The sequence below is a fragment of the Camellia sinensis genome, chromosome 7 (genome assembly GCF_055761805.1).
Source record: "Camellia sinensis isolate YWXY chromosome 7, ASM5576180v1, whole genome shotgun sequence".
Classification (NCBI taxonomy): Eukaryota; Viridiplantae; Streptophyta; class Magnoliopsida; order Ericales; family Theaceae; genus Camellia; species Camellia sinensis.
This window is the reverse complement of record NC_138967.1, coordinates 183,120,625-183,264,803: the sequence shown is the minus strand read 5'-3', so window position 1 is coordinate 183,264,803 and position 144,179 is coordinate 183,120,625. Positions and strand designations below refer to the sequence as shown.

The window sequence follows — 144,179 nt, the reverse complement described above, 5'->3', positions numbered from 1 at the left end:
TTTCTGCATGAAAAGAAAATTAGGTTGTTGATGATTAATTAAATGGTCTATTGTTTGTTTAGATGCATAGTTTTATGAGTATGACTTTTAATTTCCTACCGTGTTTTGCATGTTTTATTTTATAGCTTTATAATAAAATTTGCATGCTCATGAGTGTTTAAGTTTGAGTTAAAATGGACATGCTAATTAGTTGTTATTTTTTTTATACATGTTCATGATTTTCTAGATCTTAGTTTAATTCACATTTTTATTAGTTTCTAGAATTTTAAGGTAATTTGCATGTCCTTAGATTTTGGTGTAGATTACATGCATACTTTCTAGGATTATTTGCATGTTTTGATTGCTAGAGTTATTTGCATGATTATTGTTAAATAAATTCATATGCAACTCTTGCCTATTAAACTTTATTTTAAGGTTTTGGAGTTATAAAGTTTTGTAACTTATCTAAATTTATTTACATATTTATTATGTAATAATTGATATATAACTCGTGGCAATAAATTTTAATTTAATTATTTGTAATTATAAATTTTAAGATTTTGTAACTTGTCTAATTTATTTACATATTTATTGTATAAATTAAATTGTATATTTAGTTTTGGAGTTTTAAGGTTTATATGTGGAACTTATATTGCATTTTAATTTTCACTTTATGTGCTATTCATAATAGCGCTAGAAGGATTAAATATAAGGGTTTTTTTTTTTTTTTAATTAGTTGCTTTGTATTATGTTGTGGTTTGTTACTAACTTTCTTTGTCAGGCATACCCATGCGAAAGGGAATGGAAACAATACAAATCCAAATTAATAGAATTTTGGAGTGCAATTTTTGGACTACTTACAATCGTCAATTGGATTGGTTTACTCGTCTTTTATTTGAAGCAATTGTTTGCTTGAGTTTTAATTTGGTTCATTTACCAATGTGTAGAAGCAAGTTTGTTTTCTTGTATTGGTAAAAGCATTTTATTTGCTTGTATTATTGTAAATTTTTTACATTGCTTGTAATGTTGGTTAGCAATTTTTAAATTGTTTGAAAGTTTGGAACTTGGTTTGGTTTTCTGGAATAGAAACCAAAGTGTTTAGCTTTGACGAAAGAGTAGTTCTTATTTGTTCAGAAAAGACAACTAAGACGGATTTGGTTTCAAAACTTTGGGGTTTGAGGAAGTCTTTGGGTTTAATTATTTTATTCCCAAAGTGTTGGAAAACCAAGTTTGGAAAGAATCTTTGATTGTAATTTGATTATTTCCAAAGTGTTTTGGTTTATAATTTGATTATTTCTAAAGTGCTATGGTTTTGAGAAAGAAACCAAATTTTAGCATTAGCTAAAATATCTCTAATTTTTATTCAGAAATCATATGCTCAGTTCCGAGAGTACCGATTAACTTTTATGAGTGGTATAATTCTGGTAGCAAATTTTATTTGCTTTGGAATTGGTTTGTTATAACCTGGTTTATCCCCCGAAAAACTTAATTTTAAATTTGTTTCCCATAGACTAGGAGTTAACATGCTCTTGAAAGTTTTGTCAAAAAGTTAACTGGGTTTTAAGTGGAACCAATGTGACCCCTCCAGTCTTCCTGGGAACATTCTGACCATGTTCAATTATAGGTTAAGTGGTGAGACTAATTTTGAATTAAATTTCCAACTGTGGATTTTCTAGTGTTACGTATAGTTTATGGAAAAATAGAATAATGAAATTCTGTTGTGATTTTTCAGAAATGGCTTCAAGAGGTGACAATAGAAATGTTGTTCCACCTGACAACGTTAAGCCTTGCGAGATTCTTAAAAGAAGATCTAGAGAGATCAAGTGTGGTTAAAGGAAATCATAAGATTGCATGATAATATCTCTGAATTAATCAGAGGCAATTAGTATGTTATCCTTGTGTCAATTATGGTATTTTGATTGCTATGTGACTTTACTTGAAAGCAAAGATGAGACAACTCGTTAGGGTGGGTGAATATATCTTTAAATTTTTTAAATTTCAAATATATTCTTAATTTGGTGGCTTCTAGTGAATACAAGATCACTGATTACAGAGATAGAAAATTGGTGGTTCCTAGGAGGTGTTAGACCACTGGCTACATAGTTATGAGATTGTGGTTCCTAATAGTAAATAGATTACTGATCACATGTCAATACATGATGGTTCCTAGTAGTGGAGAGGCTATTGATCATATGTCAAGACATGATCATTCCGAGTAATGAAAGAGTCTATTGATCCTATGTTAGGACGTTGTGATTTCTAGTAGTAAAGTGACTACTGATCACAGGTTAAGACATTGTGATTTCTAGTAGTAGAAAGTCTACTGACCACATGCTGAGAAATTAGTGATTCTTAGTGATAAGACTGTTGGTCATGTTATGAAGTTCTGAATAGTAGACTATTGAACATTAGATTTGTGTTTCCTAATAATAAGACTATTGGCTTCAAAATGATAGGTAGGACCAAATATGTTTGGGTGCCTAATTCGGTTGAGGATATTCTGGTGATATGATTTTGAAAATTTCATAATCATTAAGGAATTGTTTAAAGACCTTGTATAAATTTTCGGAAAAGGCCAAAAGCCTTTGTATAAATTCTACAAATGTGGAGGTGTTATGCAAAAGGTGAGAATACCTAAACCCAAGAGGGTTAAGATAAATCTAAAAATCCGTTGACTTTGTATTCAATGGTTATGTACAATATAGCAGTGCATATCGATTTCTTGTGGTTAAGTATGTTATTCCAGATATACACAAGAATACTATCATAGAATCAAGAAATACATTTTTCTTTGAAAATGTATTCCGAGTTCCATAAAAGAGTTTGAAAGTGACAATGATCACATAGCTGATCAAACAGATGATCACTTAGTTGATCAAGTTGATGATCAAGCTGAGGAAGTAGATGAGCCAAGAAGGAGCAAGAGAGCTAGGACTGTCAAGTCCTTTGGCCTAGACTTCTTGACTTATATGTTAGAAGGAGAACCTCAAACTTTCCATGAAGCTGTGACTTCAACTGAAAGTCCTTTGTGGAAAGAAACAATTAAGAGTGAGATTGATTCCATCTTACAAAACCATACTTGGGAGTTGGTTGATCTACCCCAAGCTGTAAGGCCTTGGGGAGCAAGGGAATCTTTGGAAGAAAGATGAAGGTTGATGGGTCAATTGATAAATAAAAAGCTAGACTAGTTATCAAAAGATACAGGCAGTAAGAAGGCCTAGATTACTTTGATATGTATTCACCTGTGACAAGGATTACATCCATTGGCGTGGTGATTGCGATAGCAGCCTTACGTGGTCTAGAGATACATCAGATGGATGTAAAGATAACTTTCTTAATTAAAGATTTGAATGAAGAAATCTACATAGAGTAATCTGAGGAGTTTTCAGCTCCAGGACAAAATAAGAAAGTCTGTAAGCTTGTCAAATCATTGTATAGTTTGAATCAAGCTTCTAAACAATGGCATGAGAAGTTTGACAACACTATGTTGTCAAATGGATTTAGAATCAATGAGTGTGACAAGTGCATATATACATTGACAGAGGTTATGTCATTTTGTGTCTATACGTAGATGACATACTCACTTTTGGTAGTAATGATGAAATGATTCGAACTGCCAAGAGATTGTTAAACTCTAAGTTTGACATGAAAGATATGGGCCTTGCAGATGTCTGTGGACCCACCCCGAACGTCCCGGCGCTCCAAGCGCAAAAATGGCGCGGGATTCCGTTTTGTCCATTGGGCTTATTATAGTTCGGACTCAGATGTCACAGTTCTAAATCTAATCTCACAATGTACGATGTGAGACCGATAAATCACCAAAGAGTCTAAATCCGGCAAATCGTTTTGGAAAATTGATTTTTATAAAGAAGTGCAAAACATGGACTGCTTTGCCAGATACAGAGGCGCCACCTAAATATTTTATTTTGGGGGAATTTAGGAAACCCTGACTTGTGCCTAAGGCCACGTGTCCGTCATCACCAAAGTTGCCTCGGCTCAAGAACTTGGGTACGATTGGGGAAGGTCATTTAATAAGCACCCCTGTTTGCTCAATCAAAGATCGGCCTGTACTAAGCATGATATTTTGTTTTTGAAAACACATGTGTTCTTATTCTAGTTAATTAGCTAATCTTACGATATGATGCGCACAACAAACAAGTATAGACTAGATCGCCTAATTTAGAACAAAACATTACATATTCATTTGAAAATGGTTTGAAGTTTGCTACTCGCAAGTAGGCTAAAATGCGAATTCCAATGAATTGTTCCAATTCAAGTAATCCAACCTTCACCCACAGGCATTCAGGCAGTTAATCAACTAAGCAGTTAGCCTCATAGCAAGCATGCTTTCATGGCAACATTAACATGCATGCAGTTTTCTAAAGCGTAAACACTCACAGTGTACTCCGAGCCAAAACAAAGAACTAGTTAGAAATCAATGCATAATCCTAGTTCATGTTAAGATGGCTAATGCAACACATGCGAGAATGAAACTAAAATAGGCTCGACTATTCTAGAATGTCATGTGAAATGCAACTTGGTACATGTATTCAAATTGAGATTGAAATACAATGCAATTAGTATGATGCGCCGAGCCCGGTAGATGCAATACAGATGAATGGATGCACGCATGCAAGCATAAGGTATGCCAAATGAAATATGCCCTAAAACTAACCATCGTAAGCGGTTAAGTAAAAGGGAGAAAGAAATGGAGGTTGGAAGACATGCATCACACACACGTACGCTTATTATAATGATACACCCTCTCGAGGGAGGGACCAAATAAGAAGCTAACTAGCTAATCTAAGCTAATTAAACTAATTATTACACAACAAATTAATTAACTAATCCTAATTAACTAATTATTACAGAACGAATTGAATAGCTAACACATTAACTAATTAAAGTACAAACCAAAGCAAAAACGAGCTATCTAAGCATGACAGCTAAGGAAAGCAGTAAATCAAGAGCCTCAGAGGGTGGTTGTAAACGAGCTATCTAAGCATGCAAGTCCGGTCGCCTCGTTCGGAAATCCAATGCGATGCCTCGATTTGCCTCTGTTTTCATCTACCCTCAAAACTCTGCACCAAGCTCCAGAAAGATGAAACTCCACCTAGGGAAACCTGTGGGAGGGTGGCCGACCACTTTTGGTCTCTTTAGACACTTGCCGACCACTTTTGGTTGTTGAAAAACAAGAAAAGTGGTTGGCCAGCTAGTTTTTTTGGCTGGCCGGCCAGCCAGTTGTTGCTGCTGAACTGCAATTTGTTGCAACAGAGAGCAAGAAAGGGTATGGTAATGTATTTGCAAGACATGTGTGTACAACCACCCTCCCTATCATGTCATGAACTCAAAGGGGTGTGGTTCTCGATCCTCGGGCCACCAATTGCATATTTTAATGCATGATGGCCGAGAGGCGAAGTTGCACAATTCAATGTAAAATGAATGCACAAGTAAACACATAAAGCCTAGAACTCTATCATGTATGATCAAGAGCATTGGCGACCGAGAATTGAGGCATGTTTCATCACTTGAAGTATGAAACGTCCCTCGTTCCTTGTGTTTGGACTAACACCTATTCCAAACAACAATGCAACACATAACATGGCATACACAATGCAATGACTAACATGGAATACTCAATGCAATACGATCATGGCATACATAATGCGAATCAAGAGCATGGCATGCACAATGCAAACAACATAACATGCACGATGTGATGTGACATGGCATACACAATGCTCAATGGGCTTAAACCGAATGTGGGTAGACCTTAACCATGCCAAAACATGGGCCATAATGCTAAAACGAAGACACCGAAAACACATACAAGCATACATGCCAATTGGCTCACCAAGTAAGGCACTAAGGTGCAACTCTCAAGAACACTTAAAGAGTGAAAAACATGGAAGTGTAGCAACATTAAGTGCACTGAAATGAGGTAAGAAATGATGCCAAATCATTCAAACAACACAAGTATGGCATGCTAGGGTCCTTAAAGCATGAAGCTAGTAAAGAGGACTATAAAGGAGGCATGCAATACATGCCACAAATTCATGAACTAAGCATGGACAGAGCTCAAGTAGGTCAAAATAAGGACCTAAACATGCTGAGACGAAGACCCAAAGGCCTAGGCATGCAAGCACACAAGCTAAGGCATAAACTAGGCAACAATGCATAACACTCAAAGGCATTTAAAGCATGATTGAGGTAGGAATAGGGCAATGTTATAAGCTCTAAAATGTCATGTTAAGTGATGCCAAATCAAGTACACAACACAAATAAAGCATGCAATGGTGCTCAAAGCTTGAGGCAAAAAAGAGCATTTGTACTACAAGTATACAAAACATGAAGCATGTGGCCAAGGCAACCCAAAACAGTCTTATAACATGTCAAAATGAGTCTAAAGCATGCATGGGAGGAAGCCAAAACAAGCTAGCATGGAGGGCATGAGGCATGGTGCATACAAGGCAAATAAGGTGGATTACACTACACCTATTAAGACCAAGCATGTGATGACTTAACCAATAAAAATCAGAGTTATATCCTAGCGTAATAACCCCAAATAAGCATTGAAATGATGGCTCGCAAGCTAAGGCATGAAGGCATACAAAATGGTTCATGTTAAGGTATAAAGGAGGAAACCCTCTAACGCATTGAATGAGTAATAAATGCAAGTGCATGAGCATGAAATATGGACTGAAATCACATATGAAATGATGCCAAATCATTCAAATAGGCCAAGAAAAGCATGCCAATGGACTTGATGCACAAAGGTAACAAGCTAGATTGAACTATGGTTATACAAAGCAAGTTATGCATGGCCAAAACAACCAAAATCAGAGCTAAAGCATGTTAAAACATGGACAAAAGCTTCATGAAGTTAAACCAAAAGCATGCTAGAATGACATGTTAAAGCATGATGCATGTTAAGCTATTTCATGAAAATACACTACAAGTTCATGGAGCATGCAAAGGGTGACCAAACCAAACCCTAACAAATGTATGACATGGTAAAACAAGCCTAAGAACATGCTGAAATGGACTCAACATAAGCTAGAATGACGTGCTACTTTAAGAAGCATACAACACTAGTGTGTGTGATTTACACTACAAGTGTATAAAGCATGCAAGAGCCAATGAAACCAACCAAAAATAGATCTAAGGTATGTTAGAATAACACCAAAAACCTACTGAAATGGCCCCAAAACCAACTAGAAAGACAAGCTCAAACATGAGGCATACAAAACTAGTTTGCAAGATTTATACTACAAGTGTATATAAGGCATGCATGGAATGACCAAACTAAGTCAAAACAGACTTGAGGCATGCTGAAATAGCCCCAAATACATGCTAAGAACAAGCTAACACAAGCTTAGTAAACATGCTCAAACATGAGGCATTCAAAGCAAGTATTGAAAACACAAGGAGAGGGGATGACCCTCTCCTATTTGGGACCTTAAAACACCATCCCCATCACTGAAATCTTAGTGGTGAGAAGGCCAAAACAAGGTGATCCCAAAGCTTAAAAAGGAGGCACAAAAGCAAGGCCAAACATGGCCTAAGGGGGGTAAACAACCCCAAACACAAAAGTGACCTCAAACAAAGATCTTAAGCATACAAAATTAGAACTTTTTTTAGTTTAGAGTCAAGCTTAAAACAATATGCAAATGGGTCCAAAAGCTTAAGTAAGAATAGGGGTTTAAGAGGTTAAAGGCTCACCCTTGAAGACCACCTTCAAAACCAAACTTCCAGCAGCTTTTTCCAACCAAAACCAGTTCAAAAACTCCAAAAGTAAACCTCAAGGGACCTCAGCTCCAAAAGGATGGTGTTTGAGTGTGTGTTTGTGTGCAATAGTATAACTAAATGACACTTTAAGGCACAAAAATGAAAGAGATGGAGGATTATAGAGACAAGAGTGTATCTATCTCTCAAACCACCATTTTTCTGAACCTAGAGGAGGGAGGAGGAGCCTCCCTCTTATAGAGAGCAAAAGCATAAGCTTCTTGAAAAAGCTAAGGCTCAAGGCCATCCCTCCATACACGTGTATGGAGGATGGTTTTTGTGCTCTCCAGTTGTGCCAGCTGGCCCAAAATATCTTCAAAAACTTGAAGGAAAGCTGCCGACCAGTTAAGTGGTCGGCTAGCTACTTTTTCTGATCTGCCAGAAGAGAAAGTGGTCGGCCAGTGGCTAGAAAGGCCAAAAGTGGTCAGTCAGGTGTCCAAATTGAAGCCCCAGAAGTTAGCTTTCCAATGGCGCTAGCTTTGCATCAAAGTTCCAACTGTGAAAAAAGTTATACCTGTTTTAGTGAAGCCGCGCAGTTTCGATCCAACTGGATTGATGCCAAACTTCTCCCAAACTAGTTTTCTTCTCTCCTTTCTCATTTTCTTCAACTCCAAACCCATAAACAAGGTGTTTTGAAAGCATTTTTACAGATTTCATCTCTCTTTCATTCATTTTCACTTTGTCCTTGCTCGGTTTACTGAAAAGCGCAACATTTAACGAAATGCGAGCCTCAGAGCATCGTAGGAACTTTGTTTCAAAAAATGTTTTGAAAGAGAGAGTTTTAAGGTCTAAAAACCATTCAAAATAACTTTGGTCCAAAATGAGGTGTAAGGTTGGTATTTGACTCTCCTTTCGTCGAAGAAACCGAACCTTTGCACTGCACAGCTTTCAACACCAAGTAAACCATCAGTAACACCCAAGTCTTAAGGGCGGTCAAAAATGGGGTGTCTACAATGTCATTTTGGGTAGTAAGATTACCAGAACATCTAGTGGTATTGTACTATCTCAGTCTCACTATGTTGAGAAGATACTTGAGAAATTTGGTAAACCAGATACAAGTGTATCTAGAACACCGGTAGATGTGAGTCTACTTTTGACCAGAATAATGGTGAGAGTGTCTCTCAATTAGAATATTCTCGGGTCATTGGAAGTCTGATGTATCTGATGAGTTGTATAAGGCCGGATATAGCCTACTCTGTTAGTAGGCTTCGTAGATACACGAGTAATCCAAATGCCACTCATTGGAGAGGTATTATACGGGTGTTAGGTTATCTACGCTACACTTGGGATGATAGGCTGCATTATACCAGATACCTAGCGGTACTAGAGGGGTATAGTGACACTAATTGGATATCTGATATGAATGACTCCAAATCCACTAATGGTTATGTGTTTACCCTCGGAGGGGCAGCCGTGTCTTGGAAATCTTCCAAACAAATGTGCATATTGAGATCAATGATGGAATATGAGTTTATTGCTTTGGATAAAGCAACTGAAGAAGCTGAATGGCTTCGCTAGTTCATTGAGGATATTTCACGTTGGCCAAAATCTGTGCTTGCTATCTATATTCATTGTGATAGCCAATTGATGATTAGACGGGCACAGAGTCATATGTATAATAGAAATTCTAGACATATCCGTCGTAGACATAATTTCATATGACAACTACTCTCTAATGGAGTTGTCTCTCTAGACTATGTAAAGTCTAAGGACAACATTGTGGATCCGCTAACCAAAGGATTAACTCGAGAGTCAGTAGAAACGTCATCAAGAGGAATGAGGTTAAAGATTTTAGTAATGTTATCGGAACGGAAAACCCAACCTAGTTGACTAGAGATCCCAAAATTTAGGTTCAAAGGGATAACCTAATTTCATGTAACGGATGAGTCACTGTGGAGGTAAATCCTCTTACCCATTCCTTTATGCAGTGATACCCTATGGAGTGAGAGGTTAAGTTGATGCTTTTAATGACCTAAGTGTTGTGAATAGTTAATCGTGGCATAACGAGATACCTTATGTAGGTCACCCATATGAGTGCGAAGTGGGGCCGCTTTTTTAAGAATTAACAAAGGCTGAATTTTTTTAAAACACTCACTGAACCAGGCTAGTGTTCTAAGGCCAAACCGGACACACCAGTGAGAACAAGGATAATGGTTGGAGTAATTCCTGTGCGAGGTCTATTGTCTCGATTTACACAAACGACATAACAGTTCAAGACATCACGTTCACTAGTCAGCTAGTAAATTCGATAAGCTTTCACTACGAAAGGTTCAAGGCCAATTGCTACCTTTTCTGATGCAGGGTTATTTTGTGTGCTCTCTCTCTGAGTCGTTGTTAAGCATTGCCCGTTTTTCTTTATTTAGCCAATTTTATTTATGTGGGGGATTGTTGGAAAATAATGATTTTTTAGCAACTTTAATTCGAAATTAAAGTGGGACCCAACCGCCGGTTAAGGCAGGTCTAAGTGGTTTTGTATTCTTTCAAGTGAGAAGATTACAATATAAAAATAATGGGCCGAAACCATTGAGTTGTGAATGAGAATTGTCTCATAAAGTGGACATCAATAAAAGTTGGGCTTGGGTCTAAACTTGTGTATGTGCATGTGTTGGACTTAGTCTTGGGTATGGGCTATGTGCTATACTGGATTGGGCTTGTCTTGTGCATATATTTTAGAATGGGTGTGGATCGGGTTTTGACCCAATACCCATATCTATTTTGTGACCCATCTAGTTAGATTATTTAAATAGCATTATATATATATATATATATAATGTTTATTTATTTAATATTTGTAACTCTCATCTTTTGATGACAGAGTTGATGATCATTATGCACATGGGAGTTTTGCACCTTTGTAACTTTAGCCCTAAAAACTAGAGTTGATGGCCATTGATGTTAGGTTTTATGGTAACCTTCATGGCCAAAATCTCTTCCCTACAAGTATGAAAAAGACATTTCCCCTTCAACTTAGAAGAAGAGTTTTGAGAGATTTTTGATGAAAAATGGAGATATTTTTTTGAGATATAAAGAGCTGGAGATAGTTTTTACACAAATTTTTTTTTCTTCTTATTTTTTGCTAGTCCCTTCTTTGGTTTTTGTTAGAGAGAGTACAACCATTATCAAGTTCGCCAAAGTTAATAGAAGGTGCTTTTGTGTTAGCACGGTCTAAACCGTTGTATCTTGGGAGACAAAAGTCAACGTTCCTCTAGCACCCATGGTGAGGTGGTTAATCTGTTTTAAGGAAACTGCGGTATTACACAGGTTTCGGTTTGCTTTCTTTACCTTTTATCGTATTGCGTATTTCTATGATTATAATATTTAACATGTTTTCTTATTCTATTATATAATTTGATTAATCATGAATTTATTTATCTTGTTTAATTACACAATTTGCACAACAATAAATTCTTTACTTACTCATATAGTACCGCAGAGTCACTTAACATATTATTGTAGTAAGCCATGTTTTAAGTTTTTATATTACATTAATGCATGTGAGTAATTGTTATTTATTTTTTGGGTCAGATTTATATTATAATAATAATAACGTTTTCTTCATAAGGGGTCCGACCCGGTCCAGTCCGGGTGGGAACAATAGACAAGTCTACAGAGATGAGCAGTCAGACCGCGTGCCACGTCAGGTCAAAGTAGTCAAAAACCAGCACGAGTGTCCAAAAAAACCAGCCCACGTCAGCGACTCAGCTGAACAAACCCCATCACGTTCATGTCACGTGATCGTCATCCATCGCAAACACGCCGGGGCTAGAATGCGCCTCTGCTGTCCTCACAACAAAGCACTAGTCATTAAACTATGCACTCATACTCTCATTTGGAGCGCGTGTGTTTCCATATCCTCAGGCTTTCTCCTTTAATAGAAGCAAATAATTTATAAAAGATTATTTATGAGAAGTACAAGTTTGCTCTACTCTAGTCACTTCCAAAATTATTTTGAGAAAATTGTTAAAAATTGATTTTTTAATTTTTTTTGACTATTTTTGAAAAAAATGTGTAAAAATTATGAGAGATAATTTTATCCAAAGTCGATTAAAAGCTAGAAAATGATTTTTAATCATCTTTCTAAAATATCCCATAACAAAATACTTATATCTAAAATATCACTTTTAAATTAAGTGCATATATAGGAATTTTTTTTTATGACTTTTTTAGTTAATGTATTTGAAAAATTATTAAAAATTTTATTTTTTTATATAAAAAATTGAGGTGCATTTAAGTTTTTTTAACTAAAAGCAAACTTTTATGAAGTGTTCTAAATAGTGTCCAAATTTTAATAATGACGACGGTTGTAAATTAAGGCCTAGTTTGGGAAGACTAAATAAGTGTACTTTTTGACTTTTTATGAAATATAGATTGGGTTTAGGTTGGGTTTGAAGTGATGTATTAGAGAGGTGATGTGACTTAAATAAGATGATGTAACTTAAATAGGATAGTGACTTTTTGACTTTTTTTCTTTTTTCAATCATGCCAAACTTGGCCTAATTATTAATTTATTCAATAATCATCTAATTAGAATTCAATTCCTTATCATATCAATGTTATTAAATTTAAAAATAAAGCTTTAATGTTGTGTTTGGTTGAAGGATTTGAGGAGGTATTTGGAAAGAAAAATGAAAAATGTAGGTGAAATTTGAAAAAAATATACCTATATTTCACATAATTTCACACACTTTTTCCCTTTTCCTTTCCAAATCTCTCCCCAAATTTCCCAACCAAACACAACATAAGAGTATCTAGTATTACCTAAAAGCAGATAGGTCTCTTTTGATTGCACATTTAATTAATTTCTTTGAAAACATGATTAATGGGTTTTGTCATTGTAATTAAAATTTACTTATTTAAGTTTATTTGAACCAAAAAATAGATTTTTTATGATACAACTTATAAATTTTCTTTTATTTATTTGAAACTTTTAAATAAGTATGGACAAAAGTGCTTCAACTTAATTATAATTTTTTTAGTATATTCTAAATATTTGTAAATAAAAAACTATGTGACTGTTTATTTAATTAAATAGATTCAACATTTTTTTTATAATTTTTTAAAAATTACATAAAATAGATTTATAATTACTTTACACTTTACCCTTCATGTTTGGCCATTTTTCCACCATGGTCGTTGAATTTTTATTTTTATTTTTCACTTTGACTCTTAAAATTTAATATATTTTTCAATTTACTCTAAAAGTTAACTTGTAGTGTTCAAAATTAAAAAGAAAAATGATACATTAACAATCATATAACATAAAAATATTTTATTATATATAACACATACCTTACATAAACTCAAATCTTAATATAATACTATATTTCTACGTCATTCAACAGCTAACGTAACACTTTCAGTCTAATTTTAAATGAAAATGATTCATCAACCGAATTTGAGCATGATTGAATTGTCCAAATTACATAAGCTAGATGTCTGATTGGGCGACTGTCCAGAAGACTGGTGTCACTCTTGTCAATTGCGGTTGTAATTTTTGTCTATCGGTGCGTCAACTAACATCCGCCTGGCGATCGGCTAGACGACTGACATGCACAAATTAGAGCAATTAAACAAATCCAAATTCAATGGATGTAGCAATACTCGAATTTTAAATACAACTTAATTGTAAAAGTAAGGGTTGTTTTGAGAAATTGATTAAAAGCTAACTATTTAGTTTTTTTTTTCTCTTTTTGAAAAAATATGTAAAAATGTAGAGAAATTATGTGATTCAAAATAAGTTAAAAACTGACTTTTGACTTTTAGTCATTTTTCCAACCGAGGCCTAAGTTGGAAAATTGAAACATAAAAAAGTCTCTTATCCTAGGGCCCGTTTGTTTTGGGAGATGGAGGAAGAAATGAGATTGAGATGGAGGTGGTACCTACTAATATTGTGTTTGTTTTTGGAGATGGAGGGGGGATTCATAAGCCTTTCAGATTAAGATGGGCCTTGGATGTTGGGATTAAAAATGGAGGTCAAAGACTTGGTATTAGAAAATTAGTCTCTCGCTTAGTTTTTTTTTTTAACATGTTGGGCATTTTTTTAACATTAATATTTAATGTTTTTATATTTTTTGTTAAGTAAAAAATATAATTTTATTTGTTTTATTATTTTATATTTATTTTATATAAAAATAATTTAACAATTCTCACACTAACAACTATTATCAAAACAAATATAATTTCACTTAATTCATTTACTATCAATTCTCTAATTAATAATTCTCTTACTATTAACTAGGGGTGAGCAGCGGATATACCGATCCGCCAAAACCGACCGAACCGAACCGATTCGCCGCATTTTGGACGGATGCGTGATGACGAGCGAACGGTTGCGGATTGATTTTCTCAAATCCGCCAATTTGGCGGACGGATGGCGGATTTGAGATTTTTTGGCGGCAATCGAACCGCCAAATCGCGAGCACCCCTAGTAATTTATAAGACTTTGTACTTTCAGTTTGTTTAAATATTATGTTTGTGTTTTCAATTGAAAAAGAGTTTAAATATTCTGTTGAAAAAAAATTTTCAACTAGAATATATTTTTTGAATTGAAAAAAATAAACGTATTATTCATATATATTGTTTAGTTTTTAAATGTAACTCTAAAAATAATAAATAGAAAATATGATATATGCTGGTTGGTTTTGTTTTCAAAAACATATGTAGATGTAACAATACAGAGACATTCAATCTCTACTACTGCTCTGTTCATCGTTTTGGTGGTTTGAATTGTTATTATATTTTAAGAATCACAGATTGTAATACTTTATGGGGATGAATCATGCTGTGATTGTAATATATGGATGAGGCATGCAGTGATCGTGATATTTTAAAGTTTCAAACTTTTTTTCTTTGGATAAGGCATACAGTGATTGTAATACTTTTTTAAGTCATTGACTGTAATACTTTCTTTTTCTTTTTTTTCTTTTTTTTTTGTTTGAGGAAGTGCACAAATTGAATTATGTTGAAAATTTATATAATTTTAAACCGCCAAACCGATTCGCATCCATCCGTCAAACCGCCAATCCGCTCAATCCACATCCGCCGAATTGGCGGACGGATGCAGATTAATTTTCTTCAATCCGTCAATCTGACAGACGAATGGCGGATTGGAGGTTCCGTGGCCGCAACCGACCCGCGCTCACCCCGACTATTAACCTTTCCACTGTCAATTTCTTTTATTTTACTTTTGAAAACAAACTGCTGCCAGAGCCTGCCTGGGGTTCTCTACTAAAAGCGCGTGGGTTCTCATAAGCCAGCCCAAAAGGTATATTTTGATAATTAAAAAAAAAAAATCTTATTAATTTATTTAAATCATATCATTATTTTATTCTATTTTTTCACATTTTATAAAAAAGAGCCACTTCCTACGATGAGGCAAAAAAGCTGAAAGAGCGAAGAATGTTCTCACCACCTTTGGTCGGTTGCAACCGCCGTTAAAATTATCGTCAGCGCTTCCGTCTAACACGTCCAACCAACAACTTACGAGTCTCAAAAACCCAGAATTGCCGTTACCGTACGTTCCTACCGTCAATTCTCTTTCTCTGTCTCTCCTCTCTCTTTCTCTCTTCTTCCTCTATATATATTGCTCGAATCTAAGCTATTTGTCTTTAGATTCTTCGTTTAATACACAGCTTTTGCACACCATTACAGCAATACAAAACTTTTTTATAAATCAATTTCATATATATCGTTAGAGACCCAGATCAGAAATTCGAATTTCAGGTACATATACTTCTCTTCAATCTCTCTGTGTAAAATCTATAGTAGTTGTGTTTCAATTTGCGATTAAGAATTTGGGTTTGGTTGGAAATTATTTGTTTTTGCTCGACTTGTTTGGTTGCTGGGAAAATTGAAGAAAAGATAAAAAGAAATTAAACTTTTTTTTATTTTCTTGGTTTTCATTTGCTGATTTTGAATATGAAAAATTCACCTAAAATTAGTCAAAGATTTGAATTTGGCAAGTTGAATAAAGACTTTTCGTTTCTTGGGTTCCAAACAATGAAGTTTCTTAGTTTTTCAGGATCTCCTTTTTGTTTTCCTGCATTTTCTTTGCACCCAAACAGAGGTCTTGTGAGAATGTGATGGTAGGTAGAAGAAGGAAGCGAAATTTAATAGATTTTTTTTTTTTTGAACTTATATAAAAAGAGAGACTTTTCTTAGGTCTTAAAGAATGAAAATTCTTTTTTCAGGATGTTTTCTCTTTTCCTGCATTTTCATCGCATCCAAACAGCAAGGTCTTGTGAGAATAGATGGTAGGTAATTACCCAAAAAATAGATGGTAGGTGTAGAAGAAGGTTGCGAAGTTCATATTGACAAGTTCAATAGAGACTTTTTTGTTTTACTTATATATATATATATATATATATAAAAGATTTTTCATTTCTTGTGCCTCAAACAATGAAATTTCTTAGTTTTTAAGGATGTTTTTCTCTTTTCCTGCATTTGCACCCAAACAGAATAGGGTCTTGTGAGAATGAGATGGTGCTAGATAGCTGAAGGTTTTTGCTGAATTTATACTGTCTGTTATTACATACGTCTACAGGTCGAATCAAAATAAAATACTCTTCTTGATGGGTGTGATTTTTGTTCTTGGTTTCATTTTTTTTGGGTTTTTATTGAATGATTGGGGTTGAAATGTGATTAATTTGAATTTATATGTAGCCTTTTCTTTTGGGTTTAGACATTACAGGCTATTGTGCAAAGATATAAATGATAAATGAAGAGTACAACCAAATAAAATAAATAATTTCTAAAATTTTGTTGTGATTGTCTTCAATTTTATGTTGCTGTTTTTAGTGCAACGAAGAAACATTTAGTTTGCAAATTTTTATTCTGCTTTTTGATCTTTTACTTATTCGGTTTTTATACATTTTTGTTTTTGTAAGTTTAATTCTTCTTCTGTTACTGGGAGAGTTTTGTTTCCTCATTTTATTAATTAATTAATTTTTTGAGTTCATATGGAAGGATCTGTGGAAAAAGATTCTTGGATGTTGTGTATAGGGAATGCAATTAAAAAATTTGGGTTTGGTCTTCTTTCGTTTCAAAATTTGATATTAAAAAAAAATTATATTATTTTGACTCAAAGAGCCGTGTGAAGTTGGGTGGAAATTTTAGTTGGTTGACCTTTTCTTAGTTGTATATATTCTTTATAATAAAGAATTATCATGGAAATAAAAGTTAGTTTCAAACCGCTTTAGTTTGATTAAGAAATAGTTATTTGAAGATACTGAACTCCTTTCATGAGAACCCGATGTGTTTGTTGTGCTAAGCCAAAGATATGGTTTAAGTCTGGAAGGGCATGGACGTACGATTTCTTTAGTGCACCGAATATAAATCAGAATAGTTTGATGAAAATAATGTGAAAGGGAAATTGATCCATAGGTGGTGGACGAACATTGTTGTAGTTTCTTTGAGAGTTAAGAGTGAATCCAAAGTCCATACCATTCTGTTATTTCGTTCCTAGTATTGTGTAATTTATGGATCTTTGAACTTCAGTATCTTGTTCTGTTTTCATTTTTGTTTTCTTCTTATGCATGCGTGAGTGGGTGTTTTCCCGGTTTCCTTTTTCCAATTTGTATAATGTCAAGATCTGGGAATGTGGTCCAATGTCGATTTTAAAGGTTCTTCATACTTTCTACTGATTCACGACATGTCAATTTTTGTATGGCATTATGCTATTGATTGTTTATATGTGTGTTTTGATTTCCCTTGAAGAAAATCCGATCGCTTTGTTTGTTTTATATGAGAAATACAGTAACATTATCAAGTATCATCATTGCAGGTTGTTTAAAGATTGAGAATTTCTGTTTTCAAGCCAAAGATTACAGAGTTAGCTGCCTGCGAAAACTGTTTCCTGAAATCAGTTATTACAATTTTTGAGAATAATGATTGTATCGAACAGCTGATTCAAGCTTTGTAGCATGGACTCGCGCCAGTTCTTTGGATACGGTGTGACTGGTGCAGCAGACTTATCATCCTACTCTTCTCATCCCACTGTTCCATCAATACCCACCACGCTCTTTGATTCCTTGAAATTTGATTTACGGAGCTCACATTTCTCCCCTCGGTTTCATTCTGAGACCCATTCCACGGTGAGTGACAGTCCGGATCATCACAGCTCCACAGATAATCTCTCTGGGGCAAGCCCATCCTGTAACTCGTCACTTGAAATCAGCAGTCGTTTCCAGCAGTTGAGTCCTTCTCTGGACTCCCGCCAAGATAGTCTACAGTTTCGTTTTGGCGAATCGTTGTTTTTCCATAATGAAAACCGTGGTCACAACGTAAATTACGCTCTGCAGGAATTGGAGACGGCTCTGATGGGGCCTGATGACAATGAAGAAGAAACAACCCCGACTCCTTCTTTTGGGAAAAATAAACAGCCACAAACACGTGCGACCCAATCCCAACCATCCAATGTGGAGAGGCCTGACAAAGCCATGGAAGAAGCTGCTTTTCAAAGTATACCACCGGGCAATTTGAAGGAGTTACTGATCGAGTGTGCTAAAGCGCTTTCTGAAAACAAATTAGAAGCTTTCAAGAAACTGATTGAAATGGCTCGGAGCGCTGTGTCGATCAGTGGAGAGCCGATCCAGCGGCTCGGTGCTTATATGGTTGAAGGGTTGGTAGCAAGGAAAGAGGCGTCGGGAAATAACATATACCGGACTCTCCAGTGCAAAGAGCCTGAAGGAAAGGATTTGCTTTCATACATGCAAATACTTTATGAAATCTGCCCTTACTTGAAGTTTGGTTACATGGCCGCCAACGGGGCAATCGCCGATGCGTGTAGGGCCGAGGACCGCATCCACATCATCGACTACCAAATTGCTCAGGGGACCCAATGGATGACTCTCTTACAAGCTCTCGCTGCGAGGCCCAGTGGGGCACCTCATGTGCGAATCACGGGAATCGATGACCCGGTTTCCAAATATGCCCGTGGAGATGGTTTACAAGCGGTAGAGAGACTTTTAGCTGCAATATCTGGGAAATTCAATATCCCGGTTGAGTTTCATCCGGTGCCAGTTTTTGCTCCAGACGTCACGAGGGATATGCTCGACATAAGGCCTGGGGAGGCATTGGTGGTGAATTTCCCTCTCCAACTCCATCACACACCCGATGAGAGTGTTGACGTGAGAAATCCCAGAGACGGGCTTCTCAGAATGGTGAAATCGCTTTCTCCCAAAGTTGTCACTTTAATCGAGCAAGAATCGAACACGAATACCGCTCCTTTTTTGTCTAGATTCATTGAAGCGCTTGAGTTCTACTCCGCGATGTTCGAGTCTATAGACATGACAATGCCGAGGGACAGGAAAGAGCGGATTAATGTCGAGCAGCATTGTTTGGCCAGGGATATCGTGAACATTATTGCGTGTGAGGGGAAGGAGAGAGTGGAGCGGCATGAGCTGTTAGGAAAGTGGAAGTCACGGTTCACTATGGCGGGGTTTCGGCAGTACCCTCTGAGCTCTTATGTAAACTCTGTGATAAGGGCATTGATGAGGTGTTACTCGGAACATTATACGTTGGTGGAGACGGATGGAGCTATGTTGTTGGGGTGGAAGGACCGGAACCTTGTCTCGGCGTCTGCTTGGCATTGTGCATAAAAATTGGTGGTGGCGGTGAGGGGGGTGGGTGGTGATTGTTACAGGCATAGAAGTAGTAATAGAAAATAACCAGTTTGTAGTTTTCAGGTTATGACTATTGGGTATTTTCCATGACATTGTATTGTGATGACATTTTGTATCTATGCCTATTGTTTTGTTAGTTCATATTGTCAATTGTTTGCATTATTTATTTATTTATATTTTGCGAGTATGAGATAAAAGTAGATTAAATAAGTTAAATAATATATATTATTTTAAATTTGAGAGAATAGTAATTTTAATTTTAATTTTTTGATTATTAATTATTAATTTGTAAAAAAATTATACTGAATGGACTTAAAAGAGCTTAACCCAACAGTTGTGACAGTAGTAGTGCAATCTTTGGATGGATGAATCACAAAGAATAATTTGGCTTATTTTTCATTTATTATTTAGTTATACTTAGTTTTCCTTAAAAAGAAAGAAAGAAAAAAAAATAGTAATGATAGAGATTCCTACAAAACACAACCTCCACAACTTCCAAAATGATCTGAACCATTCATGTTACTGTCAGACACCACTTCCAAAAAAATTCAAACACATCAATGATCAATATATCAGTGGAAGTCGTGGGGTCCTCCTTTGTGGGGGTTCCAAACATTTTTCAAAAATATATTGTCCGGAATACGTGGGATCTTAGGCCTGTTTGTTTCACTAAATATAAAATACGGAATATATCTTGTGGGATTTTGGGAAAATTATAAATCAGTTGTACTTTTAAAAAATAATTATATACTGTACGAGAAAGAAATAATCTTATCGTATAATCCTGTTGACCAAATCCACGCTCCTCCAAACGTCGTCGCTTTACTCCCTAAAAACACAAACGTGAGTTAGCCGACGGGTGTGTGCCAGATACCTCTCCGATGCCTAAGTCAGCAAAATAGACAAAAGCTCTGTGTATTCGAGAATCAAAGTTGTGTTACCTCTCCATAGGTAATGTTGTGACCTTTTATAGGTTCCGTGTGACACAATCCAAGTAGGACTCTTACTCCTCTATGTAGAGTCCTCCTAGGAATCACCTTCCTGAAAGATAATGCTTATCCTTCAACACCCCCTACTGCTTAAACCAAGTGATATGGTTCTACCACGGTTGGATGTCAATACGACTGAGATAACATGGCCATGCTAAAGCCGTAGACTAGACTGAGCTCCCACTAGCTCGGTTCTTCCTTTCACTGCGTGGACCTTGGTTTGACATATTCCAACTGGGTTGTCTGAGACCGCACTAATCTCATCGAGCTTGGACAGAGCTAACCAATAGCAAGGTTATGAGGAAAGCTCAACACACTTCAGCTCAATATGGTATGACCGAGCTAACTGTTACCGTTTTGAGTGTGGTGACCGAGCTAACTGCAGAGCTTTCGTGGACCGGGCTAACTGCAGAGCTTTCTTGGACCTTTTCCTCAGCCCTTCTTACTGTGATCCACAGAATGGCTCATTACCCATCTCGGCCCAATTTACACATAAATTACCCTCTCATATACGTATAATTTTTTTTTTATTCTTAATAATTAAAAAAAAACACTTTAACTGTTAAAAAACACAATCAATCAAAAATATATATAGAGAAATAGATGTTATTAATTAATATACATGTTAAAAAACAGTCAACATCTATTTCTCTATGTCCTTTGTTTGACATTAACTGTTTTTTCTTATAATTTTATTCATTGAGGAAGTTTTTGATATACTTTTGATTGATTCAAATTGGGCAAATAATCATGGAAATTGGTTGATAGAAATTGATTGTGATTTTCTTGAATAGAGGAATGGTTTGATGCGAATTCTATAGTGGTTAACTCATGAACAGGTCAAGATTTCCAATTTAATCTATGTATTCTATGAACTCTCTTGGCCCTAAACATGTTTGGTAAATGGTTACTTTGAATTAGGGATGTGGATTTCAATTGTGGGTTTGAATGAATTCTGGTTAGGGGCTTGATAAAACTAGCAATGTGTTACATTGGATTTTTTAGAAAATTTGAATTTGTAGGTTTTGTCCGAAAATTAGTGTGTCAGTGGCATGATTTTTCCTCTGTTACAATAAGAAACGTAGTGGTTTATTGAGTGCTATAACAAAATTATGAAAGGTTTTAACTGTGGTCAATTAATTGATGTTCATATGCCATCAAATGTTCTTGAAAATACCAACTGTTGTGTTCTTGCAAATAGGATTACTACTTGTTCAGATTATCAGATTTTGACTATGGTGATTTGAGACGGTAAAAAGCGTAAAAACTGGGCCGAGCTAGGACTGGGAAGAAACGTGCCGAGCTATGGGCTCAATAGAATGGGCTTTGTCGTTAACCTCTGTTAGCCCGGTCATGGATGACTGAAGTTAGCTCGGTTCGAGTATTCTGAACTGGGATACAAGGAGTTGCGTTGTGCAAACAAGTTGATACCGAGCTAGGTGAAGTAAGGTAGAACCCAGCTAAGGAGAGTTTGGTGAAACTGGCCATATCAGTGTGCGTTAGCCCGGTTGCTTTGTTATTCAACCGTGGTAAAACCATCTCACTTGGTTTAAGCAATGAGGAGGGTGTTGAAGGATAAGCATTATCTTTTAGGAGTGTGATTCCTAGGAGGACTCTACATTGAGGAGTAAAGTCCTACTAGGATTATGCCAGGTAAAAACTATAAAAGCTCACAACAGAACCTATGTAGAGGTAACACAACTTTCATTCGCTAATACACAGAGCTTTTGTCTATTTTGCTGACTTAGGCATCAGAGAGATATCCGGCACACACCCGCCGGCTAGCTCATGTTTGTGTTTTCAGGGAGTAAAGCGACGACGTTTGGAGGGAGCGTAAACTTGATCAACAGGATTATATGAGAAGATTATTTCGTGCTCGTACAATTGGCGCCGTCTGTGGGAATTCCACAAAGAACAAAACCTCTTGATCAAGCTTTCCTCTCTAGTCGGAAGCAATGGCGCATAATGAAGACTTGCCACAATCAGCTATTGATGGGCAAACCCCGGAGGGGGGTGGGAGGCGCGAAGGTTTGCCTTCTATCCCTCCCATGGCAGATTTAGAACCCCAGCGATAGAACCCCCGGAGGGATGCAAGGGGGAGACGAGGTGGCAGCCCCCATCGCTCTCAAAGTCTTAATAGACAGAGGCGAAGGCTAGATCCTCAAGTTTTGGAGGATCACGTAAGGGAGCAGGACGAGTTAATAAGGAGGATGGCGGCAGACATAGAGTTAATGAAACACCAGATAAAAGGGAAAGAGGTGGCGATATGAGAGGGGTGCAAAGGCAACACGCCCCCCTCGCCACTCGGAGGATCATAATAGGCATACCACACCATCCCAAGCAGAAGGTAGGAGCCTTAGAACAGATGACACTCAATCAAAGACTTCCAGGACTCGTTATTCCAGGTTTGAGAGAACGAGAACTGAGAGGTCGTGCACTGAGGGAAGCATATATCGACCCTCGCGCACGCACCAGACGACATTTAGGCACACAGAGTTATCTAGATCATCTGACTTGTGAACAGTACTAGAAGAAAGGGCCCGATAGAAGGAAGACACTAGGGCTCAGACCCACGCAGAGTTTTAGCACTACAGCGATTGGCCTCTCGGACACATGGGAGTGTCGAGGTAGGAATGCCAATGCTGCGCTTGCTTACGAACTAGCGGACAAAGTATTAGCAAGGCTACAGAGTTCGCCATTCGTTCCAGCAATAGAGAACGTGCCACTACCTTCAGGCTTCCACCAGCCTAAATTTACCACTTATGAGGGGAAGACAGACCCTTACATGCACTTTTGCCAGGTTATGACAGTGTACCGGCGGAATGAGGCCCTGATGTGTATCCTGTTCCCATCCAGCCTTGGCGACCTACGTCTAACTTAGTTCGAAAGGCTACCAGAAGGCAGCATCGCCTCCTGGGCATAATTGGCAGAGACGTTTGTGACTAGGTTCAGAACGAACACCAAGACACCAGTGGAGATTGATCAGCTACTCTCCATTGACATGGGCGACAAAGAGACGTTGAATCCTATAACAGTCGGTATTGGGAGACTTTCAACCAGATGGGAGATTGCCCCACAAATCTCGCCATCGCACAATACAAAAGAGGTTTACCAGTCGGAAACAAATTGAGGGACTCATTTACTATGACGCCACCCCTCACAATGGAGGCCCTAATAGAGAGAGTGCACCAACATATTCGCGTGGAGGAAGATAGCACCCGTGCTAAAGCAAAATCTGACACAACAACAATGCCAGATAAAAAGACTACAACAAAAGTCAACACGGTAGAACAACCAAACAGGAATGGGCGAGGCAGGCGGGCCAACAGAGAGGACCCAGACAAAAAGAGGTTAAGAGTTCGCACTGCCATTACCACAGTGTTCAATAAACCAATCTACCGAATTCTCAGTGAGATACACAATGAACCTTTTGTCTGGTGGCCAGCTAAGTTGGGAGAAGCACAAAAACACTATGACGAGAGGTCACGGTGCACCTTCCATGATGAAAAGGGGCACCGCACAGAAAATTGCACGTCGTTGGGGTAGCATTTGGAGGAGTTAGTGGTAGCTGGGCACCTGGACCAGTATATAGAAGGAGGGACACAGCCAGCCCCTCAGAATCACAATAACCCAAACGGGATGCTGGTCGACGTTCTACCTCAAGGCGTAATTAACGTAATACATGGAATTTTCAAACCTGAGCGGGTATGTGAACTCAGGGGGATGATCAGAAAGACTGAGCACTTAAGGGAGGTATTAAGCACACAACCTGCCATAATAAAGGGGAGAACAGAGGCCACAAATGTCATATCTTTTTCAGACAAAGATTTAGCAAGGATATATTGCCCTTACAATGATGCACTGGTTGTCACTCTACGTGTCAAAAATTTCGACATCAAGCGGATTTTGATTGACCAAGGAAGCTCATGTGAGATAATGTATTACGAAACCTTCAAACAACTGAAACTAGAGGACAAAGACCTGGCACCTGCAACTTCTCCCCTAATCGGATTCAACTTAATGCCAGAGTGGCCAGTGGGCAAGATAATCCTCTTAGTAAAAGCAGGAACCATGGCGAAACAGGTGGAATTCTGGGTATTGAAAGTCCCTTCCACTTACAACATAATATTGGGGAGGACATGGTTGCACACCATGTGATTGGTAGCGTCAACCTACCATCAAGTATTGCGGTTCTCCAATGAAGCCGGAGTAATTGAAGAGGTCTTTGGAGACCAAATTATGTCAAAACAATGCTTCGTTACAGTAAATGGCAGCCGCGCTGCAAAAGGGTATGTACAGATGGTGGAAGAGTCTGAGAACAATGAACTGTTTGCGGATATTGGCAAGTCAGCTGAACAGAAGGTAGTGGAAGACTTAGTAGAGGTAAGGATAAATGAAAATAACCCAGAAAAGTTCTTTTTGCTCTGCTCGTCTTTGTCCAGCACTGAGAGAATAAAGATCATAGAATTCTTAACCTCTAACATCGAAGTGTTTGCATGGACACCATACGGCATGCCTGGCATTAACCCAAACTTCATCTGTCACCAACTGAATGTCCACCCGACTGCTAGACCAATCATACAACGAACTCGCAGATCATCACTCCACCACGCGGAGATAGTGGCAGAGGAAGTGGGAAACTTGCTAGAGGCAGGAGCCATCAGAGAAATACACTATCCTAGGTGGATATCCAATACTGTAGCAGTTCCCAAGAAGAATGGAAAATGGCGAGTTTGCGTGGACTACAAAATAGTCAACAAGACATGCCCAAAGAATAGCTTTCCCTTACCCAGGATAGACCAACTAGTAGACTTGACGGCAAGGCACAATCGACTTAGCTTCCTTAATGCGTATAGAGATTACCATCAGATCGCTATGTATGAGCCAGACCAGGAGGTCACATCTTTTACAACGCCCAGAGGGTCCCTTTGGCCTAAAAAATGCAGGGCCCACATTCCAATGGATGGTCACCAAAATATTTGAACCATTGTTAGGCAAAACAATGGAGGCTTACATTGATGACATGGTGGTCAAAAGCAAGGATGAGAAAGACCGTCTCAGGGACCTAGACGAAATGCTCCAAATTCTAAAGAAGAACAATTTGCGTCTAAATGCATCTAAGTGCGCGTTCGGCGTAGGATCAGGCAAATTCCTAGGCTTCCTGGTGACCAACCGAGGTATAAAAGCAAACCCCTCTCAGATCAAAGCAATCCAGGATCTAGAGAGGCCTAGCACAGTAAAAGAGGTGCAACATTTCACTGGTCTAGTTGCCGCACTCAACCGGTTCATAAGTCGGTCATCAGGCAGATGTCGACCATTCTTCCAAGCGTTGAAGGCCAAATTTGAGTGGGATGAATAATGCGATCGCACCCTAGAGAGCCTGAAAGACTACATGACTTCTCCTCCATTGCTAGTAACCCCAGTACCTAGAGAAGAACCCTTTTTGTGCTTAGCAGTTTCACAGCATGCAGTCAGCGCAGTGTTGGTCAGGGCGGAAGGAATCCAACACCTGCTTATCTTTTATGTTAGCAAGACCTTGCTGGGGGCAGAAACCAGGTACTTATCATTGGAAAAACTGGCCTTAGCTTTGATGATGGCCTCAAGGAAGTTATCACATTATTTCCACGGCCACACCATAATCGTCCTCACAGCTTTTCCCTTAAAAGCTTTGTTTGAGAGGGTAGACTTTTTTGGACGAATCTTGAAATGGGCGGTGGAATTGGGACAGTTCGACATCAAGTTTCAACCCAGAACCGCAATAAAAGCCTAAGTTTTGGCAGACTTCGTGGCTGAGTTCACACCAAGAAGTCATCACATCTGCCTAGTAGACTTGACTGGTACAACCGAAATAGGAAAGGAAAGTGCCGCAGAAAATGCGCAACCCCTGTTACAGGATACCCAACCACATTACGAACCACATAGGCTTCAGGAACAGAAGATGGGAATGAACCATGCCATTCCCAGTGAAGACTCATCAAAAAACAGAAACTTGAGGCAGTCTGACAGTGAAGATACAACGCCTACAGTAGGCATGAACTTGGAGGAAAACACCGGTAACATTCATGATCCCAAAACATCATCCGATCCATCTACTTGCTGGAAATTATTCGTTGGAGAGATGTGGAAATTCTTTGTGGATGGAGCGTCCAACAGGCACTGTGCATGATTTGGCATAGTCCTCATCTCACCAGATGGCCTAATAGTGGAACAAGCAGTCAACCTTGGCTTCCCAGCATCAAACAATGAGGCGGAGTATGAAGTGCTTTTAGCAGGCCTCAAATCAGCACTTTTCATGCAGGCCACCAAGCGAATGGTTTACAGTGACTCCCAACTAGTAGTAAACCAAATTTCAAGTGACTATGAGGCGAAAGGTTAGAGGATGACTAAGTACCAAGAGTTAGTCAAAAAACAGATCATGAAATTCGAAGTAGTGCGGATAGAGCAGATCGGCCGAGAAGAAAATAGTAGCGCAGACGAACTAGCAGGCTTTGCTTCAATGACAGATACATCCATCCCACATCCATTACTAATCGACTTCCTACCAAGACCAAGCATTGAAGAACCCGAAATAGCTGAGGTATGCTGTGCCGAACTAGGCCCTTCATGGATGGATCCCATTATAGTATTCCTAAAAGACGGCATCTTACCCGAAGAGAAGAAAGAGGCCAACAAAATCAGAGCAAAGTCACAGCGATTTTGGCTCTCTCCGTCATTGGCGTTATACAAAAAATCCTTCACAGGACCTTACTTGAAATGCGTCCATCCTAGCAAGGTCGAGGCATTCTTGTTCGAGATACACGAAGGCCTATGCGGACGCCACCAATGGGGAAGATCATTGGCCTACAGAGCAATTTCACATGGATATTAGTGGCCTTACATGCAAGCAGATTCAGAGAAGTATGTCAAGAAGTGCGAGAAATGTCAGAAGTTCGCGCACCAAATACTTCAACTAGCCAGAGAGCTTCTACCATTAACTAGCCCATGTCCATTTGTGATGTGGCGCTTGGACATAGTAGGGCCACTTCCAACAGCACCCGACAACAGAAAGTTCTTCCTCGCAGCAAAGGATTACTTCACGAAGTGGGTAGAGACTGAAGCACTCGCATCAATAAAGGAGAAAGATGTTAAGAAGTATGTCTGGCAGAATATCATAACCCGATTTGGCATACCAAAGGCTTTGATATCCAACAATGGCACTCAGTTCGATGGCAAGATCTTCAGAGGCTTCTGCAAGGAATACAAGATAGAATTCTACAACTCTACACCAGCATACCCTCAAGCAAATGGCCAGGCAGAAGTATCGAACAAAGTTGTCTTGGATGGTTTGAAGAAACGGTTGGAAAGAGCAAAAGGCAAGTGGACTGAGGATCTTCCTCATGTTCTATGGGCTTACTGCACCACACCTCACCGGTCAACTGGAGAAACACCTTTTTCCTTAGCCTATGGCATGGAGGCAGTAATCCCACTGGAAGTCGGCCTCCCCACAATTAGAAGTGAAAATTTTGACCCAGACTTGAACGGAGAAGCTATAGCCTTGAAACTCGACCTTGCAAAAGAAAGAAGGGAAAAAAATCTAGTTCACATTGCCTCATATCAGCAGGAGTTATCCAGAAAATATAACAAAACGGTACATCCAAGGCAATTCAAGATTGGGGATTGGGTATAACACAAAGTAATGGGCAACACTTTGGTACCTGGAGATGGCAAGTTGGGACCCAACTGGGAAGGACCATACAAAGTGGTTGGATTAGCAGGAAAATGGACATATCACTTGGCAGATAGAGACAGCAAGGCCATTCCCAGGCCATGGAGCACTGCCAATCTCAAACTATTTTATTTTTAGCTTTTCTTCAAAGTACTTGTAATTTTTCTTTCAATAAAACAAGTAGTTTCCTTTTCAGCATGATTCTTTTCTTCTGTAAAAGTTGTTTTAGTGAGCTAGGGGCAATGAAAGCAGAGTTGGCTGGAATAACAAACACTTGGCTCTAGGTTGGCAGGAATAACCAACATTGAGCCCTCTTCAGCCAAGATCAGGATCTAGGCTGAAGAAGTTTGACAGGAATAAACAAACACATGGCTCTAGGTTGGCAGGAATAACCAACATTGAGCTCTCTTCAGCTGAGATCAGGATCTAGGTTGAAAAGGTTGGCAGGAATAACCAACAGTTATTTCTCTTCAGCCGAGATAAGGATCTAGGTTGAAGAGGTTGGCAGGAATAACCAACATTTATCTCTCTTCAGCTGAGATAAGGATCTAGGCTGAAGAGGTTGGCAGAAATAGCCAATATTTAGTTCTCTTCAGCCGAGATAAGCATCTAGGCTGAAGAAATGTTGGCAGGAATAACCAACACTTAGCACTCTTCAACCGAGATAAAGATCTAGGCTGAAGAACGCTAAAGAGGCATGACCGCCATTTACTTCTCTTCAGCCGAGATAAGGATCTAGGCTGAAGAAAGTCGGCAGGGCCAACTTTTGGCAAAGTTAACAGATTATCAAGTTCCTATACCGAAGTAAATATCTCGGCAATAGGAGGATATAACTGGACAAACAGTTCAAGAAAAAAGAGCAGATTTCATTTGAATTTTCAAAAGTGCAGTACAAAAGGTGGGGCCTCAGCCCGGTTACAAATTTCTTACAGTTAGCATCTAAAAAAGAAAATACATGATCAAGCAAAGAGGTCATCCAAATTGGCATCCAAGTCAACCCGAGCTTCACCAATCGGTAGCCCAGTGTTGGCAAGTAGGTCGGTCAATACCACATCATCAACCGCAATAGGCAGTGATGGCTCCACCCGAGCTGACTGGGCAGTTTGGAGACTGGGATCTGGGGAGCGCGTCTAAGTGGGATCGAAGTGCGGGATCTGGTTCTGGTGAAGGCTCAAGGAGAAAGTCTGACACCCTGGTCTTCCTTTTTCCGTTATATGTGTAGGTCGGTTCGAAGTTAAGTAGCTCGGCCCAACCTCGATCACGATATCGAAGTGCGGCGCGGAGAGCATCTAAGTTGGGGTATTGGTAATGTGACTTTAGTTGGTTCAAGTCTGCACATGGAGAAAGAAAACAGTTAGCACGGGGTAGAAGTTGTAAGCAACAACAGCAAAAATCAGACGAGTTAAGTCGAGGTATTCATACCGGCTACTCCTTTATTCCAGTTAATTCCGTATCCCGGTATTGGGGCTTCATGGTCTTCAAAATTACCAGAAACCCAAAAAAAGTTGTCATCATTCACGTCTTTGTCCGGTGTGTTTTTGATTTTTTTTTCTCGGCGTCTTCTTATTCTTAAATAATATACCCAGCCATTTTCATTTTGGCCAAGTGAAAATTGGTGAAATAGCTCGGCTAAACCGAGATTGAGGCCATGCCGGCGATTTAGCTCGGTGATGCCATTTATTATTTTGTAAGAATTGGTGCTGAGTTGGGTTGGGCATATCGTAGTCTGCCTAAAGAATTTGCATAAAAGTGGCTGAACAGGAAATCGAAGTCCAGGTTCAACAATGGATATCACGGTGAAGGGGACGAAGCCCTCTTTTCCCCAGGGTATTGTGTCTAGCTCGGCTAGTGAAAGGTGGACGTTATCAGGGATGTTGTAGTCCTTGCGAAATTCGGCAATAGCCCCTGGTGAGTTTACTAGGAATCGATATTTACCCATTTATGACTTAAAAAAACTTAGCCTGAAGTCCTAGCTCGGTGTTGAGATGACGTTGAGTATCTCGGTTGAGCGTGTAAAGGAGTGCCTGGCCAACCTAGTCAGAGTCTTCAAAGTGGAGATGAAAAGTGTTAAGCCCAGATTGTTGGACTGTGCTAAGTACAAAGGCAAAATAAATGTAAGCTTAGCTCGGCTATGTGGGATACTATTCGTTCTTAGTTCGGTTGGAGCGAAGGACTTTAGCTCGGCTAAATGAAACAGAAGGTTCTTAGACCAGTTGTAACATAAGGCGAAGCGTGAAAATTTTAGTTCAGTTATTGGGTGGAGTTACCTAGTTCGGTTATGTTTGAGCCTAGAATTACCTAAACAGGTTTTTAGCTCGGTTACAGCACGATTCTAGATTCAAACTTCATGTTTTCTAAATCCAGACGTTGTGTTCTTGAGCTCGAGCCTAAGGTTTAGGGTTTATAGCATTTGCTCAGTACTATGGTGGATAGCTAGCGTATATAAACACATGTATGTGGGGATTGAATATCAAAAATGAAGAAATAGTTGAAAAAGAACAACATAAAGAAGGATTAGCAAACTTACGAGTGTGAAGTCGCAAAGGAACAGTAGCCAATGGAGATGAAGGCGTGAGTATGGAGCTTCGAATGCACAAGTTCTTAGAGGGCAAAGGAAATAAGATGAACAGTGGGATTGTTTTTCAAAAATGGGGGTTCTTTTGTATAAAACCTAGATTTTGGCGGGACTGTTTAAAATGCGCGAGGTACGAAGACGGCGTTGACAGCTGTATTCAACCAATAGGGGCCAACCACGTGTCTATGGGAATAGAAAGCGATTCAAATGTACAGCGTGACTGAAAAGACGTTTTTTGACCGGACAAATCGGTAGCTCGGTATCAAATTAGCTCGGTTGAAGGTTTGAACTTTTAGCTCGGCCGGTAACAAGTAATCCCGATCATGCTACGCAGATGGAATTAAGCGGCAATTGAGAAGGTAAAAAGCATAAAAACTAGGCCGAGCTAGGACTGGAAAGAAGCGCGCCGAGCTATGGGCTGAGTAGAATGGGCTTTGTCGCTGGCCTCTGTTAGCTCGATCATAGATGACTGAAGTTAGCTCGGTTCGAGTATTCTGAACTGGGATACAAGGAGTTGCGTTGTGCAAACAAGTTGATACCGAGCTAGGTGAAGTAAGGTCGAACCGAGCTAAGGAGAGTTCGGTGAAACTAGCTATATCAGCGTGCGTTAGCCCGGTTGCTTTGTTATTCAACCGTGGTAAAACTATCTCACTTGGTTTAAGCAATGAGGATGGTGTTGAAGGATAAGCATTATCTTTCAGGAGTGTGATTCCTAGGAGGACTCTACATTGAGGAGTAAGAGTCCTACTAGGATTATGCCAGGCAAAATCTATAAAAGCTCACAACAGAACCTATGTATAGGTAACACAACTTTCATTCTCGAATACATAGAGCTTTTGTCTATTTGTCTATTTTGCTGACTTAGGCATCGGAGAGGTATCCGCACACACTCGCCGGCTAGCTCACGTTTGTGTTTTCAGGGAGTAAAGCGATGACATTTGGAGGGAGCGCAAACTTAATCAACAAGATTATACGAGAAGATTATTTCGTGCTCGTACAATTGGCGCCGTCTGTGGGAATTCCACAAAGAACAAAACCTCTTGATCAAGATTTCCTCTCCAGTTGGAAGCAATGGCGCACAATGAAAACTTGCAACAATTAGCTATTGATGGGCAAACCCCGGAGGGGGGTTGGAGGCGCGAAGGTTTGCCTTTTATCCCTCCCATGGCGAATTTAGAACCCCAGCGACAGAACCCCCGGAGGGATGCAAGGGGGAAACGGGGCGGCAGCCCCCATCGCTCTCAAAGTCCTGATAGACAGAGGCGAAGGCTAGATCCTCAAGTTTTGTAGCAAAATAAGAATCTGTTGTTTTTTATTTTATTTTATATACTGTTTGTATTTTTTGTAATCAAATAGTCTCTTTTTTTTTTTTCCCTTCTGTGTTTTGTTTGTTGTTAAGTACACAAATAGAATTTATTTTTAATACAGTAAAGATTGTTCAACAATCTTAAGACAGAATAATTTTGGTGTCTTCATTGTATTTATTTTTCTGTGCTTTCACAAAGTGATATTCTGGTTGGAAAATATAAATAGTAGTAATATAGTGTTTATTTTCTTTGACAACTAGTAGTAATATACTGGTGTCATTAACAATTTCAGAATATTAATTTGTGTAGTAGTGATACAGAAAATTATTGTGTAGTATTTTATTTTTCTGGTTTTAGTAACTAGAAAATTAATTTGTGTTTTGTTTTGTTTTTTTTTTTTTCTGATAATTTTTGTAATCAAATATGATGGCTACTGCAACTGAAAGTGGTATTCCAATTGTTACAACAACTCTGGTCTCTATCCAGAATCATGTTCAAGTTCCAATAAATCATGGAGAAAAAGGAAAAAAATTTAATGGCACTGAGTTTAAGAGATAGCAGCAGAAAATGCTGTTCGATCTTACAACTCTAAATCTGGCCCGGTTTCTCTGTGAAGAGGCTCTAGTACTATGAAAGTGATCGGCAAGTTGTTACCGCTGTAGACACTTGGAAACATTTTGATTTTTTGTGCAGAAATACGTAATCAATGGCCTTGATAACATGCTGTATAATGTTTACAGCCCTTTGAAAACATCAAAAGAATTGTGGGATTCTTTGGAGAAAAAATACAAGACAGAGGATGCCGGTACAAATAAATTTGTTGTTGGTAAATTCCTAGACTTCGTTATGGTAGATTCCCAAATGATAATTTCTCAAATTTAAAGTTTTCAATTAATTTTGCATGATATTCATGCTGAAGGTATGTCTCTTAGTGAGTCTTTCCAAGTCGTTGCGTTAGTGGAAAAATTACCACCGGCTTGGAAATATTTCAAAAACTATTAAAATATAAATGTAAAGAGATGACCATGGATGGACTTATTGTAAGACTGAGAATTGAGGAAGATAACTGAAAAACTGAAAAGAGGAATAGTAAAAATCTAATTGAGTCCAAGGCTAATGTGGTTGAACATGTGCCCAAACCACATAACAAAAAGAGAAAGTTTGCTGGAGATGGTCCTAAACAAGGCGACAATAATAACAATAAGAAATTGAAAGGAAAATGCTATAACTGTGGCAAGACTAGACATCGCACTTCTGATTGCTGCAGCCCAAAGAAGGATCGTGGAAGTACAAGCAAGAAGACTACCAATTAAGCCAATGTGACAGAACTTGATTACGTCTCTGTTGGGATAAATGACATCAATCTGTTTGCTGTGGTGTCTGAGGCTAATTTGGTTGGAAATCCCAAGGAATGGTTGGTTGACACTGAGGTAACTCAACACATTTGTGTAGACAAGAAGATGTTTACTACTTATAATGAGTCTGCAAATGGTGAGTAACTATTCATGGGAAATTCATATACTTCTGTTATGGCTGGACAAGGGAAAGTAGTTTTGAAGATGACATCGGGGAAATAACTGACCCTCAATAACGTACTGCATGTACCAGACATCCGAAAGAATTTAATTTCTGATTCTTTGTTAAGTAAAAATGGTTTTAAGCTTGTTTTTTAGTCTGATAAATTTGTATTAACAGAGAGTGGTATGTATGTTGGTAAGGGATACATGAGCAATGGTCTCTTTAAGTTAAATGTAATGACGATTGTACCAAAACTTTTTGTTAATAAGTATAACACATCTTTTGCTTATATTTTTGAGTCAAATTTCTGGCATGGTAGATTAGGACATGTAAATTTTGATGCTTTGCGTAGACTAATTGGTTTGGATTATAAACCAATGTTTGAAATTGATCATAATCACAAATGTGAGATTTGTGTAGAAGTGAAACTAACTAAGGTTCCATTTAAATCGGTTGAAAAAAAACCAAACCTCTAGAATTAATTCATACTGATGTATGTGATCTTAAATTTGTTCAAACTAGAGGAGATAAAAAAGTATTTCATAACATTTATCGATGATTGCACAAGATATTGTTATGTATATTTACTTAGAAGTAAAGATAAAACCTTGAAAATGTTTAAACTCTACAAAATTGAAGTTGAAAATCAACTTGGTAAAAACCATTAAAATGGTTAGAAGTGATAGGGGTGGTGAATATGATGCACTTTTAAATGAATTTTGTGCATAACATGGCGTTATTCACCAAACTACAACACCTTATTCTCCATAGCAAAATGGAATTACTGAAATGAAGAATAGAACTTTTAAAGAAATGAAGGATGCTATGTTACTAAGTTCAGGCTTATTGCAGAACTTATGGGGGGAAGCAATATTGTTTGCTAATTATGTTCTTAACAGAATACCCCACAAGAAAACTAGTAGCACTCTTTATGAATTGTGAAAAGGCCGACTACCTTCCTACAAATACTTAAAAGTATGGGACTGTTTAGTAAAGGTAGAAGTTCCTGTTTTGAAAAAGACTAAGATAGGACCAAAAACAGTAGATTGTGTGTTTATTGGTTATACTCAGAATAGTAGTGCATATTGGTTTCTGACTTATAAATCAGAAATATCTGATATAAATGTGAACACTATTATAAAGTCAAGGAATGTTGTGGTTTTTGAACATGTTTTTCTTTACAAGAAAAGACAAGAATTAAGTTCACAGAAAATAACTTATGATTGTATACAAAGTCAAGAGACTAATGATAATTAAATACAAGAGACTAGTCATGGTCTCGACTAGTAGGATTTAACTGATGACGAACCAAGACGAAGTAAGAGAGTAAGAACATCAAAATCCTTTGGTCTAGATTTTCTGACATACCTATTAGAAAATGAACCTCAAAGCTTTAAGGAAACAATGACAGGTCCTGAAGCACCTTGGTGGAAAGAGGCTGTTAATAATGAAATTAAATCCATTATGCAAAATCATACTTGGGAATTGGTGGATCTTCCACTTGGTTCTAAACCTCTTGGATATAAATGGGTATTCAAGAGAAAAATAAAAGCAGATGGTTCAATAGACAAGTATAAAGCAAGACTTGTAATAAAAGGTTACAGACAAAAAGAAGGTCTGGACTGTTTTGACACATATTCTCCTATGACAAGAATAACATCCATCTGCATGCTTATTGCCATAGCAGTGTTGTAAAATTTAGAAATACATCAAATGGATGTTAAGACAGTTTTCTTAAATGGTGATCTAAATGAAGAGATCTATATGAAGCAACCCGAAAGGGTAGTAGTGCTGGGGCAAGAAAAGAAAGTTTGTTGGCTTGTAAAATCTCTTTATGGATTAAAACAAGTTCCTAAGCAATGGCATGAAAAATTTGATCATGCTATGCTTACTAATGGGTTTAAAATAAACGAATGTAACAAGTGCGTCTACGTTAAAAACATTGACAAAGGTTATGTCATTGTTTGTTTTTATGTGGATGTCATGCTTATCATTGGAAACAGTCTAAACATGATCAAATCAACCAAGAAAATGCTGAACAAAAGATTTGATATGAAAGATATGGGGGTTACAGATTAGGAATAAAAATTACTAAAACATCTGATGGGTATGCATTATCTCAATCTCATTATATTGAGAAAATTCTTGATAAATTTATCAATAATGATATGAATGTAAAACATCAGTCTTTATTTATCGAAAAATAAAGGTGACGTGGTGTCTCAGTTAAAATACTCTCAAATCATTGAAAGCCTAATGTACTTAATGAATTGTACTCGTCTTGATATAGCTTATGCTGTCAATAAATTGAGTAAGTACACTAGTAACCCCGGAGAAGACCATTGGAAAGCGATCATTTAGGTTCTTAGATATCTAAGATTTACCCGTGATCATGGTTTGAACTTTACTCGATATCCTGCCATACTAGAAGGTTATTGTGATGCTAATTGGATATCGGATACTAAAGATTCAAAATTCACTAGTAGATGTCTTTACTCTAGGAGGCGCTGCTGTTTTGTGGAAATCCACGAAACAAACTTGCATCATACGATCCACAATGGAATTTGAGTTTATTGCTTTAGACAAAGTAGGAGAAGAAGCAGAATGGCTTCGCCACTTCTTAGAAGACATTCCAATGATGCCAAAACCTGTGCCAGCTATTTGCATTCATTGTGATAGTCAACCTACAATAGGCAGGGCACAGAGTCATATGTACAATGGTAAGTCACGACATATTTGTCGACGACATAATATCGTAAGGAAATTGCTCTCAAATGGAATAATCTCAATAGATTATATAAAATCTAAAGAGAATATTGCGGATCCGTTAACAAAAGGTTTGACAAATGAACAAGTGTATAGTTCATCGAACGAGATGGGATTAAAGCCTATTACATAAGAGTCATCATAATGGTAACCCTACTTATATGACTGGAGATCCCAAGAACTAAGTTCAAAGGGACAACTAAGTTATGTGTGGCTCATCAGAAATCACCAAGGGATTAAAATTCCCTACCTATTCCTACGGTGAGAGTGATATCTGCAACATGTGTTGTATGCAAGGATTTAAGGATAAGTTTCGCTTTTAATGATTCCTTATATCTTGATTTAGGCATAAAATCAAGACGCGTATAAGAGACACTCACAATAAGAATCACCTATATGAATGTCGAACTGGGGCTGGTTCTATGAGAATGAAGAAGCTAAATTCTCTATAAGCATTCATGAACAACTAGGAGCGTTCAAGGCCAAAATGAACACAACCGTGAGAACCACAATTTGTTAGAAGATATTTTGTGTGAAATCTATTGTCTTGGCTTACACAAACGACTGAACAATTCAAGGCATCGCATCTATTGGTTAGCTTGTAAGTCTGATAGGTTATCACTAGGGAAGGTTCAAGGCCGAAAGCTACCTATCCTGATACAAGATATTTTTGATTTATACTCTTTTGACAAATTCTACATATTGTTGCATTTTCATTGTCATCAAATTCCATTCATGTGGGGGATTGTTAGAAATGGTTTTGAAAAAATAGATTTTTCCTCAACTTTGGTCTATTTTTTAGGTGGAATCCATGCATCAAAGTTGGTAAGTCTAAGTGGTAACACGTTCTATGCTGCGTTGTGATTCACGTAGTATATTTGGTTACTCAAAACCATTATCGGGTGAATGAGAAATTGAAGCCGAAGTGAGCTCCATGGAAATTGTGTTTTTGGTGAAATTTCCATTAAGGTTTGAAATAAGGCTTGTCCCACATTACTTTGGGAGGCAACCTTGGTGTGAGTTTATAAGGCTTGGGTTTGGAACTGTTAAAATTGAGATATTATTGATTGATGTCTTACAAGATTGATTAATTACAATTCCTATACAATCTATATATAGAAGAAAATGTGGTAGTAGGTGTAGTGGAGGTGATAGTGGGTTACGTGAAGTGGAGTGTGTGGTGAAGAGGAGGTAGGTGAAGTGGAGTGTGTAGTGGAGTAGGTGAAGGTAAAGATGGGAAATTCTAACAGCCCCCCGCAAACTCAAGGAGGAGAGAAACTAACCAACTTGAGTTTGGAGAGAGTAACAAAACAAGAAAATACATAAAAATAAAAAAGGATAGGAGACACTGTATGGTCGTGTCAGACCGTTGGTGAAGACACTGTATGGGGTGTCATAACGTTGTAGAGGACACTGTATGGTGGTGTCAGACCGATGTAGAAGACAGTTTATGGGGTCATGTCGGACCGTTGTAGAAGACAGTTTATGGGGTCATGTCGGACCGTTGTAGAAGACAGTTTATGGGGTCATGTCGGACCGTTGTAGAAGACAATGTTGTGACAGTTTACGGAGTCTTGCTGGACCCTTGTAGAAACTAACCGGAATCAATGTCGGGACAGTTTACAGAGTCTTGTCGGACCCTTGTAGAAACTAACCGGAATCTATGTCGGGACAGTTTACAGAGTCTTGTCGGACCCATAAAGGAGCGAACCGGAATCAATGTCGGGACAGTTTACAGAGTCTTGTCGGACCCATAAAGGAGCTAACCGGAATCAATGTCGGGACAGTTTACAGAGTCTTGTCGGACCCTTGAAAAAGTTACACCCTCAAAAGGTGTGCCCAAAGTTGTCAAAAGGCGTGCCATCAAAAGGCGTGCCCAATTCATCAAAAGACGTGCCATGAAAAGACGTGCCAGTTTGTCGGGCGGCAAGAGGCGCGCGATGCGCGTGGCTGGCCCTGGCTATTTAAAACAAGGTTGAGGCGAAGGCTGTGCATACGAGTCTGAAACCTCTGAACGCTCGGAGAGCTTGTCTCTGCAAATCTTGAAACACCCGGAAACCAACCCTTCTCTGAAACACTTAGCAACTCAAAAAACATGGCCTCTTCTTCCCGTCCAGTTACCCAGAACCTGCTCACGCTCTTTCCAGAACTGAACGAGCCCACAAGAGAAATAACTGGTGCGGTGGCCAGTGAACCGCAACCAAACACCTCTGGTTTTGCTCCATTGAACTTTCCGATGCGGTCGGTGGAGCAAAAAATGGCGATGCAAACTGATATTGAGGCTAATCAGTATACTCTGAAGTCATGCGTGGAAACCATGACGGCGGTCACAAATTTGTCGAACCGGCTGCAGAGTAGGACAAATGAGGTGCAGCATTTAAACTCCCAGCTGGCTCTGCTCCAACGCATGTATAAGGATGCGCGAGCAGAGATAAGCGTGCTAAGGACAGAAAACAAGGAACTGAAGCGGAAGGCCACCGTGATGTTCCGATTTGGAGGTCCGCCATATGCTGCAGTGGAGGAGCAGGGAGTAGTGATCATGCCCAGTGGAGTGGGAAACACGGAGGCAACACCGGCAAGGGCCGCCCAGGACGGAGGCAAAAAGAAGAGACCGGCGGCAGAGTAGGTCGGTGGGTGGCCGTCTGCAGAAAAGAAAACAAAGCTGTTGTTGTTGTGATGTTTTGTGTATTTTTGTTGTTGTTGTTGTTGTTGTTGTTGTTTTTTTTTTTTTTTTTTTTTTTTTTTTTTTTTTTGGTGTAAAATGTGGATCGGGATTGATCCCGATATGAATAAAATGAGTGTATTGTGCAAATCCGAATGGCGTGAAGGGACAAGACGGAGCAGAAAAATTAAACTAGAATGAATGTTTTTTTTTTTTTTTTTTTTTTTTTTTTTTGGTGGGTGTAATAATAATAATAATAATAATAATAATAATAATAATAATAATAATAATAATAATAGAAGAGAGAGTGGGGGACATGATGATGAGGATAAAAGGAATAAAACAAAAAAGTGGTTGTGAGGTGGTTGATGTTTGTGCTCGGTGGACTAGGATAGTGGAGGTTAAGATATTATAATGGATTGGTGTGATAGGAGAGAGAGAGAGAGAGACCAAGACCAAGGGGACAAACTCAATGGCTTTAGAAGAAAAAGAAAAAAAAAAAGGTATGGATTGGGGCAAAAGTTGGCTGCTTCGGGGTCTGTACAGTTTGTGGTGGCCATCTGGGTCATGTTTTTAAAAGTGTTTGTGGTGGCCATCTGGGTTTGAGAAAGCATAGTGAAAAAAGCAAGCGGAAGATGGACGGTTCTATGCTGCAATATGTGCAGCTCCTGCCGTGGCACTTGGATCATGGGGTTTGTTGAAGGAGAAAAAAAAAAAAAAAAAAAAAAAAAAAACAACGTGCTATCATCTGCGACAACCGCAGTTGAATCAATAGTGCAGCAGGATGGAAAAGTTGTGACAAGTCGTGGGCCTGGCACTGCCATGGAGTTCTCCGTTGCACTGGTTGAGCAATTATTTGGGAAAGATAAAGCCAATGAAGTATCTGGGCCATTGGTGATGCGTCCGAATCATGGAGATGAATATACAGTGCTTGAGCTAAACCCAATGGAGTGGACATTTGACAACTGTCCAAAGATTCTTGTACCTGTTGCTGATGGCACTGAGGAAATGGAAGCTGAGAGAGAGGCACATCGAAATAGAGTTTGCTCGACAGAATTCGATTTCGCCGGAGAGTTTCGGAGTCAGTGGAAGACGAAACACCGGTGGATGAAGAAGCCATGGTCGAAATACAGAGAGAGAGATGGAGAGACCATGCCCGAGGGAGGGGCTAGCACAGTGGCTGAGATAGAGGAAGCTAGGGTATGTGTAGAGGTCCGGCGGGCGGCCAAGGCGAGGTTGCCGCCCGCCGGTGAAGCAGAATGACCAGGTTCTTAACCTTGCTCTGATACCATGTTAAAATTGAGATATTATTGATTGATGTCTTACAAGATTGATTAATTACAATTCCTATACAATCTATATATAGAAGAAAATGTGGTAGTAGGTGTAGTGGAGGTGATAGTGGGTTAGGTGAAGTGGAGTGTGTGGTGAAGTGGAGGTAGGTGAAGTGGAGTGTGTAGTGGAGTAGGTGAAGGTAAAGATGGGAAATTCTAACAGGAACTTCAGGTAGGCCCCAAGGGGCATTCAAGTTTTGTAGAGGGGGAGGTTATGGGTAAAGTGGGGTAGACCCATTGGACCCAAAATAAACACACACACGCGTGCTGCAGCCGTCGTCCGTCCAGTCAGTGGGACAGGCTGGGCTTGCGCACGGGTGTGTGGTATAAGGTTGGGTTGGGCTTGTTCGGCCCAATGATTATCTTTTTGGGCAAAAAACATTTTGGATTTTTATTTTTCTAAAATTAAATTCTTACATTTTTTGAATTTAAATTTTGAAAACAATTCCGAAATGGTGTCCAGATTATTCCTACACCCAAACAGGTCCATATCTGTCCAAAAGAAACCAAACAGATTCAATTATCTATTCAAAATTCAAACCAAACAGATTGTATCTGATCAGAACAGTGCCTTACCTGTTCAATTCAAACTAGACAGGTTTTGTATCTGTCCGAATAGGTACTATACCTGTTGAATTCAAAATTGATAAGCCACAATTGCACATATAATTAGACAAGTCCCTCAATTGGTTTTTCATTCAGAAAATTCGTTAGTCTATTTGTCATTACTTTCTACATTTTGCTGCATTTAATTTTCCTGTGAGAAAGAGTATAAACACAAAGTGTGTTCGTTGTGCGAATAATTTGTAGTGTTGCTATTATTTGTTGTTGATCATTTTATTCTGGGAGATAGACGTCCACAATCTGAAAGCACCGTGGAGAGGACGAATCTGTTTTAAGGACACAATGTTAAACACTGGACTTGATTAAAAAAAAAAAATTGCTCGAGAAATTAATTTGGTAAGTAGTTAATTTACTTTCTATTTTTATTTTTTTATTAGATTCTAATTTTGTTTTTGTAACAAAATAAGAATCTGTTGTTTTTTTATTTTATTTTATATACTGTTTGTATGTTTGTAATTAAACAGTCTCTCTCATTTCTTTTTTTTTTTTTTTTTTTTTTTTTCCTTCTGTGTTCTGTTTGTTGTTAAGTACATAAACATAATTTATTTTTAATACAGTGAAGATTGATCAACAACTCCAACACCCATGGTGAGACGACGAATTTGTTTTAAGGAGACTGTGGTACCACACAGGTTTCGGTTTGCTTTCTTTACAGTTTTGACGTATTATGTATTTTTGTGGAGTATGATTGTAATTTCCAATATGTTTTATTATTCTGTAATTTAGTTTAATTAATCATAAATTTATTTATCTTCTTTAATCACACAATTTAACAAGAAGTTTAAAACAGATTCGTATGTTTATTATGGATTAGATGATTACGTTCATATGTATTTTGTAAGAATTTGATTAGTGCATGGGTTAATAATTCCAAAAAAACAAAGGTGGTCAATTTCATCCTTGTTTCTTTCAATCACTCATTCATGTATGTTTTGTTTGATATATTCAGCATTCATTCATGTCAACACGTAATTCAAATCACTTCCGTATTGACCAATAGCTAGCGTGCCTTTCATTCAACTTTCTCACTAGTTGATTGAAAAGGCAATTGATTGATGTGGTTATACTATTAGCTTACCCGGCCACTGTTATGGGAGAATATAGTAATTTAGTCCGCTCATAACAATCTGAGTAAATCGAGGGGCAAAGTTTCAACAATAACTTCCCCGTCGTATAGTGTCAGTCTTCTCGGGGAGCTTCTATATACACACACTAAACTCCCTCTCCACACACACTTAATGAAGGAGGTGTGTGGGAAGTGTAGAGAGGGAGATGTGTAGAAAGTGTGTTGTGTGTGTATATAGAAGCTCCCGTCTTCTCTAGCTTCCTTTTGTCGCTTCTGATAGGGGTGGGCGCGGAGCAATTACGTCCATGAAATTTTTAATCTGTCATCTATCCGTCAATTCGGTGAATATGAATTGAGCGGATTGACGGATTAGCGGATGGATGCGAATCGATTTGGCGGTTTAAAATTTTATAAATTTTCAACATAATTCAATTTGTACATTTCTTAAAAAAAAAAAATATTATAGTCAATGACTAAAAAAAATATTACAATCATTGGATGCGTCATCCAAAGAAAGAAAGTTTGAAATTTTAGAATATTACAATCACTGCATGTCTCATCCACATATTACAATCTCAACATTTCTCACCCACATAAAATATTACAATTTGTGGTTCTTAAAATATAAAAACAATTCAAACCACCAAAATCATGAATAGAGTAGTAGTAAAGATTGTATGACTCCGTATTGTTACATGTATATCTGTTTTTCAAAACAAAAACCATTATTTTTAGAGTTAGATTTAAAAATAAAAAAATATAGATAAATAATACATTTATTTTTTTTCAATTCAAAAAATATATTCAAGTTTAAAACTTTTTTTCAACAAAATATATTGAACATAATTTTTTTTTTCAATTGAAAACACAAATAGAATATCTTAACAAAATGAAAATACAAAGTTTTATAAATTATTAGGGCTGCTCGCGATTTGCCGGTTCGGTTGCGGCCAAAGGAATCTCAAATCCGCCATCCGTCTAAAACTAGGCGGATTGGAAAAATCAATTTGTAACTGTCCGCTCGTCATCACACATCCGTCCAAAATGCAGCGGATTGGTTCGCTTCGGTCAATTTGAGCGGATCGGTATATCCGCTGCGCACCTCTAACTTCTGAATAGGTACTTATTTATCACTTTGATTTTAAGATAAATTACATTTATTTTTTTAAAGTTTAGAAAAAAATATATTGATAAATAATATTAAGTATTATGAAAAAAATATCATAAAATACTTCATGATATTTCTAATCTATATAACACTCCATCCAATTTTTTCTCATTAAAAAAAAAAAAAACCTCCATCCAATTTTCATCAGTAAGTGTATAAATAAAAAATTAATATTATCATTTCTTATATACTATTTATCTTTTTTACTTGTTATATGTTTTTTTTTTGAACACCTACTTGTTATATGTTGGTACACAATTTATAAACATATTATTTAATATTAACATGCACGGAATTTGTTTTGTCCTCAAGAGCCCCTATTCCCATTTAATCACTATGCAACGCGTGAAGATTATTATTATTTTTTGATCGGATGCAATGCATGGAGGCACATTGTGGCCCATTTCATGAAGAAAAAACGAAATTTGTTTTGTCCACAAGAGCTTCTATTTAGAGCCACTTTATCACTATGCCACGAGTGAAGATTATTATTAATTTTTGATCGGATGCAATGGATGGAGGTACGTTGTGGTCAATTTCATGAAAAAAAACATGACATGTTTATACCAATTTAAGTACATCAATTTTATATAATAGAATAACTTTTCCAAATATAAAAAAATAAAAATAAATGACTTGTCTACATCAACTAATTGTAGATTTTAGAGAAAAATGAATGTCCATGCAACTTTTAAAAATTAATTAGTGATTGATAGAAAAGTTTATCATTTTATATTTTAATGTTTGTATAGTTTATCAGTAATCTTTAAATATTTTATTAAACTTTCACTGACAAGTAATTTTCCTTGGATTTTATGAGAGAGAGAGAGAGAGAGAGATCTATCTGCGGTCCATGATGAAGTGGTCATTTCATTTTATCATTTTTCATAAACAAACGTTAAAGATACGGTAAACTTGACTCAAATTGATAATTTTGAAAATTAATATGATAAAATTAAAATTTAATGGACTAAAATTAAAAAGAACGCATATTTTAGAGTTTTCTTTTATCCTAATATGTATCAGAGCGTTTAGTGCAACTAAGCTCATGAGACAAATATAGTTCAAACAAATTTAAAAAAATAATAATAATTACTAGGAAATTGAGAATTAGATATTTTTAACTACTACTCTCTAATTATCAAATTTTAATAATATGAAAAAAGATGCATTAGGCCTTTATTATTTTTAGTTTTTAAGCATAGCCTAAAAGAAGACTTGAAAACCAACCACCAATTAAAGTCTTCACTTGCTTGCCCTATAAATTCCCAAGTGCAGAGACAAAGTGTCACACAGCAAAAATAAGTCACAAAGAACACTGCCTTCTTTTGATTCTAATAATTCTTCCCCAAAAGAGAAACAATGTCAACCCCAATCTTGGCTACCATTGCTTAAAGCCACAGTCCAAAACAACCAGAGATCATTAGGAAAACAGCTTGTTTCCATCCTAGTGTTTGGGGTAATCATTTCATCACCTACAGTCAAACTTAGAATTTTGAAATTTTGATAGTGTTATTTATCAAAAGCGCAGCTGATTTTGTTTTATACGGGATGATATATATGGATTGCGAGTGAAAAAAAAAAATAGAGATATTTGGGGTAGGAATAATTCAGCGGACAGAGAAAGAGATCATTTTAGCGGAAAGGGTTGAGGTCCGACAGGCGGCCAAGGTAAAGTTGCCGCTCGCCGGTAAGGCGAAGACACTTAAAGCCTAACTTATAACTCTGATACTATATTAGAATATCTAAGAGAGAGAGAGAGAGAGAGAAAGAGAATATTATATTATATATATATTTAATATTGTGTTGAATAATAATGTAACAATGTATATAAGACTCCTTTATATAAGAGGAGAGAAACCTAAATATGATAATGAATCTAACATGATATGTATGATAGACAAAATATATAGTTACTATCTTCAATCTCAACTAGATTTCTATCTTCAAACCTGTTTGAGTTTGAGGGCAATATTATACCTATATTATGGGGAGCATGTTATACACCATGCAAATCACCCAAGCTGCTCTCTTGGTGCACTACTTAAGCTTCCTCCTTAGCGTACTCCCTAAGCCCCTTCCCTTGGCACACTCTCTAAGCCGCCCCCTTGGCGCACTCCCTAAGCCATTTCCCTTGGCGCACTCTTTAAGTCGCCCCTTTGACACACTCCCACAGCCGTTTCTCTTAGCTCATTTTGTTCCTTTCCAAGTGACCTCCTGGTGCACTTGGTTCCTTTCCAAGCCGCCGCCGCTCTCTGGCGCACATGGTTCATCTGTTGCCATCACCGTTTAGCATCACGTTATAAGTTACATATGTGTCATGTTTTACTGGTTTAACACCCTTTTTTTTTTTTTTTCTACAACGGTTCGACACAACCATAAACTTTCTTATGACATTAGCTCTGTTAGCTCCGGTCCTGTTCCTATAATGGTTTGACACGATCATAAACTGTCTTTCGTCATTAACTCCAGCCTTTGATCTATCTCAAACGCTCCTGTGCTCCCATATGGATTTTGCAATCTATTTGTCTCAGATCTATCCATGTTTTATTTTATTTTAATTTTATTTCATGCTTTAGTTTTTCTCTTGGAACTCAAGTTGATATTCCTACTTGAGTTTGAGGGAGGTGTTAAATATGGTAACTAGATATTTTATCTTTCATACATATCATATTATATTCATTACCATATTATCATACACAATATTGAATATAGACATAATATAATATTCCTCTCTCTCTCTCTTAGATATTCTAGCAGTATCGTTGTTAATAACGATACATATTTTGATACCATTATTTAAAATCATAATAGACATTGGGGTTTTCGATACCATCTGTAATCCTTGTAATATTTTCTTGCGCTATTTCTAATTATATCAGTTTTACTTTTGAAAATTTTTATATTGTATCAATTTAATCTAACCGATAACGTTACTTTAAAAATTTGACTTTAATCAAGGAACAAAATATTGTAAGAACTGAAATAACTTAAAAGAGGGAGAAATACCACCTGCCATATTGTTCAAATTTTTGAATAATATGCTAATTGATCAAATATTGAATATGTAATCAAAACTCTTACAAATATATAGTAAACACACTCTCATAGAACCATAAGGAGATGCTATCGATTAAACTAAATTTGCACATTATTAAAAAGGTTGTGAAAGTATCAGTTTGTTTTGCTTTGCTTGTATTTTTGTGTTAAATAATGGAATTTGGTAGCACAGATTACACAAGAGAGAAAAGAAAAGAGAATGAAAGAGCCAAAGGAAGAAGCAAGGTTCTGAAAAGTGGTTGCGGTCGCCGTAACGGTGGCGGTGATGCGGTTGCGGTTGCGGGGTGTAAAGGCCGTAGTGTAACGGTTGCGGTAACCAGAACCGTGAATTTTTTTATTTTTTACACAATTTGAAAAAAACTTACCGATACGCATATTTTTTTCCCATGATCATATTCATTGGGTTAAAAATAAATATTGATCAATTTTTGTAAATTTTTAAGTATGATCCAATATATTTCATATTTTTAAATCACTATAAACTGAGTTTTTTATATTTTATTTTAATAATTAATGACTTTATATTATACAAAAAATCAATCACTAACAATTATATATAAGATAAACAATGACAAAAGTATGAGGATAAATAAGAGCCTAAATATATATATATATATATATACATATTTTAACCAAGCCATGATCACACTTATTATTATTATTGTTTTCAAACAATATATAGATAGACACACACTAACAAAATGGTTTAGTGATAGTAGTTGAACAGAATAGTATAGGTCTTACAGTTTTAATAAATCAATAGCATGTTCTTCATCTTGCCTTTTCTCTCTCTCTATCTTTTGCTCCTCCATTTTCTCGATCTTCCCTCTTCTCTCTACCGCTCTTTCCCCATTTTCAGCTATTTTTTGTGTGGTTTTTTGAAAGAAACAGTTTGGAACTGTTACGTAACGGTGTGTAACAGGCCGTTACGACTGTTACGACACTATTACGACCGCTACGGCAGCTGCTACGGCTGACACACCTGTGAATCTCAATCACACTACAAAAGCGGTCATAACGGGTGGCGGTAACCGCCAAAACCGTTACGTAACGGCGTTACATAACGGTTGCGGCCGCTTTTTAAAACCATAAGAAGAAGTAAGGAAGGAGCTTATCATGGCTTTCAAGAACACAGCTCAACTTGATCGATGCTATCCCACGCCTCGGCGTATCGTATCACTTTGAAACTGAGATTGCAGAAGTTTTACAACACGTCTACAACACATGTGATCATGATTATGATGATGACGATGATGACTTGTACCGTGTTTCTCTTCAATTTCGGCTTTTGAGACAACAAAGTTTTGATGTTTCATCTGGTAAATTCCTATGCCCATCTCCTCATTTGTTTTTTAAAAAGGGAAATATCAAATCAATGCAATTTTGGCAAAATAATTGTGAATCAATGAGAAATTTCATAAATTTTAGTAATGAAAATTATAAATTTATATGTAATTTTATTTTTTATTTTTTTCAAAATCACACTGTGGTGCAATTAGGTGGATTTCATTTGTGTGCGTTTGGTTTAGTTTTAGAATTATAATTTAAGTACGAAGTTGTGATTTAAATATGGATTGTGAATTGAATCTTGAAAAGAAAAAATTTGTTTGGTTATAAGTTTTGAAAATAGTTTTGAATTTTGAAAAGAGTTTTGAGTTTTGAAAAAAATTTTGAGTTGGATTTTGAGTTTTGAATTTTTGAATTTTGAGTTGTATTTTAAAATTTTTTAGATTTTTTTTAAATATTTAAAAATGTATAACAAAAATTTGTTTTTTGTTTTTTGTTTTTTTATTTTAAATATATAATTGTTATTTACATATTTTTATTTTATTTTGTAAATATTTTATTTTTTTAATATTTTAAACTCAAAACACGACTCCACACTCAAATCGTAACCAAACACATAACTCAAAACTCAAAACTCAATTTAAAAATTATTCTTAAAAGACATAACTAAACACGTAACCAAATTCTTTTGAAAACTCTATTAAAAAAAATTTCAAAAAAATATTTTTAATTTTGTCCTTTAAAATTATTTTGAAAAAATATTTTGTTCATTTTTATTTTTGAAGAAAAAAAAATATATTTTTTATTTTTTCAAAAAATATTTTTTGTTATTTTCTTAAGTATTGGCCAAATTATTTGTTATGATTTAGATACATAAGGTGATTTAATTTTTTTTAAATTAAAAAAAATTCAATATTTAAGAAAATTTAAAAAAATTTAAAATATTAAAAAAATAAAATATTTAAAATAAAAAAATAAAATTTTATAAATCTTTATATATTTAAAAAAGATTTTTTTAAATAATACAACACTCAAATGTATGAAATATAGTGCACATTAAAATAAATAAATATTTAAAATATAAAATAATTACCCCAAAAAAATAAAATCATTTTTTTAAATATTAAAAAAATAAATCCAAAAAATTTCGAAACAAATTCAAAACTCTTTTCAAAACTTATAACCAAACAAATTTTCTCTTTTCAAAACTCATAACTCAAAATACGATTTCACAGTTAAATCATGATTTCAAATATAATTTTAAAAAACAAAATCAAAAAATATTTTTTAATATATATTTTTTTAAATAGAGTTTTGAAAAGAGTTTTAAGTTATGTGTTTGGTTATGAGTCTTGAAACTACTTTTTGAATTGAGTTTTGAATAGTTTTGAGTCATATGTTTGATTATAAGTTTTGAAATTTTTTTATTAGAGTCACAATTCTAAAATTAAACCAAAGAAGAGGGATACATAACTCTAAAATAGTAGTTTTAACGAGGTGGAAGAGAGAGAGTAGAGAGAGGAGTATGAGCCCCCATATCACATAGGCACTCTCCATATTATTAGAGTTTTATTAGAACTCTCAAATTAGAACTTCCAAATATTATTGTTAAACCAAATGCATGCCCATGGTTTGTTATGAGTAATTTTTTCGTAACTTGTATTATCATTATAACTTATGCAACCTCTACCTTAATCCAACTTGAAAAATAGCTTGTAGCTTGAAAAGTCCAAAGCTCTATTGGCCCGAATCGCAAAACGACGTCGTTTTGCTATTTTTTTTTTCTTCTTTCTCTTTTGTATCTGAAACGGGGAGGGAGGAAGAGAGAGAGAGAGAGAGAGAGAGAGAGAGAGAGAGAGAGAGAGAGATAGATGATGGCAACGGTGCGACGATGGCGACGGTACGAGACGATGCTGGGCAAGGGCGATGGTGCGAGATCTGTGTTTGGTTTTTTTTTTATTTTTTATTTTGATTTTGAAAATCTGTGTTTGATGATGATGATGTTGTGTAGATCTGTGTTTGATTTTGAAAATCTGTGTTTAATTTTGATTTGTTTGGTTTGTTGTGGTAGATCTGTGTGTTGTGTTTGATGATGATGATGATGATGATGTTGTGTGTCCCTTCCTCTTCTTCTTCTTCTTCTTCTTCCTTCTTTCTTCTTCTTGTTTTTTCTTCTTCATCCTCTCTCTGTTTCAGAATAGAGAGAAGAAGAAGAAAAAAAAAAAAGCAAAACGACGTCGTTTTGCGATTCGAGCCGTTTCAAGCCTCAGCTTTTTCGAGCTACAAAACGGGATTGATCTAACCTGTCTCAAAATTTGTGGTGACTTTAGGAATTTTTCAGGGTAATCATGGTGGGTAAGTTAGGAATTTTTTTTGAGGGTAAATATTCAAAATTTTAATTTTTTTAAACTTTTCAAATAGCACACAAATAAATAAATAAATAAAATAATAATATATTGATATCGTTATTTCAAAAAATAAAATGTAGACACAAAAATTTACATAAATATATTTTGTTTGTCACTAGCATGATAAAAAAGTGATGAAAGCTCCTTTAATTTAAATTGAGATTAGTTACACAACTGTTGATCAACGTTAAAATTCAAGTGTACACTCATTAGGAATTGCAAAATCACACAATTTTGTCAAAGAGGTACTTTTCCCAAGCTGAGAAAGCAAAACTTCAAAACATATTGTGTGTTCACTTCACAAACCATATATATTGAATAAATGGTTATGGGTTGAGTTGGGTTGGATGTTTAAGAAAATGGGCTGGGTGGATGTTCAACTGAGCTGGGTGTTCAGGAAGGTAGATTAGAATGTTCAACATAAAACTTTGAGCTAAATTACGCATATGTAGCAAAGGTGCCTGAAGAGTTGCCCCCACTCAAACCAAAGACACAAAAGGGGCGTTTGGTCTAGCTTTTTTGGACCAACTTATAGTTTTTAGCTTTGAAAAAGCAACTTTGGACTGTTTGTTTTAGCTTTGAAAAAACTGCTTCTGCTTCTAAGAGCTTTTTTGAGAGAAAAATAAGCTGAGAATCAGAAGCTACTCTAGGCAGCTTTCGCAATGGAGATTATGTGGAGGGGTGTGCAATTACTTAAATGCCCTTCACAATTTCCAGTTATTACAAGTGTGCCATGTATGTAAACCAAAAACACTCATTCTCTCTTTCACACACGAACGGGAGAGGCAATTTCCAATGAACCAGGGCGATTTCCGGCGATTAGACCTCTCGCTCTCTCTCTCTCTGGTGTTCTTCTATCACTCATAGTGAGCGATCTAAACTAGAGCTTAGACCTTAACCATCGTGATCTCTTTCTTCGTGATCGCTCAAAGTGACGATCTGCGATCTCTCTCTTCTACAATCTCTCTTCGCATTCGATCTGAAACCCTAGTGCCACCGGTGACGATCTTAACTCGTAGCTTGACGGTGACGATCGCGATCTCTTCTCTCTCTCTCTCTCTCTCTCTCTCTCTCTCTCTCTCTCTCTTTTGCGATCTCACACTAATTGTGATTGTTGCTAGGGTTTGACGATCGACGGCTGCCGGTGATGGGATGAGAAGGAAGAGAAAAAGGGGTTGCCGGTAGTGGGAGAAGGAGGAGGAGGAGGAAGAGGAGGAGGAGGAGGGGGGAGCTGCAGGTGGTGGGATTAGGGTTTGTAATTAAAAAAAAATTAATAATTCAAAAAATGAATATAAGGGCAAACTTCCATTAATGAATATTAAGTGCATTATTAATTGGTATTTGTGTAATGAAAAAAAATTATTAATGAATGATTGGTATTTTATTAATTGGCATTTAATGAATAATTTTTATAATAAATTATTTAATTATTTAATTTTTATGTAAGGGCAAACTTCCATTAACAATTTTATATTATTAATTGGTGTTGTGTAATCAAAAAAAAAAAAAAACAATTAATAAAAAAAATACAATTTACTTCTACTAATGAAAAGAAATTAAACAAAATTAACAAAGAAAGAAGAGAAGAAAAAAAAGAAAAAAAGAAGAAGAAAGAAGATAAAAGAAAATACGGAGAAAAAGAAAAGAAAAGAAAATAAAATAAAGAAAAAGAAAAAAATGTATTATAAATGAAATCACAAATTTTATACGTCATAAGGGCAAAAAGGACATTACACAGCCAAAAAACTATTTTATAACTTATTCAACAAACATTACTATGCTGATTAAATTTATAATCTCACAATGATACCAAACAGATTAACAACTTATATTTAAAGCTATAATCTATAATCTGTTAAGTCATAATCTATAATCACTTTTCCACAACTACACCAAACGGAGCCAAAATACATACAAATAAACAAGATTCTTTTTGGAAGTGAGAATTTTCCTAACAAATTTTATAAAATCTTATCTATTCACCCACGTGTACTCCATTTTGTGTTTGTAAATATTTTGGAAATAGTTTTAGAGTATGGGAGTTTGGGATGATTTGATATTCTGTTCTAGTTGAATAGATGTGTGTTAGAGAAAAAGTGATTGAGAAGGAGGGATGAGAGAGAAAAGTGATTGATTGATGTGTAGGAGAGAGAAAGTGTTTTTGAAATTTTGTTATAATAAATTTTCAACCAAATAAAATTTTAAAAATCTTTTTTTAAAAATTATGATTTTAGAGTTAAACCAAACAACGCCTATGTGTTTTGTTTTGGTGATCAATCAAGCAGATGTATTCAACAAGTTTAAAGATGAGAGAGGAAATTCAACCTTGATTGGGAACATGATGGGCATGCTAGGCTTATATGAAGCCACACATCTATTGACGCATGGAGAGATTACACTTGAGGAAGCCATGACTCACTACTACTCACCTAAGTCAAAGATGAGAAAGGAAATTTCAACCTTGATTGGGAACATGATGGGCATGCTAGGCTTACATGAAGCCACACATCTATTGACGCATGGAGAGATTACACTTGAGGAAGCCATGACTTTCACTACTACTCACCTAAGTCCCATTGCCATGGCAAATGATGACTTATTAAGTACTCATTTGGGAAGTAGGGTTGGGTTGAGTTGAGTTTAGGGTTATTTTAATCACAAAAAGATAAAATAAATTTTTTAGTCTAATAAGATAAAATATTATATCCAACCTATAATCATTTAATTTTTCTCTAAAAAAGTCAAAAAAATATCCCAAATAAAACTTTTTTGGGATGATCTAAATAAGTGTACTTTTTAACTTTTTATGAAATATGGGTTGAGTATGGGTTGGGTTTGAAGTGATGTGTTAGAGAATTGATGTGATTTAAATAAGATGATGTGACTTTAAATAGGATAAGGCTTCGTTTGGGAAGAGTTATTTGAGGCTTTTCTAGCTATTTTAGCCACAAAAGACAAAATAGGCTATTTTAACCACAAAAAATAAAACATCACATCTAACTCATAATCATTACACTATTCTTTCACAAAAAAAGTCAAAAAAGTCAAAAAGTCAAAAAATTCTTCAAAAACCAAACTTTTTAGCCCAGGCTAAAATAACCAAAAAAGTCAAAAAGTTAAAAAGTCAACCCACTTTCCAAAGGACACCTTTGACTTTTTGACTTTTTTAGGTTATAACAAACCAGACCTAAAATAACTAAAAATCCAAGAAACTAAAAAGTGAACTCACTTCTCAAACAAAACACTCTCACACCACAAATTATTCATGCACTAAGGGGGTGTTTGGAAACTTGGTTTTTGAGTTTTTTTTTTTTTTTTTTTTTTTTTCACTACAAGACAAATGTTTTACAAAACTAAAAAAAATAAATCTAAACAAAATATCACATCAAACCTCATAATCATTTCACTTTTTCTCTCATAAATATCACATCTAACCACAAAAAAATTCAACTATCTTCCCAAACACAAATTTTTATTTTTCTCCAATAATATCTTACAACTAAAAAAACCTATAAATAAATCCACTTTCCAAACCCTCAAGCAGCCTATCAGGAAGGGCTTAGAAATGCTAGTGGCGAGACATTACACTCCCATCTATATATGAACAAGATGGTTCACATAACAAAAGCTTTGTTAGAGTTTGCAAAGTTGGATTTCAACCAACTTCAGTCACAAGACAGAACTAAGTGACATATCTAGGTAATTAAGTTACTATACCATGTACTTAATCAATCCAATTAATTTAAGGGTTAGTTATAATTGTGCTTCTCAAATTACGCACTTTATTTTATTTTAGTTCTTAATAGTTATCAAAGTTTTTATGCATGTGAAAGTGGTCTCCACAGCTAATGCCGGTAGTATTCATCATCAGAATTATGAGTATTTAAAATAAAATAAAATTATGTCCTTGACAAAAACAAATTAATTACACTTTCGGTTTCTTAACTATCCACTTTGGGTCATTTTAATCTTCAACATTTCAATTATATCAATTTGTAATTTTTTTTTTTACAAGTATTTGTTGATGTAATACCTATTGTGTGGGTGAAAATCTGACCACACTGCCCGTTTAGTGATCAGCTGGAGAGCACAGGCAGAATAGATGGCTCTAGCAACCTGTAACAGAAAGAAAAAGCTCCGGCGGTGGTTCTTCCACCCGGGGGCACTCTGATCAAGTCAGTATATCTCTCAAAGATAATCAAGTGCTAAACTGAATACTCAAAACATAAATTGCATACCTTAGACCCACGGGGTGCCTCTCTTTTATAATATACTCAATCCAAGTCCCACTAGAAGTATGACTTCTATGAACTCCAATTTACTGCTTACTCTGGACTCTTTAAGAGATAAAGATAAACTCCCTAAGAGCTTTATCCTTATCTTAGTTAAGTCCCCTCTTTGTCTTAGGACTCTTGTCCCTTATCTCGGATTCTGATATCTTCGGAGATAACCTCGGCTTCTCCGAGATTATCTCGGCTTAACTATCAGGACACGTGGCACCTCGGCTGACACGTCGGCGTCACCATGCCACGTGTTGGTATTCAGAAAATACATCCCCACACCTATCATGTATCATGTCGTTGAAATGAATCCTATTTCAGTTTTTAAAAATGAATATTAACCATATCAACTATAAATTCAATTTAACACAAATTTATTACTTTCGAGACAAAATTGACATAAATTAAAATATCAAAAATTAAAATCACAAAAAATGCATATTTTCATGATAAAAAATGTTATTAGAAGTTGATTTAACAATTACTTGGGCTTATATAATTTAATGCTTGCTTATGAACGTAAATTTAGGTGGTGGAAAGACTGTCTTTGCAAGAAAATTACCATTTGTAAGGGACAGAATTGTGGCGGGCTACATTTTGGCAATGGGGCTGTATTTTGAGCCCCAATACTTACTCGCAAGAAAGATTTTAAGTACGGTAATTGCAATGACCTCTGCTATTGATGATACATATGATGCTTATGGCACAGTAGAAGAACTGGAACTCTTCACAGATGCAATTGATAGGTTTGATATTGTTGGCTTTTTGGCTTTTGAAAGTTAATAGTGTAATTTTAAACGTGTCAGCAAGGATCAATTAGTCTTTACAGAATATTAATTGTCAACCAATTATCAGACAATTGTGTTATAGTTCCCTCCGCCTCAATGAAAAGGACTTTTACTGATGATTTGTTTAGAAAAAATTAGTAAATAACAACGAGTGAAGAACAATTTCAGAATTTGAATTTCATTAAGTAAATGAAAACTTACAATGATCAGACCCAGTCTCGTAGAGGTTCATAGTAACAAACTATTTGAAACTACTTCTAGGAAATGAAGTGCAGTACAGGAATTGAAGTGCAGAAATGTAAAGAGCTGTAAAACTGGAAAGAAAATGAAGTAAATAAACTGGTTTTTTGATCTAAGTTTGGGGGCTTCATTCTGGGGCCTTCTTTGCTATTTATACTCTTCAATGATAATCGTCGAAGTGGGCTTCCAACTGTAGAAATGTCCTTCCATGATTACTGAACATGCTCTCTCACAGTCAGTTCCATTACTCCATTCTTGCAGTTAGGCTTCCCTCTTGATTTTGAATATAAACTTTATGAGTAACCGTTAGGCCACATCATCTTGTATCTTTCGATTATTCCAGTACTACACAAATCCAGTATTACTAATACGAACTACCACGTGTCTGACTTTGGCTGGAAACTTGTATTAACTTCCCCAAATTGCCCTCTTCGTGCCACGTGTTAAATTATGATTGGCTTTTACAAATTATACAGCCAACATTACCCCCCGCACTAATATACCCAATACTTGGTGATATTAGTGAACTAGTGCAATCCACCCACATTCTAGGATGTGCATAGACTCTGTGTATTCTGGTAGTATAACCGCTTTTTGAATAATGAAGCAGTGAACTTCATTAAATCCTTGTATCTTGCACTTCTATTCTTTGAGTAGACGAAAAGACTGGTACATCCCCAATGCCCAATCACGCATTCTTTTACATCGATCGAGCATACGAGGAGTCTATGGAAGATGATTGCAGGCCTCGAAAAAATCTCAATGCATTTATTGGTTACACTTTTCTGCCTCCATTTATACAAGTCAAGGAAGCTTTTTCAAATTACCAATCTTTAGACCAAAAATCTGTCAACTACAAACCCTTGGACCAAGCATTTGCAAAAATAGATCTTGGAACCCCTCTTCTGCCCCACTACTCTTTGCATGGGACACAACTGCTTCTTCTTCCTCCAGATCTACTGGCTGGGGAAGTTGGCCAAAACCTGATGAACCCAAATTAAAGGAGATAATTCACCATCGATTTGTTGAATTCGATGATCCTCTGTTTATTCCTCCTTCTGCTCGGAGCTTAGTGGTTTACCCCTATGTACCCATTGATCACCGACGCAGTCTGGAGGACAACTTACTTGTGGCGTGGTACACGTCTTCCATGCCAATGAAGATAGTGCGGGCAACTCCTTATCCAGATGAAGCGTAGGGATATAATCCGTCATTCTTGGCTAAGAAGGCAAAACTTTGCTCTTCTGACTGGCTCGAATGCGTGAATAACTCCCAGTTCCTCTCTTCCTTTGGAATGGATCCCTGTCCACCTTCTTTCCTTCAGAATCCTCATTGGATGGAGGAATTGAAACTTACTCTTTTCGAGAATCAGTTTCTTCCTTCCTACCAATCTCTAGCTTTTCTAACTGCTTTTGAGCGATCAAGCTCAACTTCTGCTTGCTGTCTTTTCTCACTGCCTTTTAATGTTCTTAGAGATGAGATTTCTCTCAAGAACTTCCAATGGGCCTGCGATGTTATGACTCGAGGTCATGTTCTCAACCCATCGCCCAGGCAGAACTTCAAACTTTTTTGGACTAACTTCCACTCCTTTTTTACTGGTACAAAATTTCTTTGACTATTAGTGATTCTTTGGACAAAATAACAACCAACTGAATTCAAACATAGTACGAAGCAGAGAACCTTATTGAAGAATATAATGACTTCAAGAATAAGGATTCAGCGTACTGGGATGATATCGATATGGACGAAATGGAACAAGGCCTGAATGAGACAGAATTTGAGGTGAAAGCTAAACAGCTTTTTCACCAAATAAGCGCATACCAGCTGCAACAACCCAACTTTGATAGGATAGAAAGCAGCATAATGAAAGAACATAAGTTCATCGAACATTGCTGGGTCAAATTTAATGAACTTGTTACTCTTTCTATTCCCTATTTTTATGAGATCGAATTTGTAGCCAAGTAGGCTTTCTAATGTAATTACTTACATAATCAATAAAACTAGGTTTTTCTTTCTCTATTTGGCATGATCTGGTTTTATGTTCCAATTGCATGCTTGTGGCCATTTTATTTGCCAAATTCAAATAAAATTAGAGCTTCGAATTTACCAATTTTTTTTCCTGCGAAATCTGATTTGAACATTTCCAAGGGAATACTTGAAACCTGATTTGAATATCTCCAAAATGTGGAGTAAAATTGACAATCTTTGCCTTAGGTTTTCTCATTCCAATCACATGGTCAACATAATTTCAACAGCTTTGAATTGACCAACCTTTGTATCAAAGTTACTTTTAAGTACTTCGAAGTACTTAGTAACAATGTTGCTTTCCAAAAAAGTTTGCTTTGACAAAGAAACCCAAAAGGAATTTTTCATGTTTAGGCAAGTCTTTTTTGGATGTTGACCTTTTACTTGACTTGGTACTGGCACTACAACTTTGAAGTCTAAAACATCAAATAAGAATCAAATTCCAGTTACAGAATACTTCAAAGTTCACTTCGAAGGATTTTATCTTTCACAAGAAATCTAAAAACAAGTCCCCAATCCTTTTGAAGCAGACCAAACCTAAACATTCCTGCACTCTCAGGAATAAAAATGTGCTTCAAAGTCAACTTCCTGCTCTCGAAGCCTTAGTTGGTTGTTTGACATTTGGCTTTGGAGCCAAATCTTGACTTCAAAACCAAATATTAGTTTTCGAAGCCAATTTGAGTGTTTGAGATACATTTCCCTCCCAAACAATCACCCTTGAGAGAAACTTTTCATGTTGTACTTTCAAGATTCCTATGAATTTCAAGACAAACGCTTAAACTCATATGGGTTCCAAAATTAGTCAAACAATTATCTCGGGTCTTTTTACCCATTTGAATTGATTGGGCATCTTTCGGACAGAAAAGTTTAAAAAACCCTTTCTCTTCGTGCTTTTAACTTACTTGCTCGCCCAAAACACAATCCCTTCATTTCTATTGCTCTCTCATCCTCTTTACTCTTTTCCAAGCTTCGTTCTTCGAAAACTCTTGTTAATGGCTTTTTTCTCCTTGAAAGTACCAACTGTGGAACACGTGAGCCCATCTGTGGCTTTAAAGATGTGTATCGACGAAGAGATATCCAAGCTTAGAGTTGGTGAACCGAGTACCATAGATGGTTGCCTCTTTATTCCTCACCATAATGAACAACGTGAATACGTCTTAGGACCTATCTTCAGAGAAGCCTTAGCTCAACTTCCTGCTTTGTATCCTCGTCTAGAAGATCATTGTCTCCTCTACGAAAGGGGTTTTGATTGGGGAAGCTGGAAGATAAACCGCCTCCACTGCTGCTGGCCCACATTGAGGGTTGAATGGGAGGAGTGGTATGACAGGGTTGTGCTTGCCAGAGAATGGGATCTGCAAAAGCTCTGTATCCTTGATGCCCTTCACTTTTCTAGGTTCACTATCGCTGAGGATCCTTTCTTGATTCCTGCAGCCCTTTGTTTCTGGAATTCGGCTTTTAATTTTTTCTAGTTTCAGTGTGGTATGATGGCCCCTACCGTTCTTGATATTTGCCATCTCTTAGGGCTCTCACCACTTGGTGCTCCCTTCACGCCTAGTTACCCAGACCTTCTGGTCAACTTCATCATTCTGCCCTTGAATTTTTCCTTCAGTGATTTTGTAAAATTTGAGAACAAGAAGGTAGGCTCTGTAGGTGATTGAGAGTTCTTTTCCTTCATTCTATATTGGTTATGCAAATTTCTCTTTTGTACTTCATTTCAACAGATTATGCCTGAGTTTGCCCCACTTGCTAAGGCTCTTATCTCGAAGAAGAAGATAGCCTTGGCTACTTATGTTTTAGACCATGTTTATAGGGCCAGTTCCCAATTTTGCGAGAAACCTCTGGATGTTAACCAATGAGGCCCCCTCTAGGTGTTACAACTTTGGCTCTTCGCATATTTCACTGGTTTACACTCCCAGTGTTTGAGATTTTTGCTGCAAGAACCTACTTACGGAAAGAAATTTGACAGGATTTCCTTATACCCCTCCAGCTTTGCCTATTATTTTACTTTCTTTCATCAACTCCCAATTTCTCCACTTCCTTCTTTCTTTTATCCCTTCGAAACCAATACAAGACCAGCTTGGCTCAGGGCATTTTTGGTTGATAGGGAATGCTCCAATTCGCTACACGAGGATATGTGGGCCTCTATCTTGTTGCCAAGGGAGCTCTTTATCAGTATTTTGAATCTTCGAGCCTACAAATGTATATATGAAGTTTACTGTCCTTCCAAATTTGCCAGACAATTTAGGCTTACTTAAGGAATTCCTATTCCTCTCTGTAGCCTCTCCAATTCCAATCTCACAGTCAGAGACCTGAAGGTACCCAAAACCAAAAAGCTAGGACCACTGTTACTGTCTCTACTGCCCCTGTTATCCTAGCTCCTACGCTTGCTGTCACAGAGACTACCCTTACTACCACAGAGATTGCTCCCAATGCCTTTCCTTTTCCTCCTAGAGTCACTAGGGTTGCTTCGAAGAGAGGCAGGCATTTCTATTTTTTCCCTTCTCTTCTCTCTATGATGCTTATAATGCCTTACTCATCTACTTATGGCTTTCTTTTTGATGCAGGAGCTTCACAAGTAGACTTTCCTCAAAGGGCTCAAGCCCTAAGCATTCTTATAGACAAGCAACAATAGCAAAAGAAGAGAAAACTTATGCTTGGTCCTAAAGAGGAGAAAGTACTTGAAGAAACACCACTTAAGAGGAAGAAGAAAATACCAGTCTCCTCCTTTGATTTCAATGATGACCCTACTCATTAGGCTGCCACCAAGCAGTAGAAAGGGAGCAATCCAAGGAATTGGTAATTTTCCAAAGATATGAGAAAAGAAGGCAGCAGCAGATATTAAGGAATGAAGCTGCTGCTGCTGATACATTTCAAAGGGAAACTGTAAGGAAGTAACAAACTGTCGATCATTATGCCCTTCGTAGTTCTCCAACCATTACTATCACCACTTTTGAGGTTGGCGATTTCCTTTAGTTTATGTAGTAATTTCCTTTCCCAAGTTTTCAACAATAAAACTTAACATTGCTTCTTATTTCTTATCTTGCAGCAACAGTTACCCTACCTTCTCCTTCAATAATGGCTTTCCTATCTAAAGTTGAAAGACCATTAGAGGCAGCCTCGAAAAGGAGGAAGAAAATCACCACCAAAGTGCCCTTAAGTGTAGAGCCCATCCAAACAATACTTCCACTTCCTGGCTTTACACTTTCCATACCTTTTTTAAGGCAAGGCATTCCTATTTCTTTATCCCTGAGCTTAACTCCATATCTTTCTCATCTAACCTTTACCTCAGCCCAATTTACTTTCCCTACAATCTTGGCTGCTCCTCATCACTTGAGAAGGCCTTAGTTATCACTTCATCAGTGATAGCTGGTGCTTCTAGAGAAGATACATGTAGCTTACCAATTTCTTTTTCGCCACCACTATCTAGCTCCAATCCCTCTTCCCTTGATTTACTGGTAGCCAGGACTATGGACATTGCCAAGGACACTTCAACCTCTTCTCCTATCCCTATGCAACCACCTTTTCTAGACCTCTCTATACCTCAAATGTCAGTGGAAGAGATACACATTTTTGAAGCCCGGCTGGCTAACCTTTTTGATGTACCTTTAACCACTCCAGCAGCCAACAGTGAAATTGAGCCATTGGCCCTTGCTGACTCCCTCTTGGAAATTTTTGAGAGCTCTCCAACCATCAGCAGAGCTTCCTTGCCTCCATTAGACTTAGGCACTTGTTTGGAATTGCTGACATCATTTTCAAGGATCTCATTCGAAGCCTTACAAAGACTCGTACTTAAGAATGGTTTCCTGTAATGCTGCAAAGTCATTGAGCAATCTAACATAGCCATTTCAAACCACTTATCCCAAGCAGCAACTACCATAGATTTATATGTCAACATTTTTAACATTGCTAAAGCTGCAGAGGAGAAGCTATTGAAAGACAAGGAATTTGTTTCCCATATACATGCTGAAGTATCTGAATTGAAGGGCAACATTCCTCTACTTCTCAGTTTCGCATTCAACTCTTGGAGAAAAAGGCCCAATTAGAAGAGGAGTTACTAGCAGGTAACCTAGCCTTGGATCGAATTGCTACAAAGCTCCAGCTTACCAATCAAGGGCTAGTTGACCGTAGCCAAGACATGGCTATAGTTGTTCAGTTGTTCCCATCCCTTAGGAGTAAAGAATTAATTATATGGGAACAACTAAAGCATTGTACTGATTTTTGGGTCAATCTATGGCTGCATGTATTTAACTCTTTATGAAATGAAATCCTTATTTATTACTTGAGTGTTTTCATGCTTCTTTGTTTAGCATTTTTCACACTTCTTGTGTTTCCCACATAGTTGGATAATAAGGCTTCAAATACCTGCCATTGATTTTCTTGAGATGTACATAACCATTTAGATTTTTCAGATGGTATGCTCCCCTAGGTAAAACTCTATGGACTTGATATGGTCCTTCTCAATTAGGTGACCACCTACCAAATTTATGACTTTTAATTCCTATTGGGAGTATTGTTTTCCACACCAAATCACATTCATCAAAGCTAATATGCTTAACCTTCTTATTATAGCTTTTGGCTGCCTTTGTCTTTTGGAACAGAATATTGTTTAATGCTAGAATTCTAGCTTCATCTATATTCTCTAACTCCAAGAACATGCTCTGATGATATTGCTCAGAAGTTAACTGGTCTTGGCATTTCACCCTTAAGGACCTAATGTTAATCTCCACAGGCAACACTGTATTATGCCTATATACCAAAGCATAAGGAGTGACTGTAGTACTTGATCTTAGAGAAGTCCTATAAGTCCATAATACATCCAACAACAAGTTATGCCAATCCCTAGGATTATCTTCCATAACTCTTTATATTTCTTTCTTCAAGGACTTGTTGGATGATTCTGCCTAACCATTTGCTTGTGCATAACAAGTGGTGGAATTAATAAGACTAAATTCAAATTCTGCTGTGAAAGACTTCACCATCTTTCCATTGAATACAGTCCCATTATCTATAGTTATGGTCTGTGGGATGTCAAATCTGTGAATCAGATCTTTAATAAATCCAATAACTTCAATTTGATCTACAACCTTATATGGTTTAGCTTCGACCCACTTAGTGAAGTAATCTGTGGCCACTAGGATGAAACAATGATGCTTCGAAGAGAGTGGATGCATTTTCCCTATCATATCCACGGCCCAACCTCTAAATGGCCAAGGCTTCACAACTGCATGTAGATCAGTTATTGGTACATGTCTTATCATGCCATGCTTTTGGCATGCCTGGCAACCTCTAGCATACTCTATATAATCTTTAAGGATGGTTGGCCAAGAGTAGGAATGCCTTCGAAACAACCATCTTATCTTCACCCAAGGCTGATGGGCACCGCAAATGCCTTCATGGACTTCAACCATGGCTGTCAATGCCTTTTTCGGCCCTAGACATTTTAATAATAACCCATCTGCTCCTCTTTTGTAAAGAGCATTACCATACACTATGTATTATATAGACTGTAATTTAATCTTTCTGCTGGTCTTCGAAGATGGGCCAGTTAAGTACTGCATGATTAGATGCCTCCAATCTTGATCCTGTAAGTTTTTATGATTGACTTCCAACACTACATTCCTTTTAGCTAAAGGTGATATTAATTTTTGATGTGTTGCTTGACTTATGTTCAATTAAGTGTCATCCCTTCTTTTGAAATTCGAAACCTTCTGAGCTACATCATTGGCTTTGTTATTCATGAACCTTGGATATAAGTCACATTTGCTATCTAAAACTAAGAAAGCAAATATAATGCAACAACATAATATGGTAACATGCTTGCACTTTGACATTTGAAAATTCCTTTCACTTGGTTGACTACTAATTGAGAATCTCCAAATATATCAACTGTATGAGCTTGTAATCCAATAAGAATTTCCAGCCCCATTATTAAAGTTTCATATTCAGCTTGATTATTGGAACAAATAATTTCATCAACCCTGAAACAGTGTGTGGTTTCTACCCCCTGTGGTGACTTAATTACAACACCAATTCCAATCAGACCATTGACCTTTGATCCATAGAACCACATCTGGCATGGCTCAACATGGACCACACCAAGATCCATTACCTCTTGGTTTTCTGTTTGACATGGATGATCTGCCAAGAAGTTAGTCAAAACTTGTCCTTTTACTGCCTTTTGAGGGATATATTCTAGATGAAATTCTGACAAAGCTAATATCTATTTGTCAATTCTTTCTCTCAACATTGGTCTAGATAACATATACTTGACCAAGTCTGTGGTTGCAATTACCAAGACAACAGTAGGCAAAAGATAATATCTCAATTTCATTGCTGCAAAGTACAATGCAAGGCACAGCTTTTGTACAGTTGAGTATTTACATTCACAAGAATTTAAAAACCTACTAAGGTAATAAACTGCTTGCTTCTTGCTTTCTTCATTGTCCTGGGCTAGAAAAACTCTCAATGAATCTTCTGCTGCAGCAATGTATAACTTCAAAGGCTTGTCGCTCTTTGGTGGCATCAGCACTGGAGGCTTGGCCAAATAGGTTTTAATTCATTTGAAAGTAGTTTGGTGCTCTGCTGTCCACACAAACTCCTCTTCATCTTTCAACTTTAACAAATAAGAAAATATTTTAGTTTTCCCTGCAGTGTTAGAAATAAATCTTCGAAGAAAATTAACCTGACCGAGGAACTTATGTACTTCTTTCTTACTTGATGAAGGCTTGGCTTCAATGATGGATTTGGCTTTATTCTGATCAATCTATATTCTCTTCTTGTGCACTACATATCCCAAGAAGTTTCCAGCTGATACACAAAAAGTACATTTGTGAGGATTAAGCTTTAACTTGAACTTTCTCATTCTTTCAAAAGCTACTACCAAGTGAACCAAATGTTCCTCCATGGACTGGGACTTTGCAACAATATCATCAATGTAACACTCTAGGTACCCTCCAATAAGATCATGAAAGATAGTATTCATTGCCGTCTGATATGTTACCCCAGCATTCTTTAGACCAAATGACATTTTTACCTATTCAATGGTGCCAATATTTCCAGGGCACTTGAATGCTGTCTTGTGGACATCCTCCTCTGCAATGCAAATCTAGTTGTAACAAGAATGCCCATCCATCATAGACAAAATCCTGTGCCCTGCTGACTGTCTATTAATAGATCCACTGTAAGCATAGGGTATTCATTTTTTGGAGTTGCCAAATTTAGATTTCTAAAATCGATGCACACCCTTATCTTGTCATCTTTTTAACCACAAGCACAATATTTGACAACCATTCAACATACCTGGCTGTTCTAATGAAGCCTGCTTTAAGAAGTCTGAGAATTTCCTCCTTCACTTTTTGAACCACTTTAAGGCTTATTTGTCTTAGTTTCTGTTTGTGTGGTTTGAAGTTAGGTTTCATAGGGAGCTTATGTTCCACTAATGACCCATCCAATCCTGGTAGTTCATTATAAGACCACACAAAACAATCCTTATATTTCTTTAGGACTACTAGCAACTGGTTTCTGTGAAGAGAACTTAACCAAGCACTGATATAAGTGGGTTGCTGTGCAGAACCTTTCCCTAAATTGACTTCTTCCAAGGGGTCCTGTACTTGAGCACTTACTAACGCTTTTCCTTTGACTTCTTCTGTCTTTAAAGCAACTTCTTTACTTTGTTTTGCTCCCACTTTCTTTGGTTCAACATCTTTGTCTTCTTCTTCATAGAAAAAATCTGTCCATAAGGCTTCTTTTTCCTGTATTTCCTGGACTTTTGTTTCGATGTCTAATGTACAGTACTTATCAAGGGTCAAAAGCCTGACTTGTTGTTGCTCCTACTTACAATCAACCACCATGGCTTTCCTTTCTTATTCTTGAACCTTCTGGACTATTGATTTTAAGTCCAATGCTGAAAAATTGACTAAAGCCAAGGATCTGGCTTCTTGGGTCTCATCTTCTTGCCTACAACTAGGCATCATTATCATCCTTGGTGACGAACTCTTTATCAGTACTTTCCTGCACTAAGTGCTTCAGGTGTGCTACTTCCTCATCAGCCGACACTTCAGTTATTCTATCAGGTTTCCTCAATATACTGAGTGGTGTAACTTTTTCAGTATATAACTTGGCCTCTGCAAAGTCAGCACAAGCGATAAAGGGTTAAGGGTCTGCGTTGATCTCCTCTGTCTCTCTATTGCATAAGGCCATCATTATTTTCTAATGTAGAGAGGAATGCACACATTTGTTGGTGTGGATCCAATCCCTGCCAAGTAAAGCATTATACTTGGAATTACTATCTATAACAAAGAATGTCATCATGTAATCTCTAGTTTCTACACTCAAGTTGATGGGTAGGATGCCCTGAACCATCTACTTATCCCCAGCGAAGCCAGCAATGGTTGTACTGATTGGGATTAATCTGGGGTTTTTTTTCCCCCAATTTCTTCAAAGAGGACTTCGGAAGCAAGTTCACTACTGCCCCATTATCCATTAACACCCTATTTAATTGTATCCCATCGAAATAAGCCTTGATATACATGTGCTTAATGTGCTGCGTCATAGATGTTGTAAGATACTCGAAGGGATACGAGAGATTAATACTTACCTCCTCACTTTCATTTTCAGTTTCCATTGGTGTAGCCACTTCAGACTCATCTTGAATCATGCTAACTTGTGATTCTTCACTAGAAACTAGAATAGGGTCATCTTCCTGACCTTCTTGGTCTCCATCTTCATCCTGGAACTCCTGTGGCAATATATATACCATGTTTATTGACACTGGAGGAAATAAGCCAAACTGAACTTCTGGCTGCACTTGTTTCTTTTCCAAACTAACTTGTTCAGTTATTTCAGAAACATCCTCCATGCTGCACTCTGGTACTTCAGTACTGGTGACTTCCTTCGAATCAATTCATTTGTGGTCTACTCCTGTTAGTTTTTTTGACCAAAAAGGTTTGTTCAGCCATGAAGGCTTCAAACATCTCATCTTCAGCCATTTCTTTCCTTTGGCCTGGTTCAACTTCTCCTTCTGTCTCACTGTCAGTTTCCATCAAGGCCTTTCAAGACCTGCTAAGCTAGATCTTTCCTTGGATTTTAGTTCAGTATGAACCTTAGCCAACTGCTCTCTACTGACACTTCTTTTGTTTTGAGGAGCCAATTTTGAATTTTCTTTCTCCTCTGTTTGGCCTTTTGACTGGACCAATGAAGAAATCTCTCTGCTTTCCTTCAGATCCTTTTGGTATAGGGTGTACCTTCGCTGAATCTTTCTCCTTTGAGACCTAGGGATTACTGGAACCATATCTGGTTCCTTTGTTTTTGGGTGTTTGAGTAATACCCAATTATTTAGAGCCACCAAGAGAGGTTTAATCATTCTGCCCTGGTCTCCAAAGACATTTCTCTGTGCAGATATTTTCTTAGGCTTGTTCTGCATGACAAACTAGTCTGGCACCCCAGGTATCCATAAACTCACTAGTTCAGTTGCTGAACTTGCTTTCCCAGTCTTTGAAACCACATTCGAAGCTAACTTTTGAGGCCATTCACTGGCTTTGGCACCTTTTCTTGAGCCTAATTTAGGCCTTCTTTCAAGGTAATTGCCTTGCCTCTTGTTCAAATTTGACTTTGGAGGACAATTATTGGCTTTGATTCCCTGATTTGAGCCCAATTCAAGCCTTCTATCAGGATAATTGCCTTCCATCCTGTAATAATTGGGTGGTCGGAACTCATGCGAAGGTCTCTTACCCTTGAAATGTATTCTAGTAGCTGGTGGTCCAGCTAAGAATGGCTGTTGTTTGGGACCAGTTGGGTATGGCCTCTTGTTGTAGGTATTGGTTGACTTAGGGCGTCTTTGTACATCCTTGTAATATTGTTTTCTATCAATTGGGAGTCCTTTTAACCATTTGTAACTTAACCTGTATCTGAGACACATCCTTTGCATGACAGCTGCCTCAAGAGAGTCATTATCCAACACCTCCTCACTAGAGTCATCCTTTTGGTCTGCAAAACTCTGTTCATTTGCTAGTGAATTTTTGGTATCTTTCTTAAAAGTAGTCTAGCTGGCAACATACATCTGCACATTAACCTCCTCTAATTCCTTCAAGGATAGGTTTTGGAAATCTGGTACGCCAACATTGGCTGTAACTTCCCCAATCTCTAGGAATGGGTTATTGTTAATCCCCATAACTTTCTCTGGTTTGGCTGAGAACTTTAAACTCCCATTTCGAATCTGTTCTTGGATCCTGTCCCGAAAAATAATACATTTTTTAGTTGAATGAGACTAAGAATTATGCCATTTACAGTACATTTTCCCTTTAAGTTCTTTTGGGGTAGGGATCTTAACTCCCTTTGGTAACTTTAGGAAATTTGCTGCAAGCAAATGATAAAAAATGTCATCTGCTTTTGTCAAATCAAAAGAATACTTCCTATGAAGGTCTTTCTTTTTAAATTACTAGTCTATTGTGGTGTTTTTCTAAATTAACGCCTCACGAGTCATAGGTTCTTTTCCTACGATTTCTGCTGTATTAATTTCATAATTAGGATCCCTATAATATGTCTTACATGATGCATTACTTCGATCTTGCTCTTCCTCAAGTAAAGATTCATATCTAGACACCTTATAGGTTAACTCTACTAAGTCTCGAAACTCAGTTGAATTGAACTTCTTTCGAAGCCTAAACTCTAAACCATTTTGAGCCAATCTCACAAATTTAGGCTTTGGTAGAATGACTCTACACTTGTTTCGTGCCCTTGTGAATCTAGCAATAAATTGAGCAGCCTTCTCATTAGGCCTTTGGCTCAACCTTGCCAAATCTGCCATGAAAACTTCAGGCTCTGTTTGAAAGAATTGGGCATGAAATGCCTCTTCCATTTGCTGCCAAGTTTGCATAGAACCAGGTGTAAGGTTAATATACTATACAAAGGCTGCTTTAGTTAAAGAATTGGAAAGAGTCTTAACTTCATATAATCATTATTGGTAAATTCATCACATTGGCCTGTGAACCTAGCAATGTGTTCTACTGTTGATTGGTTTCTATTTCCATAAAAGAGAGCAAGTCTGGTATTCTAAACCCCCTTGGGTATTCATGCACCCTATCCACCCATTCTGGGTATGGCTTCCTATACACAGGAGTCTAAACCCCCCGAGCCATAGGTCCACACATTTCTCTAACAATATTAGTAATTTGGTCCCTAGGAACCATATTATGTGCTTGTTGAACTACTACTAGAGGAACAAACACAGGGTTTGGTGGAATCCCATGTACTTGAGGTCCTCTTGGTCCATAGAGAGGCATATTTGGAACCGGCTGTCCCTGTGGTACTGGCTGCTGTTGAGGGTATGGTTGACCTCTTTGAGTCAGTCCTGCGAAAGGTGCTACAATAGAAGGAACATGTGTTGTTTCTCTCCCAGTCACAGGAAACCCTTCCAACCCCCCGAGTGTGAATTCGAACAGAGGGTTAGTGAACCCCCTTGTGCCATGCATGGTTTCAAATATGGAATTTGGAAACATTCTTATGTCATTTTCTTGTATTGGCCCAGATCTACCAATTTGTATGGCTTTGCTGTTAGATAATGAGGCATTTTGATTTACCACAGGCCTCAGATGAGGCTCATACCATGACTGAGGTACAGGTGATGGTCTTTCATAATTTTGAATACTGTTATGACCATTAGTATGTCCATTAATTTGCATAGGTTGCTTATCTCTAACCAATCTTTGCTAAAGAACATTTGAATTTTCCTCTGTATGCCTTAGGATAGTTGGTTGGTGGGAATTCATTCGATCCATGAAGGATGTTGCCTATCTTTCCATTGTATACATTAATTGCTGTCCCATGGCATCTACCAAGCCTTTCCACAGATTCATTGGATGGGTAGATGGAACAGTGGATAGTCCAATTCCATGGCCTCGTCCAATATTTTAAACATGTGTTGCATGCTCTGAGGTGCTGGTCTATTCAACCATAGGTTCTGATGAGATAGGTGCTTCTACAGGATGTGTTATCACATTATCCTCTGGATTAGGTAATTCTACCTCTCTCTCCACACCTTCTTCTAGGCGTTCACTTTCTCATTGTCTTCTACGTCTAGCCATTTTAGAGTCCCATTGGGCGTGCCAAAAATATATGTTGGCTTTTTGACTTTCGAAGGTTAATAGGATAATTTTAAACGTGCTAGCAAGGATCAATTAGTCTTTACAGAATATTAATTGCCAACCAATTATCTGACGATTGTGTTATAGTTCTCTCAGCCTCAATGAAGAAGACTTTTATTGGTGGCTCGTTTAGGAGAAATTAGTAAATAACAATGAGTGAAGAACAATTTCAGAATCTGAATTTCATCAAGTAAATGAAAACTTAAAATGATCTGACCCAGCCTCGTAGAGGTTCACAGCAACAAACTATTTGAAAGTACTCCTAAGAAATGAAGTGCAGTACAGGAATTGAAGTGCAGAAATGTAAAGAACTGTAAAACTGGAAAAAAAAATAAAATAAATAAATTGGTTTTTTGATCTGAGTCTGGGGGCTTCATTCTGGGGCCTTCTTTGCTATTTATATTCTTCAATGATAATTATCGAAGTGGGCTTACAACCTTTGAAATGTCCTCCCATGATTGTTGAACATGCTCTCTCACAGTCAGTTCCGCTACACCACTCTTGCAGTTAGGCTTCCCTCCTGATTTTGAATTTAAACTTTGTGAGTAACCGTTAGGCCACATCATCTTGTATCCTTCGATTGTTCCAATGCTACACAGATCCATTATTATCAATATGAACTACCACGTGTCTAACTTTGGTTGGTAACTTGTATTAACTTCCCCAAATTGCCATCTTCATGCCACGTGTTAAATTATGATCGGCTTTTACAAATTATACAGCCAACATATACATATACCATCTTTTTTAGCAATTCAAAGTAATTAGAAATTGAGAAAATTTCATTTTGCCCCCTAAATTATCACTCAAAAATTAATTCAACCCATGTTCTTTAATAATATCAAATTGACACTTTAACTATTTGATTTTGTATTAATTTTACCCTGTCATCAATTGTTGTCTATAATTAAACAGAAATTGTTGATGTGACATCAAAATTTTATTTTGTCCCCCAAATTATCCACAAAATATCAATTAAGCACCTAGATATATAAAAAAAATTAAATTTAAATATCAAATAATAATTTTCATCATTCAATATCGTTTCCCAAATTTTGGAAGATATTTTTATCAGAACACATGTGGTCTAGATTATTACCCACACAATTTTCAACATACTACTAGTTGATCAGTCCTATTGAGATTAATCTAGAAGATAAGCTAGCTACAATTGCTAGAATTTTGGGCTCAATTAATTTTCCTAATGACGATTCAAGGTAAATTTGAAGCTTAAAGAGACAATTTTAAATGAATCATAATTTTTTTAAAAATAATTTTTTTAAGTGTTATTATCTAAAACTTATTTTTCTCGTCTTTTTAGATGAAAATTATTATTTGACATTTAAATATAATTTTTTTTTGTACATCAGGGTTCTAATTGATATTTTGGAAATAATTTGAAGATAAAATGAAGTTTCAAAATAAATTTTGGTATTAAGTCTGTAAGGAAACTAACGGCATAGGAAAAATTAGAACATGAGTAAATTAATTTTTGAGTAATAATTTGCAAGTAAAATGAAATTTCCTCTTAAAAATTTACCTGAAGATGATTTTAAGCCAAATTACATAACCAAACTTGTCAACTTGATTTCAGGTGGAATATTGATTGTATAGGTCAACTTCCGGAATACATGAAACCATTGTATCGGGCATTTTTGGATGTTTATGAAAAGATCGAGGAAGTGATGGCGAAAAGAGGCCAATTGTGCTATGTTCACTATGCAAAAGAAGCGGTATGGCACTGTTAGCTAGCTTTACCTAGAAGTGCAACTCCAGTGAGTGCATTCAAGTTGAGTGGTTGCCTAGCTCCAACTTGAGTTGTCTTGACAGTTGTCCAAGCCAATTCAAGTCTAACCTTCAATCTAAGTTTGTATGATTAAGCCTAGCCCAAGCTCAACAAATTGAACTCGGGCTAAGCCGAATTAAATCACAAATTTGTTTTTTTAATTATAATTATAATTTTTTATTTTTGCGTTGCTGATTAAATATTTTTATATTGGGCCCTAACATTTTTAACCTGCGCTTCAAATGAGAAACATGGGATTAGGGTTTTGTATACTTGAAATATAAGATATTTACTTAAATTCATCTTATAGTCTAGATATATTTACTTAAATTCATCTTATAGTCTAGATAACTTTACGTAATTCAACGGTCAATATCTTATAAATATTTATGTATATATTAATACATATACAATTCAAGTTTTGAATTGCCTATAATATATCTATCTAAGTCTAACTCAAATTGCATTCAGAATTCTAATTATTGTCAAGCCTATATGAAATTCAAAAATAATCTATTCAAGTTCTAAAAAAATTAAAAATATTTGATGATCCAAATTTATGTGGTCCGAATAACTCGAATTTATCTTCATGGAGGCCAAATGGTTCAAAGAAGACCACACACCAACCATGGAGGAGTATATGGCCAATGCCCTTGTCACCAGCTGCTGCTACATGGTTGCAAGTACGTCATTTGTTGGGATGGGAGATATTGTAATTGAGGAAGCCTTTGATTGGATTTGCAATGACCGAATCATTGTCAAAGCCTCAACAATAATTTGCAGGCGAATGGATGACATTGTTTCCAACGAGAGCACTAGAGTCAAAGTTTTAATGTCAGCCTTAATGATGTGATAATAGATAAAAAAAAAAAAAAAATGTAACATTACAAGCATAATTTAACTCTGTCATATAATAAGTTTAAGTTATTCGTCATGTTTCATTCAGAAACATCGCCAACTTAGTTCAACTCTATTCTATACAAGTATAATTCAACTCTGCCATATAATAAGTCTAAGTTATTTGTCATATTTGATTTAGAAACATCGCCATAGGACTGGTCAGTCCTATCATACAAATTTCAAATTCATAAAAATCAAGCTAAAATTTTATTATTACTTCGGCTAATGACATAAACTTCGAAAAACAAAAATCTAATGGTAGAAAAACTTCAGGTTGCAAGTGTTCCAGGGTCTTGGCAACTCTTTGTCATCACTGTTCTCAAGCCGATATGCTCCATTGCCGGTGACCGAGATGATTTTATAAGGCCCCTCCCAATTTGGGCCTAGCTTGCCATCCCTTGAATCCTTCTTGTTGCCGACTATTTTCCTCAGCACAAGGTCCCCAACTTTGAACTCTCTTGGATTGACCTTCTTGTTGTAAGCCCTAGCAAGTTGTTGTTGGTATGCTGCCAGTCGAATGGCTGATCTCTCTATTTTCTCCTCTAGTAGATCTAGATCTCAGGCTAGAAATGCCTCATTAGTACTATTCTCTACTCCCTGAGTTCTGAACCTAGGGATGCCGACTTTTAATGGGATAACTGCTTCAGTGCCATAAGCCATGGCAAAAGGAGACTCCCAAGTTGATCTTCTCGGCATAGTTCGATATGCATAGAGCACATTGGGCAACTCTTCCACCCACTTCTTTTTTGCTGTTTCCAGCCTCTTCTTGATCCCATCTAGGATAGTTTTATTAGATGCCTCTGCCTGACCATTTCTCTAAGGGAAACTTGGAGTGGAGTAGTAGTTCTTGATTTTATACTTTGCACAGAAGCTTTTGATTAGCTTACGGTCAAACTGTGTACCATTATCTGCTATTATTGCCCTTGGAATCCCAAACCTAGTGATGATGTTCTTTCATATGGAGTTCTTCACATCAATATCTCGAATCTTCGCAAGGGGTTCAGCTTCTACTCACTTTGTGAAGTAATCAGTTGCTACCAGCAGAAACTTCATTTACCTAGTTGCTTGGGGCAGTTGTCCAACAAGATCCATGCCTCACTAGGCAAATGGCCAAGGGCTGGACACTGGGTTCAAATCTGCTGCTGGTTGATGTATCAAAGGTGCGAACCTCTGACACTTTTCGCACTTTCTGACGTAGGCTTCAGCATCCTTCAGCATGTAGGGCCACTAGTACCCCTGAGTAATGGCCCTATGAGCAAGTCATCTGCCCCCAACATAGCTTCCACATACTCTTTCATGTATTTCATATAAGAAGTCTTCAACCTAGGAGGGATGTACACACCTCAAAATGGGACTAGTAAAAGACCTTCTGTAGAGATGTCCTTCTGCTGTTAGGTTGAACCTGGTCGATTTCAACCTAATTTTATATGATTCTCTCCGGTCGTCTATGTAATAACTGTAATAACCCTCACCACTGCTTACCGTTAAACATTGATTACCGTTAAACTGAACTGATTGTGACTGATAATTGAACTGATTAAAGTACTGAACTGACTGACTGAAAACTGGAACTGGATTGAATGAGTACATCTGTTTGAATTGCATTTTATCTGTTGATTGATTATTTGATCTGTTTGTGTTTTGTGTTTAAACTGCTAATTGAAGGCCTTATCGGCGGCCGAATCGGGAATTGATTGGTGTTTTATGATCCTCATAATTAATGTGATTTTATAGTGTATTTATCTGAAAGCTGATTAGGTATGATTAAATTAGATTAAAACGAGTTAATTGCAAAGTTTGCCGTAATTACCAAATTGCCACCCTTAGTGGCCCACTCAATATAACATGTGAGCCTTGTATACACTTGAAACAAACATTTCCTCAGCCCTTTCTTGAGCCTTGCCGACCTAGAGAGTAGAGAGGGAGAGAAATTGGTTTTTCACCTTGAATTGCTCGGAAACTTGAAGAATTGCTTGGTAATTGAAGTGTAGATTGCTAAATTGGACCTCTAGACTTGCATTCAAGGAACCTAGGTAAGGATTTCATCTTCTCATTCTTGTGTTTGAACTAATTCTTGCATGGTCCATGTTAAATTGTAGAGCTAAGTCATGTTTTAGTTCATACATGTTGATATAGAGCATAATTCATGCATGCATGTTTGAATTGTAGATGTTGGAGTTGTTTTCATGGAAAAAGGTTACATGCATGTTCATAAGTATGTTTAAGTCCATGATTTCACCATGTTTTGAAAAGAATTGGCTCCTTAGAGCATCAAATTGGAGCTTCAAAATGATTTAAATTCATGCATGATTGCATGTCCTCCATGTTTATGTTATTGGTTTGAAATTGAGTGTGAATTAAACACCCTTGGGCTTTGATTTCTCAAATTGAGCTTTGAACCATGTTATTCTATGTGTTTATAAATGTTTTCCAGAAAATGGGCCCAAGAGGATTGGTTTTGATGCATTTAAACTTGGTTTTGGCTTGGAGGTGCAATCTGGGTTTTCCAGATTTTGCACTTCCGCTCGAGTGGGGAAAGTAACGCTCGAGCGTGAAATCCGAGCATCCAGCATCTCTCTGCACTGTTTTACTGTACGCTCGAGCGGAGGATTGGGCGCTCGAGCGGAGTCATGTCTCAAGCTCGAGCGGGCGTCGAGCGGAGATTTCACCCATCCAGTACTTTTACAGTACGCTCGAGCGGGAAAGTTTACGCTCGAGCATGTACCTTTGTTGCATGTTCGCTCGAGCGGGGAAACATGCGCTCGAGCGGGAATCTGTTTTTCTGAAAATTCCGAGACTGTTTTCTGATCACATCTTTGCATCCTCATCCCATTCTAGGCATTCTTAGACCTAGTTTAAGGCATCTTATTGAGGATATAGATGTAGAACACACTGAGGCAAATTAGGGATTAAGTTGTTATCTTTCCCAACTGTGTAGCTTAGTGTGTGTTCAACCTATGAACTGTGTAGGGTTGGCGACTGGGGAGACACGCTCTAGCATACTGTAGCCCAAACTCTGTGAGTAACAATTGTGTAAAGATATGTTCAAATGATTATCTTCTGAATACTGAACTGAACTGTTTACTGAACTGATATTGTTTACTGAATGAATGTATGCCCTATCTTCTGAACTGTATTGTGGCATCCTTAGCACCTACTGTTTACTGTTACTGTTACAGAGATCTCTGTCAGTTCCCTCGTGGGACCACTACTGTTTACTGATTGATGGCCATCATTACTGTCCGGTCTTTAAGGCCTACTGTTTACTGCTATGCTAATGGATGTACCACATATGACTGAATAACTGTTCTGACTGAAAGACTGAAGTATTGTTTAATGAACTGATTTCATTACTGTAAGGACATTTCATTCATAACCCCTTTACGCATTATGTTATTCACTGGGCTTTAGCTCACTGTTTATATATATATGTAGGTGCTCAGCCGCCAGATCGGAGCTAGGAGCGTGGGTTAGACTCCAGTTTTGTCAAGCCAGCCTTTGTGCCTCACTGAGAGGTTCCGAGTTGCCATGCTATGGCTTTGGGGTGTCTTGTTTTTCCCCCGTCTGTCTCCATACTGTTTGGATTACTGTATAGACTGTTAACTGCTAACCGTACTGTTATCAAGGGATTAGGTCCCTGTACCGTGTGACTGTAAATTTTGCATAGACTGTACTGTTGGTATATGTGAATGCATGAAAAATCTTTTTGGCATACAGACTGACACAGCTCAATGGACATTATTTATTTACTGTATTGGCTTTCGCTAAGCCCTGTACTCTGTTTTACTGTACTACTGTTCTGCAGGCCTTCGGTAATCTCGGATTACTGGCCGGTTACGGTGCTAAACCCATAGGGCCGGGTTTGGGTCGTGACAGTCTAGCAGCTTGTTATCCCTAAGGAACACCACTATTGCATCTATCTAACTTGGTCCCATCTCCACACACATTGCTTCGTACTTTGTGATTAGTGGTTATACACTTGGGCCTGACAAATAATCAACCACTATTGTCCTTGCCGCTCCTGATTTTATTGCACTAGTCAGGTTAGCCAAGGCCTCGGCGTGGCTATTATCATCTCGGCTAACCTGTTATAGCTGACAATCATAGAACAATGCTAGCAGTCTAACAACTTCCTTGACATAGGCTATCATTCTTTCATCTCGGGCTGCGTACTCACCTGTTGCCTGATTCACAATAAGTTGGGAGTCACAGAAGACTACCACCTCTTCGGCGTCCATTGCTGCTACTAACTTCAGCCTTGTGATCAGTGCCTCATATTCTGCATCATTGTTTGAGGCCTTGAAGCCCAAATGAATAGACTGTTCTAACATCCACCCATCTAGTGATACTAACACTACTCCTACCCCTGCTTCTTGACGGTTTGAACTTCCATCGACAAACAAGCAGAAGGAGTCGCCAATGTAGATGTTGCAGGGTTTTAGTTTCTTTACCTTCTTTTGCTCCGCTGTTGCCGGGTTTTTCATTTCCAACTGGGTTTCTTCTTGTTCCCCTGGACACTCTAAGCCGCGACTCACCGGAGCCCGACGTGGGACGACACCAGGTGTGAACTCGGCAACAAAGTCGGCCAAAACCTGGCCTTTAATTGCCATCCTGGGCCTAAACTCTAAGCCATATTGGCCCAATAGTACTGCCTATCTGGCTACCTTGCCGTCAGATCTCCTTACTGTAGCAGGGACTTTAAGGGATGCTCAGTCAACACCACAATCCTGTGGGCTTGGAAGTAGTGATTCAGTTTTTTCGAAGCCATCACCAGGGTTAGTGTTAACTTTTTCAGGGGTAAGTAGCTAGTCTTTGTAATTGTTAAGGTTTTACTCACATAGTACATTGCTTTTTGTTTTCCCTTCTCATCTCTGATTACCACTGCACTCACTACGTGCTCCAAAACTGCTATGTATAAGAACAGTTCCTCCTCAGGTACTGGATTTGAAAGAACTAGAGCTGTTGTCAGGTAATTTTTCAAGTCGGTCAAGGCGACTTCGCACTCTTCCATCCATAAAAAATCTGTGGCCTTCTTTAACAAGCTAAAAAATGGATTACACTTATCCAAACTTCTGCTTATAAACCTAATCAGGGTTACGGCCCTTCCAGTCAACATTTGCACTTGTTTAGCTGATGTCAGGCTTCTCAAGTCAAGAATGGTCTTGATTTGATCCGGGCTTGCTTCGATGCCTCTTTTGGTAACCAAATATCCCAGGAACTTACCAGACCCGACTCCAAATGCGCATTTCGAAGCATTGAGTTAGAGCTGATATGTCCTCTGGATGTCAAAAACTACCTTTAAGTCAGCAAGATGATTCTCAGGTTCTTTAGTCTTCACGACCATGTCATCAATGTACACTTCCACTGTTTTGCCTATTAGATGTCTAAACATCTTGGTCACTAACCTCTGGTAGGTTGCTCCTACATTTTTTAACCCGAAAGGCATCACTCTATAGTAGTATAGCCCTTTTGGAGTGATAAATGCAGTCTTCTCCTTATCAAGGGGGTGCATCGCTATCTGGTGGTATCTCCTATAAGCATCCAAGAAGTTCATCCGTCCATGCCCTGAAGTGGCATCTACTAATTAGTTAATCTTGGGCAGTGGGAAATTGTCTTTGGGACAACCCTTATTTAGGCTAGTGAAGTCCACGCAAACCCTCAACTTCTCATTCATTTTTTTTACCACCACAGTGTTAGACAGCTAAGTAGGGTAGTTCACCTCGCGAACGGCTTTGGTTTCCAGCAGTTTGTGCAGTTCCTCTTAAGCATATGGCATGTGACCTTAGGGTCAATGCCAGGCATCTCGTAAGGCATCCAGACAAACACCTCTATGTTTGCTCGCAAGAATAACTCTAATTCCTTCTCCTTCTCCTCCTCAGCCAAGCTTGAGTCGAGAAGGAAGAAGCGCTCTTCATCCCCTTGTTGGACCAGGATTTTCTTCAAGGTTTCCTCGCTTTTGTCAGCCGGCTGTTTGCCGATGTCATCCAGGACCTCTATGTCCTCGTCCTCAATTTCTGCTGTTTCTACCTCTCGCATGTTGTAGGTGGATTTCATTGCTGCCATGGAGCAATTCTTTCCCTGCACCTGATCCCCTCTGACCTCCTCAATTCCATACTCCGATGGGAACCGCAACTGCTGGTGCAATGTTGAGGGTACAACCCTCATTGTGTGAAACCATGGTCTCCCCAAGATAACATTGTAAGGGGAGAGGGTGTTAATTACTGTGAACTCTATGCTCACCTTCTTGGTGCCTGCCTGCACCTCCAAATTTATTGCTCCCAAGGGCCATGTCGACATTCCATTGAACCCAACCATTGGGCTGTTGGACTGCTCCAAATCATCTCAGTGAAAGCCGAGTTCCTTATAACTTCTAACATACATGATCTCACAAGAGGTGCCTTGGTCAATCAAAATGTGTCTTACCTAGCATTCTTCAATCTTAAGGGTTACTACCAAAGCCTCGTTGTGTAGATTCTGTACCATGTCTAGGTCTGCTTCAGTAAAGGACACCATTGGTCCCTGGCACTTGTTTGTCCTAGGCCTCTTCTGCTGGACCTGATACACATGCTGTTAGTGTTTCACCCTTTGAGTCTCCCCACGTACCTCATTCTCATTGACCCTCGAGTGAATCACATTGATCACTCGAGGTCCGTCTGCTTACTGTTGTGGTGTTGGAGGAGGCGGTGCTACCGGTGCTTGGGGTAGCCTTGCCTACTCTTCCCTCGTTGTGGCCTCATTTACTAGGTTTCTCAAGTGACCTTGTCTGAATAAATCTTCCAAATGCACCTTTAGGGCTCTACAATCCTGCGTCAGGTGTCCATCTTCATTATGGTACGAACAGTGCTTCCCTAGACTTCTCCTTGTAAATTCGCTAGGGATCCTCTCCGACGCTCTGTAATACGGCTGGTTCTTGATCCGTTCTAGTACTTTATAAACCGGGATCCCGAACATAGTGGTGACTGCCTGTGCAACCCTTAATCCTATTTCTTGCCTATTAAATCTAGTATTACCTCGACTTCGCTTTGGTGAGCTGTTTCTCTTTTCCTGCTTCGATGCCTTTGCTCTCGGTGTAACATCTTTTACTCTGGCATATTTCTCGATCCTTGCCATGAGCTCCTCCATACTCTTTGGTAGAGTCTTTGCCAGTGACTTTCAAAGCATGCAGTCATCCTCCAGGCTGTTCTTAAAAGACACGACTACCGATTCCTGGTTACATCCTGGTATTCGATTGAACACCTCATAATACCTTTTGGCATAAGCCCTGAGGCTTTCACCCTCGCCAATTTTCACAGCCATTAGGGAGTCTACCCTTAATGGTTGCAACTTGTTCGTGACAAACCTGGCCATGAATATCTCGGCCAGTCCTTTTTAACTCTTCACAATTCCTTTTGGCTACTTGCGAAACCAATCTGATGTGATTTCCCCAAAGGATGAGGGGAACACCTTGCAGAGCAACGGTTCATTCCCGGTATACAGTGTCATTGAATTCAAATATAAGCCGATGTGAAAGTTCGGATCGGACTTACCGTCATATATCTGGAACCTCAACATATGGAACCTTTTCGGGGTCTCGAACTTATCCAACTCTACTGAGAATAGTGTTCTCGGCTTGGCCAGAGATGTAACCACGGCATTCTGCCGCTTTGTCATGACCTGAACCTGCCTCTATAGATTAAGGTCATAATCGACCAGTAATCATGGGATTATCTACGGCCTTAAACAGAAAGCAAAAATATTTTATAACAATTATGGGGCCAAACGGAAGCAGAATCAAAATTTTGTCCGATGAGCTGTGCTTACATGATATAACAAACATTCCGTAATAACTTATACATATAGACAAAATTAACATCTTATATGTCTAGGAACTTTCAAACATACAGTCAGCCAAACAAAAAGCTTGTGTACATGGCGATCCAACATATTCACTAAGATAACAAAGAGAAAACAAAAGAAACAAAACAAGTCTCATACGTGAGACGTTCAGGCTGACTCTACAAAAATTTGACTTCTCTCATGTCTTTCACTGAAACTGGGATTGGACATCTCTTTGTTCACCTACACACATATAAATGAGAGTGAGCGATAGTCTAGTGAATAATATCAAAATAAATGAGTTACTTGAATGAAATTTGTAGCAAGCATATGAAACGGCCATAGGCCCATTTAAGTTTCCATCTAATGCATCAAACGGCCTCAAGCCCAAACATATCAAACGGTCTCGGGTCCAATTCATTCGTATTAAACGGCCTCCGGGCCATTTCATTTGTGTCAAACGGCCTTCGGCCCAATCATTCATGTCAAACGGCCTTTGGCCCATTTATTCATGTCAAACGGCCTTTGGCCCAATCATTCTTGTCAAATGGCTTTTGGCCCAATCATTCTTGTCAAATGGCTTTTGGCCCAATCATTCTTATTAAACGGCCTTTGACCCAATCATTTATTTCCATATTCGTATTCATGTGTGTGTCATACCCATGATCATAATCACATTCGTATTCAATTAGTCTTATGCAAAAGGTTGTCATTTAGATTATTCATCCATAATTCAAAATACGATTCCATAAGGCTCATACAGAAGTTATGTTGTGGGAAATAACGTACTTGAACATATCTTTATTAAGATATTACTCATAGTGATCTGCTTTACAAATATCATAAACATAAATGGGCCACAAGCGATTCAATCCGTTCTTAATATATATATTTCTCTTAGGCCTCTTTCTTATCTTCTTAGTCTATTTACAATGCTCAATGTATGCCTAAGAGTGCTTAGAAATGAAAGAGAACGGAAAATAAAACACAGAACCACTTTTCAAAATTTTGGAAACAGGGTTCTCCGCTCGAGCGGACCACCCCCTTGGTTTGCAAAAGTGCTAGTTGCCTCATTTTTGCGCTCGAGTGTGACTTTGGATACTCAAGCTGAGAGTCAAAACATGTGACTGGGCGCTCGAGCGTAACTCCTCTCGCTCGAGCAGACATCAATGTTTGGAAAACTTCTGGGAGCTAACATTTTATGCTCGAGCTGCGATTCTCCTGCTCGAGCGGACTCGATGAATTCTAGAATTTCTAGAACTGTATTTGAAGCTCAAACTTGATGTTTAAAGGCCCAAAACTCATGTTTTGGTACAAAAACATGGGAACACATTACATAACATGAGAACATAAGCAATATGAGACCAATTGTTCAAAATCATGGTCCATTTCCAAAATCGTTCCCAATTTCCCTCATCACTTTCAAAACTCATGCATTCAACCTCATACAAACTTCATATCTTTATCAATCATGCATGCATGTTAATTATGGACTTTAATTCTACTTCAAATGGTATAGATGGTGTTCATGCTCATGGAGCTTAACAAAACCATGCTTGCATGTATGATCTAATACTCAATTTCTCATATTTAACATGTTATATGCTTGATTATGCAATTTCATGACAACTCCCTACATGCATGGTCATATTGATTTCAAAATCATCATCATCATCAACTCAATTCTTGTTCTTAGTCACATAACATGCTAGAGTTCATGCAATTATGAACTTAAATTCATGATGTTGAGTTCAATTACTCACCTATGAGTTCTAATCTCCCAATTCCTAGCTAGTTCTTTAGCTTAGCCTTCCGAATCCTCAAGGTTTGAAACAATTGTACAATTTTTCCTCTTCCCCTCTCTTTAGAATCGGCCCCCCCTCTCTCTCTCTAGAGTGTGATTTCAACGGAATGGAGGAAAATGAGCTCCAAACAAATGTGTATAAGTGTGAATAGGTCACTTTTATATATATATATATATATATATATTTTTGCCTAATCAATTTTGATTAAAGCTAATAAATTGAGCTTAAATTAATTAATTTAATCTAATTATTTTGATCCGAATCAATTTTCAATTGGATTTCACCGTAGGTTCTAAAAATTACGCTAATCACAATGGCGTAGTCAATTTCGGTTTCTGTGGTCGGTAAGGCCTTCAATTTTTAGTTTACAACAGTAAGTATAACAGATCTTCCTACAATGAACAAATATAAGGCCAAAATCACATATAATCATATAAATGGCACTCAAAATCATATCAAGCACATAATCACAATCATAATTAAGATTAATTAACATAACACGGGACAGGGTTATCACAATCTTCCCCCCTTAAGGAAGTTTGGTCCTCCAAACTTATGTTACCTCCGTCCGGGAACAAATGTGGGTTACGTAGTTGCATTTCATCCTCTTTTTCCCATGTGGCGTCCTTCCCATAGTGTTCCTTCCATTCTACTTTCACCATCGGGATGGACTTGTTCCTCAACTGTTTCACTTGTCGGTCGATAATCTGTTCTGGCAATTCTTCTTATTCTATATTCTCATCTAGAGCTATTCAGTGGTAATCAATCACATGAAACGGATCTCGAAGATGACCCCTCAACATTGATACATGGAACACATTATGTATTTGTTCGAATCCCAGTGGCAAAGCAATTCTGTAAGCAACTGGACCAAGTCTTTCTAGAATTTGAAACGGTCCAATGTAACGGGGTGACAATTTACCTTTCTTACCAAATCTCGACTGGCCTTTCATCAAAACCATGCGAATAAATACATGGTCGCCCACCTCATACTCAAGAGGTCTTCTTCGAACATCCGCATAATTCTTTTGCCGTCTCTGTGCTATCTTGAGTATTTGTTGGATGGTTTTAATCTTCTCTAAAGTGTTTTGCACAATTTCGAGCCCAAGTAAGGCCCTATCTCCGATCTCAGTCCAACAAATTGGTGATCTACACTTCCTGCCATACAAGGCTTCATATGGTGCCATGCAAATGCTAGAGTGGAAGCTGTTGTTGTATGCAAATTCTGCTAGTGGCAAATAATTCTCCCAGCTCCCTTAATAGTCCCAGGCACACATTCTGAGCATATCCTCTAAAGTCTATATGGTCTGTTCTAATTGACCATCTGTTTTATGGATGAAACGCCGTACTAAATTTTAGTTCTGCTCCTATTTCTCTCTATAGGCTTTTCCATAATCTAGATAGAAATTTCAGATCTCTATCCGAGACAATAGATACCAGAACTCCATGTAAACAAACAATTTCATCAACATATATAGTGGCCAATCTATAAGCATCAAAAGTAGTCTTCATGAGTAGAAAATGTGCAGATTTAGTCAGTCTATCAATTATGACCCAAATGGAATCCATACCTCTCGAAGTTTGAGGTAGGCCAACAACAAAATCCATAGTCACATGTTCTCACTTCCATTCCGGAATAGGAAGAGGTTGAAGTAGACTGCCTAGTTTCTGATGTTTAGCTTTAACTTGCTGACATTGAAGGCACTTGGACACAAACTCTGTGATTTCCTTCTTCATTTTGGGCCACCAATAGCTTTGCTTCATGTCTCGATACATTTTGTTGTTACCTGGATGCATAGTAAATATCGACTTGTGAGCTTTGTCTAGGATCCTCTTTTTCAATTTAGGAATATTCGGGACACACATTCTACTTTGAAACCTCAATACTTCACCAACAATACTGAATTTTGATTTCGATTTCATTTCAAACTCATCAATTATTGTTTTGAGGGTTTCATCTTCTCGTTGCCTTTGTTTGATTTTAGTAATTGTTGCTGGTTTGGCGGAAATGACTGCCATCAACCTGGCTTGTTCTTGTAAGACAACTTCGATTTCAACCTTCCCGAAATCTTGCAAAATTTCTTTCTGTTCAGTGAGTAGACAAGCTAAATTCCCCGTCGATTTTCTGCTCAAGGCATCAGCAACTGTATTGGTTTTCTCGGGATGATACTGAATCTGAAGATCATAATCCTTTATTAGTTCAATCCATCTCCTTTGCCCCATATTCAATTCCCTCTGGGTAAAGAAGTACTTTAAACTTTTGTGATCCGTGTAAACTTCACATTTCGTCCCATACAGATAGTGCTGTCAAATTTTCAAAGCAAACACCACTGCGGCCAATTCCAAGTCATGCATCGGGTAGTTCTTTTTATGCGATCTCAATTAACGAGAGGCATATGTGATCACCCTTCCATTCTGCATTAGAACACAACCCAAACCTTTATAAGAAGCATCGCTATATATCACAAAGTTCTCCATACTTGAGGGCAATGTCAAAACTGGTGCAGTGGTTAGTCTTGTCTTCAATTCCTAAAAGGCAGACTCTTTTTCATCAGTCCACTCAAATAGTTGTCCTTTGCATGTGAGTTGGGTAAGTGGTACAGCTATTTTTGAAAAATCTTTTACAAACCGTCTGTAATACCCGGACAGGCCCATGAAACTGCCGACTTTTATTACATTGTTGGAGCAGGCCAATTCATAATTGCCTCTATCTTTTGTAGGTCTACTAAAATCCCCTCGTTGATAACATGCCCTAAGAAAATAACTTCATCCAACTAAAATTCACATTTCTTTAGCTTGGCAAATAATTTCTCTTCTCAAAGTGTTTGTAAGGCAGTTCTCAAGTGGTATTCATGTTCAAGTCTACTCTTTGAATATATCAGGATATTGTCAATAAAAATCACAACAAAATAGTCAAGGCAGGTCTTAAAATTTTGGTTTATTAGGTCCATAAATGCCGCAGGAGCATTAGTTACCACAAATGGCATAACAAGAAATTCATAATGGCCATACCTTGTCCAAAACGCAGTTTCTTAACATCCTTTGCTTTTACCTTGAACTGGTGGTACTCGGATCTCAAATCCATTTTGGAAAACACTTGTGATACCTGTAACTGGTCAAACAAGTCGTCAATACGGGGTAAAGGATATTTATTCTTTATTGTTACCTTATTCAATTCACAATAGTCAATACACAAGCGGAATACTGTTCTTTACCCTTTGTCAAGTAGGTCTTGCAATTCTTCTTTTAGTTCTTTCATTTTAGCAATAGCCATTTTGTAAGGGGTTTTTGAAATAGGCTGAATGCTTGGCACAACATTAATAATAAACTTTATTTCCCTGTCAACCAATTCCCATGGCAATTCATCTGGGAACACATCTGGAAATTCTCTAACAACCGGAATACTGTTCAATTCAACATTCACAAATTGTTCAGACAATACACAACACAAATAGCCCTGACACCCTTTCCTGATCAATTTACATGCTTTCATTGCAGATACCAAATAAGGTGGAGGCACTACTCCATTACCCACAAACACAATTTCTTCCTGTCCTAGTGGTCTAAATACAACTCGTTTTGTTACACAATCAATGGTGTCATAGTATTTAGATAACCAGTCCATGCCCAGAATTACATCAAAATGTCTAAAGTCCAGGGGTAACAGATCCACATACAAGGTAGCATTCTCGACATGCATATCACAAAATCGACACACAGATGTACACAACACAGATTTCTCGGATGGAGTAGATACACATAACAAATATGGCAATGACTCTAGAGGTCTATTCAATCTAGATGCAAATGCATATGTTACAAAGGAGTGCGTTGATCCGGAGTCAATTAACACAAATACATCCTGATTACATATAGAGATAGTACATAAAATGACGGCTTCTGTGTTCTGTGTATCGCCCGGAACAAGTGCAAAGACTCTCCCCTGTCTCATGGTATCTCCAGTGGTAGTAAGCCTTATAGTGTTTTCCGATTTTGGGATCGATGCAATTGAGCTACCAGCTATCTTCCCACTGCTTTGATTACAATCCCTAACCATGTGCCCTGTCTTACCATACTTAAAACAGGCCCCTGATATACGGTAACATACCCCATGATGCCTTTTTGCACATTGGTTGCACATTAGGGATGTATTTCTGGAAGAATTCGAGGTACTTGAGGAGTCTGTATTCTATTTCTTTGAAAAGAAGTCTTGTCTTTACTACTTTTCCAGTCGGTTGATGATTTGGCCTGTCTGGCTATATTAGATTCTGATATTTTGGCTCGGTCTAACACTTTGATATTCCAGCTTGAGTACGTTCACTTTCTCTAAGATATCATCCCGAAGGCCTCCCTCAAAATGTCTTGCTTTCTTATAGTCGGTATCAACCATGTGTGGTGCAAATCTGGCCAATTCAGTAAACTTGGCCTCGTACTTGGCTACTGTCATGCTATTTTGCTTCAGTTCCATGAACTTTGATACTTTCCTATCACGAACACATTGCGGAAAGTATTTGTCGTAGAAAAGTTCCAAAAATCATGTCCAGCCTATATTTTTATTATCCTCACGAATCAACATCCACCACCTTCTTGCTTCGTCTTCTAATGTGAAGGTGGCTAGCATCACTTTCTGTGTTTCTAGACAAGGAAACATTTCAAACAGTTTTTCTATGCCAAGGACCTATGCTTCAGCCTTCAACGAATCCAATCCCCTATGAAACTATGGCGGTTTCATCTTCTTGAACTCTTTGGTGAGAGCTATTATCCATTCATCATTCTATAGGTCTTGCATAGGCGGTTCCAGAGGTGGAGGCGGAGGGTGTGGTTGTTGCCATTGTTGTTGCCACTGTTGTTGTTGTCTCAATGTTTCTGCCATTTCCTGAATCAACCTTTCCATCTTATCCATTCTGACAATAGAGGACTCCTCTATTTCATCACCACTTGTTCTCATCATTATCTGATTAAACTTGCATTATTCTTTATACTGAATATTCACAAGTATGCATATACAATAGAACATATATATTTAAGTAAGTCGTAATGCAAGCAAATCACAAAGTATATAACACATAATCATTCATTCATTTCGAAACGTTTAAGCATATTCTCAATGTCTTCAAGTATCACATGAATGCATCCTAGATCTTTTTCAGATGATTATTGCTCATTAGAACAAGTGTGTGAGTTATTAACTCGTGCTCTGATACCACTCTGTCATGACCCTAACCCGCCCCTATAGATTAAGCTCATAACCGGCCAGTAATCAATGGATTGCCTACGTCCTCAAACAGTAATCATGTTTACCGCTCCTACTAGGGATGTCATCCCCAATCTTCTTTTTCTGTCAGTCGTTGGCCATCTATTCTTCTTTCGTTCCCACAGACGGTGTCAAATTATGGGTGTTGATTTCTGACCACACTACCAAACAGGGAACTCAGCCGGAGAGCATCGACAGAATAGATTAAGCTTGAACAACCTGTTATAAAAAGATAAGAATCCGGTAGTGGTTCCTCCACTCGGAGGTACTCCGATGATGAAGTCAGTATCTCTCAAAGATAACAAATTGTGCTTAAACTCAGAAGAAAAAGCTTATTGCTCGTCGTATATCACACATCCCTCAGATCCACGGGGGTGCCCTGTTTTTATAGCCAACACTGACTTGATCCCTATAGAAGCCTTACTTCAGTGGACTCAGGCTCAATGCTTATCCTGGATCCTCAGTTAGATAGGGATAAACTTCCTAAGAGCTTTATCTTTATCTAGACTGAGATCCTCCCTGGTTCTAGGACTCTCATCCCTTATCCGTGCATCTCGGATTTCAATATCCCTGCAGATAACCTCGGCGCTAGGACCAGGCCACGTGGCACCTCGGCTGACTCCCCAGCATCACCTTGGCCATGTGCCGTCACTCACAAAATATGTCCCCACAACGGCCCCTAGGTTCTATTACCTCGACAACCTGAGATGATGGAACTTACATCGTTTCTTCCTAAAAAAACATCGGCTAGAATTCATTCCTTTCTTCGATCAAGATCACGACTCGTTGGTTTCAAGAATCCAGGATCTAACTGTCAATGACAAAGATCCAAAAAACCTAGTTCTTTGAGTTCCTTAACCGAGATCGTTTCTATAGCCGAGGTTGTTGCCTCATTAGATCCAAAATTCTAAGAGTTTTATCTGTGCATAAGCTGTCACACATAGTTTTCTCAACCGTTTCCTCCACGTGTTATGCCCCTATTGGCTCGTACCATTCACGCGTCACTAAGGTGCGTTGATTTGCCACGTCGCCTAACAAACATGTCATCCTAGGCGTTCCATTATGGTTTGCTGCCCTTTCGAACTTTTGACAAAACTCTTTACTCTCTCCCCGTCTCTTCACTTTTGAGAATTCAATTTGCCTTCGAATTTTCTCTTTCTAACACTTCTCTTCCAATTCTCTATTTTCGTGCTTCCAAGCTCTTGCAACTGCTCCAATCATCTCCTCCGGTGAGCAATTTACCATTTGGCCGATTATTCACATCGTCCGATTCCGGCAAGACTCATCCTGACGTCCTTTCTGTTGGTTTCACTTGGTAGGTCTTCAGTTTCTTCTTTTTGAGTTTTGCCATATAATTCACTCTGTATCTGTTACTGTGAAAGTTTCATCTATTTTTGTGGATATACTTTGTTTATAAGACATCCTTTGTTCTTGAATCTACCTTACTCCTCGAACTTTCGTCATTGCATTTGCTTGTGATTTGTGCACATTGCCTTCATACACTCACACTGTGTTTGTAATTTTTTATGTTTTTGGATTGCCATTCATATGACTAAGCACATCCTTGGCACATTGCACCAGTCACTCTTGAATGTCTGGCACTGCTCCTCCATATCTGTATTTCTATATTTTTGCTTCGTTCAATTCTTGTATTTTGCTTTTGATGCTTTTTGAGTTTGGATCTTGCTATTTCTCCAGCTTTTCTTGTTGTATTTTCGAAATTTTCCCCTCAATTCTTATTTTTGCGTAGTCCTAAAATTAGGTTCTGCCTAGAAACCAATTACTTAGGAAAAACTTGAAACAAAACTCCCCTTAAATCTAAAAAAACCCTAGCTCCATTGTTAGCTTAAGTTTTAGCTGAGGTATTCAAACCTTTATCCATCACTTTGTTGCCTAACCCCTTTTAGCCGAGATAATGGGTATGTTCAGGTGGAGGGTAGATTCTCTAGAAAAACTCGAGCACTTTAAGAGAGAGTTCTCTATCCCTGCCGACATCCAGATTAGGTTGGTTGGAGAGGAGGACTCTATCATGCTAGATAGAGACTCCATGCCCTTCTCTGTGGTTGCCTTCATAGAATGCAGACTTCGACTTCCTCTAGACATTCTCTTTAGAAAAGTCTTTCACTACTACAAACTCAACCTTATGCAGCTAGCCATCAATTCGTATAGCGTTATTAATGGTATAATTGCCCTAGCCCGCTGAGAAAATGCTAGGATAACATTAGCCGACATCTAATATTGCTATACCATGTATGGCCTGAAGTCTAAAAAAGGCTACATTTATTACCTCAAGTCGAGATCCACAGCCTACAAAATCATAGCTGACCACCCAAACTCCAACAAGGGTGTTGGAGATGACTACCTGATCATCTCAGCTAACTGGGAGTTTCCTCCTGATGATGATCTCTATCTCTTCCCTCTGCGCCGATCGGTGTTTAAAGAGGATGAGGGTAAGAACTAAGTGTTAACTTCTCTGCTTAAGACTTTATAACTTTATTTTCCTCTATTTGTTCTAATGTCTACTTTCTGTTCTCTGTAGCTTTTCCTCAACCATCCAATGTTTGCCATGAAAACTGAGGATTTGAAGCAGAAATTGGTCCACAAGACCAAGGAGGCTGTTGGCTTCCTCACTTCCTTAAACAACACCGAGGGCAAGATGAAAGTTCTGTTGGATCAAGTCAAGGAAACCAAACGAGCCCACGACTAGGCCGAAGAAAAAGCAGAGGTAGTAGAGGTTATGGCCAAGGTTCTCAAAGCCGAGGCCAAGGAGGCTGAAACAAAAATCGCTGAAGCCTAAGCAGAGCTCCGAAAAGCCTTGGCCACTAAAGAGGCCGAAATCAAAGCTGCCGATGAGAAAGCTTTTTCGGAGGTGCAGGCTGCTGTCCGTGACGCATACAAAGCTCAGGTTACCCAAGCCTGTAACCGAGGCTTTCTCCTCGGCTGGACTGTGGCCCTAAACAAACTGTGTGTTCCTGTGGACTCCCCTCTCCGCGACACCAATCAACTTCAATTGCCATTCCCTCCTGCTCCCAAGGATTCAGAGGACGAAGTCAAAGATGGGGACCCCGAGGCTAATGATGTTGATAAAGAAGAAACCGTTACTGGGGCCAAGTCCCCAACTCTGAATGAGTAAGTCCTGGACTTGACTCATGATGAGGAAGAGGACTTGGTTTCCAAGGGTGCATCTTTCAAACAAATAACTTCTGAAGTCGAGGTCCTTTAAGAGGGGTAGGCTGTCGTCCGTGATGCATACAAAGCCCAGGTTACCCAAGTTGATACCGATGATACAGTCCTTGGTGAAGAAAGAGAAGATTGGGGACGATATCCTTAGTGGGAACGATAAACATGCCGACCCTAAAATGGAGGAGGAGAACCCTAATGAAGGACCACGGGATCAAAATCCCGAGGAAAAAGACGTCGGCTAAGAGGGATACCCACTGAAGAAAGCAGGTTGAGATGAGTACTATAACGTTGTCAACTTCATGATGCAGAACAACGTCATGCAACCACCATTTCCATTGAAGGACACGTCGATTCCAACGGCCAAGAACAACGCCCACAAAGGGGGGCAAAAAGCAATCCCAATAGTCCCTCAGCATGACAAGGTGAAAGAACGCTCATATCGGCCTTCACGAGATGTCGGGCGAGCAGAGTCAATGAGAGGAGAGTCTCAAAGGACGCCTCGGACAAAGGGAACTTATGTCAAGGAACATCGGCACGTTTAGGAGAAGGAACTTTATTTTGACACGGTGAATGATGAGAAGTCCAAGAGGACTCATAACGACGTTGGGAGTAACGCACCAAAAAAGCTGAAATCCATTGACATTCGAGCTCCTGGTCAAACTAAGGAGAATTTGAGGGACTACCTCCAGAGGAAGTGGCAGAATGCCGAGGTCACATCTTCAGTCAAGTCGAGAACACCATTTTCAGTGGAGTTGGATAAGTTCGAGGCCCCGAAAAGGTTCCATATACCAAGGTTCCAGATATATGACGGTAAGTCCGATCCGAACTTTCACGTCGGCTTATATTTGAATTCAATGGCACTATATACTGGGAATAAATTGTTACTCTGCAAGGTGCTCCAGTCATCTATTGGGGAAATCGCATGAGATTGGTTTCACAAGTTACTGAAAGGAACTGTGAAGAGTTAGGAATGCTTGGCCGAGATGTTCGTGGCCAGGTTTGTCATGAACAAGTTGCAACCATAAAGAGTAGACTCCCTGATGGCTCTGAAAATTGGCGAGGGTGAAAGCCTCAGGGCTTATGCCAAAAGGTATTACCAAGATGTAACCAGGAATTGGCGATCGTGTCTTTTAAGAATGACCTAGAGGATGACTACATGCTTCAAAAGTCATTGGCAAAGGCTCTGCCAAAGAGTATGGAGGAGTTCATGGCAAGGATCGAGAAATATGCTAGATTAGAAAAGGATACACTTGGAGCAAAAGCACCGAAGCAGGAAAAGAGAAACGACTCGCCGAAGTGAGGTTGAGGTAATACTAGATTTAATAGGCAAGAAACAAGATTAAGGGTTGCATAGGCAGGCACCACTATGTTCCGGATCTCAGTTTATAAAGTAATAGAAAGGATAAAAAACCAACCGTATTACAGAGCGCCGAAGAGGATCCTAGGCGAATTTATAAGGAGAAGTCTAGGGAAGCACTGTGCCTACCACAATGAAGATAGACACCTGACGCAGGGTTGTAGAGCCCTAAATGCGCATTTGGAAGATCTGGTCAGACAAGGTCACTTGAGAGACCTAGTAGATGAGGCTAGAATGAGGGAAGAGCAGGTAAGGCTGCCCCAACCATCGGCAGCACCGCCTCCACCAGCACCACAACAGTAAGCAGACAGACCTCGAGTGATCAACGTGATTCACTCGAGGGTCGATGAGAATGAAGTACGTGGGGAGACTCAAAGGGTGAAGCACTTACAACATGTGTATCAGGTCCAGCAGAAGAAGCTTAGGACAGACAAGTGCAAGGGAACAATGGTGTCCTTTATTGAAGCAGACCTAGATATAGTATCGCATCCACACAACGATGCTCTAGTAGTAACCCTCAAGATTGAAGAATGCTGGGTAAGGCGCATTCTGATTGACCAAGGCAGCTCTTGTGACATCATGTATGTCAGATGTTACAAAGACCTCGGCCTTCACCGAGATGATTTGGAGCAGTACAACAGCCTTATGGTCGGGTTCAATAGAACACCGATATGGCCCTTGGGAGCAATAAATTTGGAGGTGCAGGTAGGCACCAAGAAGGTAACCACAGAGTTCACAGTAATTGACACCCTCTCTCCCTACAATGTTATCTTGGGGAGACCATGGTTGCACGCAATGAGGGTTGTACCCTCAACATTGCACCAACTGTTGCGGTTCCCAATGGAGCATGGAATTGAGGAGGTCAAAAGGGATCAGATGTAGGCAAAGAATTGATCCATAGCAGCAATGAAATCCACTTACAACGTGCGAGAGACAGAAACAGTAGAAATTGAGGACTAGGACATGGAGGTCCTCGATGACGTCGACAAACAGCCAGCCGACAAAAGCGAGGAAACCTTGAAGAAAATTCTGGTCCAACAAGAGGATGAAGAGCGCTTCTTCCTTCTCGGCTCAGGCTTAGCCAAGGAGGAGGAGAAGGAATTAGAGTCATTCTTGCGAGCAAACATAGAGGTGTTTGCCTGGATGCCCTACGAGATGTCTGGCATTGACCCCGAGGTGACATGCCATATGCTCAATGTAGATAGGTCGTCTAAACTTGTCATCCAGCGAGCAAGGAGGCCGACGTTGATGTATGTTGAAGCGGTTGAGGAGGAAGTGGACAAACTGCTAGAAGCCAAAGCCATTCGCGTGGTGAACTACCCTACTTGGCTGTCTAACATTGTGGTGGTGAAAAAAAAGAATGAGAAGTGGAGGGTCTGTGTGGACTTCACCAGCCTGAATAAGGCTTGTCCCAAAGACAGTTTCCCACTACCCAAGATTGACCAATTAGTAGATGCTACTTCAGGGCATGGAAGGATGAGTTTCCTAGATGCTTACAGGGGATACCACCAGATAGCAATGCACCTCCTCGATGAGAAGAAGACTGCATTTATCACCCTAAAAAAGTTGTACTATTACAGAGTGATGCTTTTCAGGTTTAAAAATGCAGGAGCAACCTACCAGAGGTTAGTGACCAAGATATTCAGACATCTGATAGGCAAAACAGTGGAAGTGTACAGTGATGACATGGTCGTGAAGACTAAAGAACTTGAGAATCATCTGGCCGAATTAAAGGCAGTTTTTGACATCCTGAAGACATATTGGCTCCGACTCAATACTTCGAAATGCGCATTTGGAGTCGGGTTTGGTAAGTTCCTGGGATACTTGGTTACCAGAAGAGGCATCGAAGCAAGCCTGGATCAAATCAAGGCCATCATTGACTTGAGAAGCCCGACATCACCCAAACAAGTGCAGATGTTGATTGGAAGGGCCGCAACTCTGAACAAGTTTATAAGTAGAAGTTCGGATAAGTGTAAGCCATTTTTTAGCTTGTTAAAGAAGGCCACAAATTTTTCGTGGACGAAAGGCCGACTTGAAAAAGTACCTGACAACAACTCAAATTCTTTCAAATCCAGTACCTGGAGAGGAACGATTCTTATACTTGGCAGTTTCAGACCACACAGTGAGTGCAGTGGTAATCAGAGAAGAGAAAGGAAAACAAAGGGCAGTGTATTATGTAAGTAAAACCCTTGCAAGTGCAGAGACTAGTTAGTTACCCCTGGAAAAGTTAACACTAGCCCTGTGTAGACGTCCCCGAACGTCCCGGGAGGGAAATCCCGTTCTGTTCATTTGGGCTTACTACAGTTCGGACTCAAATTGTCACGGTTCTTAATCTGAACCAAAGAGTCCAAATCCGGCAAATCGTTTTGAAAAACAGATTTTTGTAAAAAAGTGCCAAACATGGACTGCTTTACCAGATACAGAGTCGCCACCTAAATATTTTATTTTGGGAGAATTTAGGAAACCCTGACTCATTTGCCTAAGGCCACGTGTCCGTCATCACCAGAGTTGTCTCGGATCGGGAACTTGGGTACGATTGGGGAAGGTCAGCTATGAGCACCCCCTCTCGCCCGATCCGAAGATCGGCCTCTACTAACCATGATATCTTGTTTTGAAAACATTATGCGTTCTTATTCCGGTTATTAGCCTAGATTTACTATGTGATACGCACAACATAACAAGTATAGACTGAGTCGCCTGAATTGGGACAAAGCATTTCATGTTTGTTTTGAAAACGGTTTGCTACTCGCAAGTAGGCTAAAATGCAGGTTTTGCCACCCTCAAGTGGGCTTAGAAAAGATGGTTTTGCCACTGTCTAGTGGGCTTAAAACTTATGGTCAATGCATTATTCCAATTCAGATAACCCAACCTTCACCCACAGGCATTCAGGCAGATATATCATATAAGCATTTAGCCTCATGGTAAGCATGCTAATATGGCAACACTCACACGCATGCAAGATGCTAAAGCATAAGAGCTTACCTAGTACTCCAAGCCAAAATAGAAACTAGTTAGTAATCAAATGCATGATCCTAGTTCATGTTAAGATGGCTAATGCAACACATACAGAATGCAACTAGAATAGGCTCGGCTAATCTAAGAATGACATGTGAAATGCGACAACTTAATACACGTATTCAAGTTGGAATGGAAATACTATGCAGTTAGTATAATGCGCCGAGCCCGGTGCGTGCAAGACTGATGAATGATGCACGCATGCATAGCATAAGGTATCCTAAATTAAACATGCCCTAAACTAACCATCGAAAGCTAGTAAATAAAAGGGAAGAAAGACGTGGGGTTGGAAGACATACACACACTCACGCACACTTAATACACAATTGCCCTCACTCGGAGGGTCCGAATAAATAATACAGATTTAACTAATTAACTAGCTGACTAACTAATTAATTAATTACAAAACTTCTAATTAATCAACAAATTAATTACAAAAAGAAGGTGGCCGCAACCCCGCCTCGGGATGATGGGATGATGCATGCTTGATTTGCCGCGCCCGGAAACCCGGTACCATGCCACTATTGCCTCTGTTTACACTGCCTTGCTCCTCTGAAAGATATGAAAGTTTCCAGAACTGCTTTGAACTTCTTCCTGAGTGTTTTGGATTTCCACCGGCCAGAACAAAATTCCACCAGCCATGGGAATGGGATTATCGGCCAAATCTTGTGTCATCGGCTGGACAATGATGGCCGGTCGGCACAAAAAGTGGTCGACCGGCCATTTCTATTTGCAGAGCCCTGTTTTGACAGCAGCAGAGGACAGACAGTGCATGGTATGGAATTTTCAAAGCAGTGTGTGCATGGCCACTCTCCCAATCATGCTATAGACTCAAGGGAGTATGGCCCTCGGTACTCGTGCCACCAATCACGTACTTTGATGCATGGTGGCCAAAGGCACCAAGTTTGCAACTCAATGTAAATGCATGCAACAAAACAAATGAGTGCTAACGCCCTATCATGTTGAGATCAAGGGGATCGGCGACCGAAGAGTGAGATGTGTTTCGTCACTTTAAGTACGAACACGCCTCATTCCTCATGCTCGGTTTGACACCCCAAACCAAGCAAAAATGCAATGCATGTGTGAGATGTGACTCAAGTATGCACATGAGGCTAAAGTACCAACACATGCCAAATGTAATGTGACTTATAATGCAAGCATGCAATGTGCCAAACATGCGATGCAAACATGATGTGCAACTAGCTAAGCAACAATGCAAACATGCAAAGCTGATATAATGCAAACATGAGACCAAAGTAATGCAACATGTCAAAACTTGCAATAGTGGACTTAAACAAAAATGGGAGGCCTCAGGCATGCCCCAAAACAGTGGCCATAGATGATGCATAAGGACACAAATCATGCATGCAAGCATGCACATACCAAGGCCTATCACCTAAGCATGGAAGGGGCAACTTTCAAGGACACTTAAAGGTGATAAATATGGACATTAAACACTCATGTTAAACTCTGAATAGCACGCGAAGGGTGATGCCAAAACATGCTAGGAAATGGATGCGAGATGGAAGGCATTCAAGGCCACAAAAGAGGGCATTATTCAACACCTACCCTTAGCAAACATGGCATGGATTTTTCAAGGCAAAACAGAGTTTTATCATGCACAAATGAGCCCCAAAACCCACTAATATGGCAATCCAAAGCCTCAAACACATAGGCATGCACAATGCTTCATTTCAAGGCACAAAAGGACACCTTTTCAAGGCATGGAAGGAATGATGAATGCAAGCATAAAAGCATGGATTATGGACTGAAATATGATCTCCAATGATGCCAAATCATGAGAATAAGCTAAGCCAAGCATGCTAGTGACCCACACACTCAAGGCTTACAAGCCAAAATGCAAAGAGGCTATACCAAACATGGCGAACATGATCAAATCAGTACCCAACAGGCCTCAAGCATGATGAAATATGACCAAAAGCTTCGTGAAGTCAAGCTAGAACATACAAGCATGGAGGCCTAAATGCATGGTACCCTTCTAGGCAAAATGGAGGAATGCAAGGCAAGTACATTGTGCATGCAAGGGGCCATAAATTCGACCAAAGACAGATATATAGTATGACCATATAAAACCCAAAAACCTCTGGAATGGAGCCAAAAACAACTAAGCATGCATGCTACCCTTGTGAGCCAAAAACATGAACAAATGAGACACAAAGGGAGAGGGGTGTCCCTCCCCTATGCAAGACCTCAAAACCTCTTCTTCACCACTGAAAATCCTCTGGATTTCAATGGTGAGAAGGCCAATGCACAAAGGTATTCAAAGCTTAATAAGGAGAGCACAAAAAGGGCCAAACAAGGCCTAAGAGGGGGAGGTCGACCCCCAACACCAAAATGACCTTAATGAAATGTCTTAAACACACACAAAAAAAAAAAGAACTTTTATATGTTATACACAAAGCTTAAAACAGCATGCAAAGGGGGTTAAAAGCTAGTGCAAGATTGGGGAAAATAAAGCAATAGTGTTACCCTTGAAGAACACTTCAAGAACAGCAAGTCCAGCCACCTTCTTCTGATCTAAACCAGCTCCAAACTTCAAGAACAAACCCTCAACACCTCCAAAGTCGAAGTATGGTGTAATGCTAGGTGACTTAGTGCAAAACTAAGAACAAAACACACTTTTTGGCTCTCTAACACACACAAATGAAGATAGAGAGGGAGATATAGAGAGAGAAAGTGTATATATCAAATATATATGTATTAGGTCTGGTTTTTTGTTGAACCCCCTCAAAAGAGAGGGAAGGTCTCCTTATATAGAGCTAGATGGAGGCTTAAGCTTCCAAGAGAAGCTAACAAAAGGGGTCAAGGCTTCTTAAAAAAGCTAAGGCAAAGGGGCCAAGGCTTAAGACAGGTGTCTAAGCTTCTTGAGGAAGCTAATACAAAGGTCCAAGCTTCCCCAAGAAGCTAGACCAAAAGGGTGCAAAGGGTGCAATTCCTCCATACACATGTATGGAGGACAGGTCTGTGCACTCCAGCTGGCACAGCTGGCATGCACAATGCCTGAAAAAGGCAAAAAGGTGGTACTGGCCAGAAAATGAGTCCAACGGCCAAATAAATAGTCGGCCAACCTCACAAAGTGCCGACCGGCCATCACCAATGGCCGGTGGCAAGAAGACACGGCCGGTGGCCTCAGGACATGGCCGGTAAGGCGTGGGGATGGCCAACAAGCCATTCTCTACCTCCCAAATCAAAAACCAACAAGTGTTTGGTCCAACCAAGCCCAAGACAACCGAGTTGAGAGATCCTGAGGCAGGGCGCGTAGCCGAAACCTCCGGGAACTCAAAACGAACATGAACATAGATGATCACTGAGTGTTCAAACGGTGACGTCCAAGTCTTGAGGATGGTCAAAAATGGGGTGTCTACACCCTGGTGATGGCTTCGAAAAAGTTGAATCACTACTTCCAAGCCCACAAGATTGTAGTGTTGATTGAGCATCCCTTGAGGTCCTTACTACAGTAAGAAAATTTGACAAGCAGGGTTGCCAGATGAGCAGTAGTATTGGGCCAATATGACTTAGAGTTTAGGCCCAGGACGGCAATTAAAGGCTGGGTTCTGGTCCACTTTGTGGCCAAGTTCACACCCGATATCGTCCCATGTCGGGCTCCGGTGAGCCGCAACTTAGGGTGTTTAGGGGAACAAGAAGAAACTCCATCTGGGAATGAAAAACCTTGCAATAGCAAAGTAGAACAAGGTAGAGAAACCAAAACCCTGCGACATTTACATCGGCAACTCCTTCCGCCTGTTTGTCGATGGAAGTTCAAACCGTCAAGGAGCAGAGGCAGGATTAGTGTTAGTATCACCAGATGGGCGGATGTTAGAACAGTCTATTCGTTTGGGGTTCAAGCCCTCAAACAATGAAGTAGAATATGAGGCACTGATCTCAAGGTTGAAGTTAGCAGCAACAATGGAAGCCGAAGAGGTGGTAGCCTTCTGTGACTCCCAACTTATTGTGAATCAAGCAACATGCGAGTACGTAGCTCGAGATGAAAGAATGATAGCCTATGTCAAGGGTGTTATTAGACTGCTAGCATTGTTCCACGATTGTCGGCTACAATATGTTAGCCGAGATGATAATAGCCACGCCGATGCCTTGGCTAACCTGGCTAGTGCAATGAAATTAGGAGAGGTAATGATAATAATGGTTGATTATTTGTCAGGCCCAAGTGTGGAACCACTAATCACAAAGTGCAAAACAATGGGTATGGAGATGGGACCAAGTTGGATGGATGCAATAGTGGTGTTCCTTAGGGATAGCAAGTTGCCAGACAACCGAAGAGAATCACATAAAATTAGGTTGAAATCGGCCAAGTCCAGCCTAACAGCAGAAGGACATCTCTATAGAAGGTCTTTTACTAGTCCCCTTTTGAGGTGTGTGCATCCCTCCTAGGTTAAAGACTTCTTATATGAAATGCATAAAGGAGTATGTGGAAGCCATGCTTGGGACAGATCACTTGGGACAGATCACTTGCTCATAGGGCCATTACTTAGGGGTACTAGTGGCCTTACATACAGAAGGATGTTGAAACCTACGTCAGAAAGTGCGAAAAGTGTCAGAGGTTCGCACCTTTGGTACATCAACCAGCAGCAAATTTGAACCCAATGTCCAGCTTTTGGCTATTTTCCCAGTGGGGCATGAATCTTGTTGGATAACTGCTTCAAGCAACTGGGTAAAGAAAGTTTCTACTGGTAGCAACTGATTACTTCACAAAATGGGTAAAAGCTGAACCCCTTGTGAAGATTCGAGATATTGATGTGAAAAACTTCATATGAAAGAACATCATCACCAGGGTTGGGATTCTAAGGCCAATAATAGTAGATAATGGTACATAGTTTGACAGTAAGCTAATCAAAAGCTTCTGTGCATAGTATAAAATCAAGAACTACTACTCTACTCCAAGTTTCCCTCAGAGCAATGGTCAGGTAGAGGCATCCAATAAAACTATCCTAGATGGGATCAAGAAGGGGTTGGAAGCAGCAAAAGGGAAGTGGGTGGAAGAGTTACCCATGTGCTTTGGGCATATCGAATTACGCCGACAAGATCAACTAGGGAGTCTCCTTTTGCCATGGCTTATGGCACTGAAACAGTTATCTCACTAGAAGTTGGCATCCCTGGGATCAGAACCCAGGGAGTAGAGAATGGTACTAATGAGGCATTTCTAGCCCGAGATCTAGACCTACTGGAGGAGAAAAGAAAGAGAGCATCAATTCGGCTAGGGACATACCGGTAACAACTTGCTAAGGCTTATAACAAGAAGGCCAACCCAGGAGAGTTCAAATTTGGAGACCTTATGCTGAGGAAAGTAGTCGGCAACAAGAAGGATCCTAGGGACGACAAGCTAGGCCCAAATTGGGAGGGGCCTTATAGAATCATCTTGGTCATTGACAATGGAGATATCCGTTTGAGGATAGTGATGGCAAAGAGTTGCCAAGATCCTGGAACACTTGTAACCAGAAGTTTTTCTATCATTAGATTTTTATTTTTCGAAGTTTATGTCATTAGCCGAAGTAATAATAAAAGTTTAGCTTGATTTTTATGAATTTGAAATTTGTGTGATAGGACTGACCGGTCCTATGGTGGTGTTTATGAATCAAACATGACGAATAACTTAGACTTATTATATGGCAGAGTTAAATTATACTTGCATATAATAGAGTTGAACTAAGTTAGCGATGTTTCTGCATGAAACATGATGAATAACTTAGACTTATTATATGGCAGAGTTGAATTATACTTGTGTATAATAGAGTTGAACTAAGTTGGCGATGTTTCTGAATGAAACATGACGAATAACTTAGACTTATTATATAGCAGAGTTGAATTATACTTGCATATAATAGAGTTAAACTTAGTTGGCGATGTTTCTGAATGAAACATAACGAATAACTTAGACTTATTATATGGCAGAGTTGAATTATACTTGCATATGATAGAATTGAACTAAGTTGAATTAACCTACAGTTGCCATGTCGGCAGAGTTAAACTTCGAATGGAACTAAGTATGCTCTAATCGGATTAACAGAGAAACCAAGGTTCAACACCTTGGCTAGTCTTTGTTCGAATCTAACTTCGGCGAAAGTCTATAAACACATAATGTGAACTTAAGTAGAACTTAGGTTCACATTAGGGGGCAGGGAGAATGATGAATAAACTTAAAAGTTTAAGAGCTTGGGACTTGTTGAAATTTTTTAAAAGAATTTACAAGCTAGAATTAGCTTGACACTTGTTGAAATTTCAGAAAAATGTACAAGTTAAAGTTAGCCGAGGTGATATTGAAAGAAGTACCTGAGATACATATTGGCCGAGATGACCAACCAGGTTGCCAAACTTGGAAAAGACGGATGGAAGAAGTCTTGATAGAAGACAACAAGTAGAACTAAAGAAGCAGTATTTGACTGAATGACTTTAAAGAAACGAGCACTTGTAAAAATATTTCGAAATATTTTTAAGTGTTAGCCGAAGTATTCCAATTTTTAGCCCAAACAAACACTCAAGGTTCATATCCGAGGTGACTATATAGTTAAGTTGTGCTTTGAAGATATGCAAAAAATATTCTAAGTATAGAAATATGCATAGAAGAAAAGAAGGCATATATTCAACACTTAGAAGGAAATATAAGACTGGCACTCAGAAATTGGAACTTGTTCGCAAACAAAAAGGCACTTCGACCTGGCAAAAGGACAACTTGTTCGGGTACAAAAAAAAGCTCATCGGCCAAATTAGAACTTAAAACTGTTCAAACAAATTACATATGAAAGAAAAAAAGTTCAGAATAAAATAAAAGAAAATTCTAAGTGTTGGAAGTGTGGGCATTAGTTTCAGATTGCTTAACCTCGACTGTTGGCGTTGTGTCGGCCTCGGTTGGCAATGTGGTTTCCTTTTCCGCCGCTATCTCGGCGTCAATTTCCAGAAGTGTCTTATCTAAGCTTTTCTCCGCTGAAAGGACCTTGGCTTCAGAAGTTGTTTGTTTGAAAGAGGCACCCTTGGAAACCAAGTCCTCTTCCTCATCATGAGTCAAGTCCAGGACTTGCACATTTAGAGTTGGGACTTGGCCCCAATAGCAGTTTCTTCTTTATCAGCATCATCAGCCTCGGGGTCCTCATCCTCGGCTTCTTTCTCTGAATCCGTGGGAGTAGGAGGGAATGGCAATTGGAGTTGATTGGTGTCGCGGAGAGGGGAGTCCGTAGGAATAGACAGTTTGTCTAGGGCCGCAGTCCAGCCGAGGGGAAAGCCTCGGTTACAGGCTTGGGTAACCTGAGCTTTGTATGTGTCACGGACGACAGCCTACCCCTCTGAAAAAGCCTTCTCATCGGTAGCTTTGATTCCGGCCTCTTTAGTGGCCAAGGCTTTTCAAAGCTCTACTTGGGCATCGACGGTTTTTGTTTCGGCCTCCTTGGCCTAGGCTTTGAGAACCTCGAGCACAGCCTTCACTGCCTCTGCTTTTTCTTTGGCCTGGTCTTGGGCTCATTTGGTCGCTTTGGCCTGATCCAATAGAACTTTCATTTTGGCCTCGACGTTGTTTATGGAAATGAGGAATCTAGCAGCCTCTTTGGTCTTGTGGACCAATTCCTCTTCAAATCCTCAGCTTTCATCGCAAAGGAATGAGCATGCTGGATTGCCTGAGAAGAAAAAGAATGAACAAGTTAGTAAAATTATGAACTATGAGAACTTGAATTAAAAAGCCAGAAGAAGACAAGAGTTGAGGGCTTACCATAATAGAGTGTTGCATCATTAAAGCAAAGTTTTCATACCCCATGATGTTGGCCATACGATTTAGATCAGTTAGAAGAAGAATGCCGGTGGAAAGAGCGACACCGATCGCAATATTATCAATGGCACTGTCACCTGCCTTGATTGGTTGGTTCCCAATCGTGATGGCATGAGCCCAAAGATCATCGACTTTAAAGGCACTTGGGCTTCCGGCCGCTTGGGACTTCGACTTCTTCGATCATGAGGTGTTGGTCAGCTCGTCCTTGGCGTTAGAGGCACTCTTTTCAATCTCGGCCAATTTTGAGATTGGCACTGTATCATCGCTATCAACTTGGGTAATAAGGGCCTTTGCCTTGTCCTTTTTTACCCTTTTTGGTTTTTGTTTAGGTTGGGATTCTAATAGAGAAGATTGGAGTGTCACCACTCCTGGCAGGTTGGCTAGGGGGTCCTCCACAATGGCTTTGTTGTGGCCTATTTCCTTAGCGGTTGCAACAACGGTGATTTTAGTGCCAAAATGAATTACTAATAGAGCAATTTGTGGGTTTGCTGGGTCAAATGCTAATTCTTCAGAATCTCGTTGTCTACGACTTTGGGTTCTGCCGGCAGGGACATTTGGTGGAGCTTGACGTCGACATCGACGTTGTGATATCGGGATTAGTTGGGGGGTAGATGTTGATGACAACTCAACTGGATCAAAAGAAAAAGCCTGATTAGTCCTTGGTGAAGAGGTAACTGGAGGGGTTGAGGCAGACTGTGGAGTTTGACTTCTTTGTGGGATGTCAGGCAAAGCCGACTTGTATGTTGGAATATAATTAAGTAGCAGAGGGGCTTTGCACTGGTCTATAGGCCGGCCCAGCAGCCTTTTCAAGTCTTTGCTAGGGAAGAAGATTGGCGGAAGTCTTTGGATGTTTTAGGAAGAGCTTTCTTACCCTCATCCTCTTTAAACACCGATCGGCGCAGAGGGAAGAGATGGAGATCATCATCAAAAAGAAACTCCCAATTACCCGAGATGATTAGGTAGTCATCTCCAGTACCCTTGTTGAAGTCTAGGAGGTCGGCTATGATTTTGTAGGCTGTGAATCTCGGCTTGAGGTAATAAATGTAGTTTTTTTCAGACTTCAGGCCACACATGGTATAACAATATTGGATGTCGACTAATGTTATCCTAGCATTTTCTCGGTAGGCTAGGGCAATTATACCATTAATAACCCTATAGGAATTGATGGCTAGCTGCATGGGGTTGAGTTTGTAGTAGTGAAGGACTTCCCTAAAGAGAATGGCTAGAGGAAGCCGAAGTCCGCATTCTATGAAGGCAACCACAAGGAAGGGCATGGAGTCTCCATCTGGCATGATAGAGTCCTCCTCTCCAGCCAACCTAATCTGGATGTTGGCAGGGATAGGGAACTCTCTCTTAAAGTACTCGAGTTTTTCTGGGGAATCTACCCTCCACCTGAACATACCCACTGTCTCGGCTAAAAGGGGTTAGGCAACAAAGTGATGGATAAAGGTTTGAATACTTGGCTAAAACTTAAGCTAACAATGGAGCTAGGGTTTTTTTAGATCTAAGGGGAGTTTTGTTTCAAGTTTTTCTTAAGTAATTGGTTTCTAGGCAGAACCCAATTTTAGGACTACGTAGAAATAAGAATTGAGGGAAAAATCTGGAAAATATAACAAGAAAAGCAAGAGAAAGAGCAAGATTCAGACTCAAGAAGCATCAAAAGCAAAATAAAAGAATTGAACGAAGCAAAAGTGTAGAAATACAGATATAGCAAGAGCAGTGCCAGACATTCAAGAGTGACCGGTGCAATGTGCCAAAGATGTGCTTAGTCATATGAATGGTAGTCCAAAAACATGAAAAATTACAAACACAGTGTGAGTGTGTGAAGGCAATGTGCACAAATCATAAGCAAATGCAATGACGAAAGTTTGAGGAGCAAGGTAGATTCAAGAACAGAGGATGTCTTATAAACAAAGTTCAACCACGAAAACAGATGAAACTTCTACAGCAACATATACAGAGTGGAATATATGGCGAAACTCAAAAAGAAGAAACTGTGGACTTACCAAGTGAAGCTGACAGAAAGGACGCCGGAATGGATCTCGTTGGAGTCGGACGACATGAATAATCGGAACCAAATGGTGAATTGCTCACCGAAGGAGATGATTAGAGCAATTGCAAGAGCTTGAAAGCACGAAAATGGAGGATTGGAAGAGAAGTATTAGAAAGAGAAAATTCGAAAGCAAATTGAATTCTCAAAAGTGAAGAGACGGAGAGAGAGTAAGAGTTTTGTCAAAAGTTCAAAAGGGCGACAAACTATAATGGAACGCCTAGGACGACGTGTCTGTCAAGCGGCATGGGTAGATCGACGTGACTTAGTGACGTGTGAATGGTACGAGCCAATAGAGACATGACACGTAGAGGAAATGGTTGAAAAAACCGTGCGTGACAGCTCATGCACAGATAAAACTCTTAGAATTCTGGATCTAATGAGGCAACAACCTCGGCTATAGAAACGATCTCAATTAAGGAACTCAAAGAATTAGGTTTTTTGGATCTTGGTCATGGACAGTTGGGTCCTGGATACTTGAAACCGATGAGTCGTGATCTCAGTCAAAGAAAGGAATGAATTCTAGCCGATGTTTTTTCAGGAAGAAACGATGTAGGTTCCATCACCTCAGGTTGCCAAGGTAATAGAACCTAGGGGCAATTGTGGGACATATTTTGTGAGTGACGGCATGTGGCCAAGGTGACGCCGGGTTGTTAGCCAAGTTGCCACATGGCCTGGTCCTGGCGCTGAGGTTATCTTGGCTAGGCCGAGGTTACCTACGGAGATATCGGAATCCGAGATCCGCAGATAAGGGAAAAGAGCCCTAGAACCAGGGAAGATCTCAGTCTAGATAAAGATAAAGCTCTTAGGGAGTTTATCCCTATCTAACTGAGAATCCTGGATAAGCATTGAGCCTGAGTCCACTGAAGTAAGGCTTTTACAGGGATCAGGTCAGTGTTGGCTATAAAAACAGGGCACCCCCGTGGGTTTGAGGGATGTGTGATATACGGTGAGCAGTAAGTTTTTTCTTGTGAGTTTAAGTACAATTTGTTATCTTTGAGAGATATTGACTTGATCGTCGGAGTACCCTCGGGTAGACGAATCACCGCCGGATTCTTATCTTTCTGTAACAGGTTGTTCAGGTTTAATCTATTTTGCCGATGCTCTCTGGCTAAGTTCCCCGTTTGATAGTGTGGTCAGAAATCAATACCCACAAGTTAAAATATCAAATTATAAGATGGGGTCCATCTCTAAAACTTCTCATTTAGAGGTCTCAAACTAGTTACAAAGACTAGTGCAAGGCACAGTTTTAAATTTTATACTTTAATAATTTTTAAAAATAAGAATATTAATTTATAAAATAAAATAAAATAAATCATTAGATATATGATAAAATTATATAAATTGTATTATAAATAATAATAAAAAAAATATAATGAATCCTATCGTTTTAACATAATTATATTCTTTTCTTTTTCAGTAAGGACAAAGTGAGAAAACATAAATATAAACAAAATAAAGTATACATTTTAGTATAAAAGAGATAAGATAATTCCTCATCTTAAAAAAAAAAAAATTGAACTAATAAAGAAGTAGAATAGAATACATATGTGTACAAATGACTCATTTTATTAATAAATAAATCATACTCGCATAACAAATGTCAATTTTATTAATAAATAAATTTTTAAGTCAATTAACAATTTTTAATGATATGAAAAATATCTTCCAGTCAATCATTTTGTTAATAAATAAAGCACTAAGTCAATTAATAATTTTTAATGATAAGAGAAATATTTTCCAATGAACAATTTTGATAATTTATTGTTGCGTAGGAGAGTAGTTATTTTTTTTCTTTTGATTATTGAGTTAAATTAAAATTTATAACAAACGATAGTTGTAATTTGTATTATTATAAGACTAATTCATATTTTAAACAAACATTATGAGTGTATTTATAATTTGTTAAAAAATAAAAGATTTATATTTTACAATTGATCAAAATGTTTGCATATTTATGAGAAAACTTTCATTCAAATTGTTATACTATTAGTAAATTATACAAAATAAAATAACAAAATAAGAAATTTCTAAACAAGGTAAGGGTAAAATAGGCAATCCAAAACAAACATTCCCAACCAAAACAACCAAAATATCTAACATAATCACTCAAATTATTTCACCAACCAATTAAAAAGTAAATTAACAATTTTAAAATAAGCTAAGAGTAAAATAAGAAAAGAAATGATAAGCCAGAAGAGACACAGTTTTTTTTATATATATAGATATGAGTGTGTGATTCATTGAGAAAGATCTTTTATTTTTATTATAAGATCGTGATTGAATTTTAAGAAATTATTCTTTTATTTTTATTATAAGATGGTGATTGAATTTTAAGAAATTATTTAAACTCAACTCAAATTTTATTTGATTGTCCAAGTTTATCCAAGTCCAGCCTAGTTCACACCAAATTCAAAGTTTTGTTTCTTAAAGTCAGGGACGACGGCAAGAGACAAGCGATGGGGTCCATCCACCCATCAGCCTGCCAATAAACTTTAAATTATTATTTTTATCTTAGAAATTTTGGTTAATAACCAATTAACCCCAATAAAAAATAAAATAAAAACCCAATCATCATGCAATGATTTAAAAAACATGACACCACCTCAAATGAAATTGTAAAAGTTTGTGTATTTTATTAAAAATGCACAATTTTTTTTTTTAAAGATAATAGTATTTTATTAAAAATATATAGACGAATTATACTAATAATTTTTATAGTTTGGAACTCGTATCACTTTAGTTCTTGACTTTTTAATTGTGACACATTTGACCATGAATTTTGAATCTTGATCCAAATAAGAACAATTGAAGATATCATTACTTAATTTTAAGGGTAAAGTCATCAATTTGATAAAATATAAACCAATTTAACAAAAATAAATGTCAAAAAATTATTTTAAAAATTTTAAAAATTATTTCTACTGACCCAAACTAAAATTATGTAAAATTGATAAATCTTTTACGCATTTATTTATTTATTTTACCAATTTAATTTTTATTATGTGTTTGGATGATGATCATGTAATGAGTGGTTGTTAGACCTTTAATGTATAATCGATATATTTAATATATGAAATGTTTTTAGTTTTAGATTTTTTGATTTAATGAATTGGTTTAATGTTGATATCAAAGTGTCACCATATTTGACTTTTGAAAAAATAGAAACTAATTTAATGAAAATAAAAACAATCACCCATTACATGATTATCATCAAAACACATAATAAAAATTAATTTGGTAAAATAAATAAATAAATAAATATGTAAAAGATATCTTTGGTGGTTAGAAATAATTTTTAAAAATTCAAAAATATTTTTTTGACATTTATTTTTATCAAATTAATTTATATTTTATCAAATTGACTATTTTGCCCTTGAAATTGAGTAATAATATTTTCAATTGTTCTTATTTGAAACAAGATTCAAAATTCAGGGTCAAATGTGTCACAATTGAAAAGTCAAAGATCAAAGTGACACAAGTTTCAAAATATAGGGACTGTTAGTATAATTTGCCCAAAATTTATTGAAAAATTATATATATATATATAACTCTAAGGTTTGACTCTAACAAAATAAATTATAAATTTTTTATTTGTCAATTCAAACCTAATATTTTGATTTATTTTCAAACTAAAATATTTGTCTATTTTTGTTAAGTAAAACTAATTAAAAAATGATATTTTAATAATTAAACTCAATGTAAATATATATAAAATGTCTAAAATATTATTTTTCATTGTGTTTAACGAATAAAATACTATTTTTTTTTTGTCACTTTTAGTTAATCTTTAGATGGTTTATTCTACTCAAAGTTAGTTATTCTAATCTTTAGATGGTTTAGATTAAAAATAAATTAAAAGATTATGATTTAAATTGACAAAATTAAAATAAAGAATTTAGTTTATTACAAATGTCAAATTCTGATTTTTTTTTTTTGTTAATTTCCTCAAGTTTATTCTACTCAAAGTTGGAGAAGTTCAAATGTTAATTAGTTTAAAATTTCTTTTCTTCTTATAAAATTTGTAAAACTTAGCAATCATTACGAAATTAAGTGACCCATCCCTATAAATTCTTGGCGTCGCCCCTAAAATAATCTGGCTAGGCTCGAGTTCCGCAGGTTGCTCCCTTAGTTGAGTCTGGTGGTGCTAGTTTACTCTAATCTTTTCGGATTTCTGTTTTTGACAGTTTGAGCAAGAGCGAGGACAAGTCACCACAAGCATTGGATGCTACACGAAGCAACACAATGTGCCTGAGAAAAAAGTCCTTGACGAGTTTCGAATCCAAGTTGCTAATGCATGGAAGGACATAAATCAAGAGTGCCTCAAACAACCTCCTGATGTGCCGATGCCTCTGCTTACGCGAGTTATCAATCTTGCACGCATGATTGACATTTTTTATAAGGATGAAGACGGGTATACCCACGTCCGAACGGAGATGAAAAAATGCATTGCTTCATTGTTCATAGATCCTGAGCCAATGTGAGCTCGGTATCCAACTCATTGGACCAATTAGTTAGTATCTTTATGGTCATATAGTGTACTTGTATCAAAATTGATTGATTTTTGTCATCTGAAATCAATTGACGTTTAAAAGCATCAACTATTTAAGGCTGAGAATGTTTGCTTCTTCTTTTTCTTCTTCTATATGTATATAATTTTTTTTTTCTTTTTTGGGTGTAAAAATGGTAGGAGGGGACGATCATTGCCTCAGATACACAGGATGCGTTTGGTTTGTGTTTGTAGAGTAATTTTTTAGCTAAAAAGTACGAAAATTTGTTTGGTTTGCATTTTTTCAAAAATTATTTTGAAAAATTATTTTGGGGAGAGAGTTTTAAAAAAAGTGATTGATTTGATTATATGAGAGAGTGTGATTTTGAAAAGTATGCAACCAAATAAAATTTTGAGATTTTTTTTGAAAAATTTTGTTTAGTTTGATTACTCTTAAAAATTTGTTTATAGTAAATTTTTTTCAAAATTTTTTCTAAAAAACAAACCAAACAAGTCCACTGTTTCTTTGCAACTTGATGTAGGATAAGTTTCATAGTATCTAAGTTTCATAGTATTGTTATTCCCTCTCACTTCATCGAGTAGATCATTCTTACAAAAAATTAAGTTAATTAGATATTTGTAACCCTATAACCAGTTTTTATAAAAATTATCAGTTAACATAACTTTCATAAATTTTTAAAAATAATTAAAACCTAATCATGCAATTATGTTTATCCAATCAATTTAACTTTTTTTATATAAATAGTATTCCTGACGAACTTTATAATATAAACCGTTCAAATAAAAAAAAAATATTCTAGATAACTTCTCATAATCAATATTCCCTTTCTTTGTTCCCCTTTACCCGATAAACCCGGTTGGAACGCTCTTTCCCATCACGCAGAGTTTTTTTTTTTTCCTTCAGTTACTAGGCCTCCTATGTTGTTTACCCTGTCCTTCTCTTTTAGGCCTTATTTTTAAAAAGTTCTATCCACAACAGTTGAATTTTGCAAAAAATAAAAAATTAGCCCGTTTTAAATTATTTGAACAGGCAACAACATAGAAACAACAAAAACTGTCAAAAACAAATTATTATTTTTTCCTTATTGTATAGGGCATTGCTCGGTGAAAGAACAGAAATCTCAAATTATGTCATTGTGACCAATGTTTTGAAAATCAAACTGGTAAACGAACTAAAAAAGGAGTTAAGTGAACAGATCATCGGTTCAACCGTCGAGTTAAAGCGGTTCAACCGTGACATTATAATTAATATTATATAATTAAAAAATATAATTATAAATTATAAATAAATAAAATACATATAAATACTCAAATAAAAATAAAAATTGTTACATAGTATTTATTAATAATATTTAATAAAGTTATAATTGATAAGAAAAAATTACTTATTTTAAAGAAATTAAAATCTTATAACATTCCGTCCAAACAAATTGATTGAATGATAGATTTAATTTTGGAGGGAAATGAAATTTTTAACTCTCTCTCCAATCAATATGATTCAAATAATTTGATTGAATCCCACACAGAATTTTATAGGTTATATTTGAAAAATCTTTTCCTATAAATACTAATAGACTTTCATAATCTCCCCAAGTTTTCAATGAGACTCCTCCTTTAGAAGTAAGAGTTTTTAGTTAAAATTTTGAAATATACATATATATATATATATATATATATATATATATATATATATATATATATAAGAAAGAAAGAAAAGAAAAGAAAAGAAGAAAAATAAAAAAAAAAAATTAGATATTTTCTAATTGTCGAGTTGTTCCAAAACCGATACCAGGTCATTCCAAAATTGGTATCGAGTCATCGGTTTTCCTGGTTAAACCAGCGGTCCTTCCGATTTTGACAATCTAGGCTTGTTTTTAGCCTAGCTCGGGTTTTAGGGTTCTTCCAGACCAGAACTAGGCCCGGGTCCCAGTCCGATCGAACAATCCAGTCTGGGTTTTAAAACATCGATTGTGACTGATGGGTCACAAATAAGGACATGAAAAATCACAATATTCACAACACCCATTTTAGATTAAAAACTAGATTTGGATTCACATCACAGTAGTATATGTTACAAGTCTAGCATGAAAGCAAGAGTTTCAATCCAATTCTCCTCTTATCCACAGTTTAATATTTGAATGATAGTCCAACCATGAAAGATAAAATGAAATTTGAGCAAAAGTGGAATGGCAATAAGTGTGAAAAAAAATTTCACTCACCTTTTGGATTATGGATTTGAGTAGGAATTAGGAAATAGAAAGAGAAAAATGAGTGAAATGTAAATGAAATATAAACTAAACTTTTTCTCTATTAAAGCCATCAAATGTTATAGTGATGTTCATTTAGAGGTTTGGATAGGGGAGATTGTGATAGAAAACTTTGCGAAACATAAACTAAAAACCGTTAAGGATTCAATTCTATACATGAAAACTATATGAATTTCTACTATACAAAATAAGTGTATACGTACCTTGATCCATGATAGTATCAAAACCTCTTTTGAAAAAGAGAAACCTTGAATAGAAGACATTGATCTTCAAGTTCTTTATTTGTCTAATCAATGTTTTGAAACCCGGACTGGTGAGCGAACCGAAAAAGGAACCTGGTAGACAGGTCACCGGTTCAACCGTCGGGCCAAAGCGGTCGAACCGTGACGTCATAATTAATATTGTATAATTAAAAAATATAATTAAAAATTATAAATAAATAAAAATATATATAAATACTCAAATAAAAATAAAAATTGTTGTATAGTATTTATTAATAATATTTAATAAAGTCATAATTGATATAAAAAAAAGTTACTTGTTTTAAAGAAATTAAATTTTTTAAATATTCCCTCCAAACAAATTGATTGAATGTTAGGTTTAATTTTAGAGGGAAATGAAAATTTCAACTCTCTCTCCAATCAATATGTTTCAAATAATTTGATTGAATCTCACATAGAATTTTATAGGTTCTCTTTGAAAAATCTTTTCCTATAAATAGGAATAAACTTTCACAATCTTCTTAAACTTCCAATGAGACTCTTCCTTATGAGAGGAAACTCCTAAAGTAAGAATTTTTAGTCAAAATTTTGAAATATATAATATATATATATATATATAAATATATAAGAAAGAAAGAAAGAAAATTAAAAAAAAAAAAAGAAAACAAATCGGTGGTCCAACCCACCAAACCGGGACCGGGTCACCGGTTTTCCCGGTTCAACTGCCGAGCTCACCGGTTTTTCATTTCTAAGCCGGTTTTCATCCTACTCTGGTTTTAGGGGGTTGACCGGACCAGAACAAGGCCCGGTTCCCGGTCCAACCGGTTCGGCCGGCCGGTCCAGTCCAGGTTTTAAAACATTGTGTCTAATATCTTTAAACCACTTCTCTCTCTCTAGGCGATGAGAGCCTTCTTGTGTTGACAACTTGAGTTTTGTGATAGAGAGTGTGGTATGGGAACTTACACTATTTATACTAGTAGTCTTCCCATCAAGGAATCCATTCATTCAATGAACCCATTCATTTAATGAACCTCATTAGATAGATTAATGTATCTTCTACATTCATAATAAGTACATTCAATGCATTGACACTATCCCTATTAGTCTTCTATACATTATGTATATATAAGTGCATTCATCAATGATTAGTCACCATCTAATTGACGTACATGTATATTACTTAATGAGATGAATATAGTATAATTTTGTATAAGCCACATTAAGCCATATTTAGAAAAAAATTCTTATAATCTCCCACTTGGCTTGCATGATTATATTACGTCACTAGATTATCATAATATAGCCAACGTTCTCCCACTAGAAGATTGCCCCATCACCATTAAATTTTGTTCAACGAAATTATTAGCACCAAATCATTGTAGTCAATGATTTACACATTGATCAAGACTGTACAATGGTTATAGTGTTAATATTTTCCATCAACATGAATAAGTGAATCTTAAATCATAGGGATAACATTAACAACATAATGATGATTAATGCTAATTCATCTATAACAGTCCTGTTATTTATATCTTCTTCTAAATTACGCACAAGTATGAAGAATGAAAACAACAAACATAATCATTACTAATATAAGATGATTATAACATAGCATTTATCACGAACCTAATACACTCACTTCAAGTCTAAACATGATAAACTTTCTACTAGGCCCATGTGCGCAACATGTTCTTGAAAGAGCTTTGGTGTGAGACCGTTAGTTAAAAGATCTGCCAACATGAGTGTACTGTCAATATGAGAGATGGAAACAGTTTGATTCAGAACCCTTTCTTTAGCAACTAGATACTTGATATCAATATGTTTTGATCCTCCTGAAGTTTTGTTATTATTGGAGAACCAAACAGTAGCATCATTATCATAGTAAATCTGTAAAGGCCTCGAAATTGAATCAACAAGTTGTAATCCAAATATGTAATTCTTTAGCCATACTGCATGACATGTGGTTTCATAACATGCTATGAACTCTGCTTCCATAGTAGAAGAGGCTTTCAAAGATTGCTTATGACTCTTCCATGAAATGGGTCCATTAGAAAGCATGAAATGGGTCCATTAGAAAGCATAAAATTGTACCAAGAAGTGGACTTTCGAGTGTCTTTACACCCAGCATAATCAGCATCTGAATAACCAATTACTTCAAGGTTGCCTATTCTTTGATAAGTAAACATGTAATCTTAGTGCCTTGTAAATATCGCAACACTTTCTTAACTACTTTCCAATGATCAAGTCCGGGATTGCTTTGGTATTGACCAAGCTTACCAACTACAAATGCTATGTCAGGACGTGTACGAACTTGAACATAAGGAATCTCTTTCATTTGTTCCCTTTCTAAATTATTTCTAGGACACTAAAATTCACTAAATTTATCACCCTTAACTATAGGGGCAACACTACTTGAACAGTTCTACATGTTGAACCTTTTAAGAACCTTTTCGATATAGGTTCTTTGGGACAATCCTAAAATACCACAAGACCTATCTCGGTGAATTTCTATCCCAATGATAAAAGAGGCTTCATCAAGATCCTTCATTTCAAAAAATTTCGTAAAGAATTTCTTTGTCTCATATATAATTCCCAAATTATTGGTAGCAAGCAATATACCATCGAAATACAAAACTGTAATGCAGATATTGCTCCCACTGATTTTAAGGTAGACATATTAATCAACCACATTTTCTTTAAAATCAAATTTGTAAGAACTTCATGAAATTTAAGATACCGTTGCCGAGATGCCTGCTTTAGACCATATATGGACTTCTTAAGCCTACAAATCATATTTTCCTTACTTTTATCCTGAAAAACCTTCAAGTTGGTCCATGAAGACCACTTCATACAAGTCACTATTTAAAAAGGTTGTTTTAATGTCCATTTGATATAACTCTAAATCATAATGAGCTACTAAGGCCATGACTATTCTCAAGGAATCCTTATTAGAAACAGGAGAATAAGTTTCCTTATATCCCATCCCTTCTCTTTGAGTGTATCCTTTAGCAACTAATATTGCCTTTAGGATCACGCTTGGTTTTAAAAACTCATTTGCATCCAGCAATTTTGGCTCCCTTAGGCAATTTTACCAGATCCCAGACATTGTTGTCTTTCATGGATTTTAACTCATCTTTCATGACATTTAACCATTGAGTTGCATTTCCATTTTTCATGGCTTGGGCATAAGAAACAGGATTGTTCTCCAAGCCTATATCACACTCATTTAGGTAAACCTCATAGTCATCTGATATGGTTGGTTTCTTTTCTCTTTGTGATCTGCGTAAAAGTTGTTTTGCAACTGGGACAACTTCTTTTTCAATGTGAGAAATCTCTTAAGTACCAACATTATCCACAATAGGTTTAGGTACTTCATTTTCTTGGATAATTATGAAAGGCGTAAAAGCATGATTTTCCTCCAAAGAAATATTTTTGAGATTCATACTCCCACTAATGTCTTCATCCTCTAAGAACACAACATTTCTAGTTTCAACAATTCTTCTGTTATGAGTGGGACAATAGAATCTAAAACCCTTTGATCTCTCAGGATATCCAATGAAACAACAACTTATAGTTCTAGGGTCTAATTTCTTTATTTATGAATTGAAATTTTTTGCTTCAGCAGGATAACCCCATACATGTAAATAATTCAAATTGGGTTTCTTACCAACCCACAACTCATAAGGAGTTACAGGCACAGCCTTACTAGGAACCCTATTAAAAACATGGCAAAGAAGAGTTACTTATCATGCTTCTTATCATGTCCAAAAGAGTACGGTTTCGTCGCTCAGCTACACCATTTTGCTTAGGTGTACCGGGCATTGTGTAGTTAGCAACAATACCATTCTCGGCTAAAAATAAAGCAAAAAGACTACATATATCCGTATGAATTGTGTCTAATAATTCAGTAGTCCTAGTAGCACCCTTTTTCTTTGTCTTTGTGTATTTTCCATTAATGCAATTCACACAAGTACTAAAATCAGAAAAATCAAGTGAACTTAAAATTCTATCTTTAATGAGATATTCCATCATTCCTCTTGATCTATGGCCCTGTAGAAACCCCATTGTTTATGGCTCTTACGACTTGGACATCCTTGCATACACACCCGATGATGAGTTTATTTGCTCGCCAAGTGCTAGAAGGCCTCAACAGAATGCCACAACTTTGAGCCTTTCAAACCTTACACCCTTTCTGCCTCATTTTTGGACCATGCCTTGGTCTTTTCAGCTGGCAACCTCTGGTGGCCTGCCGGCCATCCCTAGAGGCTGTCAGCCATCACTTTTGGGCTGCCAGCCACTGATGTGGCTTGTCGACCACCAGTGTGTTTTGCAGATATTTTATGCCAGTTGTGCAAGTAGTTTGCACAGATGTATGGACCTTCACCCACATGTAAGGCTAGATGTTTTTAAGGGAATTGCTTGGTTCTCTATATATAGAAGACCTCTCATATTGTTTTGAAGGTTAGAAAATTTTGAACTCAAAAATTTTCCTCTCTCTACAATTCTTTCTCTTTTTACCAAATCTCTACACTTTTGTCTACAATTCTTCAACCTTTGCATATACATCCTCAACCAAATCTCTTGACCTTTGAGTTGAGGTACTTTTGAGCTTGGTTTGAGCTCTAGAAGGTGTTGTTTGCTTATATTGTTGCTTGGAATTGCTTCTTCTCTTCAAGAGGTATAAGGCTCTACTTATTTGCTTGCTTGCTTTGCTTTTATTCCTACTGTTTTTCCATTGTTTTGAGCTTTCAAAACTCTTTGTTTTTTGGGCTGAAGCTTGGGTTTAAGGCCATTAAAGGTTGAGGGGTTGATAGCCCTTCTTTATACCTTGTTTTGGAGGCTTTTGCCCTTGTGTTTCCCACCATTTTACTATCTTTCTCCAAGATTTTAAATACTGATTTCAGAGCTTTTTCAATGGCCAAAATCATGTTTTGAAGTCCAAATTTGGAGGGGTTAGCCTCCCCTCCTTGTGTCTTGTTTACTAGCCTAGCTTGCTCTATGTGTTAGCTTATTTTTCTAGCCTTTTTTTAGCTCATTTCCAACATGTTTTAGGCTTTAATTTAGATTGTTTTAGCACTATTTTGAGTTGTTGTTTACACTTGATCTTTGCTTTGCATGCTTCTAGTATAATAGTCCTCATAAGCTTAATGTTTTAGGTGTTAGACATAACTTATTTGAGTTGATAGCGTTTATTTTGGGCTTTTCATACTTCATTTCAGCACTAATAATCTCTGCAATCTCCCTCATTTCTTAGCTTTTATTTTTCTTTGAAAGTGGTTTCAAGTCACTTGTTTGCCCAATTATGAAATTGAGGTTTCATACTTAATGATTTAATCTCTTAAGGGGTTCATTACCAGCGGTATGATGTTTCTTTTATACCCAAAGCAACTTGTGTTTTGAACCCTCTTTCCATTAGACGACTTTAATTCACCATTGGACTTAATTGAATTAAAGGATGGTTGGTAACTTAAAATGAGTAACTAAAACTTGGGACTAAAAGTGAGCAAGATAATAATGTGGTTGTGTTCAATCAGACGTTAATTGAACACATGGAAACTTAGACCATTTCATACTCACTAGTGATGAAATGATTCAAATCTCCAGGGCCAACTTCTTCCCTTGATCTTTCATGAAATGGAGGAGGTTTGTGTCTTTTGTTGAATTTATTGAACTTGCATACTTGGTTTCACAAGCCATCACGCAATGAAATTGCATCCATTGATGGTTTGTGAACCGAACTTGCTACTCCTTGGATTTGTTCATGAAAATGAGAGGTGAGTTGTGCAAACAAACCCTGAAAATACCCTGTATATGCTTTGTTCCTCCTTTATTGCAGCAAGATGAACCTATGCATCAATGGCTGGCAGATGGCTGGCAGACCACCCTTGATGGCCGGCCGGCCACTGGTGTAAAATTCAGCAGTGAGTTTGTAAGGCAGAACAGAGTGAGCAGCAGTGTTAGTGTTCAGCTGTGCAAACAGAGGCATTCAGAAGCAAAACATCGGCATTTTCAGGTGAAAACCGTGCATACACATGAGTATCCCTCGTTTCTCGAGGCGGAGTAGCTAGTCGCTTAGTTTAATTACTTATTTTAATTGCACTTGTGGTATAATTATTTAATTAGTTAAGTAGTTTAACTAAATTCCATTTGTTTTGTAATAATTAGCTTAATTAGCTTTAGTCTAATTAGCTTACCTTAATTAGTTCTACCTTAGCTAGTTTATTCATTCGGACTCTCCTTTGTAAGAGCATAATGTAATAATGTGTATGTCTTCCAATCCCACGTCTTTCTCCCTTTATTTACTAGCTTGTGATGGTTAGTTTAGGGATATCACATTTCGTTTAGCATGCTTCATGATTCGCATCCACTTGTATTGCATGCACCTAGGCTCGATTCATCATTCTAACTGCATCGTTAGTTCAATACTTCTTTGAATATGTGCTTAGACTGCATGTTATCAAATTGTTTCATATGCCATGTTAAGTAACTGAGCCTATTTAGATTGCATATCGCATGTGTTGCATTAATCATATTGCATAGTCAGGAATCATGCATTTTTCTAACAATTTTCTTTTTTGGTTTGGAGTACTAGGTGAGTCTTTACTCGCTTTAGCATAATTGCATGAGTGTGATTGCCATTGTTGCTATGTTTAGCATGCTTGTCATGAGTCTAAGTACTTAAGTGCTATAACTGCTTGAATGCCTGTGGATGAAGGCTTGTTGCTTGAATTGGAATAATTCGAGCATGTTCATATGTGGTCATTTTTTTAAGTGGTACATATTTCGAAACAATTTTCAAAACCCAACATGACTTGAAATGTTTCAATTCTTGCAAAGTTAGTCTATACTTGTGTGTTTGCGCATCACATAGTAATGCTAGCTTAAAAATACCAGAACAAGAGTACATAATGTACATAAAATTCAAATCATAATTAGTAGAGGCCGATCTTCGATCGGGCAAGCGAGGGTGCTCAATTCATGACCTTTCCCTCTTGTACCTAAGTTCCCGAGCCGAGACAATCATGTTGTTGACGGACACTGTAACACGCCTGGGGGGTACCCGCGCGTTAAACTGTTCGGACTCCCTCGGTCTCTTTGATCTAGTCTCACTAGTGCAATGTGAAATATAGATGAGAGTCCAGATTTGGCAACTTTTAGAAAATTCATTTTATTATAAAACCTTTTGCTAGAAATGGACTGCGTCATCAGATCTTAGAGTCGCCACATAATATTTTTGAGAAATTAGGAAACCCATGACTCGTGCCAAGGCCACTGTTTGTCATGACCAAAGTTGTCTCGGTTCGGAACCTTAGGTATGAGAAGGGAAGGTAATTAACTGAGCACCCTCACTCACCCGATCAAAAGATCAACCTTTACTAAACCATGATATGAATTTTATTTATTTTATATGTTCATATTTCAATTATTTAATAAATCCTAAAAAATTGCTATGTGAAGCATACAAGCATAGATAGTGTCATTTATTTTGGAATAATTTGATTTAATGTAGTTTTGAAAGAGTTTTGGAGATGTACAACCCAAATATATTGAGTTTACAAACATGAAAATCAATACTATTCCAAATTAAGCGACACAAACTTCATCCACTGGCATTCATACAGTTATATCAAGTAAACAAGTAGCCACATGATAGGATTAAACATAATTAGAAAAACGCACACAAATGGGATGCTAAAGCATAAAAACTTACATATTTACTGACGTCCCTCGAACAGCTACAAAACAAAGTTAGTAAAACATGCATAATCTTTTATACAAAATCCTAATGCAATTCACTCATGAGATGCAACTAAAGATTCGACTTCTAAGATATGACATGTGAATCATCTCAAGAACATGAGGTAGCGCACATAATCACATAGGAATTGATTAAATCCACAAATGCCAACTTAGCCAAATCACGATGCATGAAATATAGATGCAAAGCATGAATATAATGACAAAAAATAAAACAAAATAAACATGATGCATATTCACAAAAGAACGGGATAGAAAGAAGGGAGGCGAGAAATTATTACAACACTTTGAATAAATTATTACAAACCAAATTAGAGGGGGGGTGAGAAGAATATTACAACAAAATAAAACCTCACAATACACTCAAAAAAAAATAAACAAAAAAAAAAAAAAAAAAGAAGTTTCATGTCCCTTGGAAACAACTGAAAGTTGGTTAACATTCGAAGACAATGCCATATTGTCTAAAAAAAGCTAACGGACCGACCAACTAGCCCTAGCAAAAGCTGTCTTATTGTGAAACCAAGAAAAAAAACAAACAAGAAATATGTAGGTGGCTCAATTAACCACTACTAGTTAGATTAAAAACAAGAAAATAAATGTAAAATTAAAAAAAATGCAAACTTATAACAAAACTAACATGAACCTAAAATAAGAAAACAAATATAAGGTAGAACATGTAAGATTACAACAAAACTAATATGAGACTAATACAAGAAAAATATAAACTAGGAAATGCAGGATTACAACATAATTATTATAAAACTAAAATAAGAAAACAAAAATAAGATAAAACATGCAAGATCACAACAAAACTAACATGAACCTAAAACAAAAAAAAAGCAATTATGAGATAGAACATGCAAGATTACAACAAAACTAATATGAGACTAATACAAGAAAAATATAAGCAAAGAAATACAAGATTACAACACAATTACTATGAAACTAAAACAAGAAAGCAAACATAAGATAGAATATGCAAGATTACAACAAAACTAATATGAACCTAAAACAAGAAAGCAAATATGAGATAGAACATGCAAGATTATAACAAAACTAATATGAAATTAAAGCAAGCGAATAAAATAAAAATAAATAAAATAAATAAATAATTATGAGCTAAACAAATCACTTAGATTACAACAACACACTATAAAATAAAAGCAAGAAAATACATATGAGATATAAAATATAAGAAAATGAAAGACAAGAAATTCTCCTTCCAAAGAAAGATTGAACTTCTTGATTTTCAAACTTCCTCTTGATCACCCTCAAGTTTAGGAAGTGTGTTGTCAATCCTCAATTTGAAACTAGAATGAAACTTTGGGTATGTATGGTGGAAAAGTGGCTAACTCTTTTATTTTTTTCTCACTTTCAACAACACTCACTCTTTCTTTTGATCAATCACTACTGAAATTTAGCCATTTTAGAAATTTTGGAGGATTTTTGGGTCTAGGAAAGATGGAATTTCAGTTTGTATGGAAGGTGTGAGGTGTATATGGAAGATAGGAATGTTTTTGGCTCAAAAACTCAAATTTTCACTCTTTTTTCACCATTTTCTCACTCTTTTCTCTTCAATTTCGTGGTCCTCACTCTCTCTCTCTTACAATATGATCATTCTATATAGGCAATGAGGGAGAGTAAAGGTCAAAAAAGATGGTAGGAGACAAGAATGTGATAGGAGGACAAATTTTCAAAGTGGTTGCATGGGATACTCCTTTATGGATGCAAACAAAACCTCTTTTTGACAATGGGGGATGATTAAGTATAATGGAGGATGAGTGGGTGCACTTGAATGGATCAGAAAATAGGTAAATGGGGTGTCCCAACCGAACCAAAACCAAGAAAAATAGGGCTACTGCTATTTTGGGCCGAGTCAACAAAATTTGCTATTAAGACTAGTTTCAAAGGGACATGTCTCCTTTATTTGGACTTGATTTTAGGTGATTCTTGGGTCTAAATTGAAGCCCCAGAAGTATAATTTCCAATGGTGGTGGTCTCAAATTTAAATTCCAAGTATATAAAGAGATATGACTAATTTGGTGAAGGTTATTCATTTCCCTCGGGCCAGTTCAACAAAATCTGTTCTTAAGTCTAACTTCAAATGGGAATATCTCCTTTATCCGGACTTGGTTTTAGGTGGTTCTTGGGTCTAAATTGAAGCCCCAGAAGTATACTTTCCAATGGCAGTGGCCTCACTTTTAAAATCCAAGTGTACAAAGAGATATGCCTAATTTAGTGAAGATTGTTCATTTCCCCCGGGCCAGGTCAACAAAATATGTTCTTAAGACCAACTTCAAATGGGCATATCTTCTTTATCCGGACTTGGTTTTAGGTGGTTCTTGGGTCTAAATTGAAGCCTCGGAAATCTACTTTCCAATGGTGGTAGCCTCACATTTAAAATCCAAGTGTACAAAGAGATATGCTTAATTTAATGAAGGCTATTCATTTCCTTCTTAACAATTTGATGCTCATCCTTTCCCTAAACCAATTTTCTTCCATCCCCTCATGTTTCCTTCAAATCCAAACATATCCAAACCCATAAAAAAGATGTTTTTAAATATTTTTTCAAAGAGTTCACCTCCCTTCCATTTATTTTCACTTTGTTCTTCACTCGGTTTACTGAAAAAGTGCAATATTTTAATTGAAATGGGAGTCTCGGAACATCATAGAAACATTAAAAAAAATATTTTGAAAAGTGGGTTTTAAGGACTAAAATAGTTTGGCCAAAATAGGGCGTAAGGTTGGGATTAAAGCTCAAATTCTATCTCTTTTCTGAGGATTTTGTGAGAAATACATTCTGATTGTCATCATCGGATAATCAACAGAAAGCGCCCACGTCTTAAGGTCGGTCAAAATGGGGTGTCTACAATTGCCCCTCTTTCACAGAGCTCGAAGTCATTCATGACGTGAGTGAATGTCAAAGCCCAAAGATGACCCTTTTGACAAGGCCGTAAAACTCGGGCAAACAAATAAGATGCAATGCAAGTGGTTGAACCTGAAGATTGCCTATTTATCTCATTGCAAGGAATCAAACCAGCGTAGTTTAGGGGCAAGATGTTAATGATATGCAAGAAGATTTTGGGAACTGAACTTATACGCTACGCGAAGCCGATTATTTTTGAAAACTTATGATCATGCAACGAGTAATGTGATAACATAAATGAAAAACTTAAATCAAAACAAAAAGAAAGTCATGTCTCACACGGGAAGAAGTAAGAATAACAAGACGGTGCAACCAATCAGAAACATCCCCTCACGTTGCATACGGAAAAAGAAGGAAGACCTCAACCAAGAGAAATCAACAACCTAACGTGTCTCATACGAAAGGAGGAAATATGGTGTAAACATCAGGTGTATCTGATGTTTTTAACCGAGTGAATCAACAACCTAACGTGTCTCCCGCGAAAGGAGGAATGATGGTGTGAACACCAGGAACACCTGATGTTTTTAACCGAGTAAAACAACAACCTAATGCGTCTCACGTGAAAGAAGGAAGGATGGTGTAAACATCAGGCACACCTGATCTTTTTAACCGAGTAAATCAATAACCTAACGTGTCTCATGCGAAATGAGGAAAAGGTGAACAAATCTAAACGCGTTTCACGCGAGAAGAGAATTAGCGAACGAATCTAAACGCGTCTCACGCCAGAGGAGAAATAGTGAATGAATCCAAACACGTCTCACGTGAGAGGAGAAATAGTGAATGAATCGAAACGCATCTCACACGAAAGGAAAAATAGTGAATGAATCCAAACGCGTCTCACGTGAGAGGAGAAATAGTGAACGAATTCAAACGCGTCTCACACAAGAGGAGAAACAGTGAACGAATCCAAACGGGTCTCACGTGGAAGGAGAAAATGTGGTATAACCAACAAACGTACCAAATCGTATCTCATACGAAGAGGGGGAAGGTTTTAATCGGGTAAGCGTCAAATCCTAACATGTTTCACGTGAAAGGAGCAAAGGTGGTGTAACTAACAGGCGTACCTAACCGTATCTCATATGGAGAGGAGGAAGGTTTTAACCAGGTAAAAATCAAATCCTAACACGTTTCACGTGAAAGAGGCAAATGTGGTGTAACTAACAGGCGTACCTAACCGTATCTCATACGGAGAGGTGGAAGGTTTTAACTAGGTAAACTTCAAATCCTAACACGTTTCACGTGAAAAGAGCAAAGGTGGTGTAACCAACAGGCGTACCTAACCGTATCTCATACGGAGAGGGGGAAGGTTTTAACCAGGTAAACATCAAATCCTAACACGTTTCACGTGAAAGGAACAAAGGAGGTATAACCAACAGGCATACCTAACTGTATCTCATATGGAGAGGGGGGAGGTTTTAACCAGGTAAACATCAAATCCTAACACGTTTCACAGGAAAGGAACAAAGGTGGTATAACCAATAGGCGTACCTAACCGTATCTCATACGGAGAGGGGAAAGGTTTTAACCAGGCAAACATCAAATCCTAACACGTTTCACATGAAAGGAACAAAGGCGGTATAACCAACATGCGTACCTAACCGTATCTCATACGAAGAGGGGGGAGGTTTTAACTAGGTAAACGTCAAATTCTAACACGTTTCACGTGAAAGGTGAAAAGGTGGGATGCGATGATATGCAAAATACATATTACATACATATACGTATACACACAAGCAAACTATATACATATACGGATACACACATATACATATACAGACAAAATATATAAATATTTACATGTACACAGACATACATGTACATAATATATATACACACATACATATACATATACATATCTCTCTCTCCTCCCCTATTTTTGTCTCTCTCTCTCTCTCTCTCTCTCTCTCTATTCATCTTTTTCGAGCGTCATGTCTGGCGCGCGATTTCAACAATCGCAGTGCCTGACCGACAGGCTGCCCGAATTCTTCAATGCCTTATCCCAATGTTTCTCCTCTTTGTCTTCTTCTTATTCTTGTTATTTGCTCTCTTCTTAAGTTGAGGCCTGTGAGAGAGGCCGAGCAAAAGCGTACAAACTTTTTCTGCCACCACTCTACAACCCCTTTCTTTTGCATTACTCTCCTCTGCCATGACCTCTTCACACGGTTCTCTCACTCTTTTTCCAGACCTGAACGAGTCAACGATAGAGATAACCAATTCTGACTCCTCTAAACCTCAACTGCGGGCTCCTCCTTCTTCCCCTATTTTCAGGTTTCTAGCGATGTCAGTTGAGCAAATAATGGCGGCGGCACAGTCTAACATCGAAGCAAACTCGTATATGCTGAGGTCATGTGTGGAGACTGTAACTGCGCTCTCCAACTTGTCTCGTCTACTGCAAAACAGGATGTTTGATGTACATCAGTTAACTGCACAACTCTCTCTGCTCCAATATATGTACAAGGACTCTCGAGTAGAAATTCATGCACTGAAAAAGCAGAACAAAGAACTGAAACGACAGGCCACGTCCGCGGCCCGATTCAAAGTTCGGAAGCTCTGCCAAGGCCGAGGTAGAGTCTTCAAGAGCTTTGAAGGAGTAAAGATGAAGCGAGACAGCTGATGGTAAAGTCAGGCAATGAAGCTGTGTACAAATGAAGCCGGTTGTAATCTTCGCCGCTCAGCTACAGCAAAAAAACTGAGAACATCTTACTCTCTCTCTTTTCTTTTTTTGTTTGTTTGTTTGTTTGTTTGTTTGTTTTGTTTTTGTTTTTGTTTGTTTGTTTGTTTGTTTGTTTGTTTGAAGTGGGCACCTATAGCTTCAACTCCTTTTTGTAAACTTTGATCGGGGTTGATCCCTGGCATTTAATAAAGCAAGTTTGTTCTACAAATCTGGATGGCATGAATGGCACAACACTGAACATAAAAATCATTTTTTTTTTTAATTTTAAACTTGAAAATGGCTGCTTTTTAGTGAATTCTAAAATGAATATTGAGCCTATCACTGACCAAAACACAAAACACAACTTAATGAAATGAAAATGAAGCAAAAACAATCCCAAAACACACCCCTTTGCACTTGTCAGAGAAAAATGAACGCAAAACAGAGCAACACCGGTCGACTGCCCGACGAAAAAGCATCACCAGCGACAACTACTGTGCATTTTTTGGTGATTGTTTGATGTGAAAAAGTGGTTTGGAAATACTCTTCTGATCTTGGTGGACGCTCGTGATCCTCAGTTAGTTACCTGAAAAGAAATAAACACTCTGGTCGGGGGTGCCGGAATTAGCACTCCGACGGATAAGTCAGTGTACACTCTCTTGATTGCTTGTATCTTAAGTTAAGCACACTAGTTCTCACATACCTCTTTCTGGATGATGTTCTTCTATTTATATCTTTTCTTTCTTGGGCCTCGAGATTGGGCCCACTTTCAATTCGCCATTCGGCTTTTTTTGTAGCAAACAGTTTTTCACTCGGCCCCTTGCTCAACCGGCTATTTGGTTGAATAGGGTAGGATTTGAATGTGCGAGACGGGGCCGAATGCTATATATATTTTGACTCTCCAAGTTCAACTATTCGGCCTCTTTACGACGCCCAATATTCAGCCCCACAATTGCCCCCCAAGCACTCCACTAATAACAGTTGGCTAGAGTGTTTGGTTTCGAACTCGAAAAGTCAGAGCCAAAATTCGGCAGCTAACCTCATTCCAACGCAGATGGCTGAGCACACGCTTCTCAGTTATCATTTCAACTTCCTGCCCCTTCGTACACTTCTATTTATTGTGATTTAAAATTTTGACGTCTTTTCAAATACATACACATTTTTAGGTGCTCGTCGTTGGACTGCCTTCCGAATTACCTCTGTAACTTCTTTTCTTCACTATCCTCTTCGTCTCTTGTATGTTTTCTCCCTCTCTACTTTGAATCCTTTTTCCTGGTTTATTTTTGGTTTAGCATATTCCTATAGGCTGAAGGAAATAGCAAAACATTTTAAAGATCTCCTCTCCTCGGATCGAATTTCTGGCTCCCGACGTCATTTTTCCATTCCTAATGACGTCCGTCTGTCACTCGTGACAGACAGCACCCTCGATATAGAGAGAGCTGATGAAACCATGATCGTTTTCCCTCTCCTATCAATCGCAGAGGGTGGAATCTGTTTCTCTCTGCACCCATTCCTTAGGGCTGTGCTTTGCCATTGGGGTCTAATCCCTTCCCAACCAAATGTCAACTTCTTTAGAATCGTAATGGGGATTATAGAGCTAAATCGTCGCCTTAGGATTAACCTTGGCATTCCTGTTATTCGGCATTGTTATGCCTTGGCCAAGTCTTCTGGTCGGCACGGACGTTATTTCCTTAGGGCGAAGGACACTGACCATCAATTAGTGACTATGCTTTCCAGTTCTGGGAAGTGAGTCGATGATGTTATGGTCGTTGTCCAAGGTAACTGGGAATTCGACGAAGGCGAGGATCGCCTTGATCCTATTCATAGACGGAGGGGCGAACCAGGTGGCCGTATAGCTTCTTGTGTTTTTTTTTTTTTTTTGTTATATTTATAAAGCTTCATTTTTGAGACCTCATGGTTTTTCTTGTGCAGGAAACGATTTGAAGAAAGTCCTGACTTCAACCGACGATGCTGTTCTTTCAGAAATCAAATTCGCGCTCAAATATTTCGGTTGTCCAAGTCTTCAGAATTAGGGGAGGGCGGCCCACGTTCTGTTTCGCTACGAGCCGACATATACAACCTTCTCGGCGGTAGACAACATCCCAATTCCGAAGGGTGAAGAGTTTTTTACCGCTCTTATTTTGACCGACTTCAAAAATTTGCGGCAAGTTGGTTTCGAGGGGTCCGATTCGAAGCGGGTGGAAGTAGCTGAGCTCGCCGAGTCAAATCAGCCTGAAACGGAAGTAGAAGAGGCTTTGAAGTTGGCCTTTGAGAAAGCCAGCCTCAATTCAGCCGACCCTCCGTCCACTTCGGGCCGAGGAAACCTTCCATTTGACGACGTTTTTAACAGTTTAGAGGACCTTCCCGGCACATACCCCGAAGACATGGCTGGGTTAAGCCTCACATAGCTTGCCAAAAATAAAAACGCGGAAAGGATAGTCGCGTGGTGAAGAGCAGAGGCCATTCGATCTGAAGTGCCACCTGCCGCCGAATCTCAGCCCTCCCTGCCTGTTGCCGAATCTCAGCCATCCTTGCTTGTTATTGAGGAGGAAACGACAAAAAATCAAAGCACCGAGTCTGAGGTGGTTGTGCAGGCCGATTAAGAGGTTGAGCAAAGGGCAGAGAAGCATTCTACCAAGGTTAAGGCCGGCTCAGAAGAAAATCGTGCTGATAAACGGCCTCATTTAGAGGAATCGGATGTGATTGTGCCTTTTGTCATTCAACCGTAGATAAAAAAACATACCGATCTCCTCTGATGCTTCGGCAATTAAAGACCCAACCGTCGCACTCAGCATGGCTACGTCCGTCTCATTGCCGGCTGACAAGGCGGCTTTCTGAGCGGAGCCAGATCTGCTGGCGATAGCTCTAGCTGCTCAATCGGCTCTCCTGGTATATACCTTGACCTTGCATTTCCCTTTTATGCAAATATTATTTTGGTTTTAATTTCCTGTTTCACAGATGGTCGGGAGAATAGCCGAGATAGGTCGTCGCCAGCATGACGCCATCAAACGACTTGGCCGTTTACAAACTGAAGTAGATGGCCAAAGGAGCAAGGCTGATTTCGAGGCAACGAGGGCGAAAATGGAAAGCGCCAGGGCTGAGGCCGAGATGGAGAGGGCGAGAAATGCGGATCAGCTGAGATTGGCCGTCGAGAAAAAGGCAGACGCGAACGAAGATGCGCTAAAGTTAGCCCAAGAGGCGATCGCCAAACTGGAGGCTGAGTTAGAAGAATTAAAGAAGGCAGAGGAAGCAGTTGACTCGGAGGGTGCCAAGGCGTTCGAGACCGAGCAAAATACTGCTCTCGCCAACTATGTGGAAGAAGTCCCCAAGTTTGAAAATCGGGGATTCAAACACGGCTGGCTCAAAGCCCTTGTTGCTGCTGATGTGACATTGGCTATGTCGATTCCTTATGAGCAAGTGGATGTTGAGCCGTTGGAGTCTGACTCCGAGGATTAATTTGGGTGACACTTGTTTTTGTTTTAGGATTTTGATTATATTCTTACAGTTTTTCGTTTAGTAGTTTTCATGTATTGCTATAGTCATAGTTTTTTGCTAGGCATTTTCATGCGAACTTGTAGCTTTTTGTTTAGTAGTTTTCATATGTAAAATGGCTATAATTTGTGCCCAATTTACTAATGAAAATTTCCTTTGTACTTTGTTATTATTTGTGCTAAATTTTATTATTGATGAATGGTATTGTTTTTTGCTATTTTGGATAAAACATTCATGTATACTTGCCGATTAGATGACTAGGCAATTTTAATTTATCCTCGTTGAATAGCCGATCAGATTACTAAATCTGTCCTTGCTCCAGCCAATGCATGAACTCCAAAAAGCCGAATACTAATAGTTCATGGAGTGGCTATGGCACACAATGATCGGCATCGGGCTTAGGTGCTTGGCCGATTAGATTAATAAATATGCCCTTGCCCCGGTCATTGCATGAACTCCAAAAAGCCGAATGCTAATAGTTCATGGAGTGGTTGTGGCACACAATGATCGGCATTGGGCTTAGGTGCTAGGCCGATTAGATTAATAAATCTGCCCATGTCCCAGTCAATGCATGAACGCCCAAAAGCCGGATACTAATAGTTCATGGAGTGGCTGTGGCACACATCGATCGGCATCGGGCTTAAATGATTGGCCAATCAAATTAATAAATCTGCCCTTGCCCCAGCTAGTGCATGAGCTCCAAAAGCCGAATACTGTTCATGGAGTGGCTATGGCATAAATCAATCAGCATCGGGCTTTTAGAGTTTAGCATTAATGAAGTCACCTCGAGGGCGTTGCATAATGGGATGGGTTCTTCGCGCCAGTGATTCCACTTATCGAGTTCAGACTAAATTTAAACCAGCTTGTTGCTGAAGGTCAGATAAAGGCGAATGTCAAATAGACTGTTCTTCAATAGCAAAGGAGAAGGACGAACATTGGCTGAGCTAGACACTGCAATGAATCGCAGCGGCGAGCCTATACGCACGGGAGGAAGGACGTCTAGGGAACGGGAAAAACGTCAACCCCCAAGTCGTCGAAGTAGATCACATCGAAAAAAAAAATAGCAACGGAGAAGCTCCACGCGACCGCGACCGAGAAACGAGCCTGATGCGACGCCGCGACCGTTGAGTTTTGCGGTTTTCGTGGGGAATAAACCGATGACGGAGGCAGATTCTATTATCAACGATCTAGGTGTGGCAGTCGAGTTCGCTCAACAGATCTTTCCACCGAAAGTGCAGCAGTCGATGGTTGGTCAACAGGATTTTGAAGTATTTCGAGAAGGCATCCATGGGGCGGTGAAAGGGCTATATACCGCTTATGAAGTTGGCATGCGCCTGCGCGCCGTGCGAAGAGAAATAGAGAAGAAAGTCGAACGAATTTGAAGTTTAGAGGCTCGCGCGGAGAAGGCCGAGCGTGAGCTTAAGGAGCTTAGAAAGGCTCAAACCATCGAGCCGCGTGCGGCAGGTCAGTCTAACCTGGTCGTGGAGGAAAAAGTGACCCAACGGCTATTAAGTCATGCGATTGCCGACTGAGATACGGCAAACGTGTTTGCCGTAGAAAATGCGAGGACCATGGGTTATGAAAAAGGCTTTCACGAGCGCCGGAAGGTTGGGATAGAAAAGACCAAGGAAAAGCTGGCCGAGGAAGTTTGCCGATGTGAAAATCGTGGATTTAAGCACGGTTAGATCAAGGCATTTCAAGCCGTGGAGACTCTCCGAGCAGCGGGCGTTGATTTGGCGTTGCCGCTATACCAACGTGATCACTTCTCCTTTTCCGCCTTTGAAGTCAAGAAGAGTGATAACGAGGGAGACGCCGGATAAAAAATAAACATTGTAATGCTCAAACGCAGATTGCGTGCAAGATTATGTAATTACTGTCTAATTGAATAAAATGTTTTATTTTAAATGTTTGTGGTTCATTTTGAATTTTTACATGCTTAATTAGGCATCTCATTCCGAACGTTTTTGATTTGTTTATGCTGTTGCGCCGGCCCAAGTTAACTAAGCATTTCATTTTAAATGTTTATATGCTTTGATGTGTAAATGGTTTTTGCCGGCTCAACTTAACAGAGCATTCCACTTTAACCTTCGTCGTGAAGGGCGCTCCAAATTCGAAGTATTATTCGGACTGTAAGTGTCATGCACGAACGACGCTTCGAATTCGGTGGATTAATAAGCTCGAAGGCGTCATGCGCCGATGGGGCTCCGAATTTGGAGACTATTTGTCTCGGCCAATCGTGATATCTAGGAAGGGCACTCCGAATCCGGAGTCTTAATCGGCCCGAAAGTGTCATGCACTGATAGGGCTTCGAATCCGGAGGCTTTTCGTCTTGACTAATCATGATATCCAGAAAAGGCACTCTGAATCCAAAGTCTTATTCGGCCCAAAAGTGTCATGCACTAATGGGGCTTCGAATCCGAAGAATTTTCGTCTTGGCCAATCGTGATATCCACGAAGGGCGCTCCGAATCCGGAGTCTTATTTGGCCCAAAAGTGTTATGCACTGATGGTGCTCCGAATCCGAAGGCTTTTTGTCTTGGCCAATTGTGATATCTACGAAGGGCGCTCCCAATCCGAAGTCTTATTTGGCCCAAAAGTGTCATGCACTGATGGGGCTCCGAATCCGGAGGCTTTTCATCTTGGCCAATCGTGATATCCACGAAAGGCACTCTGAATCCGGAGGCTTAATCGGCCCAAAGGTGTCAGGCACCGATGGGGCTTCGAATCCAGAGACTTGTATTGGCCAGTCGTGATATCCACGAAGGGCGCTCCGAATCCGGAGGCTTAATCGGCCCAAAAGTGTCATGCACTGATGGGGCTCCGAATCCGAAGGCTTTTCATTTTGGCCAATCGTGATATCTACGAAGGGCACTTCGAATTCAGAGGCTTAATCGGCCCAAAGGTGTCAGGCACCGATGGGGCTCTGAATCCGAAGACTTGTATTGGCCAGTCGTGATATCCACGAAGGGCGCTTCAAATTCGGAGGCTTAATCGGCCCAAAAGTGTCATACATTGATGGGGCTCCGAATCCGGAGGCTTAATCAGCCCAAAGGTGTTAGGCACTGATGGGGCTCCAAATCTGGAGACTTGTATTGGCCAATCGTGATGTCCACGAAGGGCGCTCCAAATCCAGAGGCTTAATCCGAATTGCGCGATGAAGAAATGAGAAATTTTACCTTGCAAAAGTGAAATATGTACAAGTATCAAGCCCCACAAGTCGGGTCAATGATAGAATTTACCTAAATGCGTTGAATTCCAAGGGCATGGCAGACTCCTTTCAGACATGTCTTTGAGCCGATATGCCCCTACTCCCGCGATCGAATCGACCTGATAGGGGCCGTCCCAGTTAGGACCCAATTTTCCATCAGCTGGTTTCCAGGCAATTGTGAGTACTTTCTTCAGGACCAACTCTCTTGGTGTGTAGCGGCGTAGCTGAACACGTTGATTATACAACTTGGCAAGCTGCTGTTGATACCGTGCCATGGATGCAAGGGCACGGTCTCCTCGTTCTTCAATCAGAATCAAATCCAAGGCCAGCATCATGTCGTTTTGGCCCATATCAAAAACTTTCGATTTCAAGGTTGGGAGGCCGATCTCCAGGGGTATGATTGCCTATGTTCCAAAGCATAGAGCAAATAGCGTTTCCCCAGTAGATCGCCTCGGCGTAGTTTGATAAGCCCACAACACACTCGGCAATTCTTCGACCCACTTGCCTTTAGCTTTCTCCAGCCTCTTCTTGATGCCATCCAAGATGGATTTGTTAGAGGCTTCAGCTTGACCATTGCTTTGTGGATAAGCCGGTGTGAAAAAATAAGGCCGAATACCATACTTGCTGCACAACTCTCGGTAGACGCCACAATCAAACTAGGTGCCGTTGTCTGAGATAAGTGCTCTTGGAATGCCGAATCGTGTTACGATATTTCTCCAAACAAAATGCTTCACGTCGGTATCTCAAATGTGCGTTAGTGCCTCCGCTTCTACCCATTTTGTAAAATAATCTGTCACGACAATCAAAAATCGCTTGTTACCCGAGGCCCGAGGCAGTGGTTCGACGATGTCAAGTCCCTATTGGGCGAACAACCAAGGACTGGTTATGGAGCTTAGCTCTTCAGCAGGCAAGTGGGTCAAATGAGAGAATTTCTGGCATTGTTCACACTTTTTCACGTAACATTCGGCATCGGCTCTCATTGTCAGCCAATAATACCCCTGTGTCACGGCTCGATGAGCCAAAGAGCGCCTGTCAGAATGGGCGCCACAACTGCCTTCATGTATTTCAATTAGAAGCTCTTCGACTTTGTCCGGATGCACACATTCCAAATTTGGACCAGAAAGGGATTTTTTATAGAGCTTTCCTTGCGGATCCAAGTAGTATCGCAGGGCTTTGTTTCGCAGCTTGTGCGCTTCTTTCTTGTCCACTGGGAGCTGTTCGGAAGACAAGAATGCAGCAATGGGATCCATCCAACTCGGTCCAGATTCTATGACATTGACTTGGATTTCCTCCGAAGGGCCAATGCTCGGCTCCGGGATAAAACCTACTTCAATGGTCCGTTTAATCTCTGAGTTAATGGTGGAGGCTAGGCAAGCCAAGGCATCTGCATGTGTGTTCTGATCACGTGTTATCTGATTCAATTCATGATGGTCAAATTTTGCCAGCAAAGAGTTAGCCGTTTTAATGTAAGCCGCCATAGGGTCATTCTTGCCGCGTACTCCCCCTTTAGCTGGTTGATCACCAGTTTTGAATCGCAAAATACAAGCAAACGCCGAGCACCCAGAAGATATGCATTCCACAAACCGGTTAGAAGGGCTTCGTATTCGGCGTCGTTATTTGAAGCTTCGAAGCCGAACTTAACGACCTGCTTAATTATTGCACTGTCGAGAGCCATGATTACTACTTCGGTTCTACTGCCCCGCTGATTGTATGATTCATCACAGTACAACTGCCAAATGTCCCCAACATAAATTCTCCAATTCGGCTTCGGTCGAATTTCATCAGACTTGAAGTCGGCAAGACCCCCAGTGAATTCGGCAACAAAGTCGGCAAGCACCTGTCCCTTGATTGAGGTTCTAGGTAGAAACTGAATATCGTACTGGCCGAGCTCAAGAGCCCACTTTGAAACACGTCCTGATGCTTCTGCACTACGTAGTACTAATCGGAGGGGATAATCTGTTAACACCCTGATGCTATGCCCTTGGAAGTAATGCATCAGTTTTCTTGCCGCCATGACTAGGGCTAGGATGAGTTTTTCCAGCGGAAGGTAGCGTGTTTTGGTGTCAACCATGCCTTTCTCACATAATACACTGGCTGCTACTCCCCTAGCTTTTCCTTTATCAGTACGACGCTGACGGCTCGATCGGAAACTGCCAGATACAAAATGAGCGGCTCACCAGCCAATGGTGTTGTCAAAAGTGGAACTGATCAGGGGTAAGTTTGAGGCCGTTGAAAGCGGCTTCGCATTTAGCGGACCATTCAAAAGCCTTGTCCTGCCGTAGTGTATGGAAGAATTGTCGGCAGCGATCTGTAGACCGACTGATGAACCTGTTGAGTGCGGCCGAACGAGGAGAGCCAAGCTCCAAGATTGCTGTGATTTGCCTCGGGTTGGCTTCGATTCCACGGTGGTTGACAATGTAACCCAAGAATTTGCTAGAGCCGATCCCAAATGCACATTTAGAAGCGTTCAGCTTCATTTTGTATTTGCGTAGAATGCCAAATGTCTCTTCCAAATCGATTAGATGAGTTTGCTCTTCTTTGGATTTGACCACCATGTCATCAATGTACACTTCCATAGTATGGCTGAGTTGCTCCTTGAACATGGCAGTGACCAGTCTTTGGTAAGTTGCCCCCGCATTCTTTAGCCCAAAAGGCATAACCTTATAACAGTAGGTTCCTCTTGGGGTGAGGAATGCAGTTTTGTCTTGGTCCTCCGGATGCATGGCGATTTTATGGTAGCTTCTGTAAGCATCGAGGAAGCTCATACGCTGATGGTGTGCCGTCGCATCTACAAGTTGGTCAATTCTGGGTAGGGGAAAACAATCCTTGGGGCAAGCTTTATTTAGGTCCGTGAAATCAACGCACACTTGCCAAGTCCCATTTTTCTTCTTCACAACCACAGTATTAGAGAGCCATGTAGGGTAGGTTACTTCCCTGATTGCCCCGGCGTCAAGCAATCTGTTGACCTCTTCAACAACGGCGGCTGTATGCTCTGCGGCTGACCGCCGACTTTTCTGAATGATCGGCTTGTATTTATAGTCAACATTGAAATGGTGCTGCAAAACAGATGGATCTATACCCGCATCTCGTATGGAGTCCACACAAAGACATCAAGGTTGCTGATCAGGAAAGAAATTAGCTGCTGTCTGTCAACTTGATTTAGGGAGGCGCCGACCATGAAGAAGCTGTCTGGGTTTCTGTCGATTTTAACTCGATCTAGGGCTTCTGTGGCCTTTTCACTCAGGAGCCATCCAACATCGTCGAGGCTCTCCCGATCCGGCACCTCGATAGAATTCACTTGCAATTTCTTCAGCGTCTTTCCGGCAAGGAGATAGCATACTTGTGCCGACTCTGGGAGCTACGGATTTGCTCAATGCCGCACTCTGTCGGGAAGCGTAGCAGCTGATGATAGGTGCTTGGCACGGCCTGCATAGTATGCAACCAAGTTCGCTCCATGATGAGATTATACGGCGATGGCAGTTTGACGACTAAGAACTCCACATCTACTGTTCGAGAGCCCGCTCGAACGGGTAGTGTGATTTTTCCCAACGGGTATTCTGGATTGGCGTTGAAGCCGAATAGTGGATAAAGAGCCGAAGAGAGATCCAATTCTGAGAAGTTGAGTTTGGTGAATGTCTTGTAATACATAACTTCCGATGTGCTTCCTGGGTCAATGAGTACGCGCTCAATAGTGAATCGGTTTACGCGTAACTCGATTACCAAGGGATCAATGTGGGAAAGTGTCACTCCGGCAAATCTGAATCATCAAAAATAATTATCGCAGCTTCATGGGGCCGTTTAGCTGGAGTGAGTTGATTTTAAGGGTCAGGATTTGACTGAATCGTATGCACCGCGGATGACATTGGCAGGCTGTATATCATATGGATCACGCCGAGTGGAGGTGAATCCTGTCTTAAAGTTATTACTTCGGTTGAGTTGCCTTTTCGGACGTACTGTTGCACCTGACCATCTTGCACCAATTCTTCCAGGTGATCCTTCAATGCATAACAACTCTTAGTATCATGGCCATGATCCTTGTGATACTCACACCGCCTATCCCGTCTTCGGGTATCGAGAGGTCCCACCCATTTCGACGGCCATTTGAAGAATGGAAGATGTTAGATTTTGGACATGACCGCGCTGATCGGCTCTGACAACTTCGCATATTTCTTGTCGGCACGCCTTGTGTGCCTGCTATCCACCTGCAATTGTTTATTTGCTCGATGGGAGCATTGGTCGCTTGATCGGCAAGAATCCTGTCTCTTATCTCGTTTAGCCCGATGTCATAGTTCAGGGCTCTGAGGTGGTACAGAATTTAACGGCTGAGTAATTTCAGAAGGAGCTGTCTTGTTGGTCACATTTCTAGCTTTAATCCGCAAGGCGTCATTTTCCACTTTACAGTATTCCTCAACATTCTTCATCAACAACCAGACTGTTTTGGGGGGCCGACTAGTCAAAAAGCTGCGGAGGGCACTGTCGGGATGCAACCCCATCTTGAAGGCGGTAATGGCCATGGAGTCATTGCAAGCATCATCTACCAGATTAAAGCACTCCCAATACCGTGCCGAATACACACGAAGGGTTTCCCCCGGTTGAATCTGCATTGCCCAGACGGAATCAGCTTGCTTTGGCTGGACCTCATTAGTGATAAACCTTGCCCTGAAGGATTTTTGGAGTTGGTGGAAGCTCTTAATCAAAGCCGGCTCCAATTTATAACACCACCTGACAGCCAGTGGTCCCAGACTACATGGAAATATTCTGCACATGAGAGCCTCGTCGTCTACATGCAACGTCATGGCTTCCTTGTAATCGCGGATATGATCGGTGGGGTCTGATTTACCGTCGTACAAGGTGAATGACGGTGCTTTGAATTTCTTAGGTAGCACTACCCTTGCAATCCGTCGTACAAAGGGATCGTACTGGTCTTCTTCGTCTGAACTATTTCTTCTTCGATTATGTCTTATACATGGATTTTCTTTAGAGGAACTGGAAGTTTCGGGTCGCCCCTTCTTCTTGGGCTCCGGGGATAATGAGTCGGAGTCGCTATCAGTGTCTTGTTGTCAGGCTCGAGGTCGTCGACCACCTGCCCTCAGAGGTCGTTCCGAATCTTGGCGCACAGCTTGTTTGGACTTCACCACTTCCAAGGCCAAATCCTGATGAAGACGTTCGTTCTCAACGATCATGTTTTCCAACCTCTGTTCGTTTTGCTTTGCTTGTTCCATGATCGCTTGCATTGTCTCATGTGCTGAAGTCGAGGGTGAACCGAAGTTCGAGGCGCGTCTTGCGGCGATAGTCTCCGGTCCAAGCATGTTCGTTGGAGTGAGGTCGTCTCTCTGTGTGGTCTCGTCAGTGACTATCGGAGGGTCTTCCGTTACGCCCGCCATGGATGTACTTGAGTATTCCCACAGACGATGCCAATTGTGAGGAAGTGGTTTGGAAATACTCTTCTGATCCTGGCGGACGCTCGTGATCCTCAGCTAGTTACATGAAAAGAAATGAACACTCCGGTCGGGGGTGCCGGAATTAGCACTCTGACGGATAAGTCAATGTATACTCTCTTGATTGCTTGTATCTTAAGTTAAGCACACTAGTTCTCACATACCTCTTTCTGGCTGATGTTCTTCTATTTATAACTTTTCTTTCTTGGACCTCGGGATTGGGCCCACTTTCAATTCGCCACTCGGCTTCTTTTGTAGCAAACCGCTTTTCACTCGACCCCTTTCTCAACCGGTTATTTGGCCGAATAGGGTAGGATTTGAACGTGCGAGATGGGGCCGAATGCTATATATATTTTGACTCTCCAAGTTCAACTATTCGGCCTCTTTACGACTCGCAATATTCGGCCCCCACACTTAATTAAGGTGACGAGAACTCGATAGTGTGGGTAAAAGACAGAAAACCTGACTCAGCTGTGCCCCCAGTTCATCACTTTGTCCTTTTTTATTTTTCCTTTCTGCTAAAGAGATTTTGATCAACATGAGAGGTAAATTAGCACACTTGTTCCATTTTCTATCTTGAAAACATATGAGCCAAACTATGAGCATTGAAAATTTTCTTTTTTTTGGTCCAAAGAATGGTCTGAGTTTTGGAAAAATTGAATAATTTTTTAGAAAATTAGTCAACTTCATTAAAAGTCCTCAAAATCTATTTTCACAGATGACTATTACTCGATCAACATGAAATCAACCCTTGAGATGTACAATTGAATTCGTCTTGTGACTGAACCTGTCATGAAGGAAAAATAGGACAACTAAATCAAATGGGGATGAGCCAATCAAATATGGATAGCCGAGTCGAATAAAGATACACCAATCAAACATGAACGAGATAAGTGAGTTGAAAAATGATTAAGGCCGAACTTCAAGATGATGCTGCCTACGTATCTCAAAGATAGGAATTCGGCCATACGTAGTTCCGGTTAAGGTTCACTCGGGTATTGATACTTTCCTTTTGTGCTCTAACTTTTGCAAAAGCTGCTCTTTCGGGTTTTCAACCTTGCGAGCTTTTCATTTTTTCATTTTTCATTTTTTTTTTTGTCATTTTTTTGTCTATATTTTCTTGTTTTTCTACTCTAATTTTTTCCTGGATCGCCCTTTCAAGTTTTCGGCCTAGCGAGCCTCTCAAGGGAAATACTTCTTCAGCTTATCCATGTTGATTGGTTGTGAGAACTCCAAACCGTCCAAATCCATGAGAATGACTGCTTCTCCTAACCAAATTGATTTAATGATGTAGTGACCCATCCAATTGGGTCTAAACTTGCCCCTAGGGTCGTGAATAGGAGCTCGGTTGTCTTTCAACACTAAGTCCCCTTCCCTCAAATTCCTAGATCTAATATTTTTGTTGAACACTCTGGCAATCCTGGGTTGATACCCCTGAATGTGGTATAACGACTTCCATCTTCGCTTATCAAATAACATCAGTTCCTCACATCAATTCTGTTGCTAATCAGCTTCTGTTATCTGACATTCAGCCATAATCCTCAATGAAGGCACTTCCAACTCAATCGGCAAAACAGCCTCCATTCAATATACCAAAGAGTAAGGGGTTGCCCCTATAAACGTTCGGATTGATGTCCTGTATTCCCAAAGTGCAAAAGGTAACTTATCTGGCCAATCTCTATAAGTTTCTACCGTCTTACACAAAATGGTCTTGATGTTCTTATTTGCAGCTTCAACAGCTCCATTGGTTTGTGGCCTTTAAGTTGATGACTTGTGAAAAGCCACATATACTTCTCAAGTAAAATTGCCACTTCTCTTTTGAAATGTGAGCCATTGTCTGAAATTAATTCATTTGGCACCCCGTATATGCAGATAATGTTGTTCCTGATAAATTTGGCCACGTGTGATGCTTTCAACACTGTATATAACTGTACTTCAACCCACTTGGTAAAATAGTCAATGGCAAACAAGATGAACTAATGCCCGGTGTGACTACCCCGATGATATCTATGCCCCAAACTGAGAAAGGCCAAGACGAAGTCATGTTGTAGAGTTTTGATGGCGGGATGTTAATGCGATCGACGTGGATTTGACATTTGTGGCATCGCCTAACAAAGTTGATACAATCATTCTCCATTGTTAACCAGTAGTATCCTTGTCTAAGGATTTTTCTGGCTAGCATTATACCGTTCATATGGGCTCCGAACTCTCCTCTATGGATGGCATCCATGATACGTTTTGCCTTTTTTTCCTCTACACACAGCTTGTGCATTCTCAGATGCTCTCTATTGTATAACTTATCTCCACAAATGACGAACTGAGTAGCCAGACGTCGTATCCCCCTTTTGTCTTTGGTGTTTGCCTCTTGTGGGTATGTATCACTTTCTAGAAAATTCCAAATATCAAAGTACCAAGGGTTTTCATCTTGAACTTCTTCCGTTGCGGTTATCATTTCATACGCGGGGGTGTACCTTTGTTCTATAAGGATCGGGCGCATCTTAACCCCGACCGGTATATCTATCATTGATGCCAGGGTTGCCAATGCATCAGCAAATCGGTTGTTCTCTCTTACTAGGTGTGTAAAAGTCAGTTTTTCAAACCTCGGGATCAACATGTCCAAGGTCTAACAGTAGACTTTCATTTTTTCCTCTTTAACTTTCCAATCTCCGTTAGCATGAGAGACGACCAAGTTCGAATCCCTGATCACATCCAACCTTATTGCCCTTAGTTCCAAGGCTACTTCAAATCCGGCAATGCACGCCTCATACTCTACATGGTTGTTGGATACCCTGAATCGAAGTTTGAAAGCTAAGGGGATATGGGAATCATCCGGCGTTATGAGCAACACTCCTATTCCATAGCCAAATTGATTGGATGCTCCATCAAAGTACAACTTCCAAGTGTCTTCTTCCATCTGCATGACCTCTTCATCTGGAAATGAGTACTCTATATCTTCTCCTCCTTCAATTGGGTGATCAGACAAAAATTCTACTACGGCCCTTCCTTTGACAGATTTGCGAGTGACATACTTAAGGTCAAATTCAAAAAGCAAAAGCAACCAACGAGCTAGTCTACCGGTAAGTGCTGGTTTCTCAAAGAGATATTTGATTGGGTCTAATCTTGAAACCAGAATTACCGAGTGAGCTAACAGGTAGTGTCTCAACTTCCTGGTGGCCCATACCAAAGTTAAGCAAGCTTTTTCCAAAGGAGTATAGTGGGTCTCATATTCAAGCATCTTTTTACTTAAGTAGTAAATGGCCTTCTCTACTTTCTCATCCGACTCTTGTGCAAGCATACATCCCATAGTTGATTCGGTCACTGACAAGTACAAGATCATTGGGTTCCCTGGCTCAGGCGATAATAACATAGGTGGATTCCGCAAATACTATTTGACTTGCTCAAACGCAAACTGACATCAATTATCGCATTCGAACTTCTTCCCTTTCTTTAGAAGACCAGACAGTGGTTCACAAGTCAATGTTAGCTTTGAAATAAACCTTCTTATGAATTGTACATTTCTTAGAAAACCCCACCCCCCCCCCCCTTTTTAGTCATTGGTGGTGGCATTTCTAAGATGGCCTTAATTTTAGATGGATCAACTTCGATTCCTCGCTATGTGATCAGAAATCCCAACGTCTTGCCCGCAGTTACCCCAAAAGTGCATTTCTGTGAATTTAGCCTTAGCCTGTATTCCCTAATTCTCTCAAAGAATTTCTTCAATGCAGTGTAATGGTTTCCCGATCTTCGGACTTGACAATCATGTCATCTACATACACCTCAACTTCCTTGTGGATCATATCATGCAAGAGACTGGTAGCAGCTCTCTGATAAGTGGCCCCGACATTCTTCAAACCGAATAGCATAACCCTATAGCAGTATATCCCCCATGGTGTGGTAAATGCTGTCTTTTCTCTATCCTTTGGAACCATAAGGATTTGGTTATACCCTAAAAACCTTCCATGAATGACAGTAAGGCATGCCCTGCAGTGAAGTTTACCAATTCGTCAATATGTGGCAATAGGAAATCATCCTTCGGACTAACCTTATTCAAATCCCGGAAGTCAAAACAAACATAGGTTCTGCCATCTTTCTGCGAAACTAGCACAATATTGGCTAACCAAGTAAGATATTCTGATACGAGCAAAAATCCAGCATTGATTTGCTTAGTAACCTCTTCTTTAATTTTCAAGGCCCAATTTGGACGAATTTTGCGAAGCTTCTGTTTGACAGGTCAGGCCTCAGGATCGAGAGGGATCCTATGCTGTATAATCTTAGGGTCAATTCCTGGCATGTCTTTGTGGCACCATGCAAAAACATCTTTGAAATCTTTTAAAAAAGCAACTAATTGTTCACGTTCCTCTGAATGCAATGTAGAACCAATTTGGATCAAGCGAGGATCTTTTTTAGTACCTACATTTACATAAACAATTTCATCCACTAATGGCTTAGCACGCCTTTCTTCCTCACAGACGATTAAATTTTTCAAAGCCTGAGGAATTTTTTCCTCTTCGTTTTTATCAAGATCTTGAAAATTTTGGTCAATGTTATGAACTATGGGCACAGAAAAGTAAGCAAAAATTACATCTTCATTCAAAGCCTCGGGCTCACAAGTTGCAACAGACTCAAAAAAGAAAGAAAAAGAAGACTCAGACATTTTAGACAAACTTAAATTTATTTCCAATCCCACAGGCCCATCGGACTCAGACTCAACAGCCAATTCAGAATTCCCAATACAACTCTTTTCAAAATGCCAATTTATTTGCGAGCCATTCACTGCATCCATGATGAAGCTTGAACAGTCAGCAAATACCTCCTCCCCGATCACGACAATGGTTATATCCCCCAAATTTATCGATTCAGCGCTAGTATGCGATGCTGTCAATAAGTCAGCCAGTGTTAGACCCAGAACTTCCTCTGTGCTACTTTTTGAGCTGACTTCTCTATCTTGTCCGATGTTGATACTAGGATTTACCCACTGTCGAAGAGCTGATGATCAAAGAAGATCTCAAATCCAGGGTATCTCTTCTTCTCCACTTGATCAATCCAGGGCTCAGGGAAACCACAAAAAGGGAAGTCTTCTTCTTGACAGACAAAGCATCCGTTCAAGGTCCCATAAATTGGCTTATGAACCAACTCAAACTGCCACCCGGTTCTCTTGGCCTTGATTATCTCCTTGATCTCTTCAGTTTTCATTTTCCAGTCATCAGTCGTGGGTGCATACCCTAGTCTGAATGCATGTGGGTTATGAGGTACTTCACTGGCTGTAGTAATACCTTTCCTGCCACTTTGTCCCAATCCCATCCCTGGAATGTGACCTAGTTTACTCATGAAATAGATTGATTGGGCACTTACGTATACACCTTTGTCTTCTGCCATGAGCATTTGAACTAGCTGGGTCTCTGCCAATGTAAAACCTGATAGGAACACATCTTCTTTCCCATGCTGTATTTCTAGCAGTGGTGTTGTGACTTCTGGGGGAGGATGAATGGATGAATTTTCGAAGATAGTGGCAATTCCTCCACCATATGGATACTTTACCAATTGATGTAGTGTGAATGATATAATTTTCATCAGATAAAGCCAGGACCTTCCCAATAGCAAGTTGAATATTGTGGGAACATCCGTAACATGAAATTCAGCTTCGTCCTTAGATGGACCCACTGTTATTTGTACTTTGATTGTCCCCATCACTTCCCCACTAGGATTATCATAGGCCCAAATCAATTGAGTAGTGGGCGTGAAATCTACCGGCTTTAGCCTGATTTCATAAGCAGTGCATGTAGGGCAGACATTGATGGCTGATCCGGTGTCAATCAGAACAATTGGGATCCATTTCTTTCTACATTCCAGTGATATGTACAGAGGCTTATTATGTTCTGATCCTTCTGTTGGCAACTCTTTGTCAGCAAAAGTTATTTCTGTGATGGTTTCTCTTGGGGTGATTAATGACACTAATTGCTTGGGAGTGGTGTCAATTGATAGCTCAGCCTTGTTCAACATTGATAACATTGCCTGTCGATGTTCTTGGGAAACCATGAGAGGACCCCAAATGGAAATGTTTGCCTAGATCTTCTTTAGTTATTTTAGAACCAGGTCTTCTTCTATTTCTTTCTCTACCTCGTTATCTTTGCCAGAGGGTTCTCCTTGGTCTAAATATGGAGGCTTGAAGTAGCGCCCACTCCTGGTCAAATGATCAGTTTCATCTGCATACCAAGTCTCATTCGGCACATTGTTTACCCATTCACCATCACCAAAAGGCAATTATCTAACACCGCTTGAATCATTCCCACAGTATGCTCTGAATAGCTTTCCGGTTCTTTTTCTTTTCCTTTGGAACTCTTTCCTTTACCACATTCAACAGGTTTTTCAAAATCAAGTCTCAGTTCATCCCATTTTCTTTCAGTTTCCTCATCAGAAGCTTTGTCACCGCTTGACCAACTGTGCCTGTAATTCTTTGGTTCCCACCATTCCATCTGCATATTCCCAAGGTTGAATTTTTCAAAGAAATGAAGATTAGCTAAGTCCTCCTCTAGGTCAACCAAATCATCCAAACCCTGTTCAAGTACATCCTCTCTGACAACATTGATAGAAAATGAGTCAGGTAGATCAACCTCAAGCTTTAGTTGACCATTGGAAACACTACACCGGCTAGGATCATACCTTTTCTTTGATAGTCTGCCAGTTTCAAGCATAGGTATTTCAATTATTTCCTTTAACACTACCACTATAGAGATTTTGGGTTTTGGCTGGGTTGGAGGTGCATCCATCATGCACAACTCGGTGCCTTCTGGAATATGTACCTCAGGTTTTGGTAAATGGGTAGGTGTGATATAGATATTGGGATTAAAGGTGGATAAAAGTGTATGGATGAGGTTAAGATGAGGAGGTGGTGGAATTCTGTCATGAGGCGGCAATGGGTTGGTAGTGACGTTGGGTTTTGGTGGTTATGGAGGAGCTATGACTTTATTGTCTATGAGGTCTTGGATCTCATGACGGAGATGAAAGCAATGGTCTGTGTCATGTCTGGGTTGTTGGTGGAAAGCATGTTGTTTGGTAGGGTCATGTTTGGCTGGGAGAGGTTCGGGAAGAGGTCGGGGGTCCAAAGGCTTCAAATATGCTCTTTTTGTCAAGATAATCACTGCTTTGGAGAGTGACATATGGAGATGGGTGAATGTTCTGCTTGGGACTCGAGTTGTGTTTGTTGTTTGTGGGCCAGCATAAGCAAAGGGGTCCGCTATTTTAGTGGTGGTGGCAACCAAGTTGATGTCAGAGGGCTTCACAACTGTGCTACCACTGGTGGTAGAATTGGAACTGCGACCAAAAGGCTTCCGAACAGGTTCCTTATCATCCACAATGATTCCTTGTCTAATGGCATCTTTTATCTGGACCTCTATCTCATTTAAGTCATTAAAAGTGAAGAGTG

The 144,179-nt window shown here is 38.7% G+C and overlaps 3 protein-coding genes and 1 pseudogene across 6 annotated transcripts; 2 read left to right on the top strand and 2 right to left on the bottom strand.

The window, feature by feature from the left end:
* The first annotated feature begins 14,993 nt into the window (after window positions 1-14,993).
* Window positions 14,994-19,526, top strand: LOC114314053 (scarecrow-like protein 21). Of its 4 annotated transcripts, XM_082880080.1 has the most exons (3): window positions 15,790-15,848; window positions 15,954-16,016; window positions 17,546-19,526. In XM_082880080.1, exon 3 carries the CDS (start codon window positions 17,685-17,687, stop codon window positions 19,359-19,361), a length of 1,677 nt encoding a protein of 558 aa, XP_082736206.1. In that variant the 5' UTR covers window positions 15,790-15,848; window positions 15,954-16,016; window positions 17,546-17,684; the 3' UTR covers window positions 19,362-19,526. The 4 variants fall into 4 exon arrangements, with proteins under 4 accessions (XP_028116289.2, XP_028116288.2, XP_082736206.1 ...); XM_028260488.2 differs by lacking the exons at window positions 15,790-15,848; window positions 15,954-16,016 and adding an exon at window positions 14,994-15,277; XM_028260487.2 differs by lacking the exons at window positions 15,790-15,848; window positions 15,954-16,016 and adding an exon at window positions 15,079-15,486.
* A 20,203-nt stretch (window positions 19,527-39,729) lies between these two features.
* LOC114314036 ((-)-germacrene D synthase-like) lies at window positions 39,730-108,771 on the top strand (annotated as a pseudogene).
* A 30,608-nt stretch (window positions 108,772-139,379) lies between these two features.
* LOC145796362 (uncharacterized) lies at window positions 139,380-140,842 on the bottom strand. The gene is made up of 4 exons (XM_082881448.1): window positions 140,829-140,842; window positions 140,568-140,737; window positions 139,938-140,101; window positions 139,380-139,784 (listed from the first exon to the last, which is right to left on the bottom strand). Exons 1-4 carry the CDS (start codon window positions 140,840-140,842, stop codon window positions 139,380-139,382), a joined length of 753 nt encoding a protein of 250 aa, XP_082737574.1.
* Window positions 140,843-140,987: 145 nt separating this feature from the next.
* LOC145796361 (uncharacterized) lies at window positions 140,988-142,792 on the bottom strand. Its single transcript, XM_082881447.1, has 3 exons — window positions 141,733-142,792; window positions 141,339-141,631; window positions 140,988-141,245 (listed from the first exon to the last, which is right to left on the bottom strand). The coding sequence occupies exons 1-3, from the start codon at window positions 142,790-142,792 to the stop codon at window positions 140,988-140,990; spliced, it is 1,611 nt and encodes a 536-aa protein (XP_082737573.1).
* Between the last annotated feature and the right edge of the window lie 1,387 nt (window positions 142,793-144,179).

What these genes read in the sequence shown, in the direction of transcription:
- LOC114314053 (XM_028260488.2), top strand. Translation starts at nt 17,685, where the DNA reads ATGGACTCGCGCCAGTTCTTTGGATACGGTGTGACTGGTGCAGCAGAC.
- LOC145796362 (XM_082881448.1), bottom strand. An exon ending in TTATCAGAGAGCTGCTACCA is followed by an intron (nt 140,102 to 140,567) that starts GTCTCTTGCATG and finishes CGCCTGAGCCAG; the next exon opens with GGAACCCAATGATCTTGTAC. An exon ending in AAAAAGCTTGCTTAACTTTG is followed by an intron (nt 139,785 to 139,937) that starts GTATGGGCCACC and finishes TTTGACCTTAAG; the next exon opens with TATGTCACTCGCAAATCTGT.
- LOC145796361 (XM_082881447.1), bottom strand. Translation starts at nt 142,792, where the DNA reads ATGGTTTCCCAAGAACATCGACAGGCAATGTTATCAATGTTGAACAAG. An exon ending in TGATCATCAGCTCTTCGACA is followed by an intron (nt 141,632 to 141,732) that starts GTGGGTAAATCC and finishes ACTTATTGACAG; the next exon opens with CATCGCATACTAGCGCTGAA. An exon ending in CCGAGGCTTTGAATGAAGAT is followed by an intron (nt 141,246 to 141,338) that starts GTAATTTTTGCT and finishes AAAATTCCTCAG; the next exon opens with GCTTTGAAAAATTTAATCGT.